Source organism: Sus scrofa, chromosome 10, assembly GCF_054392235.1.
Source record: "Sus scrofa isolate SSC_HxYL_T2T_F1_AM1 chromosome 10, Sscrofa_HxYL_maternal_Yorkshire_Landrace_v2.0, whole genome shotgun sequence".
Classification (NCBI taxonomy): domain Eukaryota; kingdom Metazoa; phylum Chordata; class Mammalia; order Artiodactyla; family Suidae; genus Sus; species Sus scrofa.
Window position 1 is genome coordinate 25,966,030 of NC_139392.1, and position 121,896 is coordinate 26,087,925.

General features: G+C 48.3%; 2 protein-coding genes and 1 long non-coding RNA gene across 8 annotated transcripts; 2 read left to right on the forward strand and 1 right to left on the reverse strand.

Annotated features, from left to right (window-relative positions):
- The first annotated feature begins 25,854 nt into the window (after positions 1–25,854).
- On the forward strand, positions 25,855–111,103 carry CAMSAP2 (calmodulin regulated spectrin associated protein family member 2). 6 transcript variants are annotated; one of them, XM_021064501.2, is made up of 18 exons: positions 25,855–26,198; positions 40,390–40,649; positions 63,887–64,048; positions 72,244–72,327; positions 81,081–81,113; positions 84,248–84,389; positions 84,928–85,067; positions 88,141–88,234; positions 90,051–90,123; positions 93,338–93,420; positions 93,701–93,770; positions 94,191–96,318; positions 100,286–100,422; positions 101,844–102,064; positions 104,068–104,140; positions 105,391–105,506; positions 107,375–107,493; positions 108,155–111,103. In XM_021064501.2, the coding sequence occupies exons 1-18, from the start codon at positions 26,060–26,062 to the stop codon at positions 108,458–108,460; spliced, it is 4,380 nt and encodes a 1,459-aa protein (XP_020920160.2). In that variant the 5' UTR covers positions 25,855–26,059; the 3' UTR covers positions 108,461–111,103. The 6 variants fall into 6 exon arrangements, with proteins under 6 accessions (XP_020920160.2, XP_084835534.1, XP_084835533.1 ...); XM_084979408.1 differs by having other exon boundaries at positions 90,054–90,123; XM_084979406.1 differs by having other exon boundaries at positions 26,034–26,198; positions 88,141–88,375.
- LOC110255657 (uncharacterized) lies at positions 108,920–115,018 on the reverse strand. Its single transcript, XR_002336269.2, has 2 exons — positions 114,813–115,018; positions 108,920–111,926 (listed from the first exon to the last, which is right to left on the reverse strand). It is a non-coding gene; the product is annotated as an uncharacterized LOC110255657 (long non-coding RNA).
- Positions 115,019–119,817: 4,799 nt separating this feature from the next.
- GPR25 (G protein-coupled receptor 25) lies at positions 119,818–121,557 on the forward strand. Its single transcript, XM_021064502.2, has one exon. The coding sequence runs from the start codon at positions 119,897–119,899 to the stop codon at positions 121,355–121,357; it is 1,461 nt and encodes a 486-aa protein (XP_020920161.2). The 5' UTR covers positions 119,818–119,896; the 3' UTR covers positions 121,358–121,557.
- The last annotated feature ends 339 nt before the right edge of the window (positions 121,558–121,896 follow it).

The following is a 121,896-nucleotide window of genomic DNA, read 5'->3' on the forward strand; positions in this document are numbered from 1 at the left end:
TCACCCGCGGCCACCTCCCAGCCTGAGCTGAGGGCAGCAGAGGAGCTCTGAGCTGGTCGAGGGCTTTGGCATGTTTATTTGGATCTAGCAAAACCCGAAGTCTGTCCTGAAAACTAGGGACTCTGCTCAAAAAGTAACTCCGAGAAATCCCATGGGGAGCATGTTTGGAGATAATGATGGTAAATAAATCATTTCCATCCAAGTTCAGCCCCTTTGACACCCATAAGGTCCTACGCCCTTAGCTGGCATTCAAGGTCCTCTGCCACTTGGCCCTTACGGGCTCTTCAAATTTATTTCCTTTTTTGTTTGTTGGTTTTTGTCTTTTTAGGGCCACACCCACGGCATATGGAGGTTCCCAGGCTAGGGGTCCAATCAGAGCTGTAGCCACCGGCCTACACCACAGCCACAGCAACGCCAGATCCAAGCCGCATCTGCGACCTACACCACAGCTCACGGCAACACTGGATCCTTAACCCACTGAGCAAGGCCAGGGATCGAACCCGTGTCCTCATGGATCCTAATCGGATTCGTTTTTGCTGTGCCATGAAGGGAACTCCCCCTTGTCTTCTTTCTCCTTGTCTCCACTCCAGTATTCTCTGAAGCCTTGCCCTTCAAGCCACACCTCCTCCACAAAGTCTTACCAAGCCGCCCAGACTCTTAAGCATCACTCCTTCCTCTGAGTTCCCTATTGGGGAATGGCAATAAAAAAAGATGTTCTGTCCTCAAAGGCACTTTAGTCCACACAGCCCAAAGTTCATGGGAGAACTTCGTTCACCGCATACTTAGCTTTGCTCCGTTATGTTTCACCTACTATCATGTTTATTCCCCACCTCTCACTAGAAGCTCCCTGAGGGCAGGGTTTACGTCCTGATTAACAGTTTGGATCCTGTACCTTCAGACACAGCACAGAGTAAATCCCAGGGGGTGTTTGGCCAGGTTCTTGTTGCTCAGGACGTAGTCCGTTCCTGCTCCCTGGGGGGCATCTGGCGGGTTCCCACTGCCCTGAAGGGATCATCTGGATGCCCAGCTCTGATACAGCCCAACACAAAGCAAAAAAACAAGACCCAGTCTTTCACAACCACTTCCAAAGGGCTGGGATGACTAAACTGTGCTTCCAGTGAAGGAATTTTCCCACTGAACGTATCAAGCGTTTCAAGTCAAAAGAGCCAGGAAATAGGAAAGAAGGCAGCATTTCAGTGGCGGGGGGCGGGGGGGGAGCAGGGCAGAGCCCACTAGCTCACTTCCTGTTTTGCCCGGGATCTGTGTGCCAGGTTTCCAGACAGGCTTCGTGCCACTTTCTCTCTTTTGGAAATGGGAACAGAATTTGTTTTCCTCTGTGTAATCAGTAGGCATATTAGTAGAAGCACACGAGACCATAGGAACTGCTTTGCTCTGGAAATCTGATTATAGGTCATTAGCCCTTTGCAAGATCATTTCTGGGGACGTACAGAAATAGCTGACCTAAGAGGATGCTGGCTTCTCAAGAGACACTTTCACTTTTTACTGATGTCGAGTTAGAAATCAAGATTTCAGTCCTTTAGAAATAAAATAGTTGGGCCATGACTCAATCATGATGCATTTCAACAATGTAAAGGAAGCTTTAACGCAAAGGCTCCTAAAGGTTGAAACTTGTCTCCTAACTTCCGTTTTCCAGTTTTTCTCCATTAGTCACCACGAGTCTTCCGTGCCCCATGAGGGCCTCCAGGCAGATTAAGTACAAAATCATGATTCGCTCTGAAGAGAAGCAAATCGCCACGGCTTATCTGGAGAAACTACCAAAGGAAAGATGATGAGATGATCTGGCGATGGTTAATTGTCTGCGTTAATTTTCTGGCTAATTCAGGAAAACAAGCCCAAAAGCAGAATTGTCGAGACTATCCATCATCACCTGGACCAGATTTTGCATATTTCGTAGATACATCAGCCAGCCTTTCATTCGTCCCTGGCTTGTTTAAAACTAGTTTGGAGCGGGAGTTCCCATCACAGTGCAGAGGAAACGAATCTAGGAATCACGAGGTTATAGGTTGGATCCCTGGCTTCGCTCAGTTGCTGTGAGCTGTGGTGTGGGTCACAGACGTGGCTCAGATCTGGTGTTGCTGTGGCTGTGGCGCAGGCTGGTGGCTGCAGCTCTGATTAGACCCCTAGCCTGGGAACCTCCATATGCCGTGGGTGCAGCCCTCAAAAGACAGCCCTCAAACAAACCTAGTTTGGATTGTTTAGAGCAATGCATCTGATATGAGATCTTTGTTTCTGGTGGTGGATGGTCCTGGCTCCGACCTTGGCCAGGATCTCGGGAGGCACCATCAAGCATTAGGAGAGGCTGGAGCTGCCTGGGGTGCAGGCAGAGAGCACAAGGGACCAAGGCCAGGGAGGTTGAAGGGGTCCTGGGAAGAAGCACCAGACAGCAAGCAAGACCAGTGTGCGGGTGATGACAGGTATTTAATTTCCCCTGTGAAACTTTTCTTTGTAAAACTGGAGCCTGGCTTACACACCAGCAAATATGGTGGCTGGAAAAAGAGACCAGATCATAGTCCTCAAACTTGCATTTACTCTCATGAAGCTATGGTGATAAACCAACTCAAAAATTAATGGGCTATGGAATTCCCTTCGTGGCTCAGTGGTTAATGAACCTGACTAGGATCCATGAGGAGGCGGGTTTGATCCCTGGCCTCGCTCAGTGGATTAAGGATCTGGTGTTGCCATGAGCTGTGGTGTAGGTCTCAGTCACGGTTCAGATCCGGCACGGCTGTGGCTGTGCTGTAGGCAGGCAGCCGTAGCTCTGATTTGATCCCTAGCCTGGGAACCTCCATATGCCACGGGTGCAGCCCTAAAAAGAAAAAAAGAAAAAAGAAAGAAAAGATTCCTTCCTGCAAGTTTGATGAATGAAAATAAGAAGTCTAAACCTTTTAGATAATGATTGAAAAAAATCAATCATACTCCCAAGCCTTGAGTCTAGTTGTTCGACGTCATTGTGTGACAGTAAAGGGTGTCCTTCAATACACTTTCAGGTTTACCTTGTAAGTAAACTAGAGGTGTAGAAATAGAACAGTTTTAGAGTGACAAGCAGCTATACATGCCCCAGAGGCTGAGGATTTTCTGCATTTGAATCCCACGTGTGTAACACCCAGCAGCCGTGCCATTGACACATGTAATCTGAGTAAGTCTACCTTTTCTAAATGATACCCACCGCAAAGCCACCTTTTTTTCCCGGAAGTCAGCGTGTCCACGCGTGAGAACTGCTCCTGCCCTCTCATGCCTTGTTCACTGCTGATTGGACCCGGGGTTCATGCCCATCCTGAGAAGCCAATTAGATTCCATCTCTCAGATATTTGGGGTTAGGACGCCGGCCAATCTCTGTCAGCCACGTGAATGAGAAGCGATCAGAAGGCAGGGCTGGAAAGGACCATTTGACCTTGAGCACAAGGACAGAGCTTGGCCCAGAGGGATATAATGAACACAGGAAACCCAGAGCCCCAGAGTCGGAATGCAAAGCCTTCGATTTCTTGTTTACTTGTCTAATCCTTCATGTTGCCCCGTTCTTGAGGTTTTTTTGTGATCAACCTAAGGACTTTTTATTTATGTATTTATTTTTTGCCTTTTTAGGGCCACACCCGCAGCATATGGAGGTTCCCAGGCTAGGGGTCTAATTGGAGCTGTAGCCACCAGCCTACACCACAGCCACAGCAACACGGAATCCGAGCTATGTCTGCGACCTACACCACAGCTCACGGCAACGCCGGATCCTTAACCCACAGAGGGAGTCCAGGGATTGAACCCTCAACCTCATGGTTCCTAGTTGGATCTGTTAACCACTGAGCCACAACAGGAACTCCAACCTAATGACTTTTTAAAATATATCCCTTTTATAAAATATTTTCCAAGATAGCTTCAGTAGATTTTTATTGCTCAAACCCAAACAGATCTAATTAAGAAACCCTGCCATGTCAATGTAGCTGAGTATTTAAAATTCATTTCCCATGAGCGTCACTTAAAAGACTTATGATAGTTTTTATTGCTAGTGTAGACATATTTTGGCTCTTTCAAGGTTTTTGATAGGCAAAGTTACATATAAATGCAAGTGTTGGAAATTTATCATCGAAAAGAATGATTATAATTTCATGTATATTATTTAAAGCACTTTCTATAAAATATTTAAAGCAATACCTTACTGATTTGTCTATCAAAAATGTCCTTCTTTTTGGGGGGATTAGCAGAGGCAAACTAATACATACAGGATGGATAAATAAGAAAGTCCTACTGTACAGCACAGGGAACCAAATTCAATATCCTGTGATGAACCACAATGGAACAGAATATATAAAAGTATTTGTATAACTGAGTCACTGTCCTGGACAGCAGAAATTAACACAGCATTATAAATCAACTATGCTTCAACAATATTTAAAACAATTTATTTCTTTGAATATTGAATAAGAATAGTAATTCCAAATTTCCCCTAAAAGACAGTTCATTTATTTTCTTTTTGGCTGCGCCCACAGCATGTGGAAGTTCCCAGGCCAGGGACTGAACTTGAGCCACCTCAGTGACAATGCAGGATTCTTAATCGACTAGGCTACCAGGGAACTCCCAGAAAGATTTTTGTGTTTGATTCCTTCCAGTTAGTTGTTCTTCATGGGAGGACTGACTTACCCCATCCAGGGGAAAGAGAGAGCCCTTCACTGGCTCTTGAACAAACAATCTCTACTTAGCAAGAGTGCACCAAAGAATTGATCACCTGCAGGGGATCTTGCTAAGTAAATCAGGTCATTCCAAGTCTTGTAAATCTTGTTAACTTTACCTTTATTTGCAAGTAAGTCCCTGGCGGATGGCAGTGAGGGTGTGAAGATGAGACTCGAACTAAAAATAGATAGATAGGAGTTCCCGTCATGGCGCAGTGGTTAACGAATCCGACTAGGAACCATGAGGTTGCGGGTTTGGTCCCTGCCCTTGCTCGGTGGGTTAACGACCCAGCGTTGCCGTGAGCTGCGGTGTAGGTTGCAGACACGGCTCGGATCCCGCGTTGCTGTGGCTCTGGCGTAGGCCGGTGGCTACTGCTCCGATTCGACCCCTAGCCTGGGAACCTCCATATGCCGCGGGAGCGGCCCAAGAAATAGCAAAAAAAAAAAAAAAAAAAAAAAAAGACAAAAAAAATAGATAGATAGATAGATAATAGATTGATGGGTGGATGGATAGATAGATAATAGGTAATACACAAATGACAGACAGATGGATGGATAGATGGATGGATAGATAGATAGATAGATAGATAGATAGATAGATAGATAGATAGATAGATAGATAGACAGACAGACGGACAGACAGACAGACAGACAGACAGACGGATAGAGATATATATGTGTGTGTCTACATATTGAAGCCTTATATAAATACCAAGAATTCACGATGAGGTGTGACTTTCAGCGCTCTCGAGTACCTCTCCAACCCACTAGAAACCTTCTCGTAAAATCACCTGGACCCTATAATCGTCCAACAGTTTGGGGTACTTTCCAGTACTGTTTTTTGTTTTTGTTTTTGTTTTTTCCTTCTTTTCTTCAGTCGCCTTTGTACTGGGCCTTTTTGCAGTGCCACTAAATACCAATGACTGTGCTTGTCCTGAAAGTGTGTCTTGCTCACTTCTTGAGAGATCTCATTTCATCACAGACTGGTGGTGAAGAGCACAGGCTCTCAAGCCAGAGCATCTAGGTTTGAAGCTGGGCTCTGAAACCTACCCCCTGGGTCCCCTGTTTCAAGATTGCTTAAACTTGGCCTCCATCTCATTATCTCCACAATGGAGCAACTAATTGTGCTGACCCCAAAGGGCTGTTGAGAGATTTAAATGAACTCATACGTGTGAAGCCCCTGAAATAGCACTGGTTCATGGCACATGGTGCGTGTTCGCTGGGGTCCGTCAATTCGTATTTCTGGCTCATTTCTGAACTCCCGGCTGGGCCTCAGTTGTCTCTGCAGCCTCCTCTCCTTTTTCCTGGATCCCTGAGATTTCGGTTGCCAGCCAAACCCTGCTAGGCTTCCTCTCCTGGACACTGTGCCCCACGCTGCTTCATCCACGTCTCCCGGTGAAAGGACCTCATGTGCTGACTTCTCGCGGGAACTCCAGACTCACATTTTTCTACGGATGACTGAGCATCGAACACCTACAGGGACAGAGGACCCCCCCCCCCAAGTCATTATGCCAGAAAGGAAATTCATCACCTCCCCCTGGCAGCTTTCCAAACTTTGGCTTACTTCCCTAGCCAAGGAGAAACCTGGGAATTTAGAGACGGTATTGTCATGTTAAGCCTGGCCAGAAAGATGGCGATTGGGGGTGTGTGGTGTGTGTGTGTCTGTGTGTCTGTATGTGTGTGTCTGTGTATGTGTGTGAGGGTGGATGGGTGTGAGGGTGGCCTTTCAAGCTTTTTAAGGGGTAGAAATAGCATCCTTTAGGGACCACGGGAAGGGTTTGGGAGCAAGATGCGAGTGGCCAGAAGGTAGAACCCGACTCCCTTCTGCTTCTCTGGTCCTGTGAGCTGAAGCCCCTGTTCCCAAAGCAGAGCCTGGATGGAGGAGGTGACAACGTGGAGCTCAGGTTACTGACCACAAGAGGGGACTGGATTCCTAAGGAAGAAGCAGCACATGCTAGAAAATGGGGAGGAGGAGAAGACACCAGGAGGGGAAAGGATTAAAAAAGGGGAGGGGGGATGGGGAATTTCCTTCATGGCTCAGCAGTTAAGGAACCCGACTAGGATCCATGAGGATGCGGGTTCGATCCCTGGCCTTGCTCAGCGGGTTAAGGATCCTGCATTGCAGTGAGCTGTGGTGTTAGTCGCAGACTCATCTCAGATCCTGCATTGCTGTGGCTGTGGTGTAGACTGGCGGCTACAGCTCCAAATGGACCCCTAGCCTGGGAACCTTCATATGTCACGGGTTCAGCCTTAAAAATAAGCAAAAAAAAAAAAAAAAAAAAAAGAGAGAGAGAGAGAGAGAGAGAGGGACACTAGGGACACTAAGGGAGGGAACAGTGCAGCCTTAAAAGACAGGGTCCTAACCAGGAGCTCCTGGAGCATCTCCTTGCCTGAAAGGGGCCACAGGAAGGGGCTCAGGGGCTCAAAGCCTGTGTTTCCACATTTATAGTTGGGGTTCCTCCCACTGAGGAGAAGCAGTCCTTCTGTGAAGCACTATTTAAACACTCTTCAGAATCCAGTGCTTGTTTACTTGAGGCAGAGATTTTCCAAACAGAATCTGGAATGAGGGAAGGGTTTTCACCCTTTCTCCTGAGCTGCAGGCAGCATGGGTGGGCTCCCCAGGGAGACCAGGAGGACTGAGCTGCAGGAACCCTCATTTCACGAGCCCCAAGGTCCTTGGAGAGGGACACACCTGGTCAAAGGTTTGGGGATGATCTGACCCAGCAAGGCATTGTGATATTCTCTTTTTTTTTTTTTTTTTTTTTTGTCTTTTTGCCTTTTCTAGGGTCACTCCCGCAGCACATGGAGGTTCCCAGGCTAGGGGTCTAATTGGAGCTGTTGCTGCTGGCCTACACCACAGCCACAGCAACAAGGGATCCAAGCCACATCTGCGACCCACACCACAGCTCACAGCAACGCCAGATCCTCAACCCACTAAGCAAGGCCAGGGATCGAACCTGCAACCTCATGGTTCCTAGTCGGATTCGTTAACCACTGCGCCACGACAGGAATTCTGGCATTGTGATATTCTTTTTCTCTGAAGCTTCTCTACTCCCCATCCCTGAAAAAGGATAGCAGCTTCAAGCTACGGAAAACCCCAGGCAGATTCCCTCTTTGTCCCCGAACCAGCAGAGTTTTAAACTCCCACGATGGATTCTTACCCGTTCTGCCCTAAAAATGGCTTCCCCGCCTGCCCCTCCATCGGGCTGACCACAGCAGACCCATCAGCAGTCCCTGGGCCACTTCCTCGGCCTCCACGTGCATCTTCTGCTTTCAGAATGGATGACTCAGCTCTCTAGTCTCTAGTATCATCTTTCCAGAAGAGAAGGCTGCCTCGATTATCCCTTTGCTTTCACGGGGTCCGTGGCTCCCAACCCCACTGGTGAAACTTCCCAGGCAGGTGTCTTCTGCTCGGACCAGGATTTCCCAGTGCCAGGCTGAGGACATTACATGATTTTAATTAGTTGTCACATGGATGGATTCTTTCATTCGAATAATCATTGTAAGGGTGTGTGATAGGCAAATAAAACTAGCAGATCAAGCTGCGATTGCATGAAGATTATTGCCTACAAGGAGGCTAAAGCGGGCGGCACCATGGCAACCTGCCGATCACAGACTTTGTGAAGGACAGACTGGGGGCTCAGGTGCCTGGGAGAGCTTTTACACAGAGGAAAATTAGTGTTCTCATTGTTTTATGCACACATAGGCACGAACCAGGATTCCTGTGCAAGGCAAGCAGGACAACCTTGGAGAACTACACAGTGAAGCTGCTCAAATTGCCTATAAAATTAAAAGATAGTGGCTGAGAGGAGTTCCCGTCATGGCTCAGTGGTTAACGAATCTGACGAGGAACCATGAGGTTGCAGGTTCGATCCCTGGCCTTGCTCAGTGGGTTAAGGATTTGGCATTGCCATGGGCTGTGGGGTAGGTTGCAGACGCCACTCGGATCCCGAGTTGCTGTGGCTGTGGTGTAGGCCGGCATCTACAGCTCTGATTAGACCCCTCGCCTGGGAAACTCCATGTGCCATGGGAGTGACCCTAGAAAAGGCAAAAAGACAAAAAAAAAAGATACTGGCTGAGAAATGTTGTGTCACACCCAAGGATGACAGTTCAGCTCGCAAACTTCTCAGCAGCAGCCATGGACGCCACCACACCGTGCAACAGCGTTTTCGAGCTGCTGCAAAAACAGGGAACCTAAAATTCCATACTCAGGTAACTAAGGTTGGAGTATGAAGGTGAAATAAAGCTTTTCTTTTTTTTTCATGGAGTTCCTGTTGTGGCCTATGCCACAGCCACAGCAACTTGGGATCTGAGCCACCTACACCAGAGCTCATGGCAGCGTCAGATCCTTAACCCACTGAGCAATGCCAGGGATTGAACCCACATCCTCATGGATACTAGTCGGGCTCATGACTGCTAAGGGAACTCCCAACATTATTCACTTTTGACTAAAACAAAACAAACAGCTCTGTGAATAAAAAGAACTTTCTTAATCTGGTAAAAGTTATCTACCAAGACCCGACGCAAAACATGATACTTAGTTGTGAATTGTTAGAAGCATGACTTTTAATTTTTTAAAAGAAACTTATTTATTTATTTAGTCTTTTTTTTTTTTTTGTCTTTTTGCTATTTCTTTGGGCCGTTCCCGCGGCATATGGAGGTTCCCAGGCTAGGGGTCTAGTTGGAGCTGTAGCTGCCGGCCTACACCACAGCCACAGCAAAGCAGGATTCGAGCCGCATCTGCAACCTACACCACAGCTCACGGCAACGCCGGATCGTTAACCCACTGAGCAAGGGCAGGGACCGAACCCGAAACCTCATGGTTCCTAGTCAGATTCGTTAACCAATCTGACTGGGACTTCCATATGTCATGGGTGCCACCCTTAAAGAAAAAAAAATCTGAAACTAATTAAAAGAAGTAAAAAGGGACTTATATAAAGGTAGAGGTATATCTTGTTTATTGGAAGACTGAATATTGTAAAAATACCATTGTCTCCCAAGTAATCTCTGAACTCACTGTATTTCCAACCAAAATCTCTATAGGATTTTGGCAAATGAATTCTAAATGTATATGAATTCTAAAATTAAATTTAAGAGATGCTTTTGAAGAAAAGGAACAAGTTAAAGGAATTTTCCCTGCCATGTAAGAAAGCTTATAAGTTATGATCATTAAGACTGTGGATATTATAATTAATATTGGTTCAGTGATAGGAAAATAGATCGTATCAAGCAAAAATTTGCAAAATTAAACCCTTCATACATGGAAACCATACATGACATTACAAATTTTGGGGGGGAAGGACAAACTCTTCAATAATTGATAGTGGGGGGAGTTCCCTTCGTGGCTTAATGGTTAACTCTACTAGCATCCATGAGGACACAGGTTCAATTCCTGGCCTTGCTCAGTGGGTTGAGGATCCAGCATTGCCATGAGCTGTGGTGTAGGTCGCAGACACGGCTCAGGTCTGGCGTGGCTGTGGCTGTGGTGTAGGCCGGCAGCTGTAGCTCCAATTCAGCCTCCAGCCTGGGAACCTCCATATGCCATGGGTGCATCCCTAAAAAGACAAAAAACAAACAAACAAATAAAAAACCCAAAAACCTGATGGCGGAAAAACTGATTAATTGTATGGGAAAAAAAATACATACCTGCCTCACACAGTGCACAAAGGAAAAATCTAAGTAAAATAAAGACAGAAGCAAAGGATACACAGGGGTGTCACAGAAGATATTCAAGTAACATGAAACAAAAAATGTTCCAACTCACTTATAATCAGAGAAATGCAAAGTGTTAGGAAAACGAGCCAGGATTTCCATGGCAGAGGAGGAAAAATGTAGAAGTGTGATGACATGAAGCGCTGGGGTGAACGTGGGGCAGGGGACTCTCACACACTGCCAGTGGGAGCTTAAACTGGCACATTTGGAGAGCAACTGAGAAACTCATATTTATTTATTTATTTTGTTTTTTAGGGCCGAACCTGCAGCATATGGAGGTTCCCAGGCTAGGGGTTGAGTTGGAGCTGTGGCTGCCAGCCTACCCGACAGCCACAGCAATGCCAGATCCAAGCTGTGTCTGCGACCTACACCACAGCTCATAGTAACACCAGATCCTTAACCCACTGAGCGAGGCCAGGGATCGAACCCATATCCTCATGGATACTAGTCAGGTTTGTTACGGCTGAGCCACCTTGGGAACTCCCAGAGAAATACATATTTAGACTGAAGAGGAGCATCTTTGCAACTCTCAGCATCTTTCACACCCTAGAAACTTTCTCACCCAAGAAAAGAGGTACAAGAATATTTACTGTAACAGCATGTGCAACCAGAAACAATTAAAAACCACCTAAATATCCACCAGGAGTAAAATGGATCAATAAATTGTCGTACATTCATATAAAAGAACGCTATGTAACATCAAAACAGATGAACTTGAACTAAGTGGGTCAACATGGGTAAATCTTTTTTTTTTTTTTTTTTTTTTTTTTTTTTTTTTTTTTTTTGCTTTTTAGGCTCACACTGGCATATGGAAGTCCCCAGGCTAGGGACTGAATCAGAGCTGCGGCTGCCAGCCTCCACCACAGTCACAGCAATGTAGGACCCGAGCCACATCTGTGACCTACACCAGAGCTCCCTGGAAAGGATGACTCCTTATCCCACTGAGCAAGGCCAGGGATCGAACCGGCATCCTCATGGGTACTAATGGGTTTCATAACCCAACGAGCCACAACAGGGACTCCTGGGCATGCTTCTTCTGTTCTATTTTAATAGACAAATGATATAGAGAATTAAAAATGGGGAGTTGAGAATGAAAAATGTTGAGAATAGATTATACCAATCCATTCTTACCCAATTTTTATTTCTGCTTTTCCAGCAGAACATTCTTGGTAACTCATTGCTTGAAATCCAGCAAAGTATCAAAGAGGAATCTTCTCTAATTAGGCTCTAAAATCAGATCACAACCTGCAGAGGAGATGCTGGCCTATGCACACCTCCGTGATGATTGCAATGATTTTTTAAAAAACATGAATTACATCACATTTAAACAGTAAACCGTGGCTTTTAAAAAATTTTTATTTTTTTCTTTATTTTTATTTTGTATTACTCGATGAATTTTATTACATTTATAGTTGTGCAACGATCATCACAACCTAATTTTATAGCATTTCCATCCCAAACAACTGTGGCTTTTGATGGTTGTTGGAGTTTGACAGTTAGGAAGTGGTTGTGTATTTTAAGACAGAATATGAAATTCAAGCAAATACACACACAAGAACCAAGTGGGGAGCCTGACACATTGAAGTTTCTTAGTTTGGTTGAAGGGTAAAAGCTCGTTATTAGTTGATGAAAGACACGTGGCTAGATAATAGCTGGTGTATTATTTAGTCCACTGGATGGGCAGGTGCCAGGTACATTTTACGATGTTTCTTTCTGTGCCCTTGAATTTTCCAGGCAAACCCCACGAGTTCCCGCCTCCGCCCCATGTCTAGCCGGGGTCAGACTGGAGCGTGGGGTGGCTGCAAGTCGTGAATGCATCTTTGTTCCCGCAAAGCTGGACTGCCCAGCCCTTACCATTTAAACCTCCATTTGCGGAGACTTGTAACTTGGCCAGGACACTTGATTCATCAGATAACTTTGTGTCAAGGGATTGCTGTGGTGGTTTCTTTCTTTCTTTGTTTTTTTTTTTTTTTTGTTTTTTTTTTTTTTAACAAATTCTGAAAACACCCACACACCCACACCAGGTAAAACAAACCACACCCGCTACGGGGAGCTTGATTTTCTCCCAGCCTTAGTTGCGCTCTCACTTCTTAAGACATTTGGGGAAAGGAGGCAATTAGGAGAGAGGGTGTTTCAATAAGACCTTTGATCAAAAACCAACCATGCTCTTGGCAAGCTTCGTTTACACAATGTCCTTTTAGTTTCCGTGGGGATCTAGAAAGAACTAAGCTATTTGCCAGGGAAAAGGGTGGTCATTTTTCTTTTAGAGAATTTCCTCTGCAGAAAAAAAAAAAAAAAAAAAAAAAAAACCTGGGATCCCACTGAGTTGGTTAAGAAACACCTTGTAGTGAAGACCATGGAACGTTCTAAACGGCAAGAATTAATGGATTTTTGTTTGTTTAGGGCCGCACCCGAGGCATTTGGAGGTTCCCGGGCTAGGGGTCTAATCAGAGCTGTAGCCACTGCCCTACGCCACAGCCACAGCAACACCAGATCCAAGCAGCATCTTCCATCTACACTGCAGGTCAAGGCAACGCCGGATCCTTAACCCACTGAGCAAGGCCAGGGATCGAACCTGTGTCCTCATGGATATTAGTCAGCTTTGGTTTCTGCTGAGCCACAACGGGAACTCCTTTAGTTGGATTCTTAACCCACTGCGCCACAGCAGGAACGCCACCTTCATCGTTTTATTCAGCATTTTTGCCAGTCCCTTTGGGATTTCTAAAGTGACACCACATAGTCCTTGGAATTATAATTGTCGTTCCAGCATTTCACCCACTGAGCAATGCTGAGTGACTTTTCTAAAGTGAATGCTGCCTCTAATCTTCCTTAAGAGATTGAAAATTAAGGCAAAGACACTCCTTTTTCATGTTGGAATTCTGTTTGTGCCTGAGTGCGACTTAGGGACTCACATAGTTTCAAACGTTGACTGTATTTAGTTAGTATGTTTCAGAAGAGATCGTTCTGTGTAGAGTCATGCTATAATGAAGTCCTGTTAGAACACGTTATTATTTTGAGGTTTTACTGCTTTATCACATACAATTATCCTGTAAAATGATATACCATCCATTTAGATGTTTCGTTGGAAGTGTCTGGTGGAAAAGTTTATTGAAGGAAAGAAATTACCTCAAGACATAAAACATATTATAGCTGATGGACCCCAGGGAATTTTTGTCAAGAGATTAATTTTTAAAAAGCAATAGGCCATTAAAATGCTTTATTTGTGCGAGTGACACAGAGAAATGCGTTGACCCCAGGATTATTACATAAACACAAAGGCTTCCTCTGTCTTCCATGGTTGATGCTGCCTTGGATCACTTCTTGCTCCGGGAGTATCCTGCCGCCATATTGTGAGGACACTCAAGCAGCCACAGAGAGGTCAGTTTGGGGGAGACCTGAGGCCCTGGGAGCTCTAGGGAGAATGGACAGTCTGTAAGCAAATTCACTCCCACCAAATGCAAGCTTTTTGAAAACTGGTACAAACAGGCTTTGCTTCTGTGTTTTCAACCATTCATCCCATCTCTGCCAGCAGATTTTCTTCTTGGCAAAAGACATGAAGGGCTTGTGGCTCCATTCTCTTTCCTCTGTTCATGGATAAAAATCAGGTGTCTAATCTGACTATTTAAGATCCTTCGTTTTCTGTTGCAGTTAATTTCAAGCATTGCCTAAGCTATAGATAAAAGAGCTATTTCCTGGAGTTCCTGCTGTGGTGCGGTGGGTGAAGAATCTGACTGCGGCGGCTCGGGTTGCTGCAGAGGTGTGGACTGGATCCCCAGCCTAGGAACTTCTGTATGCTGTGGGCGTCACCCCCCAAATTGATATTTTAGGTGAATGCTTATTAATATCAAGGTGTATTAATAACACTATTACGTGAAATAAGTTATAAATGGGATATACAATATGATTGCATTTTGATACAAAATAAATGAAAGCACACACATGGCATATCTCTGGGTGGTGAAATTACAGGTGTTTAGTTGTTTCCATTTGCTTCTCTATATTTTCTAAATTAAAGAAATTAGTATGGGTTGCTTTTGCTATAAGAAAAACACTGAGTTACAAGTATAAAAAATATAATCAGCTACAATTAGAAGGATGTATTCTAAATTGTTTTTAGTATTAATATAAGGTTCCTTAAGTTATTTGCATTGTTTTCCCTTTTTGTGATGAAAATACTGATGAAAACATACTTTAAAAAGTGCTGACTAAGATTGGGAACAAGCTGTAGGTCCATGTAGCTCCAATCATTTTTTCTGACTGCCCCTGGCTCCCCTCCACCCCTCCAACCCACCACCACCATATCTCTGATCTTGTCTCCCACTCCCACAGTTGGTCTAAAAAATTAACCCGACAATGAAACCCCAACATCAAATGTTATCACTTCCATGTGAAATCTAAAAAAAGGACACAATGAACTTCTTCGCAGAGCAGATACAGACTCACAGACTTTGGAAAACTTACATGGTTTCCAAATGAAACAGGTTGGGGGGTGGGGGGGATACACTGAGGGTTTGGGATGGAAACACTATACAATTTGGTTGTGATGATCACTGTACAACTATAAGTGTAATAAAATTCATTGAGTAATTTTAAAAAATTAAAAAATTAAAAAATAAAATCAATTTAACATAATAAATAATATGAGTGAGTATAGACATATTATCACAAATAGTCAATGCACATACTATGGCATGTGTTTACATTATGTATATACATTAAGTCTAACATGCGTTATGTTATTTGCCGTGCAAATACAAATTATATAACAATATCCACATATCTTCATGAATAAAAACAATCATCTATCCATGAAAAAAAAAATTAGCCAAACTATCTAAGTGACCCATGGGAGGTGAACCATAGAATTCATTTCAAATGAAATTAAAAAGTCAAATGACATATAGTTATCTGACCTGCTTGAACCACCCGGCCATGTGCATATTCATGGGACAAGCAAGATCAGTGGGGAGAAAAGATTGACTCTTTGCACATGTCTAGGTGATTCTGAGCGTTTCCAATCTTATTTACCTACAAATAGAAATCTCTTAATTTTCTTTACCAATGGTTGTTATTATTCTGAATTGTGTCCACTAATATAATGTAACAAATATATATATATATATTTTTTTTTGTTGTTGTTGTTGTTGTTGTTGTTGTTTTGGGGGCACCCACAGCACATGGAAGCTCCCGGGCCAGGGGTTGAACTTGCACCACCACAGAGACAACACCAGATCCTCAACCCTCTGTGCCACAGCAGGAACTCCAAAACTGTTTCAAAATACAGTAATAGGCTTACTCTGATTTAAAATGGATTAGTTAAAGCACCAGAGTCTGTCTTCCGTTTTTGAGGACCCATCTTTTTTGGGGGAATTGTGGAGGACAAGGATGATCTCTGTGCACTTTCAAAACCCACTGGACTGTTTGTTGCTTTTCTTTCCTTTTCAACTCCAGCTTTCATTCTGAGGAACCTCACATCAAGTGTCTCTCCCATGGCAAAAATAATGTTCCAAGTTATCTAAGTTCCATAAAGAATATCATTTTGGATGCCACAAGCTTTTGCGTTTTCAAACTCTCAACCTCAAGCTGTAATTTTCCCCTGCCAGTTTTATCCTGAAGCTTTAAATTAACAACAGAAGAAACAAAAGAGAAGCTACATTTCTCTGATCTAGAAAATTTAGAGGAAGATGGGGAACAGATGAGAAAACTAGATCAGGAGAAGGAAGCCGCCACATTTTGTTTCTGTTAATCAAAATCACACATTCAGGGGAGTTCCCGTCATGGCTCAATGGTTAATGAATCCGACTAAGAACCATGAGGTTGTGGGTTCGATCCCTGGCCTTGCTCAGTGGGTTAAGGATCCGGCGTTACCGTGAACTGTGGTGTAGGTTGCAGACATGGCTCAGATCCTGTGTTGCTATGGCCCTGGCATAGGCTGGCGGCTACAGCTCTGATTAGATCCCGAGTCTGGGAACCTCCATATGTCACAGATGTGGCCCTAAAAAGACAAAAGACAAAAAAAAAAAAAAAAATCACATATTCAAAATCCTCCCAGTAGCCTGCCCCAAAAGATCAAGCATCAGAGGGGGCGTGGTGCACTGTCTAGCTGTCTGTAGGTCATAATGGAAGGAGTGACACTTCATATCTCAGCACTAGTTCAGAATCTATTTAGAAAGAGGACTACAGAGGTTTAAGCATAGCTTCTAACCAGTGCTTTAAAGGAAGACTTGATTTCTATTTTTAGTGACTAAAAAAGAAGGAAAATTTAGCCCATATGCCATGACTTGTTCAAATACCAACATATCTGAACATACCAACATATTTGAAATGACAATAATAACTGTTTCCATAGCAAATATGGTACACAAAAATAACAGAGTTTTGCTTTGTTTTTCTGAATGCTATTTGGAGCCAGTTTTGTTTAAGAAGCTAATCAGGACCAATTCACTTAGTTCAGTTGCTTAGAGCAGAGGCTTCCAGATGGGGATTTCACAGAGCAGTGAGGTTCCCAAATGAATGAAGAAATACATGAACTGGAGAGGAGGGAGCAGAGGCTTAGTAACTTTTCATTTCTCTGAATGAGGAGACATAACCCTCGACCATCATCAATCATCACCAGAATTTCATAAAAGAAAAGATGTTTTTAAGAGAAAAACATCAGGAAGGGAATAATCATAATAAAAAATAGCCCTTCAGAGGAAAAAAAAGTAGTTTGAAAAAATTACATTTTCTCAGTATAAATTCTAAGAAAACATAACAGACTAGTATTAGAAACCAGTGGAAACCACTTAATATAATATAGGGGAATTTTTAATTCCCATATAAGCTAGTTAAGTTATACTGATTGGTTTCATGGCCCCAGAATGTCTGTTAATGTGTATTTTCTGTTATCTGTTAATTTACTGATTCTCCTATTCAATAAGGGAGTTCCCGTTGTGGCTCAGTGGTTAACGAATCTGACTAGGAACCATAAGGTTGCAGGTTCGATCCCTGGCCTCGCTCAGTAGATTAACGATCTGGCATTGCCATGAGCTGTGGTGTGGGTCACAGACGCGACTCAGATCTGGTGTTGCTGTGGCTGTGGTGTAGTCTGGCAGCTGTAGTTCCTATTGGACTCCTAGCCTGGGAACCTCCATATGCCATGGATGTGGCCCTAAAAAAAGCAAAAAAAAAAAAAAAAAAAAAGACCTCCTGTGGTTGTGTTATATATTAGGCACTGATAGAGCTTATGAAGCAAAATACGGTTGTCTCTGTGGTCACAGAAAATTTAATTCAAGACAAAACATGGCATACAGGGGCAAAAACTCATCAGGGAGGACAGGAGTGGGGAGGGAAAGCTTCTGGAAGAGGGGGCATTTGTTAGTTTGGTGGAGAGTGTTACAGAGGGAGGTTAAAAAAAAAAATCAGGAGTTCCCATCATGGCACAGTGGAAACAATCAGACTAGGAACCATGAGGTTGCAGGTTTAATCCCTGGCCTCGATCAGTGGGTTAAGAATCTGGCATTGCGGTGGCTGTGGTGCAGGCTGGCAGCTGTAGCTCCAATTCAACCCCCAGCCTGGGAAGCTCCATCTGCCACGGGTGTGGCCCTAAAAAGCAAAACAAACAAAGAAACAAAAAACATCTGAACCGATAAGCCTTGGAAAGGATGACACGTCTTGAAATAATTAGGCTCCATATATATTGGGGAAATGCACCCACACCATATGGAGGTTCCCAGGCTAGGGGATGAAATCAGAGCTGTAGCCGCCAGCCTACGCCACAGCCACAGCAGCGCTGGATCCTTAACCCCCTGAGGGAGCCCAGGGATCGAACCTGAGTTCTCATGGATACTAGTTGGGTTCATTAACCACTGAGCCACGACGGGAACTCCCGGGACAGGTCGGTTTACAGAGGAAACTCAGAGTCAGGACAAGTGTCTAGACCACGTCTAGTAAAGCCAGGCAGATCGAGCAAGCAGGCTCAAGGGTTGTAGGCACTTCTGGCCTTGAAATCAGGACCCATGAGTTTGAGTGTCAGCTTTATTCTCCCCAGGAAACCCTGCAGAATTATTCTCTCCAGGCCTCTATTTTCCAGCTGTAAAATGCGTTCCTCTTTTTTTTTTGGCCACACCCACAGCACACAAAGGTTCCTGGACCAGAGATCAAACCCACACCATAGCAGTGACCCCAGCTGCTACAGTGACAACACACTACACCTTAGCTCACTGTGCCACAAGAGAACTCCATTCCAGCTGTAAAATGCAATCAATACCTCTATTGCATGCCATTTTATTATCAAATTAGATAAGATGCCATATGTGAAAGGCCAAGGATAGTATCAGATAATAGATTCTGAAATCATTAAAGGCTGCTGGCTGTGGATATTTGTGGAATCATCAAAATTCAGGTTGAGGGAGATTCTCCCATTAACCTGTGGGCTCAGAAAGTGCAAAGCCGTGGGAGCGGATGAGAGGAAAAGGAAGTGAGAGAGATTTGGGCTGCATGGAGGAAGGGGAGTGGAGAGGAGGGCTCCATCTTCTCTATTTATGGATACATGGGTTGCTTCCATCAAGAACTTGATAAAAAGGGAGTTCCCGTTGTGGCCCAGAGGAAACAAATCTGACTAGTAACCATGAGGATGTGGGTTTGATCCCTGGCCTCGCTCAGTGGGTTAAGGATCCAGCGTTGCCGGGAGCTGTGGTCTAGGTCACAGACCCCGTTCGGATCCCACGTTGCTGTGGCTACAGTGTAGGCCAACAGCTGTAGCTCCAGTTGGACACCTAACCTGGGAACTTCCATATGCCGCGAGTGTTGCCCTAAGAAGCAACAACAGCAACAATAATAATAATAATAAATAAAATCTAGACTTTGATGACATAAGCAGCAGAACTACTGGATTTACCCACAAGCAGCTGCATTCTTCTAGTTTTGCTTTGGTCCCTGCCTTCCTTGGAGGACCCCAGGTCCTGCTCTGTAACCTCTCCTAGGCTTTGCGCACAACCCCACCGCAAAGCTTTCTCGAAATAAAAAGGAATTCCCGCTCTAAAGCCCGAATGCTAGTCAGCCAACTGATTTGACCTTCAGCGTCACCCTGGTCAAGGACACAGAAGCCGTCCTTCCATTGTGGACGGCTGGCGTCGGAAGTCAGACGTGGCGTGACCCCGTCCTTTGTTTCACAGCAGTGGCAACAGAGAGCAGACAAGGGACATGTATTCCCTCCAATCATGTGGCCGAAAGGGACTGGACCCCAGGGTCCTCACTCCCAGACCAGCGTTCTTTCTGTGACCTCCAACGTCCTTACCAGCCTTCAAAGATTCTAACCATGATGGAAGCTTTGCCCGGTACTGGAGACTTGGGGACCAAGGTTTGAGGAGGAAGCAGATAAAGGGAAACTGTCTTAGGGACCTGGGAAAGGAGTGCTGGTTCATTGGAAACAGGGCCAGGCTGCACGGCTGGGTTCAGACACTGACTCACAGCACGGCGCTGGCGAGTTTTGTGGCCTCCCCATGTTTCAACAGCCTCAGCGCCACGCTTGGCGCCAGACCACACAGGCCTTGCTGGGATTGTGAAGGTAGATGATGTAATCCTTATAAAACTCTGTGAGCTATGCAGACGAAAGCCACCCTGTGTCTAGAAAGGCTGGCGTGCCAGCTCTCCAGCCCACATTCTTCCACCCCAAGGTGGTTGATCAGATGCTGCTATGCTCCCTCCAACAGAGCCTCTCGTTGTCATCAGTTAGCTAAGCATTAGGGGTTTTTCCCCCTTGATCATTCCTTTTCTGTGTGTGTGTGTGCTTTTTTTTTTTTTTTTTTTTTTTTTGGCTTTTCAGGGCTGCACCCACGGCATACGGAGGTTCCCGTGCTAGGTGTCTAACTGGAGCTGTAGCTGCCAGCCTACACCACAGACACAGCAATGCAGGATCGGAGCCGCGTCTGTGACCTACACCACAGCTCACGGCAATGCCAGATCCTTAATCCACTGAGCAAGGCCAGGGATCGAACCCACAACCTCATGGTTCCTAGTCGGATTTGTTCCGCTGCGCCACGATGGGAACTCCCCCTTGATCATTCTTAACCTGGTTGATTCAAAGGTGACTCATTCTAGTTCCTGCAGTTTCAAAATAACTTAAGGTTTTGACTGTTTACTTAAGTCCTTCATACCTTGGTTTCTCCATTTGCCCAATGAGGAAAATAGGGCTGTATTGAGGGTTAAATAAATTAATGTATGTGTGGCAAATCGACGACACCCCAATAAAACTTTAAAAAGGAAAAAAAAAAAAAAAGGAAGTTCCTGTTGCAGTTCAGCAGGTTACGAACCCAACTAATTTCCATGAGGATGTAAGTTCGATCCCTGGCCTCTCTCAGTGGGTTGATGATCCTGTGTGGCTGTGGCTGTGGTGTAGGCTGGCAGCTGCAGCTCCAATTCGACCCCTAGCCTGGGACCTTTCACATGCCGCGGGTGTGGCCCTCAAAAGCCAATCTATAAATAAATACATTTTTAAAAATAAAAAAGGGAAAAAAGAGTTCATGTATCTGGAACAGGGCCTGATACCAAAAAAGTGTGTAATAAGCATTAGCTATCATTCGTATAACCAACTGAATGTGGACATATGAACGCACGCATTCAATTAAAGAAATAACATGTGTTCTCACCCTAGTGCTCCATGGTTTAGTGTTTGTTCCGAGGTGACACTGAAGATTTCAGCAGGTGAAGCAGCAAAGCTTCTAGCCAGAGGAGATATCATCACGGCCGCAGAGGAGAGCTGGGCTGCTCAGCCCAAGGATCTCTCTGTCTTCCTGTTCGAAATTTGCTTTCTCATCTGTCTTATTCGACAGTGTGTCCTCAGGACCGGGGGCCTCAATCAGTATTGGCTGATGAATGAAAGCTTTTATGAATCTAACCCAAGACAGTGACGTGGAAGATGATCCCAAAGAAGGAGAAGGGATCTAAACTTTCTTTCTTCTTCTTTTTTGTCTCTCTTTTTTTTTTTTTTTTTTTTTGCTATTTCTTGGGCCGCTCCCACGGCATATGGAGGTTCCCAGGCTAGGGGTTGAATCGGAGCTGTAGCCACCGGCCTATGCCAGAGCCACAGCAACGCAGGATCCGAGCCGCGTCTGCAACCTACACCACAGCTCACGGCAACGCCAGATCGTTAACCCACTGAGCAAGGGCAGGGACCGAACCCGCAACCTCATGGTTCCTAGTCAGATTCGTTAACCACTGCGCCACGACGGGAACTCCTCTTCTTCTTTTTAGTCGTCTTTTAGGGTCACACCCATGGCAGCATGTGGAGGTTCCCAGGCTAGGGGTTGAAGCAGAGTTGCAGTGGTCGACCTATGCCACAGGCACAGCAACACAGGATCCAAGCCCCATCTGTGACCTACACCCCAGCTCAGGGTAACGCCGGATCCTTAACCCACTGAGCGAGGCCAGGGATTGAACCCACATCCTCATGGATCCTAGTTGAGTTTGTTACCACGAAAGGAGCTAAACTTTTAAAACAGAGAGGAGGAGGAGTGTACACGTAGGAATAGTGTAACTGTTGCCTGATGGATGGATTCCAAGCCTGGAGATAAAAAGCAGAAGGATATCTGTGCGGTTGGACAAGCTGGCCCTGACAGTCATTGGCTTTTGTTTCTGTTTTTAACCAAGTCGGGTATCTTAGGAAGGCAGCAGAGGGCATTTCTTTTGGACAGCGGTCCTCTGCAGAGATTTCCAGGTGTTAAAAGGGATCATTCTGAAGGTACCACAAAGACACCCTCTTCGAGTGTCTGTGGCCCTGAAAGCAAATCCTTCTTCTTTGTTCTTGGGGTGTTTCTCTGTCCATAATAGCCTCCCACAGTGACCCCAAGTTTCACAGCCTCCCTGAAAGTAAAAGCTGCCCTTTGTGGAGGCATTTCCCGCCTCCTTTCCTACACACACGCCTCCGCTTGGCTCCCAGTTATGCCCTTCCTACTAAATGCATCACCGTTGAGTCAAAGGACAGGTCAGAACAACTGTCTCTGCTTTCGTCTCTTCCTCATCATGTTTGTTTAGGTTGACATAGTTTTCTTTTCCTTTTTTTTTTTTTTTTCCTTTTTTAGGGCCATACCTGCTGCATGTGGAGGTTTCCAGGCTAGGGGTCTAATGTCAGCTACAGCTGCCAGCCTACACCACAGCCACAGCAATGCCAGATCTGAGCCGCTTCGCAACCTACACTGAAGCTCACAGCAATGCCGGATCCTTAACCCACTGAGCGAGGCCAGGGATCGAACCCACAACCTCATGGTTCCCAGTCGGATTCGTTTCCGCTGAGCCACGATGGGAACTCCGTGTTTAGGTTGACATAGTTTTCAAGAAAATTCAACAGGCATTTACTCAGCACCCATTGTGGCCAAAGCACTGTGCTAGGTCACAAGGCCACACGGAGTTGGTTAGGTGTGGTTTCCCACCTGGCGAATCTTGCACTGACTCACAGGTGGTCACAGTGACTGTGAAATGTTTCAGCATCTCTTTTCAACCTTTCCAGGCTATAGGTTTCTCTTAGGTTGACCTGTCACTTTAGACTTGAAGTTGAACTTGAGCTTGAAGATGAACTTGAGTACCTTGGTCTCTAAGAAACCTACCTGGTCCCTTTACTTGGATGTCCCCTCTGAACTTTACATTCTTGATCTCACTTACCTCTTTTTTTTTTTTTTTTTTTTTGTCTTTTTAGGGCCACGCCTGCTGCATATGTAGGTTCCCAGGCTAGGGGTCGAATTAGAGCTGTAGCCACGGGACTATACCACAGCTCACAGCAACGTTGGATCCTTAACCCACTGAGCAAGGCCAGGGATCAAACTCACGTCCTCATGGGTGCTAGTTGGGTTGGTTAACAGCTGAGGCATGATGGGAACTCAAGCACTTACCTCTTTTACAATGTATTCTGTTTATTTATGTATATGTCAGCCTCCATAATCTGAGGAGGCAGCAGGTGCAGGGAAGGTACCCCAGGAGCCAGAAGACTTGTGCTTGTTTCTGAAGCCAGACTCAGACATGAATTCACCATGAAATCTTGGCCATGCAGCTTAATCTCTAGAACCCTTGGTCCTGTACCTAGAATCAGAAGATTATAATAATGCCTATTTCACAGAATGGATGTGAGAATTAAGGTAGTTATCATATGAATGTGCTTTGTAAACTATTATCCACAGGCTAATTTTATTATCCCCTAAAGGATCTAGCAAAAGGCCTTGCCCATAAAAAACATTTTATTTTATTTCATTTTATTTCATTTTGCTTTTTAGGACTGCATCTGCCACATATGGAAGGTCCCATGCTAGGGGTCTAATTGGAGCTACAGCTGCCAGCCTACGCCACAGCCACAGCAATGCCAGATCGGAGCTGCACCTGTGACCTACACCACAGCTCATGGCAATGCCGGACTGTTAACCCACTGAGCGAGGCCAGGGATCAAACTTGCAACCTTATGGTTCCTAGTTGGATTCAAAGACATTTTATTAATATCCATTCAGTTATTGAAAAATGTGGTATATTATTCTTCTCACTCGTATTCTTTTCCTGGCCCACACTGTTAATAGGCTTTTCTGAAATGCCCTACTAGGTTCATGGGGGAGTATTTGTAGGGATCAAAGGGGCTTGCTTGCCAGTGAGACTGCCTTTTTGGATAGTAGGGTCCAAACACCTTCCCACCCACCATCATACTTTATAAGTCCTGCTCCTATCTTAATTGTATATAGTCCCAGATAAGCCCTAGTAGTTAAAACATAGACTTGGAGTTCTGGGTTCAAATCTTGGGTCGCCCTGCTTGCTAGTTGTGTGATATGGGCAAATTTTCAAATTGTTCCCAACTTTATTATTCTTTTTTTTTTTTTTTTCATCTGTGAAATGAAGATAGCACAGGATTGGATAATGATTAAAACTAGATAATTTTGGAGCTATCTTGTGGTGCAGTTGTTAAGGATCTGGTGTTGTCACTGCATGACTTGGGTTGCTGCTGTGGTGAGGGTTTGATCCCTGGCCCTGGAATTTCCACAATGCCATGGTTGCAGGGAAAAAAAAAATTTAGATAAAGTACTGAAAGGAGATTGTGCAAGGAGTTAGTGAGTTAAATAAGCTCAACAAAGGAGAGCTGCACTAATATCCACCCTTTGTTCCTGTACATTCATTGAGCAACTACTATGAGTTGGGTGCTATTCAGGTGCTAGAGAGACACTGTCATCCTGGGAATGACAAAGTCATTGATGATGGTATAAAGGCGCAAGGGCTGGGTCAGAACAACTAGGTGCTCTGGGGGCACCAGGGGAGCACCTCCGTAAGAGCCTGCTGGGCACGGTATCCAGAGATGTCACTGAAGGCAGGAGGCGATTCCCGGGAGAGGCTTGCAATCCAAAGGGACAGAAGGAGCCCAGTGGGCCAGGACGCATAAATAATCTGAGAAAATGCCCCAGTGGGAAAACGGAGCAGCTCAGACAAAATGGAGCCATAAGGGTTTGTAGATGCCGGATCTTGCGGTTTGCTTTGTGAAGGGACTTAGGCTCTGTTGGGGGGGCACGATGGCTGTGCCCCCTCCCTAGGGAGGACATTTACGTGAGGAGCATGGAGTTGAGAAAACTATCTCAAAGTCAGGAAACTAATTCAGGTGTGGAGCTTCCCAGATCCTCAATCCTGGTCAAGCCCCACGTGTGACTTGCCTCTACAACCGTGTGGTCAGCCAGCAATCGCACCCATCCTGGGGTGACATCCAGGACTGCATGGAATTCCTTAGGCACGCCAGGTTGGCAGCAAAGTGCGTGTCATCTAACCGGCACCTTGATAAACGTCAGTTCTCCGTGCCTAAGCATTGTGTCGCTAAACCACGAGCGCTACAGCGAAGCCGGACCGCCCCCCCCCCCCCCCCCCCGCCACTTGCTCCCCGCCTCTTCCAGCCGGGTCAGCAGCCGCCGCACGCCCAGGCCGGCCAGGATGTGCACTCGGGTGGACAAGGAGCGCAGCCGCGACCACTGCGCATGCTCCACGGGCGGGCCGGACCGGCCGGGCGGCGGGCGGGCCGGGCCGAGAGACAGCGCATGCGCAGACCCGCGCCCGGCTCCTTCCAGTGCCGCAGCCGGAAAACCGCAGCGGCGGCGGCTGAGGCGGCGACCGCGCGGGCTGCCGCAGGGGGAGCACCCAGCAGGGCTGGCCGGGCGGGCCCGAGCACCGGGCTGACGGCGTCCGCGGGGCGGCGGCGCGGCGGGGAGTCCGCGCGAGGAGGTGCGGCCGCCGGCGCCCGCGCCTCAGGGACTGAGGCTGTCCGCGGCCCCGCGCCCCGCGGCGGCTCCGGCTGCGCGGGGTGGGGGCGCCCCGAGTCCCGGGTCGCGGCCCCATTGAGCCCCAAGGCCGCGCTCGGGCCGGCGGGCTCCCCCGAGGGCAGGGCCGGGAGCGGGGGCGGCGGGAGGCGGCGCGATGGCGGGACGGCCCCCGCGACGTGACCGCTGAGGACGCCCCCGCCGCGCCGGGCCCGCCGCGCGGAGACAAAGGGGAGGCGCCGCTGGCACGCGCGCTCGCGGGAGGCTCGCGGGGCGGCCGGGACGCGGCGCCGCCACCTTCCGGGCCAAGCGGCCTGGATCCGGACCCCGACCCCGCCCGCGGCCGGCCGCGCGCCCCTCCCCGGCCGCCACCCCGCGGCCGGCGCACCATGTGAAGGGCGGGCCGGTGCCCCAAGCGCGTGGAAGATGGGGGATGCTGCAGACCCCAGGGACGCGAGGAGGACGTTCATTGTTCCGGCCATCAAGCCCTTCGACCACTATGACTTCTCCAGGGCCAAAATCGCCTGCAATTTGGCCTGGCTGGTGGCCAAGGCCTTCGGGACAGGTACGTGGTCCTCTCCCTCCCCCGCAGGATGCGCGCATCCCGGTTTTGTCTCCGGTCCCCAGGTCCCCTCCACGCGTGTCCTCGCACAGGCTCAGGGACGCAGTGGGACACTGGAAGGAGTAAAAACGAAGGGAATAAAGCACGTTTGGTCTTAACCCGAGATCCCTCGGTTTGGGCAGGTGGGATATGGCCGGATTCCTTTTATTGGTTAGCAAAAGTGGGTGGTTTGTTTTTTTCTTCCCGGTGAGCGAGATTTTGCCATGTTTTTACATCGGGTGGTTTTCATTTGTGGTATTTTTCCCCATTGTGCTGCATTCATTTCCCCCCCAGTCATAACATTACACCACCGAGAAATCTGAGTTGGTTTCGTTATTACTGGAAGAAGGTGGATGGCACCCAGCTCCACATTGATTTTGACATTTGTAACCATGGCTGCGATTCAGGCTCCGTGACTGTGAGGTGGCCTCTGTGGAAGGGCAGCATTAATTTTTGTTGTCTTTCTGTAAGCCTGTGTCCTCTCGTCCCTTTCAGGCTCTATTAAAGGGGTCATTTAAAACCAATGTTTGGCTTGCGGGCTGTCTGTTGTCGGCTGCTCTTTTCTTTCCGTGTTATCAGGCATGTTCCTTTTTCCAAACATTTTTGGCTTCATAAATTAAGAGAAACAAAAACTCCCTCTTGTGGGATTTTTCTTTTTAATGAAAGAGTTTTTTTGAGGGCACATACTGTTGACACAAATTGTATAGTGCAGCAGCCATCAAAAAACACTCCCTCCATTACCCAGTCTTTGCAGAATAACAGGAAAAGGGCCTCCTGTTGTAATTCCTTAGCTGTTGCTTTAGGAGCCCATGTTGTGGAAGCTGGAGAAAATTAGCTTTTCATTTGGAGATGCTCCCGGAAGGTAATTTCATCGGATGACTTTGAGTCATTTTGTAAGATTTCTATGCCCTGCTTAATACCATTTGGATATGTAAAATATTTATTGGCATTTAGTATTTACAGACTTTTCTCCAGATGTTAAATACAGTTTTTGGCAGTGGGGAGAGGACGTCCAATTTTAGGACCAAGAAATATGTGGGTAAATGGTTTCATTCGTTCTTACTGTTTCAGCATATACAGCTGAGGACATTATCAGGACTGCATGTTTAGTTACCCACCAAATGAATCTCAGTGTTTAGAAAATTGTTTGAATTAGTTTTGAGGGAAACTTCATGTTGCCTTGATTTTATGTTTTTGGCAGCTTTTGTCTTATTTGAATTCTCATGCTGTGATATTGAAGTAGAAAGATGTTCAAGGTTTTAAAACTGTCATCAGGAGTAAATATAGCCAAACCATTTATTTTAAAATAATTTAGATTTTAAAGATTTCTTCGGAAATACATATGCACAGTAACACATGGGAGCACACACCAAGTGTTAGTGTGTGTTTTTGTTTCCTGGCACCCCTGATCACAGCAGTGAAAATAATAGATTTTAGTCTCAGCTTAAGCATCATGCTAAAGCTAATATCCATTTAGAGGAGCAGTGGAAGCTAGGTAAGGATGTAGAAAAGATGGAACATGATCTCTGTGGAAAAGCTCTGTGTACAAAATGGAAGGCAGAGGGAATCGCAGAAATAATTTTTCTTTCTGAAACTGAGGAAGCTTACAGTACACATGGCACAGCGTTGGCCTAGATTCCCAAAGGGTGCTAAGCAGAACATGGCCAGCTCTGTGGGGACGTGCCAGGCAAGCTTACTGGGCTCTGGACCCTGGACGAACACGCATTGAACACACTTGGAGAAAAAGAGGCGTGAAGAGAGCAGCGTTATCAGTGGAATGTGCTGTGGGCCAGCGCCGTGCTTGGGGCTTTGCATCATGGGGTGCATTTGGGCTTCGCCCAGCTCCATGGTGCAGGCAGTGGGGTCCCCACTTAAGCGAGCACCCTGGTGCAGAAAGCTGCATTTTTAGCCAGGGCAGATGTGAGCTTTGATCGCCTGACTCCAGAGGGTCTGGCGTTGGTGGAGGCAGGGCCCGCCGCTTGTGTGCCCCATGCTTGAGACATGTCCCTACAGCAGCCCTTGGGCAAGGCGGTGCTCTTGTTCTACAGATGAGAGAGCTTGTGCTGATGAGTTAGCTCAAGATTAAACATCTGGCCAGTGGTGGAGCCTACAGGCCAGCGCAGGTCACTCTGCCTCTGAGGTCCACTCCTTACACCAGCCTGCAGAATCATCCGTTTATCTGCACATGTGAGGAATGTGCACGAGGTACCTGTGAACAGGCTTATTTATTTACCGCTGTTTAAAGAAGAGGCAGGTCTTAGTCTCAGATGGTTTGGATGAACCTCATTGGTACCTCGATACACTTGCCTTGGCAGCAGTTGGAATGCATAGATGTCATTCAAAATGGAATGAAAAACAAGCTCAGACGACCTTAAGAAAGGGACTTAGTAATAAGAAATAATATGATATTCAGAATGTTATGTTTGTACATTTGTTTATTTCTTCATCAACAGTCTGAAACTTTGAAAAAATACACATTTGTATGGCGTGAGCAGGAAAAAAGTGGGGTTTCATTTCTCTTGATGTAGATTTTTTTTTCCCTTTGCTACAGACACGGTTCTATGGCAGATGTGAGTAGACAGCATATCTCAGAGGTGTTGCCTAGTGGGAATCACTTGATCATTTAGAACAAACTTAAGTTAGGACTTCCTAAAATCACTTCTTTAATGATGACCTACAGCGTTTTCAGGCACCAATGTAGTCTTTTTTGTGACAAACTTTCTAAATGTTAACATATTAAGAAGAAGCCAGTTTTGGAACCATATGTTGGAAAGTTCATTTAAAATGATAGCTAGAAATCAATTGTGGGCATAGAATGATCTTCCTGAACTGTACAAAATAAATAAAGCACTGCCATTGTTATCCTAGAAAGCAGACGGAGTATTTACTTAATTTGAAGTCTTGTGTCAGAGCTTGGAATCGCATGCTTTACACTAAAAGTTTTTTTTTTTTAAACATTTGTTGACAAGCTCTTATTTTTTTATGACTTTTATTTTTCTATTATAGATGATATACAGTGTTCTGTCAATATCTACTGTACAGCAAAGTGGCTCGGTTGTACATAAATATATATTCTTTTTTTTCACATTATCGTCCATCATTATCCTCCATCATTACAAGTGACTAGATATAGTTCCCAGTGCTACACAGCAGGATCTCATTGCTTATCCATTCCAAAGGCAATAGTTTGCATTTATTAACCCCAGACTCCCAGTCTATCCCACTCCCTCCCCCTCCCCCTTGGCAACTACGCGTCTGCTCTCCAGGTCCATGAGTTTCTTTTCTGTGGAAACGTTCATTTCTGCCATATATTAGATTCCAGATATAAGTGAAGTCATATGGTATTTGTCTTTCTCTTTCTAATTTACTTCACTCAGTATGAGAGTCTCTAGTTCCATCCATGTTGCTGCACATGGCATTATTTTGTTCTTTTTTATGGCTGAGCAGTATTCCATTGTGTCTGTGTTCCACATCTTCTCAATCCATTCATCTGTCGATGGACATTTGGGATGTTTCCATGTCTTGGCTATTGTGAATAGTGCTGTAGCGAACATAGGGGTGCATGTGTCTTTTCCAGTGAATGTTTTGTCCGGATATATGCCCAAGAGTGGGATTGCTGGCTTCTATGGCAGTTCTATATTTAATTTTCTGAGGAACCTCCGTACTCTTTTCCATAGTGGTATTCCAAATGGCACAAATCTTTTATTTCGTCCCAGGATGAAGATACAGTTTTGATCAGATAAAGAATAAATTTGCTTAGGTGAATTTTAATCAATAAACAGATAAGATACTCTCATTACATTAAGTAGATTGCAGAAGAGGGAGCAGTTACACTGTGCCGTCTCTCCTGTTTGGACAGTCCAAGCCGTGTACGTGGTGATGTTGCTGAATTTGCTTTAACTGCTTGGGGGGAAAAGGAGGGCGCAAAACTTTTTTTTACGACATCATTCTTCTTATTAAAATCTAGCATGTGGAGTTCTTAACATGGAACTCAAGAAGGCCCACTTCCTAGTGTCACTTTGTCGTTTCAGCTTTACCAGCTGTCATCCTCCCTTTTGTACCATGTAGGTTGAAACTACGAAATCATTTGCTGTTAGAAATAACACCTTATTGCATCATTTTGTATATCCTGGCACATCTTTCTGTAAATTTTTTTTTTGTTTTCTTTCCTTTTTTTTTTTTTGATTAAAAAATCTGTTGTAAATTTTTCCTTATCCCAACACACTTTGTTGTCCACATCCTGCTTAAGACCTGCCTCTCACGCGCATCCAAAGGTTGTGACGTCCGTGGACAGCACTGTGGTCAAGAGACTGAAGCAGAGAGGCCGGCTGCGAAGTTCCTGCAGGAAGCCGGACAGGGGCTGGAGAGAGCTTGGGGGAGCCTGGAAAAGCTCGGGTGTATGGACTGCTTGCTGTGTGTCAGTCGCTTTCCACGTAGCATCTCGTTTTCATCCTCACGACGGCCTGAAAAGCTGGACCCTGTTTGTCGCTCCAGTGTTACTGCTGAGGACAGTGAGGCCCAGAGGTTTGGGAGCTCATCCATAGCCCCCCAACTTCCGGAGGTGTGTTCCACATCTGATTTCAGGCTTCGCTCTTCAGCACTCTCCCGGATGACGAGAAGGCACATGGACAGAAAAACCATTGCAGAGATAGAACCCCTGATGTTTCTAAATGACCAAATGTGGGTGCCTGCCGAGTCGTTGAAATATGTAAGAGGATGAGGTCACCTGAGGTTCTAAGGAGAAGGACGTGTACCTGAGCGTGTGGGGTTTGGTGGCTGGGAGGCTGAGCCGAGATGCGGTTGGCAGAGACAGAGGCCGCAGCGAGCTGGAGTGGGAAGTCACCTGGCAACCTTGACCTTGATGTGTTGGCCAGATACCTTATCTGAGAACTCCAGTCGAGTCGCTGGCTGTAAATGTCATGTGGAGTATGACTGAGCAGTCGAGGCTGCAGAGTAGCAGTTTGGGAATCTTCTCAGTATAAAGTGTCATTGAAATTGGAAATAGATGAGGTCATAAGAGGGAGAGAAAAAAATGTGAGACGGGAATCTGGGTTAGTGAAATCTCGAGGCCTTGGAAGGAGAAGGTTTCAAGGGGGCTGGTCTTGTTGACAGTGTCAGATGCTGCAGGTATTTAAAGGACGCCTTCCTCCTAAGAGTTGTGCTCTAGTAGGTGGGCTGTGATGAATGTTAACTAGAGAAGGGTTCAGAAAATGAGAAGTGGAGTTCCCGTCGTAGCTCAGCAGAAACGAACCCGACTAGTATCCATGAGGACGCAGGTTCCATCCCTGGCCTCGCTTAGTGGGTTAAGGATCCGGCGTTGCCGTGAGCTGTAGTGTAGGTGGCAGATGCAGCTCAGATCTGCTGTGGCTGTGGCTGTGGTGTAGGCCTGCAGCTGTAGCTCTGATTTGAACCCTAGCCTGGGAACCTCCATATGCTGCAGGTGCAAAAAAAAAAAAAAAAAAAAGCATTGCAACTGGACAGAAGACGTGGGGCGGGGGGTGCTCGTAGCCTTGGTGGTCTTTGGAGGAAGACCTGAAAGTTGGAGGTGGAGGTCAGAGGGGCCCGGAGGGGTGGGTCCAGTGGCACGTGGGTGTGGCAGGTGGAGCACGTGGTTTGAGTGCAGGGCGTGGGAACCCAGGTGGTGTTAGGGGGACGGTTGGTCGGTCGGTCGGAGCAGCTAGGTGGAGGAGCTTTATGAGTGAAGTAGCGGGGGTCCAGCTTGAGAGGTGAGTCAGGATTGTTTGAAGGGTGAGCTTAAGGAGTTTTATTATTTTATTATAATTTTATTAAATTAAATAAATTGGTATTTATCAAATAAATACCAATTATTTAGCAGATAAATAAATTATCCTGAGCCTATTGGATTAAAAAGAATGACTACAATGTATTGAGCAGTACTTTTTGTTAAGCACAGTTTTGAAGATTTGATACGTTATTTCTCAGTCCTCCTCCCACTGCTGAATCGTCATGATAAGCATTTGCTTGGCGTTGTTGAGAAGAAAGACATGACTGGCTCCATCGCACACGGAGACTCCCTTTGACTCTGCGGTCTTCCATTGTGGAATGGGGGTGTCTTTCTGTAATAATGTCAAAGAATTCTTTTTATGAAGAATGCTTTTTCACTATGAGTTGGGAAAAGTAAAACCAAGGCTGGGATCCCCTCCAGCCAACGCCCTCCTCGGCCCGCGTGGTTGCGCTGAGCATCAGGTCCAGAGGGGTCTGTGAAGCACCCGGAAAGGATTTTTTTTGCAGTCAGGCAGTGGGATGTCAGCTCACTGATATCTCCCCACTCCGTAGTTCACACGTGCTGGTTCCCGGGAATGTGTGTGCGTGTGATCCTGAAAAGCTATTTGGAAGCTGCCACGTTTCCCCACTCCCAGCCCTCTCCTGTGAACCATTTTCTGTCTCTAAAATGGGAATTCAGTCGAATTTTAAGTACTGTCGGCTCTTGGAATAAAAATCATTTGAAATGTTTGAAATATTTTAAGAGACATTGGTCCTCAACAAAGGAAAGTTTCGAAGTAGATGGTTTCATTCCCCCCCCTCCCGCCCCTTGCTGGCATTTTATTGCTAATTTCAAGATTTTTTTTTTTTAACCGTCTTCTTGTTTTCCATTCTCTCCCCTCTCTCCATTTTTTAATGACATTCAAATAACGAGGTTGCTGACCTGTGAATTTTTCTCTAATGTTTGCATTTTGTAGAATTTTGTGTTGTAACAGATTTTGACACAGTGCAGGAAAGATGATATTGTGGGGAGTGTTAAGATTGGTTTTTTTTTTTTTTAACTGAGGAACAGAACAGTGCGAAGGGGGCCAGGCTGTGTGTGAGAGAAAGAAGGGGTGGGAGAGAGCAGTGCTGACGGGGGAGGAACACCTGAGATGGCGTGTGTGTGTGTGTGTGTGTGTGTGCGCGCGCGTGTGCGCGCGCACGCAGCTCAGGTGTGGTGATGCTTGAAATAAAGACAGCAGTGCCAGGCACCCTGCAGGAGGGGAGGGGAGAGGGGAGGGGGCCTGAGATGGGGGTTGGGGGGGCACAGCTGAGGACCTGGGATTCCTCCAGCTGCTGAGGGGAAGTGGAGGCAGAACCTGACCAGAGCGAGATGGTGGTAGGACATCCTCACTTGTCACACAAAGCCCAGTTGGCCATCTGCAGAGGATTGACTGGAAGCATCCTGGGGAAGGGGTGGCGCAAGCCTGGGGGTGGCGTGATGGGAGCCCTTGCTGGCGCCTGGACCAGTCTCACAAAGAGGCTCACAGACCAAACGAGAATGCTTAGGGCACGTGGCTTGTGCCATCAGTTGGCAGTGGAAGCGAGGGGGAGGCACAGGGCAGGGTGTACATGCGGAGAGAGGTGCGGCCTCTCTCCCGACCAGCCCCTGGCATCAGCTCGCTTTGTCCACCTCTTTCTGCGGCACTAGCCTTGCCCACAGATGCTGTGGGCCCAAGACCCGGAGCTGAGGTCTGAACAAGGAGTCCAGAGCAACACGAGGTGCACCCTTGCTCCATCAGAGACATGGGGGACAGGTGTGCCTGCCACAGCTGTGGCTTGCCAGGGAGCCTGAAAAACAGCCATAGGTTTTGGGTTCCTTGGGCAGAAGACGCGTAAGCCAGAGTGTGTGTCACCGGTTGTGGCCCAGTTAAGCATTCATGAACATTAAATGTTGGTGTGTATGTTGTGTTCATTGCCTGTTGTTTGATGAGTCTCATGCATCTATAGTATATCATGAATATTTACTGCCTTGAGTATCTTGCATATCATGAAGAGTCAGCACCTTGGAACCTCACGAACATTGGGTATCGTTTGGTTTTTCCATCCCTTTCTGGCTTTAACATAACGCATGCTGCTAACCGCTGACCTTTATTTGGTACATGCTTTGAGTTCTCTAACCTTGGTTACTAGTCCTTTTCTGTAATATCGTAAAAGGTTCCACATATGTTTTACAAACTTAGGCGTCTTTTGTAGTAGAATTGAGTAGCCTTGAAAGTAAAAGTACATTTTCTGGTACAGGAAAGGCAGGATAAGTGCTGTGTTCTTTCCCTTTATTGGGGGAAGTTGGGCCACACTGGACGGATCACTGGCTCTGGAGCATCTGGCAGGGTGTAGAGAAGAGGGGAGAGAGAGAGTTTGAGCAGTGGTGGACGGAAGGAGTGAAGGCTCTGCGGGGGAAGGGAGTGTGGGCGCAGGGGCTGAATGGGCCGGCAGGGACCGTGGGCAGGGACAGGATCCTGTCTTTCTTGAAGAAGGTCAGGGGAAGGCTCTGAGTCCTTAAAGAAGTAGGGAGGTTCGGGGTGGTGTGTGACTTGTCAGGTTTGCTGATGGGAAATGAGCAGCTTCTGGCTGCAGTAGGGAAGGTTTGGGATGGGGACCAGAGTGAGCATGCGAAGGCAGCAGCTCAGACGGCAGCTCAGGTTGAAAAGTGCCTGGAGCCTGGACCAGGCAGGTGTGGGTGGAAGTTGTACAGAGGCAGGGATTTGTACTGGACTTGGTGATGGATTTGGCCTGGGGTTCAAGGACAGGCAGGCGTTCATGGTGACTCCCAGGTTCCTGGCTTGCGCCCTCAGTGGTGCTGCCCTCCTTTGATGCAGGGAACACTGGGAAATGATCATGCCTGGGGGAAAAGGTTGATTTGGGGTGTTTGGAGGTTTCATGACTTTTTCAGCACAATTTGAAATGTATAAGATTAGGACGAGGAACCCAGAGTACCCTTTACCCAGAGTTACCGCTTGTTAACGTTTCAGCCACGTGTTTTATTATCATTCTCTCCCTTTCCCTTCTTCCTCCACCAGCACACCCCAGGTGGATATAAGTAAAATATTTCCTGAACTGTTTGAGAATGAATTAGAGACATTGTATCCTCTACCTCTAAACACTTCAGACTGTCTCCTGAGTTGAACAGTACATCTCAGATAATCTCAATAAAATTATAAAGATTAGGAAATTTAACTTTGATATGATACTGTCATCTAATGTGTGTCTTGTTTTCACATTTACTGTTGTCCTAATGTCCACTACTGCTACTTTTGCCCTGTTCCAGGATCGAGTCCAGCGTTGTGCATTTGCTTAAAGGGACTTGTCACCTGGTGTTTCCAAAATGCGTTCTGCTCCTGCCTCCCAACTACTCCCTATTTTAAAGACGTCTGGGTAATTGCTGGTGTATAGATGCAGCTGGTAGCTCACCTAGCTTTATAGACAGCTGCCTCCCTCTGCCTGAGCCCAAGCATTTCAGGCGATGGTTCCTTGCAGAGCTGAGCTGGCTGGGTTCGGGATTTATAGTAACAGCGGGAAGGTAGGTTCTTGCTCAAGTCCTGGTGCACAAGAAAAACTTGTCTGTTATCCTCTGCACTTCTGGGAGTGGTGTTTTCACCTGCCCTTTCCTGAGCGATTAATTTTTTGCCTCCTTGTACTCTGGAGGTATAGGGAAGGGTGAAATGTCTCATTTTGATTTTGCCTGTTTATTTTCTGATAATGCTGTTTCAGGTTTTTTGTTTTGTTTTGTTTTAAAATATGATACAACTCCAAGGTGTTTTTTTTTTTTTAATGGTAGTCTTGTACTATTGGCAAAATGATAGACATTTTCAGAGTCTAAAACATACTTGGTTCTTGAAGACTTGTTTTTAAAAGTGACCTATTTTATAATACTCAATATGCAGTTTTACATTCTTTTGGGGTGGAATAATCTGTTTTTGTCATATTCTGGAAACATTCTTCGGCTTGCTATGGATCCCTTCCCTCTTCCTTGCTTTTAGGATCTTTTTTAAAACTTATGCTTTCCTAACTTAGATTTCTGGATACATTGTAATAAAATGAAAATAGCCCCTAAGCTATGTCTTCCACCTTCCAGCTTCGTGATGTTGGCAAATCATTGTTAATTATTTAAACCATTGTTTTTTTAAAAAATTTTTATTATAATTGATTTACAGTGTTCTGTCGATTTCTCCTGTAGAGCAAAGTGACCCAGTTATACATTTATATATATTCTTTTTTTCTCACATTATCCTCCATCATGCTCCATCCCAAGTGACTAGATACAGTTGCCTGTGCTGTACAGCAGGATCTCATTGCTCATCCAGTCCAAATGCAATAGTTTGCATCTACTAACCCCAAACTCCCAGTCCATCCCACTCCCTCCCCCCTCACCCCAAGGGCTACAGGTCTGTTCTCCAAGTCCATGAGTTTCTTTCTTTTCTGTAGATAGGTTCGTTTGTGCCATATATTAGATTCTACCTATAAGTGATGTCATATGGCATTTGTCTTTCTGACTTAACTTCACTTAGTATGAGAGACTCTGGTTCCATCCATGTTGCTGCACATGGCACTATTTTGTTCTTTTTTATGGCTAAGTAGTATTCCATTATGTGTATATATCACATCTTCTTAATCCATTCATCTGTCCCTGGACATGTGGGTTGTTTCCATGTCTGGGGCTATTGTGAACAGTGCTGCAGTGAACATAGGGGTGAAAGTTGTGTCCATATATATGCCCACGAGTGGGATTGCTGGATCATATGATAGTTCTCTTTTTAGTTTTCTGAGGTGCCTCCATACTGTTTTCCATAGCGGTTGTACCAATTTACATTCCCACCAACAGTGCGGGAGAGTTCCCTTTTCTCCACACCCTCTCCAGCATTTGTTATTTGTAGACGTACTGATAATGGTCATTCTGACCAGTTCGAGGTGGTACCTCAGTGTAGTTTTGATTTGCATTTCTCTGATAATTAATGATGTTGGGCAATTTTTCATGTGCCTGTTGTCCCTCCATATGTCGTCTTTGGAGAAATGTCTGTTTAGATCTTCTGCCGGTTTTGTCAATTGGGTTGTTGAGGGTTTTTTGCTGTTGCGTTGTATGAGTTGTTTGTATATTTTGGAGGTTAAGCCCTTGTCAGTTGCATTGTTTGAACCTGTTTTCTCCCCTTCTGTAGGTTGTCTTTTTGTTTTGATGGTTTCCTTTGCTGTGCAAAAGCTTTTAAGTTTGATTAGGTCCCATTGGTTTCTTTTTGTTTTTATTTCTATTGCTTGGGGAGACCGACCTAGGAAAACATTTGTACGGTTGATGTCAGAGTAAACCATTGTTATTTTGGCATCCGGTTAGCCAGATGATTTAGAGCTAAGACTGCATTTATCAGCTCTGTGGCCTTGGGCAAGGTAACTTTTCTGGAGTTTCTTATCTGTGAAATAGGAGCAAGAGAGCTGTTAGTAGTGAATGACAGAATGCATGTTTAGACAGTACCTGCACGCAAAGGAGCTTTTAAGTATCATACGGTCCTAATATTTACCCGTACGTTGCCTGGTTTGACAGTTGCACCGCGTTGTTTTAAAGACCACGTGTGAGGATGGATGTAAAAGCACTCCGTCACTGTAAGTGGATGCTGGAGAAAACGGTAATCCTGATAAGGAGCAGTCACCCTTCTCCGAACGGCTAAGGTTTAGGTACCAAGTCAGCCACATGAGTCGTTTTTTTATTGTTACAGGAAAAATCTTTCTTTATGTAATTAACAATAGTTACCTTACAGTCAAATAATTTCCCTTCTAAATTTGATCCACTGACACCTCTTTTTGGTTCCTCTTATCCTGGGACGTAAATGAGCTCCAGCCTCGTGTTCTGGGATTTTCGGGGCAGGGGTGGGGCGGCTCTCGCTGTGGTGGTGCTCAGGTTTGAGGCTGGTTCGCTGCTGGTTAGTGCAGCTGTGGAGGCAGGAGCGGGCTTTCGCTTATGACACGAGGGTGATATGTGCAGACGTCTCCCAAACCCCAGCTTGGTGCACCTGCTCCTGACCTCTTTCCAGAGGTCTGTACCCCAGCTGCCTTGTGGATTTTCAACTTGGGTGTTTGTGCTGTTGTTTCCGACTCAACATGACTAAAACTGTTTGTGATCCTGCTTTTGGAGCTGGTGCTCGCTCGGATTCCCCTTTTCCACTAATGACACACCACTTGCTGGTGACCTTGGCTGTCATCTCTCGCTGCCCCCTTGACCCTGACTTGCCTTTTCCCTGGGTCCCGGGCTTGGGCTTCAGCGTCTCCCTTGCCCTCCACTTCCTCTTGGCTTCTCCTCACTGCTGACCACCGGCCCCCTCACTCCACATCTCTACTGTCCTCTGTCTCTGATTTTTAGCACATCAGTGTGGAATTCCAGTTTAGTGTCCTCAAACGTCATTCTTACTGCGTCACTTTCCTCCTTCCTCGGTAGCTCTTCTCCAGGGAGCTGTGTACAGTGACATAGCCGTGACTGTGCAGAGGCTTCTCGCTGGGGAGCCGGTGCTCCTGGGCCTGAGTGCAGCCTCCAGGCCGGCTCTGCCTCTGCCCGCGCTCCTCCAGGAGCCCCTTCCCCACCACGGTGTCCAGTCTTCTCTCTGCCCCTGTTCTGCTAGGAAATCCGCTTCTTCTCTGATGCCACAAATCCTGCCTGCTCTTCCTGCCCCATGTCTTTAAGGGGCAGTCATGTCTGCCCACCGAGACGCCTCCTCCTCTGAACGTGAAGCGCTTGCTGGTTTTCATTCAGTCTGTGATCATGTACCGCGTGCTGTGGTCCCCAGTTATGAAGTGATGAACTTGACCGGTCTGTCCAGTCTTTTTGTAGATTATTGGCTCCCCGAGTGGAGGGCTTCTTTCGAATTCCTTGGAATCCCCAGGGACCACACTGGTATGTGCAGTGAACACACGCTCATTATGATACTGCGGTTTGATGAAAATGTTTCCCTAAATGATGGGACTTTTAGAAAACTTGAAGGTAAAACCACTAAGGAGCATGATATGTCAGTACTGTGAATACATTTTCGAAATGCCGACTTTGGTTAGTACTCTGGCATCACTGAGCTTATATTAAAGCTGCCTGTTCAGGAGTTCCCATCATGGCTCAGTGGTTAGTAAACCCGACTAGCATCCATGAGGATGCGGGTTCCATCCCTGGCCTCGCTCAGTGGGTTAAGGACCCAGTGTTACTGTGAGCTGTGGTGTAGGTTGCAGACATGGCTCGGATCCGGCGTTGCTGTGGTGTAGGCCAGTGGCTGTGGTTCTGATTGGACCCCTAGCCTGGGCACCTCTATATGCCATGGGTACAACCCTAAAAGACAAAAAGACCGGGGGAAAAAAAAAAAGCTGCCTGTTCAGGAGGCTCCTCAAACCAGTGACAGCAGGTGGCTGGCCTGGAGCCCTCCGTCTCCAGAAAGGCAGGGGCCTGGCTGGTGTCGGGTTCTGTGACTGCAGCTCCCTGTTAGCTTCTTGCTCGGGTGCCTGCCTCTCCTTCCGGGAGACGGGGCTGGTCCTTGGCTGGTGTAGATGAAAAGCCCAGAGCCCAGGGAGGGCGTGGGGGAACTCGGAAGAGATGCGGGGTGGGAAAGAGGAGAAGAGGGGCCTGTAGTGACAGGTGCTGTGTCTGTCCCCTTTGTCAGTAGCCTTGCCGCCTTCACACTCAGGGCAGGAGCCTGGCTCCTGGCCTTCTTCACTGGAAATGCAGCGAAGAGAGACTCGGAAACTGGTCCCGCCGGGCAGCTGCCCTGTCCGTCTCCCTGGAATGGATCAGTGGGGTGCCCGGGATCCATTCCTTTGCGGGGAAGGATGGGCAGTGGCCGGTGGGAAGGTGGCACGGAGGAGTGGTGCTCTGAGGGGCTTTGAGGAGTGGTTCTTCCCTGCCCACTCTCGGTGGCTTCAGGCTGAGCTCAGAGGGAGAAGCCAAAGGCTTGGTGGCAGAGGCCCAGACGAGGTGAGCAGTTTCTCTTTGGCCACCGGGGCACAGCTTTGGGCAGGTGATTTCTGTTCTCAGGTGTCAAGGCCAGCAGTCCCTGAAGTCGCTGTTACACTGCCTTTCCTGGTTGACTGCTTGAATGTGAGGGATCCACCGGCACTGGTGTTTGGGAATCTTGTTGCTCATTTGAGTGTGCCTGGGGGTCCTTGCCCCAGAGTCCCCAGCCTCCGCTAACGCATGTCTGTGATGGCTTGGTGGGTGCTTTTCAGAGTATACTCGGAACAGTACCTTCTTTCTGTAAAGGAAATTTCTCTCCTTTTCTCCTTCCAGATTATCTGCCCAGGTCCAATAAGTCTTCAGCTAAAGGGTTATGGTTATTTCTAGAAGGAATATTAACTTCTGTGACATAACAGTAAATTGATTGTGTTTCTTTTACAACAATCTTGTAAGGATTGTTTTTCCCCTTGATCTTTGTAGAAAACGTGCCCGAGGACCTTGGAGAACCATTTTACACTGACCAGTATGACCAGGAGCACATCAAGCCTCCCGTGGTTAACTTGCTCCTGTCGGCCGAGCTGTACTGCCGCGCCGGGAGTCTTATTCTCAAGAGCGACGCGGCCAAGCCCCTCCTGGGCCACGACGCTGTGATCCAGGCCTTGGCGCAGAAAGGCCTCTATGTCACCGACCAGGAGAAGCTGGTGACGGAACGTGATCTCCACAAGAAACCCATCCAGATGGTGAGTCTTCATGCGCCCAGGAGGACCTCGCAGTGTGTACGGTTGAGCGGGGATTGTGTTGAAAAACAGGGAAAACGGCTTTGCGATTGGATTGTCAGCTCTGCCTAGAATTTTAAAAATATCTTATAAACTTCATTCTCAAGTTGTTTTTTTGTGGAGTTTTTTTGCTTTGTTTTGTTTTTTGGGTTTTTTTGTTTTTGTTTTTGTTTTTTGTCTTTTTAGGGCTGCACCCGAGGCATATGGAGGTTCCCGGGCTAGGGGTCAAATCGGAGCTACAGCTGCCGGCCTACGCCACAGCCACAGCAACACAGGATCTGAGCCGCATCTGCAGTCTACACCATAGCTCCCAGCAACGCTGGATCCTTAACCCACTGAGCGAGGCCAGGGATCGAACCTGTGTCCTTATGGATGCTAGTCAGATTCGTTTTTCACTGAGCCACGTCGGGAACTCCCTCATTTTCAGGTTAAGGAAGATCTTTTAAAAATTGCAGTATAGTTATTGTACGTCCCTGCTGCTGGCCATTCCCATGCTTGGTTACAGTAGAAGGCGGCAAAGCTGTGTTGGAAACACAGAAGGATGGTGGAAACATGTGTTTACCCTCAAGGAGGGTGTTCCTGTACGTAAGGAAGGGTGACTTGATCTTACCGTGTTTTATGGTCTATGCATCACCCGACCGCTGACACCTGCACTCGGATGATGTTGAGCTTAGAATCTAGTGAGGAGGCAGACGGGGCAAAGCCAGTCAGCATGAGGAGGTGCTGTCGGTCTGGGTTTAAGCCGTGGGCCTTGGAGCGGGCAGGTGGTTGTGCTGGTACCTGCCAGGGAGGTGGGCAGGCTCGTAGGGTGAGTGACTGGTGGGGTTTCAGTGGGCGGGAAACATAGCATGAGGGCTTCTGGGCTCACATGTGACCGGGGAAGCGTGCTGTGTGTCACAGGTTACGGTGCTGTCGGCTCGCAGGCTCACATGTGAGGGGAAGCTGAGCCAGGGCCGGGGTTACTGGATGCTGAAGAGGCCATGAGCCAGAGCTAAGGGTTAAGGGTTTTGAACTTCTCTGTGGCTTCCAGGATCATGAAATAAGTTGCCGTATTGTTTTCCTGGGGTTGGTGGTAGTGGGTTGTTGATTGTGGGTTTTTTTTTTTTTTTTTTCCCCCTCTGCCTGTGTTAAGCAAACAACATATAGCAAAGTGCCGTGTTGTTATCAGCCTGGGTACAGCCTGCACCTTTCTAACCCTCGGGTACCCTTGATTTTCTTCTGTCTGTCCGTACGCGGGCCCACCTCCCAGACGACTCCTCGTGTGTAGTTGACCACGTGCCCGGCGGTTGCTTCCACTTTCCATCCTCCATGTCACGTAATTTAATTTGCACAACAACCCCTGGAGGAAGTGACTTCGTCCCCGTCCGGTGGTCGAGGAGGCGGGTCACGGAGCCAGCAGAGAGGGAGGGCGGCCTCAGGCCTCTCCGCTTCCCTCTGCGTCCCACAGTCTGAGCCCCTGAACTGCAGCTCCGCCGGCCGGGGAAGTCTGCTGATTTGGGGTCTTGGTCCTGGGCCCAGGCTCCCCTCTTCCTGCCTGGACGTCGTGTGCTGGAAGCAGCTGCAGCCTTGGCCTGGAGGACAGTGCCGGGCATGTGGATCACGCTTGGGACCGGGTCTTCCTGGGGACGTGGGCTTCTCGGGTTTTCAGCATGTGCACAGTGACCCCCCGGTTACCATTGTTCCCGTGGGGCCTCGGAGGGTGTGGGACGGAGAAGCTGAGCCCGGGGCCAGCGCCTTGTCCCTTGTCCTCTCTCCTCGGCCTCCTCCCTCCCCGCATCCTGTCCAGTTGGCAGCTCCCCTTCTGGTTTCCATGGCAGCCCCATCGCCGGAACTCTCTCATTTACCCATGTGGCAGCTTAAAAAATCTTTTCCCCATTTAAGAAGATGAGAAATTGCCCTTTAGAGGAAAGGGATTATATAAATGTAACGTTACAGTAGTCGCTGAGGACAGTTGACTGTCTCGTCACCCTTGTATAATAACGCCTTGCAAAGCGGCGAGCAGAGCTTGTCTGAGAAAAATTATTTTAAATCCTCCCAACAGTGGTCGAGCAGGGCTTTGCCTTCATGGGTGGTGCTGGGTCTTTCTCTTTCTCAGGAATCATGTGCCGGATTTGGTTCTCTTGGTATTTTGGGGTAACACGTACAGATTACAGATTCACATTATGTTTTGGCGTCTTACGATCATGCTTATGTTCGAGTCAGTGTTTATTTGTAAGAATTTATTTAGAACTCCAGATTACTTTCTCATAGAAATAATCCATGAGTGGTGCTTCTTTGACCAGATGATCTCACAAAAACCTTTATATTTATAATAAAATTGAAGTCATTCAGGGCATGTCGTAATTTATTCAGTTTACTTACAGAGCTTCTGCTATGTGCTCCTTTTGCTGCTGTGATTCAAAAGAGGTTCTGTCCTTCAGTGGCTCACTTTCTACTGGGGGTGGGAGAAAAATGAGCAACCTTTAATATACGGTTTAGGGGCACAGAGGCACCCAGCTTGGACCTTCCTTGCAGCTGAGTTGTGAAGGCCTTGAAGGCGTTTGTTTGCCAGGTGGGCACATAGGGTGCTGTGAGGTGGCTCGGGGGAGGGCCCGGGGGGTGCAGGGGGCCCGAGAGCCCAGGCTTCAGTCCAGGGCAGGTGTCGGGGGACCACAAGAAACCAGACCAGAGAGTTGGATGGGGACAGGGCACAGATGACCTTCTGTGTCACATCGAGTGTCACCTCATCCTGGAGGTGATGGGGCCCTCCCTGGTGTCGGGTTTAAACCGGAGAGGGTGACATCAGACCGGGTCACAGTCAGTCTGTGTCGTGGAAGAGACACACCGTTGGAGGCCCGGAGGTCTTAAGTTTCTCTTTTCTTCTCAGCACCTCTTGAGAACGGTAGGGTATGTGTAAGTGGAAGCGGGCCTTCCTGTGTACAAAGGAACGGAGTAAGATCGACAGGCGTTTTGTTAGGGTTTCTGGGGTTTCGTTCGAGTTGCACTTGTCTACTTACCAAGAAGATGGAGGGAAGCGGTTTATTAACGTACTCAGTTCCCACTGCATACTCCAGCCTGGGCGCCGGTGATGAAGTCTCTGCCCTTCAGATGCTCCTGGAGATGCGGGGTGGGGGGCACGTGGGGTGGGAGGGGGAAAGGACTGGGGGTGCAGAGTTGTGGGACGAGGCCAGGGATGGGATCGAATCTCTGTAACATATTCAGAGTAGCAAAGGCTGAGATATTTGGAGGTGGTCTGACACTGTAGACCTGCCCGCAGTCATTTTTGATTAGTGAAGGTGAGATAAATGTATCCTAACTAGGACTTTTCATCTTTTACTAAGAGAAGAGAAGATAACTGGATATTCATTGTAGGTGTTTGAGCTTCAGTGGATGGTTTTTCTCTCCGTGTGTGACATGTGGCCTTGGGATATGTAATGAGATATATATGTGTGAATGTAATAGGAACACAGAGATTGAGCCAATGGTCCCAGCGGTGGTTGGCAGCCTCCACACCCCAGTCTGTGTCAAACAGCTTGATCCCCCAGGACCCCCCGCCCCCCGCCCTGCCGTGATACTGACCCATTTGTATAACTGGGTGGATGATGGTAGTTTAGAAAATTGTTTCTTAATTAATGTCAGCAATGAGATTTGAAGAAGGAAAATAGATGATTATTAAAAAAAAACTTTACACACTGTTTCATTTGGATGCTTGCCTGTGTTTAGACACCTGGATAAATGAGCTTCTGTAACAGAAAAAGCAAAAGTTCGCGATACACAGATTCCTTCCAAGCGTCACTGTCACTTGGCTGGAAGGGGTTAGAATGAGTTGTGTTGGAGTTCCCATCATGGCACAGCAGAAATGAATTCCACTAGGAACCATGGGATTGCGGGTTCTATCCCTGGCCTTGCTCAGTGGGTTAAGGATCAGGCATTGCTGTGAGCTGTGGTGTAGGTCGCCGATGTGACTTGGATCTGGTGTTGCTGTGGCTGTGGTGTAGGCCGGCAGCTACAGCTCCAATTCGACCCCTAGCCTGGGAACCTCCGTATGCCATGGGCGCGGTCCTAAAAAAAAAACAAACAAAAAAAAAAGAATGAGCTATGATATCAGGAAGTCTTTTTTTTTTTTTAACTCAGTGAATTTTTATTACATTTATAGGTGTGCAGTGGTCATCACAGCCCAGTTTTATAGCATTTCCATCCCAAACTCCCAGCCCTTCTCCCCACTCCCAACCTGTCTCCTTTGGAAACCATAAGTTTTTCAAAGTCTGTGAGTCAGTATCTGTTCTGCAAAGAAGTTCATTGCGTCCTTTTTTTTAGATTCTATGTGTAAGTGATAGCACATGATGTTGGTGTCTCACTGTCTGACTAACTTCACTGAGCATAATTTCTAGGTCCATCCGTGTTGCTACAAATGCCGTTATTTCTTTCCTTTTAATGGCCGAGTAATATTCCATTGTATATATGTTCCACATCTTTATCCACCCGTCTGTCAATGGGCACTTAGGTTGTTTCCATGTCTTGGCTGTTGTGTATAGTGCAGCAATGAACATTGGAGTACGTGTGTCTTTTCCAGTCATGGTTTTCTCTGGATAGATGCCCAGGAGTGGGTATCAGGAAGTCCTTTTGATGCGCTTGCAAGGATCCGAGGAGCCGATTATTGTTTTACTAAAGCCAAAAATTGTAGGTTGTGGTAAACAAAGTAGTAAGCAGATTAAAGAGATGACTTTGGAGAGCAGTGAGGACCGTGAAGAAAGAGGAGCGGGTAATGTGCAGAGTCTGGGCGGGAGGGGAGAGCATCGCAGGCAGAGACCACAGAATAAATAGACCTCCCGTCTGGATGGTTGAGTTCCTACCAAGAGTTTCCTGGAGGGAACATTTTCAGGAACTTGACATCTTAGGGCCACGTGTGTCACCTTGTAACCTGAGATGTGACCTCCGAGATGCTGCCGGCTGGCCCCGGTGACAGGGCGCAGTGATGAGGAGACCTACCGAGCCTGGCATCCCCAGAGCAGCAAGACGAGCAGTAAAAAGCTAAGCAGGCTGCAATGATTTCAAAGAGTAGTGGCCGCGCCGGAGAAAATACATCAAGAAGAAAGAGGGAGAGGGAGAGACACAGGCTATTTTCATAGGAAGGTTCAGGGACGTCCTGTCTAGAGAGTTGACCTTTGAACTGTGGCCTGAACACCAGCAGGAAGCAGCATGTGACATCTGGGAAGCGAACATTCCAGAGCCAAAGAGGCAGTGCACTTAATGGCCTTGACGAGGTTGGTGGTGAGCAAGACTGACAGGGAGGGCAGGGTGAGAGCCATGTAGCCAAAGCGTGTGGAGGCCCTGACCGCCCTCGGTTCAGACGTTCTTCCCTGGGACACGGAGCCCCCCTGGGCGTTTTTGTAGAGCAGTGAGTTTAGCCTCTGCCCTCAGGTTGTTTGATAGAAAGTGGGTACAGGGGCTGGGCTGGGGTGGGGTGCACAGGCACAGGGCCCTTAAGTTCGAATCGCCCTCTAGCTACTGAGGATGTGGTTGCACATAAGAGCCTGAGGCCTGGAGGTCTGGGTGGAGATTGCACTTTGGGCGTCAGCAGCGTTTGAAGCTCATGGGATCGAGGGAGAGCACTTATGGTAACTTTAGAAAAACGAACATTTCCGTTCTCCGAAAAATGCCTTAGATGCAGAGATGCTTCAGATATTTTGACATTTTATTAATTGCAATTCTGTGTCTTAGTACCATTTGTTTATTAGGCTTTTCCTTCCCATCTTAGGCAGAGTTTATTCCATGCTGCTAGTTTCTGTGTAACTCTAAGAATATTACCAGGGAGGAGCTCCCCGGTGGCCCAGCCCATGAAGGATCTGGTGTTGTCTGTACCATGGCTCAGGTCTCTGCTGTGGCACGGGTTCGATCCCTGGCCCAGGAACTTTTGCATGTCGTGGCTGTGGCCAGAAATAAACCAACAGTAAAATGCAAGGTTGCTAAAAATTTTTTTAAAAAGAATATTATCGGGGAAAGCCTGCAAATGCAAGGTAAACTGATTTTTTCAGTTCTTTCTTTTGTTAAATAGCATAATTATTGATAAACGATAGCATTATTTCTTGAATCTTTTAATGATCTAAATTAGAATTTAGATTTGAATGTCAGTAGTTAATGATTTGTTAAAAATTAATGTTTTAAAGGAGTCACGTATGTTACAGTCTACCACAATTATAGAGTGGGCATTGCCAAGACAGGTACCGCCTGTAGGAGTGAGCAGCACTTGTCAGTTTTTTGAAAACACAGTACTGGTGAGGTATGACCAGCTCCCAGGGTTAACACAAAGTCTTGATAGTCCTTTGGTGTCTTAGGCATTTCTTCGCCTTGGCTAGAAGGCACAGAGTGAAGACCTGACAGTTTGCTGGGGGGGTGCTGGCTTTCCTGAGAGTCATGTCACTGGGTTATCTGGGGGCTGGTGGCTGGCAGCACTCACCTTGAGTGCTGACTCCTCTCGGTGAGCACACACTGGTTAGCTGGTAAGCTGGTTAGCTGGTTGGCTAGAAGAGGCTCTGGCCAGTATCTGTGTGTACGGGCCTGGCGCCAGCTTAGGTGAGGTTTGGCCTCTTAGCTCTGCCCCTGTGGTCTGTTGCTCTGGGCACCACCTGCCAGCGGGCACTCACCTGGGCAGAGGTGTGACCTCCAGATGCTTGCTGGGTTGGAGGAAAGGTGTTCCTACCTCTTGCTCTGTTCTTGGAGTGTCTGTCCCAGCTGTGTTCAAATCCTGTGGCAATTCCCCTGCTGATAATTCAGCTTTAACCTGCCTTGTAGGTTCTGAAAACGGGGAACGGCAACCTCCCCTGTCACGGAGGGGCATGTCCCGGCCTGCCTTTTCCTCTCGCTGGCAGTGCTGGTGGGGGGACTGGCTGTGATGGGGCATAACTCTGTGGGTTTCAGTCCCTCTCTTCCTGGGGACCCTGGGACTGTCAGGCACGTTTTTCCTGCACGTCCAGCTGAAAGACCTTTGCTGACAGACTTCCTTTCAGGCAATTTTTTGAGTGTTAAGTGAGCTTTTACTGATGGTTATTTTTATATGGTAAAGCGTATTTCGATGTATTTTATGCAACTTGATTTAGATTTGGAGATTTGAAGCACAGTTTCGGGCCCGGCGTCCATATGTCTGGAAAACTCTCAAATCTGGAAAACTATAAAACACAGACATGCTTTGAAGTACACCATCTGTGACTCGCTCAACTGTACTAGGAATGTCGTATTGGTCAGCAAATGATAGGACAGGGCTGTCATTTTACATTGTTGGCACGAGGTAGCAGCAATTACGTTGAGTGGTGGTGGACAGACCCGAGCTGCTGTGTATAAACTGTCATAAAAATACATCTTGCCCAGGGCACTTACAGTTGGGATGTTTGAAAAATACACATGTTCTGTACCTGAGTCTGGTTTGATTTGCTGGCTACGATCACGCGCCCTCGTGGGTTGTCCATAAAGCCACCCCGGCTTTGTTGACCGGGGTTGGCTGTCTTTTCCTGCTCCCACTGTCTCTGCAGGCTTGTTGCAGCCCCACCGTTCGTGGGCCAGGCACCCGGGGGTAAAGAGAAATCGCCTGATTGAATTCCTTACAGGATTGATGGGTGCAGCAGTGATGATGACAGTGAGGTTTGAAGACTTGTCTTTAGATGATGTCCCACTCTGTAGGCTAATCCCGTAGTCACGCACTGACTGTCTGACGCCTGAAGTAATAGGAACGCTGTACCTCGTTGTGTCACTTAACAACTTTAGAGCAACTTTGAGGTACCTTGATCTCGCTTGATGCTTTGTGGGATGAGAAATTAAGTATTACCCACATTTAGCACCTGACAGAGATGACGCCCCGTGAAGTCTGAGGGACTTGGCAGATCACAGCTTGCTTTTTTGAGATCAGCTTTGGGAATTCTTCCTGTGGTTTAGAGGATCAGTGGCGTCCCTGGAGCCCTGGGTCGCAGGTTCCATCTGGCCCTGCACGCTGGGTTAAGTTAAGGACCCGGTGTTTCCGAAGCAGCGGTGTAGGTCGCAACTGCGGCTCAGATCTGATCCCCGGCCTGGGAACTCGTCTGCTGTGGGGCGGCCAACAAAAGGAAAAAAAAAAATTAACTTAGTTGCATGATTTAAGTAAAATATACCTACTTAAATAGTTTGAGTTTTGACAAATGTATACGCTCCTGTAGAGGTACAGAGTGTTTTATCAAACACACACCCCGCCCCTGCCCCAGTTCCCTTGTGCCTCTTGGCTGTCAGCTCCCTGCCCGCATCCCAGGCTGGACATCCTTTAAACTCCTTTCTGTCACCCCAGGTGAGTTGTGGCTGTTGTAGAATTTCATGAAAGCATGATGCGAACTCTTTTTAAACTGATTCCTTTGCTCATGTTTTGTTGATTCAATCATGTTCTGTGTATTCTGGGTTTTTTTTTTTTTTTAATTTCTTAGTATTATTCCATTTTGTGAAAACTACAATTTATTCATTCACTTTTTCTTTTTTTTTTTTTTTTTTTGTCTTTTTGCTATTTCTGTGGGCCGCTCCCGCGGCATATGGAGGTTCCCAGGCCAGGGGTCGAATCGGAGCTGTAGCCACCGGCCTACACTAGAGCCATAGCAACACAGGATCCGGGCCGCGTCTGCAGCCTACACCACAGCTCACGGCAACGCCGGATCCTTAACCCACTGAGCAAGGCCAGGGATTGAACCTTCTTCCTCCTCCTGGATGCTAGTCAGATTCGTTAACCACTTTGCCACGACGGGAACTCCTCATTCACTTTTTCCTTTTTTTTTGCTTTTTAGGGTCGCACCCTCAGCATATGCAGGTTCCCAGGCTAGGGGTCAAATCAGAGCCATAGCCACTGGCCTACACCACAGCCACGGCAATGCGGGATCCGAATTGCGTCTATAACCTACACCACTGCTCATGGCAATGCCGGATCCTTAACGCACTGAGCAAGGCCAGGGATTGAACCTTCTTCCTCCTCCTGGATGCTAGTCGGATTCTTTAACCACTGAGCCACGACGGCAACTCCTGTTCATTCACCTGTTGATGGACATTGATGTTGGCAGATTTTGGGCTATTATAAATAAAGCAGCTGTGAACATTTATGTACATTGTTGTGAGAACGTGTATTTTCATTTCTCTTGGGTAAATACCTAGCAGTTGAATTGGTGGCCATATGTAAGTGTGTGTTTTAAGTAGCCATCAAGCAGTTTCCCAGATGGCTGGATTTTTAATTTTGCCACCAACAATGTGTGAGAATTCCAGTTGCTCCACATCCTTGCTAACACTCTAGGTATTGTCAGTCTTTAATTTTAGCCTTTCTAATGTGAATCACTCTTTCCTTGTGGTTTTAATTTGCATTTCCCTGATAACTGATGTATTTTTGTGTATTTTCATAGGCTTATTGGTCTTTTTTTGGTCAAGTATCTAAATCTTCTTCTCATTTTCCTGTTGGGCTTTTAGTTTTACTACTGTAAAAGTTCTTTGTGTATTCTGACTACGGTCCTTTGTCTCCGATTGTATTGCAAATATTTTTTTCCAGTCTATGATTTACCTTTTCATTTTCTTTCTTTTTTTTTTTTTTGTCTTTTTAGGGCTGCCTCCACGGCATGTGGAGGTTCCCAGGCTAGGGGTCGAATCAGAGCTACAGCTGCCGGCCTGCACCACAGCCACAGCAACGCCAGATCTCCAAGCACATCTTCGACCTACACCACAGCTCACGGCAACTCGGGATTCTTAACCCACTGAGTGATGCCTGAGATCGAACCTGTGTCTTCATGGATCCTAGTCAGATTGGTTTCTGCTGAGCCACGATGGGAACTCCTACCTTTTCATTTTCTTAATGGTGTCTTTCAAGAAATTTCGTTTTAATGAAGACCAATTTATAATTCTTTTCTTTTATAGGTAAGAAATCTTTACCTTTGTTGTGGTTGAAAATTTTTTCTCTATCTTATTCTTCTAGAAATGTATAGCTTTACTGTGATTCATTTTGAATTATTATTAGAAGTAGTAATAGTATAAATGGGAGGGAAAAGTTGGAGTTTATTTTATTCTTTTTTTTTGTCTTTTTCCCATTTTCTTGGGCTGCTCTCGCGGCATATGGAGGTTCCCAGGCTAGGGGTCGAATCGGAGCTGTAGCCACCAGCCTACGCCGGAGCCACAGCAACATGGGATCCCAGCTGCGTCTTTGACCTACACCACATCTCAGGGCAACGCCAGATCCTTAACCCACTGAGCAAGGCCAGGGATCAAACCTGCAACCTCATGGTTCCTTGTTGGATTCGTTAACCACTGAGCCACAACAGGAACTCCCGGGAGTTTATTTCATTCTTTAACAAGAACATCTGGTTGTTCCAGAACCATTTGTTGAAGTCTGTCCTTTCCCCACTGACTTACTGTGACACAAGTGCCATTGATTTAGGGTCTCTTAGGCCAGACACACAGTCTTGATCACTGTAGTTTTATAATAAAAATCTTAAAATCTGGCAGTGTAATTCACTGAACATTGTTGTTCTTTGTCAGAATTGTTTTAGTTATTCCAGGTTCTTTGCATTTCTATGTAAATTTTAGAATCATTTGTCAATTTCTTAAAAAAAACTAAGGTTTAGCTTAGCTATACACTGGAATTCTGTTGCATCTATAGCTCATTTTAGGAGGAATTGATGCTTTAGAATATCGAGTCTTCCTGTGTAAACACGCTGTCTTCCTATTTACTTAAGTTTTCTTGAGTTCATTTCAGCAGTCTGTGTCTTTTTGAGTGTATAAATTCTGTATACATTTTGTTGAATTTTACTCTTTTTCACATTTTTGATTTTGATTATAAATGGAATTGTTTTTTAGATTGACTTTCCAGTTGTTCTTTGCTAATATTGGAGGAGTTCCGTTGCATTTTGAACATTGATTTTTGTTAGCTGCCACCTTGCTAAATGCATTTGTCCCTAGTACAGTTTTTGTGGCGTTGGGAGGACTCCCTACATACACACTCATGAGTAAGCACAGATGTACGTCTTCCTTCCTGATACAGATGCCTTCCTTTTCCTTGTCTTATTGCACTGCCTGAGACGTCCAGACAGTGTTAAGTAAAAGTGGTGAGACCAGCCATCCTTGCCTTAATCCTGATCGTAGGGAATGTATTTGGTTCTGATTGTTAAGTTTGACGTTAGCTATAGAATTTTCAAGTGTTCTTTAATCACGTTTAGGAGGTTCCCATCCATTCATTCCTGTTTTGCTGAGAATTGTGCGTGTGTGTGTGTGTTTTAAATCATGAATAGGTGCTGGATTTTGTCAAAAGCTTTTTTTTTTTTTTGCCTCTATCAAGGTGATGTATGGTTCCTGATTTTTTCTGTTGACATGGTTATTGATGTCTAACTGACATTGTTGTAATTAGAGAACATACTTTGTCTGATTTCATTCCCTTAGGTATATTGAAACTGGTTTTTTTTTGTTTTTTTGTCTTTTTGCCTTTTCTAGGGCCGCTCCCACAGCATATGGAGGTTCCCAGGCTAGGGGTCTGATCGGAGCTGGAGCCGCCAGCCCATGCCAGAGCCACAGCAACGCAGGATCCAAGCTGTGTCTGCGATCTACACCACAGCTCACGGCAGTGCCAGATCCTAACCCACTGAGCGAGGCCAGGGATCAAACCCACAACCTCATGGTTCCTAGTCAGATTCATTAACCACTGAGTCACGGAAACTCCCAATATTGAAACTGTTCTATGACTCAGCTTGCCATCTGTCCTGATGCCTGTTATGAATGTATATTTCATAGTTCCCATCGTGGCTTAACAGGTTAAGAATCCAACTAGTATCCATGGGGATGTGGGTTCCATCTCTGGCCTCACTCACTGGGTTAAGGATTGGCATTGCTGTGGCTGTGGTGTAGGCTGGCAGCTGCAGCTCTGATTCACCCCCTAGCCTGGGAACCTCCTTGTGCCGCAGGTGCGGCCCTAGAAAGAAAGAAAAAAAAAGAATGTATATTCTGCTGTTCTTTGCTGTGGTGGTCTGTACATATCAGGTCATTTTGCTTGATGCTTTTCAAGTCTTCCGTGTCCTTTGGATTTTCCTTTCACTTATTCTAGTAATTCTTGAAAAAGGAGTATTAATAACTTCACATAATCGTGAATTTCTCTATTTCTCTTTTTAATTCTGTTTTTCATCAAGTGTTTTGGTTTCTTTCAAGACTTTTTTTTTTTTCAGAAGTTTGGCTACGAGATACCTATGTGTGGTTTTCTTTATATTTATTCTACATCAGGTTCACTGAAATTTTCGGTTCTATGGTTTGGTTCTGTGTTTAGGTTCGGTGTTTTCTATGTTTCTGCCTATGGTTTTGGTTCTGTGTGTCACTTCCTGAGGAACTAGCAAACAGTGATCTACAGGAACTACAGCGTTTCACGCTCTGCCGGCAACTTAGGGTGACTTAGGTTCGGCCACTTTTCCCTTTGCGACTAGGAAGCGTTGTGTGGAGGGTGCTCTGATGTTTTATCACATATTGTCTTTCCCAGGAAAGGGCCACCCGGTGGTTCAGCATCTGTGGGTTTGCTGTGCCCCTGGTCATTGCCGTGTGGTGGTTTAAAAACTGTCATTCCTTCCATTTCTTACCTGGCACTGTTGTGTGAAGAAAAGCTTTCTCTTCCTCCCTTCTCCCCTGGTGACTGTCACCGTGGACTCAGGGGAGCATTTTGTTTCTGGCTAATTGTGTTATAGTTCACTGTTGTCATTAGTCTTTTGCATAGCCCTGTGGGCTCACCCTTGGCCAGTGGGCGCCCCAGGGGCTGGCTCCTATATCCTGTAGATGTCTCCCCATCCGCCTTCGGGTCCTTTTTTCTTTCTGTCACAGCTGTATATTCCAGGCTCACGTTGTGCCTTTCCTGTCTCTGACTTGGAATTAGCCATTTCCTGAAGAACCGTGGGTTTATTTTATTGGGGAGATGTTATTAACCAGATCTGGGCCCAGATGTGTTGATTGTTGCTTTGGTGCTATTGCTTCTAGGCCCTTCTTCAAGATAGGGCTGGGGAGATAAACCCATGTAATCATGCGTCCTTACGACAACCTCCAGTGCGCAATTGGACCAGGACACTCGTGCCTGTCGTCATCTTCAAAACGAGCACCTGCCCAGAGCTCCTGCCTGGGGTGCGTCCCCAGCCCAGTGCTGCTCCTGGCCGGGGGCAGTTGCATTGCCTGCCATGCCCACATCATTCTGGCTCTGCTGGCTCAGGCCCACGCTCAGCTGCGTCACCCTGGCTTCACCCACCCGCTAGGCTCTTATTAGGATGCAGGCGTGCATCCACATTGCTTTTGTGCAGTTTTCAGTAGAGACTGGGAGCTCCCACCAGGGGGCTGTGTGCCCGGACCCTCCACGTGACCGCCTGGTTACAGAGGGAGCTTTCCGGCCGTCTCCCCAGCCCATGAATTGCCTGTGCTGTTGCTGTCACCCCACTTGGTTGATGAGGATAGTGAAGCACGAGAAATCGAGGATGTTGCCCAAGGTCACGTCCTGGGCACAAACTCAGAGTTGAACCCTGGCACTCTGCTTGCTGGTCAGTGGTGCTCCTGGAGCGGAGGGCTCCGGGTACAGGTGCGGAGAAGCACTGGGAGGGGAGGGTTGGGGAGGGGCCGGCCTGGGACCTCTAGAAGAGGTATGATTGTGGCCATGAGCGGGAGGGGCTGTGGAGGCGGGATTTGCCAGGGTGCTGTTCTGGGGCTTCTCTGAGGTTGGAGCCAGGAAACGTGTGATTTCTTGATGATGAGCCCGATTTAGAACCACTGCTGCGAGCACTTCCTTTTGTTTACCATGTTTATGTGGCTGCTTCCCATCTGTGCCACCGGGCAGAGCCTCAGTTAAACCTGCCGGCCGACCTTGCCTTTGAAGTTAAGTGTGGCTGGAGGAGGTGACGGAGCTGCTCAGGAGGGGTCACTTCTGCCACAGGTCTGGGACGTGCCTCGGGAGAGACGCTGGGGCTAAACTGGTCTCGCATCTACTCCTTTGGCAGTAAAGCTTCGAATCACTTTGGTTCAGCAGTATCAGTTCTCCACTGGGTTTGTGATTGTCAGATTCACCAAATGCAAGTGACAGAATGTAAACCAGATGCATAGAAGCAGGATCCAGAACTCTCAGCTGGCCTCTTGGGTTACCCAGTATTTGTTAAATTTAGGCAACTCAGTATCACTGCTTTAATCGTTACATGTTGGTAACATGCTTTTTTTTTTTAAATTATTTTATTTTTTCCCCCCCACTGGACAGCATGGGGATCAAGTTACTCTTACATGTATACATTTTTTTTCCCCACCCTTTGTTCTGTTGCAGTATGAGTATCTAGACATAGTTCTCAATGCTACTCAGCAGGATCTCCTTGTAAATCTCTTCTAAGTTGTATCTGATAACCCCAAGCTCCCGATCCCTCCCACTCCCTCCCTCTCCCGTTGGGCAGCCGCAAGTCTATTCTCCAAGTCCATGATTTTCTTTGCTGTGGGATGTTCATTTGTGCTGGATATTAGATTCCAGTTATAAGTGATATCATATGGTATTTGTCTTTGTCTTTCTGGCTCATTTCACTCAGGATGAGATTCTCTAGTTCCATCCATGTTGCTGCAAATGGCATTATGTCATTCTTTTTTATGGCTGAGTAGTATTCCATTGTGTATATAGACCACATCTTCCGAATCCAATCATCTGTCGATGGACATTTGGGTTGTTTCCATGTCCTGGCTATTGTGAATAGTGCTGCAATGAACATGCGGGTGCATGTGTCTCTCTTAAGTAGAGTTTTGTCCGGATATATGCCCAAGAGTGGGATTGTGGGGTCATATGGAAGTTCTATGTATAGGTTTCTAAGGTATCTCCAAACTGTTCTCCATAGTGGCTGTACCAGTTTACATTCCCACCAACAGTGCAGGAGGGTTCCCTTTTCTCCACAGCCCCTCCAGCACTTGTTATTTGTGGACTTATTAATGATGGCCATTCTGACTGGTGTGAGGTGGTATCTCATGGTAGTTTCGATTTGCATTTTTCTTATAATCAGTGATGTTGAGCATTTTTTCATGTGTTTGCTGGCCATCTGTATATCTTCCTTGGAGAACAGTCTATTTAGGTCTTTTGCCCATTTTTCCATTGATTGATTGGCTTTTTTGCTGTTGAGTTGTATAAGTTGCTTATATATTTTAGAGGTTAAGCCCTTGTCCATTGCATCGTTTGAAACTATTTTTTCCCATTCTGTAAGTTGTCTTTTTGTTTTCTTTTTGGTTTCCTTTGCTGTGCAAAAGCTTTTCAGTTTGATTAGGTCCCATGGGTTTATTTTTGCTCTAATTTCTATTGCGTTGGGAGACTGACCTGAGAAAATATTCATGATGTTGATGTCAGAGAGTGTTTTGCCTATGTTCTCTTCCAGGAGTTTGATGGTGTCCTGTCTTATATTTAAGTCTTTCAGCCATTTTGAGTTTACTTTTGTGCATGGTGGTAACATGCTTTTTAACGTTCTCTCTCTTTACTCTCTTCACATCTGACAAGGTGGGTCCAAGTGAAATGGAAGCGGCAGTTTTGCGTGGTCATGAGCAAATGTCATATCAGGAGTTTGATGTCACCTCCCTTGCCAGGCTGCTGGTTGCACTGTTCCATGGGGGGCGGGGGAGGGGGGTGGGCAGAGTGACCTGACTGTTGGATTCAGGTTGGCTGCAGCGTCACTGTGACACAGGGGCCGTGCTCGGCTCCCCCCGTGGGCTCAGCCAAAATCCTTGCTGCTAGGTGATGCTCTGCCTTTGTTGTTGAGGCCAGTGGTTTTTGCTCCTTGGACCAGTGTACTTTTTGATACTCTGAGATTTTTCTTGTCATATAAAAGGACAGATTTTATGTTTGGAAATAAAATTATTTCCTGGAAATTTTTTTTTCTCATACCAAGTATAAAAATCTATCTCAAAGAGGTTCTAGCTACTCACATAACAAAGACTATCTAAGAAAGATCATAAATAATTTTTGTTTGTTTTTTGTCTTTTTGCCTTTTCTAGGGCTGCTCCCGCAGCATATGGAGGTTCCCAGGCTAGGGGTCTAATGGGAGCTGTAGCCACTGGCCTACACCACAGCCACAGCAACACAGGATCTGAGCCATGTCTGCAACCTACACCACAGCTCACAGCAGTGCCGCATCCTTAACCCACTAAGCAAGGCCAGGGATTGAACCCGCAACCTCATGGTTCCTAGTCGGATTCGTTAACCACTGAGCCACGACAGGAACTCCCATAAATAATTTCTAAAGTAAATTATATATACCTTTTATCCAGATTAGTTGGAGCCTTAAGAAAGGGAATGTAAATATCTGTGGGAGGAAAATAGAATTAATTGAGCATATTTATTTATTTTTCTTTTTATCATCAGTTCCTAAATAGATGTTTCCTGCCTAAAGTTATGTAGAAGCAAACTTACGGGTTGCTTCTACATGCTAATATTAATAAATAATAATAGATATTAAATCTTGATAATCTTGATAAATATTGATTTTAATAATATCTAAAATACTCCGCTGTCTAGAAAAACAAATGACCCTTCACCTTGACGAACTTATAAAGAGGCTTTGCAGATGTGTGGCCGTGGCCTTGCTTGGAGGCCAAGCGGCACCTGAGATGTAATTGACACACCATACAGTTCATCCAGGTGAAGTGCAGGGCGGTGGTTTTAGTCTGCTCAAAGCTGTGTAGGCATCACCACCATCTATTTTAGAAAAGTCTTATCAGCTCAGGAAGAAACCCCACAGCCTTAGTTATTTATCATCCTCTCATCTCCCCACCTCAACCCTAAGCAGCCACAAATCTGACATAGTTGCCTGTGGGCATCGCGTATAAATGGAATAATAGAACCGGGCGGGGGGGGGATGTGCACGCCTGGCACCTTTTGTGGCCGGCATCAGTCTTTGTTCCATTTTATTGCCGAGTTAAATTCCATTCAGGATGGAATGGCTGCATCCTCTGTGCTTATCCGGTCACCAGCTGAGGGGCACTTGGGTTGTTTCTGCCTTTGGGGCTGTTGCAGTAATGCCCACTCTCAAGATTCTGGCAGAGGTTTTGTGTGGACACATGTTTTCATTTCTCTTGGGTCTACACCTAAAAGCAGATGGTCAGATGATAACTGTTTCAGTTCTTGAGCCACTGCCACACTGTTCCACGGTGGCTGCACTATTTAAAATCCCACCAGCAGTGCACAAGGGCTCCCGTTTCCCCACATCCTCGCCAATGGTGGTGATTATCTGACTTTTTAATTATAGCCTTCCTGGCAGGAAGTGGTATCTCAGTAGGGTTGTAAGTGCTGTTTTACTTGTATCTCCGTGTAAATTAAGGATAAATGAAAATTATGGTAAACCTGTTTATATAAATAAATGATATGCAAAATATTACTTTCTGAATTGGAATTAACCTCCACAAACTATAATCTGACACGTATATGCTGTCGTATCGTTTTAGCAGGATAATTCCAGTTCTTCGGGATGGGCCTGTTACATCTGTGTCCTCCCATGTCCCCCAGGGCAGCCCGGACATAGTGGTGTGCTGGCCACTGCTCCAGTGGGCCGAGACCAAGTGTAGTTCAGGAAATGTTTTCTTAGTCTTTTGTCTACATCTGACATAAGAATAGTAAAAGCCGTGAAATAGTAGCACTCCTGTGTTAATTAATTTATGCGAGTTGGAGTTCCCTGATGGCCTGACTATTAAGGATCTGGCGTTGTCACTGCTGTGGTGAGGGTCCCTTCTGTGGCGTGGGTTTGATCCCTGGCCTGGGAACTTTTGCATAGTGCCAGCACAGCCCTCCCCAAAATTACAGCTGATTGATAACCTTCTTACTGACAACACTTAAATGCTCTTCTTTGTTTAATAGCTTTAATATTCATTTCTGATGCAGAAATGTCAATTATTTTGTCTAGACCCCACTGGTTGGCAGTAACAAAAACATAACCCTTTAACGCAGGTCTGGAACCTAGTCTCGGCCTCAGTGAGTTCCCTGGACTCTGGTTTTTTTCCCTCCTTCACTGAGATACCTAGAAGCCGAGCCAGTCTCACTCTAGGAGGGCATGCCCTGTGCTGCCACCTGGCGGTGTCGGTGACAACTGCAGTGGCTCCTGCAACCCCTAGAGCAGGGTCAGCTGGCCTGTGGCCAGTGGTGTGGGCTCTGAGCCAGAGTTCTGGTCGAGCCCCTGCCCCATACCTGGCCATGACCTTGGAGAGGTAGCTCGTTTTCTCTTCTATAAAATAGGTTTCATAGTGCATCTCACGGTGCTGTGTTCTGAAGTGAGTTTGCACAAGTGCCGAGAAGCCTGCATGGCCCTCTGCAGGGTGTGGCTGTTCTGCCCTTAACACTTCAGGTGGCAGGTTAAATATGTGTATTTTATTTATAGACATAAGTTATTCCAAACTGATTGGGTGTAGCCTAAAGTTTATTTTTCACCGTGGATCTTTTCAATGTATAGTTTCTGTTATACATAATTTTAAAGTTTACTTCTATCTCATACTGTAAAGTTAAAGGGTTAAAAAAAATCATACTAAAATTTGAAGGTTCTTACTTTCAAAGTGGATGAATGTCATATGGAAATAACCATAAGCTCAGCAGTGGAATTTTTTTTTTAATCTGTTTTGAACTTGGGAAGTAAAGTAACCAGTCAGATGAGCTTTGTTCTTAACATGTAATTACTAATTTTATTTAGTGTTTCCTATTCTACTTTTTGAAGTAAGCTATAGATTTTACATGTATATTTTGCATACTATAACAAGGTCATTTGTAAGTGGCCTTTCTAAGTTTTACTCATTCCTTTCCCATTCTTGTTTTAAGTATGTATATATTTAAGGTGTATAGTACACACGCGTGTGTATACCTCTGTGTGTGTATATTCAGACATTGCGTATGTGTCCGTATCACGGCATCATGTTTTCCACCCAGTATTGTCGTGCACATGTTCACCTCTTGTTCAGTAACTTGAGACAGTGAGTTGCTCATTATGGTTGTAATGTTGTTCCTTTCTTGCTGTATATCATACTGGAAAGGTCAGTTCTGTTCGTGCAGCTTTTCTTCTCTGAAATTATACCTGTAGAATAAATTGCCCAGAGAAAGCACCTTCATGAAGAGAAGGTGAATGGTTTAACGGCTCTCGAGAGGTTTGCGCACATGCATTTGTTCAGAAGTGTTGCCCTGTTTAATGCTGTTGAACACTGATCCCCGAGAGCTTTCGTCCCTGAAGCATCATGCTGGGGCACAGGTGACAGGCAGGTCCTGGCCCCGGGGCTCCAGTCGTGCTGAAAGCCCTCGTGAGTGGCCTGAGCAAAAGGCCGTGCTGGGGCAGATGCGGTGTCCCCTCTGAGTCTGAGGGAGGAAGTGGCGTCTGGACAGTGGCAGAGTGTGAAGATACAGCTTGAATTTAGTAACGATTGATGTTTGGTGTTCTTTCTTGCGATGATGTCTAGTTGTTATTTCCAGAACATGTTTCCTGCCTCACTGGGTGACTTGACTTCTGCAGCTGCGGACGCGGTGGAAAGAGCGCGCAGGTTCGGACAGACTATTTCAGTTCGGAGCTCCAGCTTCCTCGCGTTAGAAACGTACATGGTGCTTCCTTCAGGGAGTTTCAAGGGTCGTGGAAAGTGTGTGCAGCCTTATTCCCAGAGCCATGCGACACGAGGGGCTGGATGTTAACAAAGAACTTGTTGCACGAGTCAGGCGTGGTGAGAGGAGTCACTGCCCTCGTCACGCAGCCTGCTTCCCGCAGGGCCCGTCCTCCTGGTCAGTGCAGCTGGGTTTTCCGTACGCTGCTCCCCGCCTCTGGCCATCCACTTGCTCACTCTCTCGAGTGACCAGCACACCCGCTCCCGGCCTCCCTCAGCCCTTGCAGGTCGCCAGGCGCCGTGTTTGGTGTTGGGATGAAGAGGGACCTTATGGCAGTGCCCCGGCTCCCAGGGGACTCCCTGTCCTCCGGGAGGTCAGGCCTGTCCTGCGGCCGGACTTACTGCTGGTGTAAACCTGTGCTCACTCTAGGAAGAGTGAACCCCTTGGATTGGAAAGGAGACTGGAAAAGCCTCTGCGATGGGGGCGGCAGTCAGACCTCCAACGGGACTTATTCTCTAAGTCAGGAGGGCGACAGAAGCCAGGGCGTGGCGCTCGCAGGAACAGCACGCAGTCTTCTGAGGCTGTTCCGAGTGGAGTGTGGCTGGGGAAGGAAGTGGCAGGTCACAGGGCTAGATGGTAGGTGGGGGCTGGCTGAGAAAGAGCTTTACTATTTTTAAGGGCTTTAGCCTTTATTATATAGATGATGTAGACTTTACCAGAGAATGGTAGGATGAAATCTCTGAGTGGGGAAAAGAGCTAGTCCCTAGTTGATTGATTGACTGATTTTGCTTTTTAGGGCCACCCCCGCGGCATATGGAGGTTCCCAGGCTGCGGGTCAAATTGGAACTGTAGCCGCCGGCCTATACCACAGCCACAGCAACGTGGGATCCGAGCCGCATCTGCGACCTACACCACAGCTCACAGCAGCGCCGTGATTCTTAACCCACTGAGCAAGGCCAGGAATCGAACCCGCAACCTCATGGTTCCTAGTCGGATTCGTTTCCGCTGTGCCATGATGGGAACTGCAGTTAGTCTCTAGTTTATAACATCTTCAGAAATAAATCCCAGATGGATTTAAAGTAATAGAAGAGCAGAGGACATGATTTTCTCTATCACTGGGGGGTGTGGGGGGAAGCCTTTTGTAGACATGGGCTAAATTCTGGAGTTGTAAAGGAGAGCATGAGATGGACAGATTCTACCGAGTAAATATTTAGGGGCGTCTGTGCAGCATACTCCACTCTGAATAAAGCCAAAAATCCAAAGACAGGAAGAGCATTTGCTGCCTGAACAACACGGAACCCGTGTACCTAATAAGTAATGAGGAGAGAAAGATGAACACCTCCCAGAGGAAAGGAGGCCAAAGATGCAAGCAGGCAGTTTTCCAAGGAGAAAAGTACAAATGGTTGCTAAACATAGAACGAGGTGCCCATTGTCGTTAATCAGAGAAATGCAAAATCTGAACAAGAGTGGAATTTAACCATCAGCCTGACCCAGGTGATAGACAGGGAGTGGTGGCTCATGTTGGCCAAAATGTGGGCAGACAGGTGCACTGGGAACCTTCTTGGGGGAGATACAAGTTACAGTGCCCTTTTCCAGAGGGCAGCAAAGTGATGATTTGTCAAATGTTAGCTCGAGGTTGCGCAGTAGCCCCACAGGGGAAATCACCCTGGAAAACGCAGCGTTGGGGCGCTGTTTGTGGTGCTGAAGGCAGGCAACGGTGTGCGTGTCTCCTTGCCCGCGTGCACGGCACTTCCTGGTGAGAGTGTGAACCGTCCTCAGACCCCGCGCAGGGAGCAGCAGTGGGGACAGTACTTTCTGCGTTAGCTCCTTTGTATCATCTGGGGAGATTAAGGTCCCCACCATGTGACATTTCTATATTAAACCACCCCTCCCAAAACCCAGCAAAGGAGAGAGTAGCACTTCTGGGCTGGGGAGGAGGCTGGGGAAGAAGTCGGGGCCAGGGAATCAGGAGGTTTGCTAGGTTCAGGGGTGAGAGCTGGTGGTCTGGACTGGCGGGGGCCGACCAGAGCGGGGAGGGTAGACTGGACAGGACAGACAGCGAGAAGTGGGCTCTGTCCATTGATCGGGCACAGGCAGGGTGACTCTGAAGCATGGATGCTGCACTGCTGGGTGGCCGGCAGCAGCCTGCTCCTGACGCAGGAGGCACAGCCTCGAGGGGAGGTGATTAGTGTCTCAGACGCGGGTCCCCAGCGGCATCTGAGCGCCGTCGGGTTCCAGCTTGTCTCTAGCGTGCAGGTTTATGCTTTCTTACTAAGGCTTGTCTCCTGCAGCCTTCGGTTCTGCTCCTGTTTGTTGGGAAATAGTATCAACGTGTTAAAATATATAAACAGCAATTTCTAAGTGTGATTTTTTTTTTTTTTTGGTCTTTTTTGGTCTTTTTTGCCTTTGCTAGGTCCGCTCCCGTGGCATATGGAGGTTCCCAGGCTAGGGGTTGAATCGGAGCTGTAGCCGCTGGCCTATGTCACAGCCACAGCAGTGCCAGATCCAAGCCATATCTGTGATCTGCACCACAGCTCACGGCAACGTCGGATCCTTAACCCACTGAGCAAGGCCAGGGATCGAACCCGCAACCTCATGGTCCCTAGTCGGATTCGTTAACCACTGAGCCACAACGGGAACTCCTAAGTGTGATTTTATTAATTGAAGTTGATTTGCAGTATGTTTCAAGAGTACAGCAAAATGACTCAATTAAATATATGTGTGAATATGTATTTCCATTAAAGGTTATTATCAGATACTGAGTATCGTTCCCTGTACTGTGGAGTAGGTCCTTGTTGCTTATCTGTTTTATATGTAATAGTGTGTGCACACTAACCCCAAACTCCTGATGTATCTCCCTCACCCCTCTCCTTTCCCCTTTGGTCACCGTAAGTTTGTTTTCTGTTGTCTGTGGGTCTGTTTCTGTTTTGTAAGTAAGTTCATTTGTGTCATTTTTCCGAGAGTCCGTAGAGGTGATGTTTGGGTGTTTTGTCTTTGATGTCACTCAGTGTGATACTGTCCAGGTCCATCCATGTCCTGGCTGTTGTGAACAGTGCGGCTGTGAACACAGGGGTGCTCGTGTGTTTTCAGGTTTTGTTTTGTCGGGATAGATGCCCAGGAAAGGGATGGCAGGATCACACGGCGACTCTATTTTCAGTTTTTTAAGGAGCCTCCTCCGCACTGTTCTCCACAGTGGCTGCCCCTGTTGACATGCCCACCAGCAGTGGAGGAGGGTTCCCTTTTCTCCACACCCCTTCCAGCGTTTACCATCTGTAGACCTTCTGATGACGGCCGTTCTGATGGATGTGAGGTGGTACCTCATAGTAGTTTGGATTTGCATTTCTCTACTAATAGCGATGTTGAACATCTTTTCATGTACCTCTGGGCCGTCTGTATGTCGTCCTCGGAAAAATGTCTGTTTCAGCCTTCAACCCATTTTTTGATGGTGTGTGTGTGTGCGCGCATGCGCGTGTGTTTATTAAGCTGTATGGGCCGTTTGTACATTGTAGAAATTAATCCCTTGTCAGTCACATCATTTGCAGATATTTTCTCCCAGTCTGTAGGCTGTCGTTTCATTTCGTTCGTGGTTTCCTCTGCTGTGCAAAAGCTTTGACGTTCTCCTAAGAGTGATTTTCACCGTCTGTCCTTGTCTGTGCGTCAGAGCGCTCACGTGGCCATGATGGACGCCCTCATGATGGCTTACGCCGTGGAGATGGTCAGCGTGGAGAGAGTGATCGCCTGTGCCCAGCAGTACTCAGCTTTCTTCCAAGCCACGGACCTGCCGTACGACATTGAGGACGCCGTCATGTACTGGATCAATAAGGTGGGATAGACCAGACCCCCCCCTCCCCGGGGGGAAGGCGCGAACCCCTCCCCGCTCTCTGCTCTGCCCTGAGCATGCGCGTCCCCGAGTTCACACGCTGAGACCGTGTGTTAGGTGATGGTGTTAGGAGCGGAGGCCTCTGGGAGGTGAATCGGGATGAGAGCCTGGCCCTCGTGTGGGGGATCAGTGCCCTTGTGAAAGAGACCACAGAAGCCACAGCGGGAGGACACAGCAGGAGAAGGCCAGGCACACCGCTCTGCTGGCGCCTTGGTCTGCGGCTCCCCGCCCCCCACCGTAGGACATAAGTGCCGGTGGTGCTTCTGTTGCAATGGCCTGAACGCACTAAGATCCCATCACTCTTTTTGTTTTAAATCGAAATGAAAGCTAAAGTTGTGCAATCTTACTTCAATTTCCCATTCCCTTTAGACCTTGAAGAAAAAAAAAACTTAAAATGATGAAAATAGATTCTATGTATTCCACAGTATCTGCAGTTACATCTAATGATTAATCTAGATCCTACCAGATTATTACAGCCTTCAGAACCCTGTGGGTAGAGAACCGTTCACTGCGGTGCTCAGTCAGTGTTTTTTTGCATCCAGGAATGAAAAAGTTTCTCCTGTTTCCAATTAGATGATTTTTAGGTTTGCTTGACTGACATGCCTAAGATTGTATAGATTGTAGATTTCTCTTCTTGGACATGTTTATGGAACTGGGATTGGTTATTTGTGCTCTGAAGATGCTTAAATTGTTAATTTGTCACTCCCTTTGCCAATTCCAAGTAGTTAATTCTTTGTCATTCCCTTGCGTTTGTGGTGATAAGCCGAGAGGAAGTTAAACCTCATCTGTGAGCCAGACCTGAACAGATTTAAGAGAAGTTACAGCTTTGGGCGTCTGCCCGATGCTCCCACGCGCTGGCAGCAGGAGGCTGCCTGTGGGAGCTCCTACATGGGCCGTCCTTGTGGGCAAGTCCTCAGGGTCAGCCTCCGTGTGGGAGGCCCGTCCAGCACTCCCCCCCAGTCCCTCCCTCTTTCTGCATCTTCAGTGGGCCTCTCCTCCCCGCCTCAGCTGTAGAGAATGCTGGGCGCATCCTGGGACCTTTCATCATCAGAAACAGTGTGGCCTTGGTGCCTCATTGCAGATTCCCCTCCCTGAATCCTTCCTTCCTGGTCCTGCTCTGGGTAGCTCTGCAGAGCCTCCTGCAGTCCCTTGTCTCATCCAGAGTCCCCCTCGCTGTCCTGGGATGCTCAGCTGCCCCACTGGGACTAGAACAAGGATCCCCCCCCACCACCCCAGGGTGTTGGTTGGTTCACATTTTACTTAAAATGTAAAGTTTACCACAGCTGACAAAGTGTCATCCAGCCCAGCCCTTGCTGTGTCCCGTCCCAGGCAGGGCCTCTGTTCCTCTCCCTGCCAGCCGGGGGCCACCTCTGGGCCTTTGGATGTGATGTTTGCACCCTGGTGCCTCTGCTCCGTCAGCGCTCAGGCTGGGCGCACCCTCTCCTCACAGCCTGTCTGAAGCATGCGCTTGGCAAGGCTTACTTTCTCCTCTGATGCTCTGTCTCCTTTACAGCACTGTTCAGAGTCTGTCATTACTGTGCTTATTAAGCATTGAGGAAACCAGAATAATCGCCACGAGACTGGTACTGTGCCCTCCCTGCTTTTTTCAATTTGGGCGTCTAGACTGGAGCGGTGTTTGGCAGAGAGATGATGTTTAAGAAATCAAGGAGGTTGTTTAAGTTCCAGTATTAGCCTTGGCACTTTAGAACTCTGGAAGTCTGCAGAGAGATGTGGCGACCACTTCTTCAGCATCATCCAGCCTCTTTATGCGGCTGTGTCCACCCTGCTATTGAGACCATATGATCCAGCCTGAATCTCAGGGTGTGGCCTGTTCTGGTGCCTTCTATCTCTTCTCTCGCTGTCACATGGCCCTTCTTCAGTGGAGTAGATATTGCTCCTTCTGGCTCTTATTTTGGCTCATCCTGACCCAGTTGGCTTTTCTTCTGAATAATGCATCTTCAAGTATTAAAAAAAAAAAAAGGCTACCATGGAAAAATGGGAGTAACATGGCTAAAATAGCAGCAGCATTGGCTATAAATGAATTTAAACTTAAAACAAAAGCAAAAAAAGCAAGCTCGCAGAGAACAAGATGATGCTCAATGGCTGAATCATGCGGGCCACACCCGAACCCTGCAGCCATCGCCTTACGGTACGTGCCCCCACTCGGGCTCCGTTCCGTCTGTAACCCTCTCTGGGTTCACCCAGCTGGCCTTGTTCTTTCACTTCCTCAGACGCTGAGTGTTCCCACCACAGGCCTGTGTTTCACCCTCTGCTGCAGTGCCCTCTTTTCTGGGTCGCTTCCGGGGCTTCTCTGATGCCACATCCCTGCTAAAGTAGGTCCCACTGCCCCCATCTTCTACTCACCTCTTCACTGATCGGTGAATTGCTGCAAATTGCTTTTGGGGGAAGGGTCTTCCCCCCTTTTCCCCTGTTTGTTCCGTGCCCCTTGCTCCACGAGGACAGGGACTGTTCTGTATTTGTACCCGCAGCCTCTTCATGGAGTGTCTCACATCCAGTAGATGGTTGCTGAGCGTGTGGGCGGACAAATGATGCCTCGTGGTTCAGAATATTATGAATGTATGACCCGTTGGCTTTTGGGACAGACTCAGATAAGAACTTTTTTTTTAATCATGAAAATATTTCCAAACCAACAGATGATTAACAGCTGTCTGATAATGCATTAGAAAGTATTTCTCTTTTAACTTGAAAGAAAGACTTTAAAAGGATAAAAACAAAACCCACAAAAATGTATAAACTTTCCCAGGGGTGGATCCCGTCATGCTCACCCCCTTTACTCCCCCCCCCATAATTGGTAAGTTAGTCACAGTATTTCGAGACCCAGGATGTCGTAACTTGAGACACATTTTGCCAGGGCAGAACCTAGGGGTTCCTTTGTCAGGTTGTCCTAGGCCACTGTGCATCTCCCTCTAGGTCTGGAGAGGGGGTGGGCACCCAGCAGTGGTTCTGACAGCAACGACCAGGGAACGGGGCACCAGATTGCCAGAAAGACTAGTGCTGGGCGCTGGCATTGTCCCGGCTGATCAGCAGTTGGAGGTTCATGTCTATTTTTTTCTTTTTCTTTTTGTCTTTTAGAGCCACACCTGCCGCATATGGAGGTTCCCAGGGTAGGAGTCGAATCAGAGCTGCAGTTGCTGGCCTCCACCACAGCCACAGCAACACAGGATCTGCGCGGTGTCTGTGACCTACACCACAGCTCACGGCAACGCTGAATCTTTAACCCACTGAGCGAGGCCAGGGATCGAACCTGCATCCTCATGGATACTTACTAGTCAGATTCGTTTCCACTGAGTCACAGCAGGAACTCCAAGGTTCACGTCTACACCCAGACTCAGAGTGCCCCAGCGGTAGGGAGGGGGTGCTGCTCTGCAGGTGCAAACCAGTGACAGGCAGTGATTGGGGGACGGGGAAGGTGCACCGTGTCCACGTGCGTATCGGTAGACACAGCAAACGAGGGAACGAAAGAGCTGCAGAGAGTAGGACAATATGAAGGACAAAACTAGGAGTTCCCATCGTGGCGCAGTGGTTAACGAATCCGACTAGGAACCATGAGGTTGCAGGTTCGATCCCTGCCCTTGCTCAGTGGGTTAAGGATCCGGTGTGGCTGTGACCTGTGGTGTAGGTCGCAGACGAAGCTTGAATCCCGAGTTGCTGTGGCTGTGGCATAGGCCAGAGGCTACAGCTCCGATTCGATCCCTAGCCTGGGAACCTTCATATGCCATGAGTGTGGCCCTGAAAAGACCAAAAAAAAAAAAAAAATTGAAGGACAAAACTAAATGCAGGAGTGACTGAATATAAAACATGGAAGAAGAGCCATAGGAAAGAATAAAGTGGCATGGAAGGTGTGTTGGAAAAAAGAATAAAACGTAACTTTAGAAATGGAAATGTTTAGTCATTGAAAGAGAACGTTTAAATAGGAGGTTCGACAGAGCTTGAAGAGGGGCGTTGGTTAACGAGAGGAAATGACCCAGAGTGAAGCCAGAGAAATGAGGTGGGACCCATGAAATGAGTCCGACGGACTGGAATTCCCCAGAGAGCTTAACGGGGGCTCGGGGTGGGGGGAGAGGCTGTGATTGAAGAGATGATGGATGAAGATCCTTTACGGAGGTGAAGGATAGAAATTTTCAAATTCAGGAAGCACGGTTTCAACCAGGATAAGTTAAAATAAATCCGCACTTAGATAATGTGGTAATGAAGCGGCAGGAGTCCAGCCTACAAGCCAGTCTCTCGGAGTCCTCTTGTGGCCCAGGGGGTGAAGGATCCGGCGTTGTTGTCCCTGCTGTGGTGCAGGTTCCATCCCTGGCCCGGGAACTCCGGCGTGCCGTGGGCTCGGCTAAAAACCGCCACAACAGCAACGGACCGTGTCTCTCAAAGGAAGACCCCATCTCTCTCAGTAGACATCTCAGCAGTGAGAACTGAGCCAGAAGACAGCTCACCAGAACCCCCCAAAACACTAAAGGAAAATCACGCTGAACCTAGAGGCCTGTGTTTTCCACTCCGGATTCAAGGTATCGGCATGATTTGATCAAAGAAAGGTAGTGTATCATTCAGACCTTTGCAGAAAGAACTGAAAGGTTGTACTTTAGGAAGAAAGAAGTTGAAGCTGGAAGAGAAAGCGGGATGTAGGAAGGAGTGATAAACGAGAAACTGACGTGCACACGGGCAATTCCAAGTTACAAACGCCTCCTCAGGTCTTATTCTGAGGCCCTTGAAAAGGAAGAACGGTTTTTCCAGGTAAAGTAACATGAAGGATGAGAGGAGGGGATCTGAGTTAAAGCCTGTCTAAGGTTTTTGTATTATTCAAGAGAAAGGAAAAGATACTAACTCTATTTTTATTTATTTATTTATTTTTTTGTCTTTTCTAGGACTGCTCCCGTGGCATATGGAAGTTCCCAGGCTAGGGGTCCAATTGGAGTTGTAGCTACTGGCCTACACCACAGCCACAGACAGCAACGCGGGGTCTGAGCCTCATCTGCCACCTACACCACAGCTCACAGCAACGCCGGATCCTTAACCCACTGGGCAAGGCCAGGGATCGAACCCGCAACCGCATGGTTCCTAGTTGGATTCGTTAACCACTGAGTCATGACAGGAATTCCCAGAAAAGATACTAACTCTAGACTTATACTAAGGCGAGAATACACATGACTGTTTTGTATTTTTCCATGAAAAATTTTAAATAAAAGCAATGTACATTTTAAGATTATTGGCTATTCAAAAATGAATATGCTATTTTAGCGCTTTTTTCTTTATGGCCACACCTGCAGCAAACGGAAGTTCCCGGGCCAGGGATTGAGTCCTGTGCCGCAGCTGTGGCAACACCGGATCCTTGAACCCACTGTGTGGAACTCCTAGCACAGTTATTTTGAATGCATATGCTAGCGCCAGCTGTTCTAGAAATCTCGGGTTCACGGGTCCTGAGCTCATGTTCGGTGGTGAACTGCTTCTGAGTCTGCTCCCCTTCGATGTAATCCTGGAGTTGTGCAAAGGATGTCATGATTCGTTCAGCTTTAGTGGTGGAACTCCCAGGCCAGCATTTGGGCGCTGGTTTAAGAATCACTAAGTTCATTATTTCTGTATGTCTCGTACTTGTCTTGTAGTCTCCCTGTGATGGGAGTTAATAAATTATCAACGTGTAAAATGTTCTTATATTCATGAGTTCGGTGTTTCAGCTGATTTATGCCATTCCATCAGCTTCAAGTATTGGGATTAGGATTTGTCGAAGCCCTTATGGACACGTAGCTCTCTGGTATTACGTCGGGGGTGTACTGTTGCTGAGCGATGGCAGGAGTTTCTATTTATGGAGTGTTAGCCTTTCTCGATGCATCTTATACATGGTCTCTCTTATTCTCGTATTAGTTGTTTGGTGTAACGATCACCATAAACCTAACTGCTTAAAGCTTCCATCTCAGTTACTCACTCACCTGTTTTATCCTCAAGTGTGGTCAGTTTCTGTGACCTCACTTTGCTGCGTCCTCTATCTCAGTCCTTTGCAAGGTTGCAGTCAAGCTGATGGCAAGTTTGAGGGCGCAAGGGGCCCCCTCCAAGCCCACATGCCTGTTGGACCGGGGCCTGGGTGTCTCCCTGGCTGTTGGCTGAGGCTGCCCCCAGTGCCTTGCTCTGCAGGCTCTGCGCCGGGCAGCTCGGAGCACGGCTGCCTGCTTCCTCAGAGCCAGCAGGAGGGAGTCTCCAAGCAAGGAGAACATGCAGTCCACCCTGGGCAGAGGTGACAGCCCGTCACCTCAGCTGCCTTCCATTGCTTAGAAGCCACCAGAGGTCCTGCCCACACTCGAGGGGGTCACTGGGGACCATCTGAGAGCCATAATCCCCGAAACCACTCTAGGAAGTAGGTTTTATTCAAATTAGCAGCTGAGGCTCAGAAATACCAAGAAATTATTGAAATCATAGCTTGTAAGTCGGGATTTTGAGTCAGACCCTGAACCTTTTCTAATTCTGCTGCCTCTTAACGGTCGATGCTCCAAGATCTTAGTGCTACAACCTCACAAACTTAAACACACTGGGAACTATGTCTAGTCACTTGTGATGGGGCATGATCATGTGAGCAAAAGGATTGCATACATGTATGTGTGACTGGGTCACCACGCGGTACGGTAGAAAATCGACAGAACACTGTAAATCAGCTATAATGGAAAAAATACAAATCATTATTTAAGAAAAGAAAACTAAACAGATCTGTGTTGTTGGTTAAATCCCTTATAACACCTCAGATAATACCAGGGATAAAGAAGACTCTTTGTAATGATTTATTAAATTAATCATAAATTAAAACTCCTCAGTGTTTTTTTAGTCACTGGACTGAATTTTAAGCAAGAGAAGTGTGTAGAAAAGTATTGATTTGCTGCAGAGTTGCAGTGGCTGATAATGGTATTCATATTTTCCAGAATGCCACCGTTAATTAATTTTAACATTTGTTTATTATTATTGGAGTGACCTTAAAATTACTGATTTGAATCCAAAATTGTTTTTTTTTTTTTTTTTTTTTTTTTTTTTTTTTGTCTTTTTGCTATTTCTTGGGCCGCTCTCGCGGCATATGGAGGTTCCCAGGCTAGGGGTCAAATCGGAGCTGTAGCCACCGGCCTACGCCAGAGCCACAGCAACGCGGGATCCGAGCCGCGTCTGCAACCTACACCACAGCTCACGGCAACGCCGGATCGTTAACCCACTGAGCAAGGGCAGGGACCGAACCCGCAACCTCATGGTTCCTAGTCGGATTCGTTAACCACTGCGCCACGACGGGAACTCCTGAATCCAAAATTGTTTAAACTATTCTCAAGAAATATTTTATTCACCAGATAGACTGTTTCTTAGTCTTCTTGGGCTGATTCGGGCCATTTGAACAAGCTGATAGGAGATACATTAGACCTTCTCCCCAAGAACTTCCCACATGCAGAATTTTTTCATGTATTTTAACTGTGGCCTTATCAGCACGAAAACCTTCTCACAACCCAGGGATATGCCTGTGAAATCATAGCTTGAGAATTTGATTCAGAGTATTTCCTATTGATGACAAAAACCATTAATTTTAAGGGAAATTTTCGCTTGCTAGTCCTAAAAGAGATTGTAAATTTTTGTTTGTTTTGTTTTAGTTTTTTGTCTTTTTAGGGCCACATCTGAGGCATGTGGAGGTTCCTAGGCTAGGGGTTGAATCCGAGCTACAGCTGCCAGCCTGCACCACAGCCACAGCAACGCTGGATCCCTTAACCCACTGAGCAAAGCCAGGAATCCTGTGTCCTCATGGACATTAGTCAGATTTGTTTCACCGAGAATGCCGAGATTTTCAAGTTTTTGCTGAGAAAAGTTTTATTGTTTCCTAAGTGTTAAAACTGAAGTGTCCGAGTGCCTTTTTCTTCTAGCCCTCCAGCTCATTCCTGACACGTGGTAGGTGTTCATCAGATGTTTGATAAAGTTACGAGTTCATTTGAGAATTTCAAACAAAACACCTGTAATACACTTTTTTCGGGTTGGGAAAAGGAAACGTTGATCATTTGACTGGTATTGATAATGGACATCAGCGCTCTAAACCCAGGCATGTTCAGGTACGTGTTCTTTTCTTGTTATATTTGACTAAAAAGTCAAGTGACTGTTTCTGTGTTTTTAAGGTAAACGAGCACTTGAAAGACATAATGGAACAAGAACAGAAATTGAAAGAACACCACACAGTGGAAGCTCCAGGAGGTCAAAAGGTATGTGTTCCTGCAGGGGGAAAAGGTGCCCTTACGAGCCTCTGTGTTCACGTAGGTGTGTGTTTGGGGTGGTGTTAAGTAGTCGAGTTCATCAAAGGATGTGCTGCTCTTAGCGGTCCCCTGGCAAAGCCTCGTCACAGATGCCCAGTAACCTGGGTGGAGCTAGAGACTCTCATCCCGAGTGAAGTAAGTCAGAAAGACAAAGGCACCTACCGTACGATATCACTTCTATCTGGAATCTAATATATGGCGCAACCAACCTTCCCACAGAAACAAAACTCATGGATTTGGAGAACTGACTTGTGGTTGCCAAGGGCTAGGGGAAGGGGGAGGGAGTGGGGTGGACCAGGAGTCTGGGCTTAATAGATGCCAACTATCGCCTTTGGAGTGGATAAGCAAGGAGACCCTGCTGGGTCGTGCTGGGAACTGTAGTCGCTTGGGATGGAGCATGATAATGTGAGAAAAAGAATGTCTGTCTGTCTGTGTGACTGGCTCACTTGGCTGTACAGCAGAAATTGACAGACCACTGTAAACCAGCTATAATAGAAAAAAATAAAAATCACTACAAAAAATAAATAAAATAAATGCTAAGGAGGTAGACGTGCACAGTGAAGGTTTATCAGATGCTGGTGTTGAGGAAAGATTGTCGGTCACTAGAGCTCAGTTTTCGAGGTCCTTTTGGCAAACGTAATGGTTTTGCCGTCAGTAAAATACATGAAACCGGAAGCAGTCCTCCCGGTATCAGCCTTCTCATGACTTGTATAATAAGACCAGCCTTTAAACTTAAATTCCAGAAGTTAAGTTGTGCACATGGCCATTCTGTGAAGGACCAGAAATGTTAATGTGGTTTTATTCTTTAAAAATTCTTTGAATCGGCTTTAAGAGGTTTCTTCTTTGAAAACGTGTGTGTTTGTTATATACTAAGCCCTAAAGTCTATTTCCTGCAATACAGTGCTTTTAACATCTTTCAAAATGTATTCTAACAAGAGTCCTTTAAACGTGTGGTGTAGCCTTTGAGTTGAGGTATAATTTATATTATTCAAAGATTTTATTTTTCATTTGGATTATTTTAGGTACCTTTACTTGTTTAATTCAGTGAATTTTATTGTCTTTATTCTTGGACAACCATCATCACAACTTAATTTTAGAACATTTCCATCCCAAACCCCAAGCCCATCCCTCCCACGACAGCCTGTTTCCTTGGGTAACCATAAGTTCTTCAAAGTCTGTGAGTCAGTTTCTGTTCCGCAAATAAGTTCACTGTATCCTTTTTTTAGATTCTACATATAAGTCATAGCATATGATGTTTGTGTCTCACTGTCTAACCTCTCTTAGCATGATGATTTCTAGGTCTGTCCATGTTGCTGCAAATACCATTAGTTCATTCCTTTTTCTGGCTGAGTAATATTCCATTGTGTATATGCACCACATCTTCTTGATCCACTCCTCTCTCAACAGACATTTAGGTTGCTTCGGTGTCTTGGCTGTTGTGAATAGTGCTGCAGTGAACACTGGAGTACATGGGTCTTTGTGAGTCATGGTTTTCTCTGGATAGATGCCCAGGAGTGGGATTGCTGGATCAAACAATAATTCTATTTGAGTTTTTTGAGCACTCTCTGTACTCTTTTCCACAGTGGTTGCACCAATTTATGTTCCCACCCACCATGTAAGAGGGTTCCCTTTTCTCCACACCCTCTCCAGCATTTATTGTTTGTAGACTTTTTGATGGTGGCCATCCTGGCTGGTGTGAGGTGGTACCTCATAGTAGTTTTGATTTGCATTTCTGTATAATTGGTGATGTTGAACATCTTTTCATGTGTTTTTTGGCCATCTGTATGTCTTTGGAGAATTGTCTGCTTAGGTCTTCTCCCCATTTTTTTGGTGGAGCTGTTTGTTTTTTTGGTATTGAGCTGCAGGAGGTGTTTATGCATTTTGGAGATCAATCCCTTATCAGGCGCTTCATTTGCAAATACATTCTCCCATTCTGTGGATTGTCTTTTCATTTTGCTTAGGGTTTCTTTTGCTGTGCAAAAACTTGTAAGTTTAATTGGGTCCCATTTGTGTATTTTTTTATCATCATTACTCTAGGAGGTGGATCTGAGAAGATATCCCTGTAGTTTATGTCAGCGTGTTTGGCCTTTGTTGTCCTCGAAGAGTTTTATCGTACCAGTCTTATGTTTAGGTCTTTAATCCATCTTGAGTTTATTTTGGTGTCCGGTGTTAGGGAGTGTTCTCATTCCATTCTTTTCCACGTAGCCGTCCAGCTTTCCCAGCACCACTTCTCGAAGGGCCTGTCCTTTCTCCATGGTGTAAGCACCTCTACGATTATCCAGCACTTCTGTTCATTCTGGGCGAATGTGCTGGTCGTTGATAGTCTGTAAGGAGCAGAGAAAAGCTGAGGGAGAGAGAGGTGGTTTGTGTAACCCTGACCTCGCCAGGGAGGTTCTACAGATGACCACCTGCGGTTTGGGGATCACCAAGGCTTCCCCCAGTTAGCTCACTGCCCAGCTCCCAAACATGCCACCCATGCATGGGTCCTCCTTCCCTGTCGGCCTCCCCCAGCTCTGTCCCCGCTGTGTCCCCCAGCCCCTTCCTGGGGTTTCCCTCCCGTTCCTTTCCCTTCCCACAGGAGCTGAACGCTTTGCCTTGAAGATGGATTTAATCCTTGCCCCCTAACTCCCACCCCCGTCTCTAATCGGGGATAAGGTTAAGCATCATCCTAAGTTATAGGATCTCCATAGAAGGCGTGTTTATTATATATTATGATACAGTTCTGTAGTATTGCGTTCACACTGTGTGCTGAGTAGAATCCAATACACATTGTCCCTATGGGAAAAAACACCATTTGTGTTAGAAACTCAGGACCTCAGGGAAGCAAACCCTGTGGCATCTGGACACAGCTGGGTGCCAGCCCTGACTTCCCCGTGGCACCCGGTCCGTGGGGCTACACGCTAACCTCGCCAGGGCTTGTCAGGTGACGGGTGAATGGGTAAGGGGCTGTGACCCTCTGACATCTCAGGGTTAGTCCACGTTTTTACTTCCAGCACATAGCCTTTCTGCCTTCATTTGCAAGTGAATTCTGTCCTTTTTCTCACTGTTAAACTCTTTGTGAAAATCGGTGTTAATTTCACACAGTCTTACTGCGAAGTTCCTCATGAAGAGACACGCTGCCCCAGCCTGGGCTATGCTATGAAATCACACTCTTAGCTCATGGTGGGATTTTTGGCATTTGAACTGTTTGGTTTGGCTGGAAATATGCTTTTTTTTTTTTGGCTTTTTAGGGCCACACCCCTGACATATGGAGGTTCCCAGGCTAGGGGTCAAATTGGACCTGTAGCTGCTGTCCTACACCACAGCTCACAGCAATGTGGGATCTGAGCTGTGTCTGCAACCTACACCACAGCTCACGGGAACACTGGATCCTTAACCCACTGAACAAGACCTGGGATCGAACCTGCATCCTCATGGGTGCTAGTCAGATTCATTTCCACTGCGCCACGACGGGAACTCCAATCATTTTATTCTTGATTTTCCTTCTTATAACAGTGGAGGTCTTCATCCTTTTCTCCTTTAAGGGAAGAGAGTGGGAAAGAGATCACCATGCCTCCACGCACTGCAGCTCGTGCTAGCTGCAGCCCAGATGCCCAGCAGTGGTGTGGCTGTCACCCACCCACCTGTGCGCGGAGCCCAGGGTGTTCCACCTCTTGTCCTTGTCCAGGGTTCCTCCACTCAGCTTTCACTATTACATCCATCTTCTGGGTGAAATACAGGCTGTGTGGAGGGGCGCTTCACTGTACATTGTCAGTGAATTCAAATTCCAAGGGCATTAAAATTAATGCCGGAATTAAAATTCCAAGAGCATTTCTGTAGGGTCTAGCTAGCAAGACCCTCTGATGATATATTTCTGATTGTTGAACTGGTTGGGGGCTCTGAGAGGAAGGCATTTTAAGTACCGCCAGGTCCTAGGGGAATATTTCATTTAAAGAGTTACTTTCTTTCCAGTTGCTCTTTTTGCTTCCGAGCCTCCTTTTGATTCCAGAGTGTGATGTGTAGATAAATTCCAACAGCAGATAAACAAGTACCTTTTTGGTGTAAGTTGCTTGAGCATTTTATATTTTTATTTGCAAAATCTGGCAGCCCTGCCTTAACAACCTCTAAGCCTTAAAGCCAGTGACCTGCGATGCAACATTTGTTCTCTGAAAGATTCTGTGCAGGAGTTTCTGCTGTGGTGCAGTGGGTTAAGGATCCTGCATTGTCTCTGCAGCAGCTCAGGTCGCTGCTGAGGCACAGGTTCAATCCCCAGCCTGGCACAGTGGGTTAAGAGTCCAGTGCTGTCACAGCCGTGGTGTAGGTCACAGCTATGGCTCAGATTCCATCCCTGGTCTGGGAACTTCCATGTGCCATGGATGGGTACAGCCAAAAAACGAGTTTGAAGTTCCCATTGTGGCTCAGCAGATTAGGAATCCAACTAGTATCCATGAGCATGTGGGTTCGATCCCTGGTCTCACTCAGTGGGTTAAGGATGTTGAGAGGTAACTGACACACAGCATCGTGATTATTGGACTTACAGATGCTGAGGAACAATTGCCGCAGTAAGTTTGGTTATTATCCATCATCTCCTGTAGATAGGCTGTCATTCCTTTTTCCTTAGGTTGATCGCATATGGTCAAAATACCGACCACCAGAGTTACTTGCCCACCTCTTCATTGTAGTTATGTTATTCTTTTCAAATACACTTGGGTTATTGGTTCTGTTTTCTTTTCATGTTTGTTTTTCTTTTTACGGCTACACCTGCAGCATATGGAGGTTCCCAGGCTAGGGGTTGAATCGGAGCTGCAGCTGCTGGCCTATACCACAGCCACAGCAGCTCAGGATCCGAGCTGTCTGTGACCTGCACCACAGCTCACGGCAACGCTGGATCCTTAACCCACTGACCGAGGCCAGGGAGCGAACCTGCGTCCTCACAGACACTGTGTTGTGTCCTTAACCCGCTGAGCCACCACGGAAACGCCTCATTTCCCGTTTTTTGCCCCAGCCTTGTTAATTTAATCTAGTTTTTTGAATATTAGAGCATCATCGTAATTCCAGAATCTGAACTGCACAGAAGGTGGACTCGGGGAAGTCTCCCTCCCCCGTCTCTGCCTCTTCCTCCCCTGACTCCCCACCCACCCTCGCAGGTAACCATTTGGTTTCTCCTTCTTGTGTTTGTTTTTACCCAAGTAAGCACGTATGTATATGTTCTTTTTTCTCCTTTCTAACACAAAATGGAATATGTTGATTCTTTTGCAGTTTGCTCTTTTCATTAACAGTATATCCGGGAAACCACCCCTTAATTATATCCCCAGGGATCTTCCTCTTTTTCACAGCAGCTTTGTACTCCTTTGTGTGTATGTATCGTAGTTTTCTCACCCACTTTTCCATGGACGTTTATGTAGTGTCTATTATCCTGCAATTGCAAATAATGCTAGAGGAGTTCCCATCATGGTGCAGTGGTTAACGAATCCGACTAGGAACCATGAGGTTGTGGGTTCGATCCCTGGCCTTGCTCAGTGGGTTAAGGATCCGGCGTTGCCGTGAGCTGTGGTGTAGGTTGCAGACGTGGCTCGGATCCCGCGTTGCTATGGCTCTGGAGTAGGCCAGTGGCTACGGTTCCGATTCGACCCCTAGCCTGGGAACCTCCATATGCCGCGGAAGCGGCCCTAGAAAAGGCAAAAAGGCCAAAAAAATAAAATAAAATAAAATAATGCTAGCGTTCCCATCGCGGCTCAGCGGTAACCAACCCGACTAGTGTCCATGAAGATGCAGGTTTGATCCCTGGCCTTTCTCAGTGGGTAAAGGATCTGGTGTTGCCGTGAGCTGTGGTGCAGGTCACAGATGGCTCAGATCCTGAGTTGCTGTGGCTGTGGTGTAGGCCGGCCGCTGCAGCTCCAATTCGACCCCTCGCCTGGGATCTTCCATATGCTTTGGGTATGGCCCTAAAAATAAAAATTTTAAAAATTAAAAAATAACAAACAGTTCCCCAGGAATAATGTTATTTATATACTTCTGTATTCTTGGATTTTTGGTGTCAATTCCCTAGAAATTGGATTGCTAGGGTGAAGGGAAAATGCATATGTAGTTTGGTAGCTGGTGCCAGAATCTCCTCCAGAGGGATTTGTGTCATTTTACAGCCCCATCAGCAGCTCATCACAGCTTTGGACCCATAGCAGGGAAGAGAGAGGGAAGAGAGGCTTGCGTCTAAGGCGTCATGAGGTGATAGCGTCACAGCTGTGACTAGACCCTTAAAGGATCCCAACTTTTTGAGGTCTCCAGGGAAGGCACGTCCAATGAGCATCCTCCCAGCAGGGCCTGAGAGCTTCCCGAAGTTCAGGGATTATCCTGGATCCCAGTGACTGTTGATCCCCTGAGGAAGATAGGACTGTTTGGGGAATATTAATGGCACATCCTCAAATGAACCCAATTTTAAGTTGAGCCCACATGTGTGACAGTGGACAGGAGGAATGCTCCGAGTCAGCGCCGTTCCGGAGAATCTGAGCTGCCCAGGTCGGTCCCTGCCATTGATGAGGACTTGGCGAGAAGTTCTCCCTCCACCTGTCGTCCAGGGACTGCTGAAAACTCTTAGCTCTCATCATTACTTACATCTTAAAACAGCATTTGAGGTTGCAGCTTGCCCAGTTCTTCCCTGAAAACCAAAGCAGGCGGAGCTGTGGGTCACTTCAGACGTTGTCACCCTGCAGCCAGAACCTGTGCCGAGGCGGGAGCAGGGCTGCATGGAGGCTGTGGGTGTGCATTTGTGGTGCGTTCACCCTTTCTAGTGGTGTTTCCTTCAGCTCGCCAGGCCATGTGTTTTCCCTGCTCCTGTCGGGTTGCCTTCCAGGGTGATGCGAGCCAGTGGAGAGGCGGGGAGGGCCCAAGTCCCAAGTAGTAAGGAGCTCAAGAATTGGGTATTTCACCAGCAATGCAGACTCACTGGAATCCTGGAGACTCCTCTGCCCATTTCCTGCCTTGAGTAATCCAGATACTTTGTTGTTATCAGTTTCTTTGTGATGGATTCTTCAAGTCTTGAAAACAAGAAAACTCCTGTTTTTGAAATTTCTATTATCTGTTCGGAACCCTGACACATTCTCAGTGGCTTCCTGCTCTTGCACTTTTTGTGGCTATTTAAACTGCAGCTGCCAAAAAACATTTGGTCAAATGAGAGATTAAAATATATGAAACAAAAGTATCACACTTATTTTTCCTGATGCAATAGGAAAAATTGTTTGGAAATATTATCTCTTTGTGGGAAGCTGGTGTTTTCTGATTCTTGAAAGCACCTTATTTATATTCTTTTTCCAAATAATCTTATTTTTACTATTAATTTCTGTGGGAGAAACTTTCCACATAAAAGTTGAATATGAATTTTTAGCTCAGATCCCATTCAGTTTGGTTCACTTCAGCAAGGCTTTATTTAGGGCTGCCAGGAAGCTGTGCTAGGAAATACAGGGATAAACAGTCACAAATTATTAATTCACATTATCTGAAATTAGGGGTTTATTATAGTCATCTCCTTTAAAGACATGGGGCATTATATTCTTTGGGACACCCCTAGATAGTAAAATGAGTAACATTTATATTCTCTTTATGTTAGCAGCTCCTTGCTTTCTTTAGAAACTCTAGTTAAAGATACTAACTGGTAAGAATTGCCGACTATTTTTTTCCCCATTAATTGAAAGAAATTCCTTTTTTTTTTTTTTTTTTTTGCCATTTCTAGGGCCGCTTCCTCGGCACATGGAGGTTCCCAGGCTAGGAATCTAATCGGAGCTGTAACCACCGACCTACACCACAGTCACAGACACACTAGATCTGAGCCGCATCTGCGACCTACACCACAGCTCACAGCAACGCCAGGTCCTTAGCCCACTGAGCGAGGCCAGGGATCGAACCCGCAACCTCATGGTTCCTAGTCGGATTCATTAACCACTGAGCCACGACGGGAACTCCAGAAATTCTTTATCTAGTTGAAGGAAGGGATTCAGTTCTCCTCGCTGTTGGCTTTATGCACGCACTTAGCAACAGTCTTCATTCCTTTCCTTTTGGAAGAATACTGCTTGTCAGACCTGGTCTCCAAATGATTACAAGTTTAATGATAGCACAGCCAGCTCTAGAATCTTTCTCCTCCCTCTTGTGACATAGAGTTATTTTTAATATGATGCATGATTCCAGAACTGGGGAATAGGAGTTCCCGTCATGGCTCAGTGGAAACGAATCCGACGAGGAACCATGAAGTGGCGGGTTCAATCCCAGGCCTCACTCAGTGGGTAAAGGATCCAGCGTCGCCATGAGCTGTGGTGTGGGTTGCAGATGTGGCTCGGATCTGGCGTTGCTATGGCTGTGGCGTAGGCCGGCAGCTGTAGCTCTGATTAGACAGACCCTTAGCCTGGGAACCTCCATAGGCCGCGAGTGTGGCCCTGAAAAGCCGAAACCCCAAAACAACTGGGAAATAAAATTCTTTGCTGCCAAAATGTGTGTATGTCCTGGCTGTCCTGCAGAGGACTGTCGTGGGGGGTGGAGGTCGGGGTCTTTGTCATTAGGAACCTCTATATATTTTAAGCTAAAATTTAAAGTGTTAACATTTTTTAAAATGTCATGAGAACTGTAAGCTTGGAACTCCGTTGTCAGAAGCTTTACTGTCACTTGTTAATTAAAAATAATTCTGATGGATTTTCCCTTCCCTTTTGCTTTTCCCTTTCTTCCTGCTGCTTCCTCTGAAGTCTGCTTCCCAATGGTTTTGGAAACTGGTCCCAGTAAGTCTGCCCGCTTCTTCAGCTGCTCTCCAGACGCGTAGCTGTGCAGTGGTTTGTGTGTGTCTTACTCATACAGTCATCCCTAGAATTCTGTTAGTCACAGGGGGAGAGTATTGGATTTTAAGATATTGTGTCTTAACAGAAAATAGAAAGAATTAAAAAATCTGTCCAGAGGAGTTCCCATTGTGGCTCAGTGGTAACAAATCTGACTAGTCTCCATGAGGACTCAGGTTCCATCCCTGGCCTCGATCAGTGTGTTAAGGATCCAGCATTGCCATGAGCTGTGGTGTAGGTCGCAGACTCGGTTCGGATCCTGCATTGCTGTGGCTGTGGTGTAGGCCAGTGGCCACAGCTCCGATTGGACCCCTAGCCTGGGAACCTCCATATGCCATGGGTGCAACGGTAAAAAAGACAAAAAAAAAAAAAAAAGAAGAAAATCTGTCCAGAGTTTGGATTAGAAACTTTAGAAATAATTTTAAGTGTAAGCTCGTCTGTCAGTATTCATAGACCATTGGTAACTAGGTAATAAGAAAAGGTATGGATATAGATTTGCATTAGTTTTAAATGGTAATAAAATTGAATGTAAATTGCATGTGTACATTATTACATTTTAAAATCATCTTTTCAAAAGAACCATTTGGCCTCAATTGTAGAGGACACTTTTTGTGTAATAAGTGACACACTGGTATTGGGTTCCTGTCAGTATTGGACCTAAACTGTATTCAGTTCTGGCTTCACTTGAAGAATTGATCTTTCTTTTTTTTTTTTTTTTTTTTAAGAGTTGATCTTTCAGAATGAAATCTGGGGGTTAGACCACTTCAGAAGTATTTTATACCCTCAGAAGCAAAAATAATAACTTAGAGGTATACCATAATGCTGACAGATAGAAATTATGTCTCTTTTAAATGGCAGATCTCTCATTTTGTAGAAGGAGCAGGAACTGTTTCCATGCGGCGGCACGTTCAAGTGTAAAAGACTCTAACTTTCATGAACTGAGAAGGAACTTTTTGGGCCCATGACTTCAAGATTAAAAGTTGGTTTCCCTGCTCCATCTTCTACAGTATGATCTTCAGGAAGATGTTTTGGCATGCCGGTTAGAAATCTCTGACTGTCTGGCCTCAGCGTAGGCATTTACAGCTACAGCCTTATGAAGCTGTGCATGCATGTGTGTGTGTGTGTGTGTGTGTGCATGCGCGTACACACACACACACACACACACACACACACACTTGGGTAGCGCTACTTGGCAGAGTGCGAGAGAACACAGCCCACGGTTCAGTTCTTGGTTCCCTGACCCTGGGTGCCCAGCTCGGTCCAGGTCAGATTGTGGGCCCAGAGAAGCTGGGGCCTTGGGCGCTACTTCCCGCCCGCTTAGAGGATTTCCAAGAGCAGCCGTGCTGTTTCTTGCAGCCAGGGAACAGGGTGAGGGGCTGGAAGAGGCCCCGGGAAGTTCTCCTTCTCACCCTTCCCCTCCCTCTTTTCCTCTCTTTTCCTGGTTGATTTTTAAGCTTCTGCCAGCAGCACCATGAGGAGGTTGTCTAAAGATTATGTAAAAGTCAGTAATCAATCAAGGAATTTATGTAGCAGTGCATGTGTGTGATTTTTGTGAGTAAAGGTACTCTGAGCTTTGCACATAGCATCGATACAGACGTGTAGTCTGCACTGATTCTTAAGAACAAGCTCCTTGGAAGATCTTTGCAAGGAAGTGTGGGCTTGTTCTCGGGCAGCCAGCAAGAGGGAAGGAGTGATGATGTCGCCTCATTACAGTGGACACCTTTCTGGGGATGTCTGACTTCACTGCCACATAGTAAACCTCCTTCAATAAATTATTTTTCTATTTTTATTCTCACGAAAGTATGATATTTCGTCATTGTACTTTAATTATGAAATAGAAAGATGACCAATTTAGAGGGAGCGAGAAGAAATGTTAGTTTTGATTACTCAAAAAGACCTCTACTTAAATATCAGTAACCACTATAACTGTAAATTTTGCGAACAAAATACTTGGATGCCCATCTTCATCGAACCTTCCAGTGTGACTTTTCTGGGCTGGAGGAGGGCTAGTGGCTGATAACAGCTGACCTCTGTACCTGCTTGCCGTGTGTCTGGGGTGTGCATCGCGCTGTGTGTGCCCGGGGTGTGCATCATACTGTGTGTGTCCAGGGTGTGCATTGCGCTGTGTGTGTCTGGGGTGTGCATTGGGCTGTGTGCACATGGAGTGTGCATCGCGCTGTGTGTCCTCCGTCTTGCTGGGAAGGAGGTACTCTCTGATTCACAGATGGGGAAACTGAGAAGTAGGCTTTCGGTAGCTTGTCCAGGATCACAGAGCTAAGAAGTGGCAGAAGCAGGACTCGAGCCTGGACATCTGACCCGAGAGCTTGTTCCCTTAGCCTCCGAGTTTTGCAGCACGTCTTGTTTTTAGAGGACTGTCTTACACACATGTATCCGGTCACACCAACCAATCTTTAAAAAAACCTGAAGTTTCTTTTTTTCTGAGAGCAGAGATCCTATACTTGCTCTGTTACTAATTCATGGGACCTCAGCGGGGAGGGTTTTTTTTGGCTTCACAGTTGTGGCGCTCTGTCTGCATCCTCGTAACCTTCAGAAGCCAGAACACTCCTCGGGGTGTTGTTATTCCAGTGGCCCGCAGCCCCTTGCTCAGCACCGGGTTTCCTTTCTGCTCTTCTCAACCCGCCCCCCCCCCCACCGCTGCGTCCACTCCTGCGAGTCTTTCTGCCGCTGTTCCGTTCGCTGGCGCTTCCCCTGTGAGAACGTGCTGTCTAGATTGGGTCTCACATGAAAGTGCACGAACTTCAGCGTCTGCGGAAGAGCGGGACTGATGCTTTGGGTACCGAATATTCAGGATCCGTTTTTTGATGCTTCCGCGTTGAGGTTTTTAGGCTCAAAGAACGTCACGTGGATGAGCAGTGTGATGTCATAGTGAGTCCTTAGCCTCAGAACCCCGTGCTGCTGGGAAACAAGGGCTGGCGGTAAATGTTTAGAAGGAGGGGGGTTGTGAGTCGTGGTCCTTCTCCTCGACATGCGCTCTGTCACCGTGCATGAGAGCCCCGGTCCAGTCTTGCCGGTGTGCAGTTTAGTCTTTACTTACGGTCGTCTCTCTTCTTGTGCTGCAGGCCCGTTACAGGAAGGAGCAGGCGTTGCTTAAGCAACTGCCTTGCATCCCGCTGGTGGAAAACTTGCTGAAGGACGGTGCGGACGGCTGCGCCTTAGCTGCTCTCATTCATTTTTACTGTCCTGATGCTGTCAGGTTAGAGGGTAAGCGCTCCCTTGAAATGCTGCTCAACTGTGAGTACGTGGCCGCAGAGACTTAAAACAACAGTGTTTGATAAGTAACAGAGACTTTTTTAAAAAGAGCATTTGTGGGAGTTCCCATCGTGGCTCAGTGGTTAACGAATCCGACCAGCATCCATGAGGGTGCAGGTTCGATCCCTGCGTTGCCGTGAGCTGTGGTGTAGGTCGCAGACTCGGCTCAGATCCAGCATAGGCTGAAGGCTGCAGGAGGCTCCGATTCAACCCCTAGCCTGGGAACCTCTATATGCTTCGGGTGCAGCCCTAAAAAGACAAAGAAAAGCAGAGCATTTACATATGATTCTGAGGAAGGCAGTTGAAGGAAGGAGGGTGTGGTTCCCAAGTCTTTCTGTGTAATGAGCACATTTACACGTGTGTGTGTGTGTGTGTGAGAGAGACACAGATTCTCCGTAGTCGTAGTTGTGTATTTGCATTGTTACTAATTGCAAAATGGACGTGAAGTGTGTATTAGCAAAACTAACCCTTGCTCTTTTCCCGTCTGAAGATATTTGCTTGAAAGAAACCATGTCTTTGGCTGACAGCCTGTATAACCTGCAGCTGATTCAGGAGTTCTGCCGAGAGTACCTGAACCAGTGCTGCCACTTCACCCTGGAAGACATGCTCTACGCCGCTTCCTCCATCAAGGTGCCAAGTCATTCCCGCAGCCTCCCCCGTGCTTCACGCTTGTTGCAGAAACATATAACTTGATGCGTAAACAGTCTAGCAGCTTGAAGTTAACAGAATTAACTAATTTCGGTAGAAAGGACTTTTGGAAAAAGTTTTTAATTTTCCTGCTGATTTTGTGGTTGGGGATTGCTTATGTGCATATGCTATTAGCTATGGGTTCCTTTTACAGCTCAGGCTGCATTTGGTCACAGGGCAGAACGAATCTGCTGTCCTGAGGTGGTCAGCAGAGTAGTGGGTGAGCCATAAGCGCTTCTGGTTCCTGGATGGACGCTGAGGTGTGGTGCGAGCTGGACCTGTGGCTGCCTTGGCCTGCGGGTGGGGACGGTGGACTGTCTGGGAAGAAGGGTCCTCAGAGCCACAGGGTCCCAGAACTGGGGGCACAACCTCAGGAAAGAAAGAGGGGAGGAAATATTAAAATTGTCTGGAAGTGAACCTTTTCAAAAGTAATTCCTTTTAGGAGTTTCTATCGTGGCTCAGTGGTTAATGAACCTGACTAGTAACCACGAGGACGTGGGTTTGATCCCTGGCCTCGGTCAGTGGGTTAAGGATCTGGCATTGCCGTGAGCTGTGGTGTAGGTTGAAGACACGGCTCAGACCCCACATTGCTGTGGCTGTGGCGTGGGCCGGCAGCTACAGCTCTGATTGGATCCCTAGCCTGGGAACCTCCATATGCTGCAGGGGCGGCCCTAAAAAGACCAAAAAAAAAAAGTGCACAATGGATGTACAGGGATTGTTCGTGGTGGCGAATAGTTGGAAACAGTTCATCTTATAGGGACGTTAGTAAAACGTTTTATAATAGAGTTGAGCTGCTTGAAGGAAGGAAGCAGAGGTGTTCTTATAACAGAAATCACACCAAGACGTCATGAAGCGCAGCAGGCAAGCAGCACACATTACATGTAACACGTAATTTACATGTATTTGAAAATCCTTTTTCTGTGTGTGTGCAGATCTACACACACTCATAGATGCACGGGAAAAGGTCTATAGCGAGACAAACACAAAACTCTTAACCATGGTGTCTTCTTAGTGCAGCATTGGGATTGGGGGGAGCAGTTAATGTCTACTCTTCCTTTTTATTCTCTGTTCTGTATGTTTGTCTTCTTCGATGCAATTTAAGATACTGTTTAAGAAGGTTAATATATAGCTGCATGACAGACTGTCTTAACTAAAAGGAGGAAAGAAGAGCTTTTAAATTCATTTGGTGTCATTCCTGGAATATGGTGACAGATGTGCTGCTGTTTAATCACCGTCAGTTCAGAAAGAAACTGTCTTCATAAACTTCGGTCCCTGGGAAATTTTTCTCACTGTGCTGACATCTTGTGGCCAAACAGTGCAGTTACATCTTTAGGACATTACTTCCTGAGGGGCTTATAATAGATTTTTTTCCAGCTTCCTTGAGATGTAACCGATACACAGCATCATCTGAGTTTAAGGTGTACAGTGTGTTGACCTGATAGGCATGTTTTGCAAGATTATTTTCACCATGGAGTTAACAGAATTACCCCATCACATCGCAGAATTACCGTTTCCTTGTGAACGCTTAAGGTCTGCTCTTTGACCGTTTCCAAGTATATAATACAGCATCACTAATGGAATTTCTTAGATCCTCTAAAACTTACTTTTTAATTGAGAGTTTGTGCCCCCCCTTTCCCCACCCAGTCCCTGGTCACTACACTGCTCTCCGTCTCCGGGAGTGTGACTTTCTTAGACTCCGCCTGCAAGGGAGGCGGTGCAGTGTTTGTGGTCAGCTCCCTGCCAGACCTCACTTAGCATGATGCCCTCAGGTCCACCTCCATCTAGTTGGCGTCTCAGAGCCAGTAACTCACAGATATTTGAATGTCCCCAGCTTAGTCGGGGTGAGAAAGCAGAGTGGGTGACCTCGGAGCCTTTGGGCCTTGAAGTTGTTCTGCATTAACGGGGAAGAGGGAGGTGCCTGGCACTGCAGAGCGTTTCCAGGGGTCACTTTGAAAACCAAAATTAGTGTGAAATAAGACCTCACTCAGCAGATGTCGCTCAATAGCAACAATTTCAATAGATGCCAGGTCCCCAGAGTTTAGAAGGTATGATCTGACCTTAATTATATAAACAGATTTTGTATGGGGCAGTTTTTTAAACTTACTGAATGCCTATAATTAAAATAACTCTTCATGTTTATAGTTTTTAAATGCACTTGGCAGTATAAACCTGTAGTGGAAATGTGCTTTTGAAGACCTGCATGTTCCTTTCATTTTAAGCCATTTAAAAAATTATTCGAGGAGTTCCCACTGTGACACACTGGGTTAAGAACCCCACTGCAGCAGCTCAGAGGCGCAGGTTCAGTCCCCAGCATGGCACCATGGGTTAAAGGATCTGGCGTGGCCACAGCTATGGCTCGGATTCAGTCCCTGGGCTGGGAACTCCATGTGCCGTGGGTGCGGCCATAAAAAAAAAAAATTATTCACATTTTCAAATAGAATTAATAAAAGGCAAATGACATTATTGACTTATCCTGAATAACTTTTTAAAATCAGGTGGCTCTATCAAATTGTCTAAATAACGTTTTTGTTATGTTTCGAAATGAAGAACTGGCCGGTACCAATCCAGAGGTGTGTGCTTTAGCACCTGCTGTGTGTGCTGTTGCGTTTAGCATCGCCAAGCACATGGAGAAAATGCTCTTCAACTAGACACCTGGTGATGTCTTGAAGAAGTTTCTTCCAGACCTGGAAAGATCTTACTTTGTTTAAGGCGAACACCGCTGTCTGGGTCTGAGCCGTTCCAGCTGTGGAAGAAGAGCGCCTTGTGTGCTGTCAGATCCTGCACAGCCGGCGGCGCTGAGCCTCCGCGTGAGCAGCAGAGTAGATGGGCAGAGAGGGCTGCGTGGTTGTGCGTGTCTTCTGTCCTAGATGTAGTCGCTAGAGTAGACGTTACTCGGTGAAGAGTGATCGCTGCTGCAGGCTGTGTTTTCACAGGGAGAGCAGTCCCGAGTCCTGCTTGTCGCCGCCTCCTGGTCCGGCTGCTCCTAACTGCTCTCGTCCCTGTCTCACTGCCGTAGAGTAACTACTTGGTGTTCATGGCCGAGCTCTTCTGGTGGTTCGAAGTCGTGAAGCCCTCCTTCGTCCAGCCGCGCGTGCTTCGTCCACACGGAGGTGATCTGCGCTCCCACCACCAACGCGGAAAGTTGATGCAGCCTCACCGGGTTATTCTTGTAGAGGGAAGCCTGTTACTGCCTCATGTGCCAGCTGGTAGCCTTGATACACTCTGCATCTTTAGTATCGGAAGCCACCAAGGTCTCTGGGAGAGACGGAGGCTGCAGGAGGAAGAGGAGGTGGCCCGAGGGGCCCCGAATCCCAAGGCTGGGCTTGTGGGGCTTTTTAGCTTTAACTTTGTCCCACTTTCTTTGAGCATCTTCTGCCCCCATCCCTAGCTTTCGTTCCTTGTTAGTTTTAACATTATTACCCAGAAGCCACTCAAATTATGGCTTTTGAATTATGTAATTTGAGTTTGCTGTTCATCCATAACGAGGCTCGTGTGTATGTTTTTAAGCCTAGGGTGCTTGTGAGTATTCCACTCTCATGATCCGTTATTGCACATGGTAAGATCACTAGTCAGAATCACAGAGGTGAGTTGCTCTGAAGGCCTCTGGAAATAAAGAGCCACACAAAAAAATCTTGCTATGGCTTCTCTAGAGTAAGACAAATTTTCCATTGGCTTCTGCTATAAAACCAGGGGTTTATCTCTATAGGAAAAAACAATTCCAGTGACAAGTCTGGCCACGCTAGAGAGCTGTCCCCAGCCTAACTGGCCAGCACAGAGCACCACCGCATGGCCCATCTAGCTCGGTACTTCCCTTGGCTCCACATCTTTCCTGTTTCCCCTTGTGTCTCCCCCACCCCCCAAAAAATATTAAAGAAGAGAAGGAGACAGGGAGGGCTGGGGGAGGCATCCACTCCAGTGGATCCACTCCACTCCAGAGCCTCAGCCCTCGTGGCCCAGGCCGAGTTCTGTGAACTACTCGGCAATGGGTGTCTAACCAGCTCGGGCCCCTCGCTTGAGGCAGGGGCTGGGCAGCGAGTCATTTTGTGACAAGGCACATTTGGAGAAGACTGGAGACCCTGCCTGAGCCCACTCAGTAAAGCCAGATGTCCTTAGTGGTTACCAGAACCAGTATCTGTACAACTTTTTACTGCTGCCATGGAGTTTTCGTAGATACTGTTTCGTATGAAGCCCACTATTCAGAGTACTCAATAGCTGTTCCGTTAGGTCTCAAAGACAGGAAAAAAATGAGACTTATGTACAAAGATGTACATTTTACAGTGGGATTAATTATCAGCCCATGAAATTGTCTCTGATTACAAAATACCAACTATTTCATAGATGGAAAAGTGACCATGTGTGACTGAAGTTCCAGGAAAGTTTTATTAGAATTAGACACCCACCTGCTTTTATTTTAAATGTCTGCATCTATCTCACATTAAGCCTTTTTTTTCCCTCCCAGTCAGCCTGAATTAAGTAAGTGTATTTTCTAAGCCAGAGCACTTCAAAAAGAATTTAAAGAAAATACGTCCTTTTGAAAATTATTTAAGGCATTCCCGTTATGGCTCAGCAGGTGAAGAACTCAACATAGTGTCCGCGAGCACGCGGGTTCGATCCCTGACCTCGCTCAGTGGGTTAAGGATCCAGCGTTGCCACAGGTGTGCTGTAGGTCACAGACATAGCTCGCATCTGGTGTGGCTGTGGCTGTGGCGTACATAGGCTGGCACCTGCAGCTCCTGTTCAACCCCTAGCCCGGGAATTTCCATATGCTAAAAAGGAAAAAAAAAATTATTTAAGAAAACTAAATACACTGCAATTTCTCTGTAAGTAATAAGGAAGATTGAGAGACATTTATTGGTGGTTCAGAACTCTTGAAATAACCTGGGAAACATGCTGAGTATGTGACTCTGAGGGTTTCCTCTCTCGTAGCAGAACCTGTGGATGGTTTGCCATCGGCCCCCGTGGCGAGCACCTCCCTGGACAGCTCTGGCCTCGCACCCAGGTAATCCACAGTGTCCGTTCCACACGCTGACAAAATCAGACTTTATCCCCTTAGCGCATTCGACTTTTCATTTGGGTTTTGAACTAAGGGTTTCATTAACTTTCCCTATTAAAGCCTGTTTTTCATGTCAGCAGTGTAATCGAAATTTGCAGTGAAATGAATGTTTTATAAATAGGCTTGTATGAATCACACTGAAAAGGAAGAATATATTCTAAGTCGTCAGCCTGAAACTGATCTTCTGCTGTGTAACTTGTTTATACCTGAGATTATATAATGCTTAAAGAGAAGTAACTCTTAGGCCTCAGGGACATTTTTAAATCTTATTTGGATTTTTTAATTTTTTAATATTTTTGTAAATTTTTAAGGCGGTTTTCAATGCTGGATTTTTTTTTTTTTTTTTTTGGTGCTGGTTACTATAATTATTGAGAAATGACAATGAGATGTTTATTGTCATGTTGAATCTTTATCTAATGCCTTAGTGCCTAATATCAGGAACTGAATTGAAAACAAACATATTAGGATAACCCTGGCTTCTGAACCAGTTATGTGATAGAGACATTAACTTGTTTAAAATGTGAAAAGGGGAGTTCCCGTCGTGGCGCAGTGGTTAACGAATCCAACTAGGAACCATGAGGTTGCGGGTTCGATCCCTGCCCTTGCTCAGTGGGTTAACGATCCAGCGTTGCCGTGAGCTGTGGTGTAGGTTGCAGACGCGGCTCAGATCCTGCGTTGCTGTGTCTCTGGCGTAGGCCGGCGGCTACAGCTCTGATTTGACCCCTAGCCTGGGAACCTCCATATGCTGCGGGAGCGGCCCACAGAAATAGCAAAAAGACAAAAAAGACCAAAAAAAAAAAAAAAAAAAAAATGTGAAAAGGCAGATCCTGTGAGCAGCTTTTAATGTGAATTCATTAGAACCTAAAACATATGTTGACTCTGGACTCCCCAGTTTATCTGAATTTTTTTTTTTTTTTTTTTTTTTTTTTTTAGTGTAAAGCAGATGTATCTTGTGGGGTTTTTTAAGAAATTCAAGCAGGTCTGTTACAAAATACATTTAAAAAATCATGAATAAGAAATTGAAGGTACTTTTTGCGTGACTTCTCAGTTTAACCTAAAAATGCGACCTTGTGCTGGTGCTGTCACCTGCTCCTCTCTGCTCTGTGCTAACGGGTGGGCACAGAAGCACTACAGCTCTTACCGCCCCTGCAGGGCTTCTTAGCGCTGTGTGCGTCTGGTCTCGGAAACTTGCCTGAGGGATAGGAAAGCGCTGTCCTCCCCTCGCCCTCTGACTTACTCCTGTCGCCTCCATCAGGGCTTCTGTTGGGTAACGGGCTCCTGGACGTGCCGTGGAGGGGCCGCCCCGGGAGCCTCTCCAGCTTACCCTCCGGGAAACCTGTCTACACCCTGTCTCCTTGGCCTTCCCGGAGCTGCTTGTGTAGTGACAGCTCCATCCTTGAAAATGTAGAAGACACTTGATCGTCAAGGTCGTTAACTCTCATACTATTAAATCTTTTAAACCTCTGAAACCTGCCACTTAAAAGATGAGGTTAGGAGTTCCCATCGTGGCGCAGCGGAAATGAATCCGACTAGGAACCATGAGGTTTCAGGTTCGATCCCTGGCCTCATTCAGTGAGTTAAGGATCCGTTGTTGCCGTGAGCTGTGGTGTAGGTCGCAGACAAGGCTCGGATCCTGCATTGCTGTGGCTATGGTGTAGGTGGGCGGCTACAGCGCCGATTCAACCCCTAGCCTGGGAAGCCCCATCTGCTGCGGGTGCAGCCCTGAAAAGACTAGGTTATTCCATAATTGTTACTTCTAGGAACTGCATGGACAACCTTCCACGTCTCTGACGCTGGAACTGCCTTCAGAGCCTCTGGAACACTCGTCTCTTCTCTGCCTCTCGGAGGTCTGAGTGGCTGCCCTTTTCCCACTGTCCCAGCAGAGGGACCTGCCGCAGCCAGATGGGGATCTCAGTCCTTTCCTTGGAGGGTTGCTGTGCCATCCTCTCTTTTCTGAGTTTCCCTGTGGTCCATTTGTAGTTAGTTCTCCTTTTGTAGAATTTCTGCCCTTCCTGAGAATAATGCAGTCACATCTACAGGTGCTATTGCACTTAAACAGTGATCTTAGGAGGAGAAAAGCCAAAGGGAGCAAACAGCAAAGCAGGACGTTTCTAGCGGCTGCCCCGCACACTTGCTGTGAGCCTGTCGGGGTGACGCCACTTCCGAGTCCTCTGGATGTGGAAGGAGGGCAGTGAGCACAGTTGAGCCGTTACTTGGGGAGGGAGAACGGCGGGGACGTATGTTAATAAGCCATGTCTCTCCAGGGCCATCTTCACCGTAGACAGAGACCATGGAGAAGGGGGAGGTGATGGAGCAGCGTGGGTGCCCCTCTCCCTGTCAGTCCTCGGACGGAGCAATGGCAGGTCGGGAGGCACACAGAAGCAGACACAGCTCTGCGGGGTCTCCAGGGTGTGCTGCTTTGGGAAAGCTCATGAATTCAGCTTTCGTTGCATAGTAAGACCCCAGTATTGGGGTTTACCTCTGCAGCCCTAGTTGGCATACTCATGATCACAGGTGGCACTGCCGAGAGGTCGCTGAGAAGCCCCTGCATCCCCTCCCCATTGTAGTCCCACCCAGTGGGTGGGTTGCTTACCACGCCTGCTGCAGGACAGACTTGAAACTCAGAAAAAGAGGCTAAATTCGGGCCCAGTGTCCCCATAATTTGGAACTAGGCTCATCCCCCACATGAATTGGAATAGGGTGGGATTGAGTAGAGGAAGCGACAGGACACACAAACCCCAGCAGGCACTGGGTGCCGCTCCCTGAGCCGGGAGGCGCCAGGCTCTTACAAGGATTTATCACACCTCTGCTTTCAGAGAGACTTGGATGCCACCAAAATCTCTCCAGCTGATGACTTTCACTTCTTTAATTCTCAGTTTTTCTCTTTGTAAAGTGAAACTAATGTGCCACCTCTTACCTCGGAAGGACACTGAGCCGTTCATGAACATAGCATTTCAAACTCTCAGGCTAAGACACGAAATACCTAGACGTGTGTCATCACTGCCATTCGTTGGTTTAAACACTGTACTTCCTTCCTTTTTCTTTTCGCCTGGGATGGAGACTCAGAAGTGACAGTGTTGTTTCTGACTCCAGCCACTCTGTGGAGAATTTCTGTGAACGAGCCAGACCCCGATGACATTTTATGTACTTTGCCTTGCAGTGGGGGAGGAGCCGCGTTGACACACTGGCGCCATCCTTTGTCGTCTAGACGCTCACGTCCCCAAGCTAACCCTTCAGCCTCAGGTAGTGTATTTGAAATACCCGAGGAGAATGCCGTTTAAGTGGTCAGCTGGAAAAGGATCAGGGAATAAATGGAAATAAACAAAAATAACCCAGTGTTTTTTTTTTTTCTAAAAGGTGTTATATACACACTCAGAGGTCAATCTGTTTCTCTGGGCTTGTTTTTCTTAGCTGATCTTTATTTTTCCATATGTACCTGTCACCTTATGTGACTCTGTTAAGCTGGTATAAGCTAACGTTTTTTCCCCTGATGTCAGTGACTTTTACTTTTATGCATTTGAAGGAGGAATCCGACGGTCGTCATCCATGTCTTATGTTGATGGCTTCATAGGGACATGGCCCAAGGAGAAAAGGTAAGCAAAGGATTTCTTTTCAGTTAACCTTACATTGTGAAGAAACACTCATCCCCCGTCTCTGTCTCTCTCTGTCTCTGTCTCTTCCTTGCTGTCTCTCTCTGGCTCTGGCTCTCTGGCTCTCTCTATCTCTGTCTCTATCTCTGTCTGTCTCTGGACTCTCTCCTTTGTTGTTAGCCAAGTCACATAGACCTCTGATTAGTCCCCTCATTGGAAAAGGGCACCCTGGACAGGATGGAGAAGCCACAGGGCCCAGATGAACGGAGGGGCTGCCAGCCTGACCCTCGCCTGGGCAACAGTGTGATTACGAGAAATGGGAAGGAGAGGCGCTATCAAGTCATATGACTGTTGGCGTTCACTGATACCAGATGGTTTCTCTTCCGGGACTGATTAGGGATTTTCTCTTTAATTTTTTTTCAGATCATCAGTGCATGGAGTTTCGTTTGATATTTCCTTTGATAAGGAGAATACCGTGCAGCGGTCCACCCCAAACCGAGGAATCACGCGTTCTATCAGTAACGAAGGACTTAGTCTGAACAACAACCGTGTAGCTAAGAATGTGAGGAAAAACCTGTCCTTCAAGCCAGTAAATGGGGAGGAGGAAGCGGGAAGCATCGAGGAGGAGCTTCACCTGGGCTCTCACGGTGACCTGACGTCGTACGCGCCCCTGAACACAGACGAGCTCAACTCCAACGAGAGCGCCTGCTACCGGCTCCCAAACGGAGCCTTACAGAACCGGGTGATCCTGGACGAGTTTGGCAACCAGGTTGGCCCCCCGAGCATCGAGGAAGCCCTGCAGATCATCCACGACACCGAGAAGCCCGCCCGCACCCCCCAGCCGGGCCAGCTCGCCAACGGCTTCTTCCTGCACAGCCAGGAGCTGAGCATCCTGAACTCCAACCTCCTGCTCAGGACCAGCCCCGAAAACATGACCGACACCAAGGGGGCCTTGAGCCCCGTCACCGACACCACGGAGGTGGACACCGGCATCCACGTCCCCTCGGAGGACATTGCCGAGACCATGGACGAGGACTCGTCCCTGAGAGACTACACCGTGAGTCTGGACTCGGACGTGGACGACGGGTCCAAACTGCCCCCGGACCACGAGGCGCCGGCTGGCCAGCCCAGGGAGGCCCCGAGCCCCTGCCCCAGCCCCGCCAGCACCAGGTCCCAGCCAGGCAGCAGCACGTCCTCCGGCTCTGGCGTGAAGATGACCAGCTTCGCCGAGCAGAAGTTCCGGAAGCTGAACCACGCCGACGGGAGGAGCAGCGGCAGCAGCTCGCAGAAGACGACGCCCGAGGGCTCGGAGCTGAACATCCCGCACGTGGTGGCCTGGGCCCAGGGCCCCGAGGAGCCGAGCCCGGCACCCACCCGGGACACCACGCAGCTGCTGGCCTCGGAGATGGTGCACCTGCGCATGAAGCTGGAGGAGAAGCGGCGCGCCATCGAAGCCCAGAAGAAGAAGGTGGAGGCCGCCTTCACGCGGCAGCGGCAGAAGATGGGGAGGACGGCCTTTCTCACGGTCGTGAAGAAGAAAGGGGACGGGGCTGCCCCGCTCCGGGAGGAGGCCGCCGGCGCGGAGGACGACAAGGTGTTCACGGACCGCGCCAAGGACAGGGAGCCGCCGCAGGCGAGCGGCCAGAGGAGCAAGTCCCTGGCGGACATCAAGGAGGGCGTGGAGAGCCCCGCGGGCCGGTGGCTGCGGTCGCCAACCACGCCCGGGGACCCCGAGAGGCCGTGGGGCCTGGCCAGCCCGTCGGAGGAGCCGGCGGCCGAGGGGGAGCTGCTGGAGTACACCCGCTCCATCGAGAAGCTGAACGCCTCCCTGCACTTCCTGCAGCAGGAGATGCAGCGCCTGTCGCTGCAGCAGGAGCTGCTCATGCAGATGCGGGAGCAGCAGGCCTGGGCCGCCTCCCCGAACAAGCAGCCCCGGGACTGCAGGCCCCCCCGGCAGGCAGCCGATGCCCCCCGGCCCACCCACCCGTCCCCCCAGCCCTCCGGCAGGAAGGGCGCATCTTTCTCTGTGAAAAATCAGAGGACTCCCAGGCCCAATGACTTAAAAATCACGCCTTTGAACCGAACGCTGACGCCGCCCCGGTCGGTGGACAGCCTCCCTCGGCTCCGGAGGTTCTCGCCCAGCCAGGTCCCCATCCAGACGAGGTCCTTCGTGTGTCTGGGTGACGCAGGCGAACCTCAGGCGCAGGAGGCCAGGCCTAGGGAGGAGGCGAAGGAGGAGGGGGTGCCCACGGGGGCTGAGGGGCAGCGGGGCCGTGACCCTGAAGGCAAGGACACCCCACCTCCGCCCCCCGCGCCTCCGGAGGGCCCTGCCCCGAGCGGGGAGCAGGTGGATCAGCCCGCAGAGCCTCCTCCAAGACCTGTTCTCCCATCTGCAGCTGCTGCTCCTAAAAGCGTGAACCTGATTGAAGTTTCCCTCTCAGATCTGAAACCCCCTGAAAAGGCTGATGTATCTGTTGAAAAGTATGACGGAGAAAGTGATAAAGAACAATTTGATGATGACCAGAAAGTATGCTGTGGATTCTTTTTTAAGGTAAAACCGACTGCTTGATTCTCAGCCTCTTCATTAGTGGGTGTGTTGAGCTGACCCGCTGGCTTCTTTGGCCGGCAGTCCCTCTGCTACGGGTCCCTCTGCCGTTCGTCCTAGAGTGTCCTTGGTGTTGGCCCGTCCTCGGTGGGTGCAGCACCACAGGCATCCTGATTTCTAGAACCATCTCCTTCATCACCTTGAGATACATGCTCAAGACGTGCGGGTTTTTTCCACCCGCCTCTCTCTCTCTCACCTTCACCAAAGCCTTTTAAAAAAAACCAAGTGATTCGAATCTCTTCCAAAAGTTCCTCAGTCGCCAGTCTGTAAAAAGCTGTTCATAACTTGGCATTGCGTGTAAGTCTGTTTTAGTTTCTTCTCTTCACGTTGACCATCTTCCTTTACACTTTTGCTTTTTAAAAAAATCTTCTAGGAGTTCCCATTGTGACTAATATCCATGAGGACGCAGGTTCCATCCCTGGTCTCGCTCAGTGGGTTAAGGATCTGGCAGCATAGGTCACAGATGCGGCTCGGGTCCCGCGTGGCTGTGGCTGTGGTGTAGGCCTACCCCTAGCCTGGGACCTTCCATATGCCAGAGTGTGGCCCTAAAAAAAAAAAAAAAAAACTTCTAAAAACTGACCAGACAGAATATTGCAAAGGTGAAGCATTTAAAAATGTCCTTTTTTTTTTTTTGTCTTTAGGGCTGCACCTGCAGCGTATGGAAGTTCCCAGGTTAGGGATCTAATCAGAGCTATAGCCACCAGCCTACACCTCAACCACAGCAATGCCAGATCCAAGCCACCTCTCTGACCTACACCACTGCTCACAGCAACGCCGGATCCTTAACCCACTGAGTGAGGCCAGGGATCGAACCTAAAACCTCATGGTTCCCAGTCGGATTGTTTCTGCTGCGCCACGACAGGAACTCCTAAAAGTGTATGGTTTGTGAGTTCCCGTTGTGGTACGGTAAAAACAAATCCGACTAGTATCCATGAGGATGTGGGTTTAGTCCCTGGCCTTGATCAGTGGGTCAGGGATCCACTGTTGCCATGAGCTGTGGTGTAGGTCAGAGATGCAGCTCAGATCCTAAGTTGCTGTGGCTCTACCCCTAGCCTGGGAACTTCCACATGCCACAGGTACAGCCCTAAAAAGAAAAAAAAAAGATACTTTAAAAAAATGCCCAGTTTGGGGAGTTTCCTTCATGGCTCAGCGGAAACAAATCCAACTGGGAACTATGAGGTTGTGGGTTCAATCCGTAGCCTCGCTCAGTGGGTCAAGGATCCCACGTCACCGTGAGCTGTGGTGTAGGTCACAGACGTGGCTCAGACCTGGCGTTGCTATGGCTCTGGCATAGGCCAGCAGCAACAGCTCTGATTGGACCCCTAGCCTAGGAATCTCCATATGCTGCGGGTGCAGCCCTAAAATAAAAGGACAAAAGATAAACAAAAAAAATGTACAGTTTGGGGAGTTGCCATTAGGAGGACTCCCCAGAAGCACTGGCCAGGGTGCAGCATCTGACCCCAAGTGTCAGGATGGCATTGGGTGTAACATATATGTAAACAGCACTGCAGCCCCTTAATCAGCACCAAGCAAGAGCTCCTCTTGATGGGAATGTCTTTTTAAAATTTTTTATTTTATTGATATGTAGTTGATTTACAGTGTTGTGTTAATTTGGGTGGCAATATCTTGAAATTTATCATAGAAGTTAGAACAAGGAAAGCCCAGTAGGAGTTCCCTGGTGGCCCAGCGTTAAGGTCTCAGCATTGCCACTGCTGTGGCCCAGGTTCAGTCCCTGGCACGTGCCAGGGTGCAACCAAAAAAAAAAAAAAAAAACACCCTAATAATATTTTTAAAAATTTTGTCCTGTCATCCATTATTTTCATCTTTATATTTTTCTGTGTTTTCCAATTTATGGTTTTTTATAATCAGAAGCATGTGTGTATGTGTGGTACTCACACGTTTCTTTTTTCTCTTCAGTGACTAAAATAGATCCGCTTCTGATCCTGACTAGCCCACAGTTTGGAGTATAGGTAGAAAAGACAGCACTGGAGGGTGACAGTTTATAATTTCAGATTTTATGTGGACGTCTCCAGGCCAGGGATCAAATCCAAGCCGCCGCTGTGACCATGCCAGGCCCTTCACCCACTGCACCACAGCGGACACTCCTAATTCAGATTTAAACGAACAGCTCTGTTGGATTGAAAACTCACAGATACTGAGGTAGTTTTACCTTGGATCATTAAGTGTTGGAAATGGGTAACTTCCTTTGAAGTTAGCCGTAGAGAGGTGGCCCCGTAGGCTCTTTTAACGTTTAGCAATTTGAATGTGAGTTGTGTTTTGTCTCCTCTTAACCATGTAAAACCTTTTTTTTTTTTGGTTTTTGGTTTTTGTCTTTTTAGGTCCACACCTGCAGCACACGGAGGATCCCAGGCTAGGGGTCGAATTGGAGCTGTTGCTGCCAGCCTACACCACAGCCACAGCAACGCCAGATCCAAGCCGCATCTGTGACCTACACCACAGCACACGGCAAAACTTCTATTTTTAATAGGATACTGCTGTAGACACTAACAGACGGGTTTCATTTCGGGGGCCCTTGCCCCACCTGCTCCTGCAGAGGAAGGAGAACAGAGGGCGCCTCCCCCCCATGAGTGTTAAAGGGCCCGTCCCCCCAGCATCATTCTCTTCCCCTCTGTTCTCACCCCCCGGGGCCCCCTCGCCTGGTTGGGATAGCTCAGGGGTGCCCTGCCCGTCTCTGGGGTGCATCCGGTGTCCACACCACCCCTCAGGACAGCTGTTCCAGGGCCTTGGCCCCTGGGGTGTCTAGATGAAGCCACAGGCTAATCCTGGGCTGGCCCCCACCTGGACTGCTGTGTTAGCTGCTCTGTGGGACTGATGTCAGGCCCCGCCGGGGTCGCCCCCCACCCCCCCACTCCCCTGCGTGCTCCTGGCAGCGCTGGTGACCCAGAGCTTTGCGCTGTTGTTGGTTCCCTTTGGCTGTGGGATCTCTTACTAGACCGAGAGCTCCTAGAGTCCCTGCGTCTTTGACCACCGTAAAGGGCCTGGCGACTCGCAGAGCGTGCAGGTCGTATCGTTCACCATGAAGCGTGGACGCTTCAATCGACTGTCTGGGCAGCATCTTCCGACCATCTCCACTCAGAGTCCGTCTGTGTCTGGGCTTATGTGCAAAGCCCCTGGCCTGTGCATCTTCCCATGTGACAGGCGATGGATAAGAGCTGCCTGATCCTTCTGCTATTTCAGCACCTGTGAGGCCCGACACCACGCTGTGAATCAGGCACCCGCACCCAGGGCAGCGTGTGGGTTAAGCCTTACGAGGCGTCATTACGACAGGGACCTCCTTCTGCAGGGGGTACTCTCCTGACTTCTGGGCCCAGGAGGCCTGCAGGTCCCCGCTGAGCTCTGGGCTAGGGGTTCAGGTAGGCCCGCCTGCTCTTCGGAGGAGACACCTCAGTACAGACCAAGCACACTAACAATTTTTTAAAAATCACGCGGCGATAGTTCCTTTTATACGGTAGAACTTTGGGTAGCTAACTTTTTTTGGGTGCTTTTGAGTTTTCTATTGCAAGCATGTATTTTAAATACATGTTTAAATGCAGTTTTGAAAATTATGGGGAAACTCTCCGCATTATAAATTATTCATTAGGGTCCAAAAAACTTTGTCTTTTTTCCCCCTTTTGTTTTGTTCTTTGCTAATTTCCTAGGTAGTGAAAACATGTAATTAAAGACGTTTCGTGTCCTTCGTTACTTGATCCAAAGCATTCCCACTCTAATTCATTTCTTCCTCGTAATTTCTGGAACACGTGGTAGGATTGGAATAAGGTGGGTTTGGAATAAGGTTGGACAGACAGCTTGGATTTTGAGTTGTAAGAGTAACCGCCAAGTGTGGCCAAACAGTTGAAGACGAGAATACTGGTACTTGCAACGATTCATCTTTCTCAATGAAATTCATTCTTAGGATGATCAAAAAGCAGAAAATGATATGGCAATGAAGCGAGCAGCTTTGTTGGAGAAACGATTAAGAAGAGAAAAGGAGACTCAGCTTCGGAAACAGCAGCTGGAGGCGGAGATGGAGCATAAGAAAGAGGAGACCAGGTGAGACATTGCCTTCAGGTGGCTCTAGGCACTGCTGACACGGGAGCACGTCTGTGGACCGTGGTTAAGACCCAGCGGTTTCTCATTTGCTTTTATTTTTTCCTTTTTGGCCGATTCTGCATCATATGAGAGTTCCTTAACCCCCTGAGCCACCAGGGAACTCGCTCATTAACCCTCTTAGTACCAGATTTTGAGAGACATGTGCAGTATATGGAGACAACTGAATTCTGATTTGGGCTGCTTTTTAGAAGTTAATTTATCTTCCCGAAGTCTACCTGAGATATACATATACATATATATACACACACACACACACACACATACGTATATATATATATATATTTTTTTTTTGTCTTTTAGGGCCACACCAACAGCATATGAAGGTTCCCAGGCTAGGGGTCGAATAGGAGCTGTAGCCACTGGCCTACGCCAGAGCCACAGGAACACCAGATCCGAGCCGCATCTGCAACCTGCACCACAGCTCATGGCAACGCCAGATCCTTAACCCACTAAGTGAGGCCAGGGATTGAACCCGCAACCTCATGGGTCCTAGTCGGATTGGTTAACCACTGCACCACAACGGGAACTCCTGATTGCATATCTTTATCCTAAGTTTGAGGCATCTTAAAGTTCTCCAGAAGCATTAACTTTTTTTTTTTTGGTCTTTTTTAGGCTGCACGCTTGGCATATGGAGGTTCCCAGGCTAGGGGTCGAATCGGAGCTGTAGCCGCCAGCCTACACCACAGCCACAGCAACACCAGGTCCAAGCCTCATCTTTGACTTAGACCACAGCTCACAGCAACGCTGGATCCTTAACCCACTGAGAGAGGCTTGGGATTGAACCTACATTGTCACGGATGCTAGTCAGGTTCTTAACCCACTGAACCACAAAGGGAACTCCCAGAAACATTAACTTAAGATAACACCCCTGGGTTTTACACACCCGCACACTCTCACACTTTTTAAAGTAGTTCTTTGATTTATTAATGATGTGTTTAAGTAACCTACATTAATTATCTTCAGTACAGTTTGAAAGGAACCATTTTTTCCTCAGGAGCTGAGGTCTCTCCAGCATCTCTTGTCTTTGTTGTGCAGAGGAAGAAATCTAACAGGGAGTTCCCGTCATGGCGCAGTGGTTAACGAATCTGACTAGGAACCATGAGGTTGTGGGTTCGGTCCCTGCCCTTGCTCAGTGGGTTAAGGATCCGGCGTTGCCGTGAGCTGTGGTGTAGGTTGTAGACGCAGCTCGGATCCCACGTTGCTATGGCTGTGGTGTAGGCTGGTGGCTACAGCTCCGATTAGACCCCTAGCCTGGGAATCTCCATATGCCGTGGGAGTGGCCCAAGAAATAGCAAAAAAAAAAGACAAAAAAAAAAAAAAAAAGAAAGAAACGAAAGAAATCTAACGGCTTGGTCTCCTAGGCGGAAAACCGAGGAAGAGCGTCAGAAGAAGGAGGATGAGAGGGCGCGCAGGGAGTTCATCAGGCAGGAGTACATGAGGCGGAAGCAGCTGAAACTCATGGAAGACATGGACACGGTGCTCAGACCCCGTCCTCAGGCGGCAAAGCAGAAGAGGCAGCGCCCCAAGTCTGTCCACAGAGACCACATCGAGTCCCCCAAGACCCCCAGCAAGGGTCCTCCAGGTAACAGCCCGTCCTGAAGAGTCTGCTCATAGGAAACACCAGGCTGGGCGGCGGTGATGACCCTGGGGCTGTGGAACCCTAGACAGGCACCGTGGGAGCGAGTGGAAAACCGGGAGGAGCAGCGAGTGTCTTTCAGCAGACTGTTAGGTGCGCGTGCGTCTGTTCAGCAGACCCAGTGCAAACGCCAGAAACTCCAATTGAGATACTAGCCCAGGAGTTCTCAGCGGAAACAAATCCTACTAGGAACCATGAGGTTGCAGATTCGATCCCCGGCCTTGCTCAGTGGGTTAAGGATCTGGCGTGGCTGTGGCTGTGGTGTAGGCCAGCAGCTGTAGCTCCGATTAGACCTTTTAGCCTGGGAGCCTCCATATGTCGCAGGTACAGCCCTAAAAAAAAAAGACCGAATAAATAAATACTAACCTGTTGGGGAGCTCTGCCCTCAGGCAGAATCTGCCTGATGATTAACTGCCTTTTCGGTTCTGGTGAAGTAGAGGAGAATGTACAAGAAACCATGTGGTGAGGAGGTCAGGGGTTCATGAGTTAAGAGAGAAATGGTCAGAAATCCAAATTTATAATTTCCGGAATCGAGAAAATATATCTTTTTTCTAAATTCAACATGCATACTCTTTTTTTTTTTAATATTTAGTTTATCAAAACCAAACACCATAAAATTTTAGAGAATTCCCATAGATATTCTAAAACTGAAGTAAAACAGTGTAACATTGACGGTCGAAGGAGAACTCCCCCCCGCAGACATAGAAAACAAACTTACAGCGACCAGAGGGACAGGAGGGAGGGGTAACTTTACACCCTACTGTGCATAAAATACATAAACGACAAGGATCTGTTATATAGCACAGGGACTATGTTATAATAACCTGTAGGGGAAAGAATCTGCAGAAGAAAAAAATGTATATATATAGATATGTATCTCTCTGAGCTACTTTGCTGTATTCCTGAAATTCGTATGAATCAGTTCAATTGATACGAATTTCAGGAATACAGCAAAGTGGTTCATTCAGTTAAATAAAGCGACCTGCGCCTTTTCTAGCCAGTTAAGTTTTTTGATACCCAGTAGTGGCTGAAATTAAATTATTTTTCCATCCAGGAATGCGATGTTCCTGAATATGTTCTATTGTTTTTGCTAATTTCTTTGCGGATTTTCTCTTTGTTAATTTGGCCCCTTATAATCGCTGTATCATGTCTTGCATGGCTCCATTGTTTCTGGCCTAAGCCCTCACAGCAATTAGGTTTATCGTTTCTTCCTCTCCGTCCCGTTCTATTGCGCTATAATCGGCATCCAGCACCACAGATTTAAGGTGTGCAGGGTCCTGGTGGGACCCACGCACGTCGCAAGGTGATGACCACAGGAAATGCACCGACCATCCGTCACCTCGTAGAGACGCAGGATTAGAGGAGAAGAGCATGTCTTTCCTTGTGGTGGGAACTCTTAGGACTTCCTTGCCCAGCACCTCTCCCGGTGACGCACACGGTGTCACCTGGACGTCACGGTCTTCGAGCTGGAAGCCGGACCCTCCTTGGGCCTCCCCCACCTCTGCTGACCACCAGGCTGGCGTCTCTCTACGTTTGTTTGTTGGAGTCGAATTGACCTGCAGCGCTGTGTTAGTTCCCGACACACAGCGTGGTGGTTCGTGTGCTCTTTGTGTGCATCTCAGAAATGACCAGCCTTAGCCTAGTTACAACCTGTCACTGGGCAAAGACGTTGCGTAGTTACGAGCGTGGTCTCCACGCCGTGCTTCTCCTCCCGGAAACTTCCCTCGCTTATTTCCTCACTTCTCCGCAGTAGCTTCCTTGCTAATTGTAAGTAAACGGTGCCTGTGTGCAGCAAGCCTGTGTTGAAAGGGTTCAGAAGGGAGAAGAGACACCGCCAGCCCAGGCGCCACGTGCCGGTGTTCCCTAAAGAACAGACCCTTGTCCGGTTGCTCCTTTAAAATGCGTGACTTTGTTTTCATTCAGGATGACGACTTTATCGTGTTTTTCAGTCTCTAGCCTTTCCCTGGCTTCGCTGAACACGGGCGATAACGAGAGCATGCAGTCTGGCAAGGGGACCCCGAGGTGAGTCCCAGCACCCGCTTGTCCCAGGAGACAGTGAGTCAGAGTCTCGAAGCTGTGTGAGTGTTGCTGGCTGGGTTTCTGTTAAAGGAAATTCACATATAAAGAGGTCTGGAGTTCCCGTCATGGCTCAGCAGAAACGAATCTGACTAGCATCCGGGAGGACTCAGGTTCCATCCTCTCGCAGCGGGTTAAGGATCCGGCACTGCTGTGGCTGTGGTGTAGGCCAGTGGTTACAGCTCCGATTCAGCCCCTAGCCTGGAAATCTCCATATGCCGCAGGTGTGGCCCTAAGAGGAAAAAAAAAGAGAGACATAAAGAGGTCTGTTCATCTTTTGGTGTTTTTTATCTTTTAGAATTTTAGAATTGTGACATCGATAAGACATTAACCGTAACCGTGTATCAGCCCTTGCTGACGTGGTTGTGATAAAGCCATGGTAGAAACAGAAATGCCTTATCTGTATAATCCTGCCGGCCTCTCTGGTTTTTCCCCACCAAATATAAAGAGGTCTTTCCCTATTAAAATAATTCCAAAGTAAGTTGCTTATGACTTAGGAAAGATCTTTTTTTGGCATGTTTGCTCTTCCTTTCTCCAGGAAATACATTAGAAGAAAAATTCAGTATGTCATTATCATAAACTGTATCATACGATATTATACTATCTTATTTTGCACTCTAATACCCATATAAAGAAAGGACATTTCTAGTGACAGCCCTCAGCTCTGAGCTGTAATCTTTTGTTTGTTTGTTTTCGCTTTTTTAGGGCCTCACCTGCGGCATTTGGAGGTTCCCAGGCTAGGGGTCTCATCGGAGCTGTAGCTCCTGGCCTACACCACAGCCACAGCAACTCGGGATCCAAGCCGCATCTGCGACCTACACCACAGTTCATGGCAACGCCAGATCCTTAACCCACTGAGTGAGGCCAGGGATCGAACCTGCAACTTCATGGATCCTAGTCAGGTTCACTAACCACTGAGCCATGAAGGGAACTCCACTGGGCTGTAATCTTTGTGTTACCATCCTGTTGCATTAATTGCCAGTTGTCACGTGGCAAGACATTCATTCGGTCATTCAGCCGATATTAATGAAGCGGTGGCTGCGTCTGGGCACTTGGCCCGTGTCGCTGTGAACAAGCAGATGACCACCGTCTTTCGGTCTGCGAGCCTCGTGGCTGATTGGTTGGCGCTCAGTGTACGCTCCAACCCCCAGCGGCTTCCCCTGGTGGAGACCTAACATTGTGTCATCTGATCCTAGGTCAGAGTCTGTGGAAGGCTTCCTCTCTCCAAGCCGCTGTGGGAGCCGGAACGGAGAGAAGGACTGGGAGAACGCGTCGACCACCTCCTCGGTGGCTTCGGGCACAGAGTACACGGGTCAGTGCCTGTGCCTCCTGGGGGAGCCGGGTGACCCGGCTGAGGATAGACGCGGGCTGTGCTTGTGGCCTGGTCTGAACGCAGGAGGCCGAGCAGAAACAGCAGCTCAGGCGGTGCCTTTCGGTGATGTGGTTCCACCTGGGCAGGGAGTGGTTTGTCCCCGATGAATTAGATGTTTCCAGAAAGCACTTACACCTCGTGCCCTCTCCTTCTCACGTAAAAATGCTGGTCATTGTCATCATTTGGGTGTGAAGTTTTGGAGAGGGCCCCTCAGCTGTACGTGGGTCCCAAGTCCGAGGGGGGTCAGGGGTGGGGGGGCACGAACACACCAGGTCCTTTCTGGAATAGCGAGTTTTGTTGGGAACAGCACATCTCGAAGAAGCATGGAGAGGCCCTGAGAGATGAGGGGACGCCCCGGGCCTGGGGGCACCCGGCCTCACCGATCCTGCCAGGCGCTCTTCTGTGTGAGGAGATAAAAGCAGGTAGACTAGAATGGAGGGAAGAAGGCTTTTAGGAAGTGAAGCCGGGAGGAGGAGGTGAGCGGAGGTGAGCAACTGAGGGGTGCAGAGGGCCACCAAGGCTGGGACCCCTGAAGGCCCAAGGAGGTGGAGCTCGCTCTCTGTGAGTCTTCTTCCTCCCTATTTTGTGGCTTTTTTTTTTTTTTTTTTTTTTTTTTTGGCTCTTTAGAGCCACTTGGGTGGCACATGGAGGTTCCCAGGCTAGGGGCCGACTCAGAGCTGCAGCTGCTGGCCTACACCACAACCATAGCAACGCCGGATCCTTAACCCACTGAGCGGGGCCAGGGATCGAACCCGCATCCTCATGGATGTTAGCTCTGTTTCCACGGAGCCACAGTGGGAACTCCCGCTATTCTGTGGCTTTTAATACAGCCTCTGTCCACCAGCCCAACAACCTTTTAGGTCAGGGTCCAGCTGCGTTTGCTGGCCACTGTGCTGAACCACAAGCTGCAAGGTTGCAGTGCTCCTGGACCAGCTCGGCCCGGCTTTCAGATGACTATTCAATTTGGGAGAATCCTGTGAGCTGCAGAACTACGGGTAGCTGGGAGTCATTTATACCACAGAAACACTACACTCAGGGTTCAGCTTTCTCCCTGAAGAACTGGTTTCTGGGCACACCTCTCAGGGCTCCCGGGCGGAGTTGAGTTAGCGTGCAGCAGGAGGGGGCTTGCAAGGTGCGAGGCCCTTGGCAGGTGTCCCAGGAAAGGGGCACAGAATGAGGAAAGAGACAGAGGCAGGGAAGAAGGAAAAGGTGAAGCCTCTTCTTATCTTTGAAAGGCTTAACTTGCTCTTGGTCCCATTCTGCTTTAAGCTCACCCATAACCTTCCAGCCCTGGGAAGGAAGTTGAGGGCGTGACAGTGACAGCGGTGCCTGGCCCCAGCACCCCCTCCAGGGTGGCCTCCAGGGCCACTCAGCTCCCTCCAGGTTCTGACTGCAGATCAGAGGCCTGTGGGCACAGTGAGTGGTTTCCTTTCACAGCGGTTCACTGGCAGGGGACCAGGTGCATCATCAAAACAGGATGGTTTCCGGAGTTCCCATCGTGGCTCAGTGGTTAACAAATCCGACTAGGAACCATGAGGTTGCAGGTTCAATCCCTGGCCTCACTCAGTGGGTTAAGGATCCGGCGTTGCCGTGAGCTGTGGTGTAGGTTGCAGATGCAGCTCGTATCCTGCATTGCTGTGGCTGTGGCGTAGGCCGGCGGCTGCAGCTCCAATGAGACCCCTAGCCTGGGAACCTCCATATGCCACGGGTGTGGCCCTAAAAAGGCAAAAAAAGAAAGAAAGAAAGAAACAGCAGGGTTTCTGACTCGGGAGTGTTACTTGCATGACGATATGACGTTCTGTCCATAGGACCAAAGCTCTACAAAGAACCCAGTGCGAAGTCCAATAAGCACATCATTCAGAATGCTTTAGCCCATTGCTGTTTGGCTGGGAAAGTCAACGAAGGTCAGAAGAAGAAAATACTGGAGGTGAGCGCGTTTGTATGAAAGCTGCTTTTGGGAACGCGGGAAAGTTGCAGGAGTCCTTAAAGACGCAGCGCAGACTTAAATAATAACATACGCTTGCAGATCACATAACCCGCCGGTGTCAGGTGACGCTCTCTCGCAAAGGAGGTCATCCCTGCCTGGTGGTTAGTGGTCGAGACAGTTTCCTAAGACCAGGATTGAGCAGATCCTTCAGGTCTTTTTTTAAGTTCCTCCAGGATTATAATGTCCACACTGAGCCACCGGGAACCTCAGTGGCAAGGCGTTGGCACACCCTTTCCATCCCGGTGCGCCGTGCTTGTGTGATGTGCATCTCATTTTAATTATGAAGAATGTATGTATATATTAGGAGTTCCCACTGTGGTGCAGTGGGTTAAGAATCGGACCACAGCAGGGGTCACTGTGGAGGTGTGGGTTCAATCCTGGCCCGGTGCGTGGGATTAAAGGATCTCTGTGGTGTGGGTCAGATTCAGTCCCTGGCCCGGGAACTTCCATACGCCGTAGGTGCAGACATAAAGAAAAAAACATTATATTTTGAATGACATGTCATAAAGTTGACCGAGAAACGTGTTACCAGTTGTGTAAGCTGTAATCAGCACCACGTCCAGGGCTTCTCAGTGTTTCATTTTTGTTTCTTATCCTAAAGGAAATGGAGAAGTCAGATGCCAACAATTTCCTGATCTTGTTCCGGGACTCAGGCTGCCAGTTCAGGTCTTTGTATACTTACTGCCCAGAAACTGAAGAAATTAATAAGCTGACTGGGATAGGCCCCAAATCCATCACGAAAAAGATGATCGAGGGGCTTTACAAGTATAATTCTGACCGGAAACAGTTTAGCCACATACCTGCTAAAACATTATCCGCCAGCGTCGATGCCATCACCATCCACAGCCACCTGTGGCAGAGCAAGAGGCCCGTGACGCCCAAGAAACTGCTCCCCACCAAAGCCTAGGCGCCGCCGCGGGGAGGGACCTGCTTCAGAACACTCGCCGTGAATTTGCACTTCATCTTTCCTGCCTGTAGAAAACCTTTCTAGTTGCCAACAGACTTGTACCATTGAAACTGGACACCCGGCTCCGTTGTCATGACAACTGGAATGTGGCGTCCCTGTGGAGCGCGGCGGGCACCCCAGAGGGGGCCGAGGGCCAGCGGGGAGGCACGTCTGCCCGGCTCTGGACCCGCTGATGCTCCGACTTCTCGTGGACACTACTTGGACTGAGGGTTGAAATACGGCTACGATGACGGATGATGTGTTTTTCTTGTTGCCTTTTGTTTGTTTGTTTGTTTGTTTATTTTTATTTTAACTTTTTAACATACATGCTTGTCTTCAGGTGGTTTACTTTGCTATTTTTCTCCCCGGGGGCTTGTTCCAAGACACCTTTGTGTTTTTGTTTCCTGTGGTGATCATGAGAGTAGGAAGTGGGCCTCAGGCAGAGGCAGCTCCGTCTTCCTGACGATGCTGAGAACACTAGTGTTTCATTGTACAGGGACCCGTCGGGTTTTAATGGTGTTAGAGCCTTTGCCGGAGTTCCTCTGCTAAGTATTAACGACCGTGTATTTATTATCCCCTCAAGTGTTAAGGTTCCTCTGTGGGTGAAAGGAGGCGTTGTGAAGAGCTGCTATAGGTTTGCTTATTAAACCATACGAGCTGAACCAAGAAGACACTTCAAAGAGGGTGCTGATCAAATCAGTGCTGTTTTGACACCACTTCTGGCCAACTCAGAATAATTTAGATTGTTCTCTTAACAAAAAAGGCTTTCTGTCTCTTTTGAATAATGTCACTTTATAAGCTGGCAGAAGTGAATGACACTTTGAGCGGAGTCTTTGAATCGGAAGATCTCAGACTTCCTGCCACAAGTTCTCAAGAGGTCTTTACATTATATTTATAACGGATAGCAAAATTATATTTAGAATTTTTAAACATGTACAAAGGGCTACATTTTAATTTTAAAATAGCTTCACATTATTTTACTTAAATATTGAGTTCCTCTTCTTTTTTTATCCTTTTCAAGTGGGACCGCTTAGATTAAGTACACACTTGAAATCTTCTCTCCAGGAGTGATCGGTGTTCCTTGAACGATGTGTACCAGAGGGTTAGTTGGGGAAAAACTTCATTCTCAGGAAAAGACTTGAATGATCATGTGACCCTGTTATGTTTCAGTGTTGTGACAACTGTGTAAACTTAGAGGGAAAGACAGTATTATGTCATATCAGAGATGCGTCGTTTGTTTTCTTTCGCGGGAAGTAGAGACTAAAATATATACATTTCTCTAACCGAGTTGTTTAGAGAAAGACCTAATATCTCATATGATGTATTTACTTATTTTAAAAAAAAAGTAGGAATGAGATGTCCCTCCGCTGTACTTTTCTGTCATTAAAAGGCCTTTTAGGCATCAGTGTGTCTGGGTTACCCACCTTCTCTCAAATGCTGTCAATATTTTACTGTAATTTATGTTCTTATATTTATGTATATTTGTTAAAACTGTAAAAAAAAATTTTTTTTTTTTTACAGATTTTTCTCCAGTACCTGTGCAAGATACATGTGTAGCTCCAAATGATTTGTGATCCTACTGTTTGCATGTAAGAGATCAGGATGTGTAACTCTCCTATTTTAAGTGTATCCACACTGTGTATAGAATCTAAAGACCCCACCTGGGCGGTGCGCGCGCGTCTCGCCTTTCGGGCCACCGTCGCTGTCACGGTTGGAGGAAATGGTGATGGAACACAGGCTTCGCTTGCCCGACGAAGAACCGTACGTGACTCTAATCCAAACGTGGTAACTAACAATCAGAATTAACAAGCAGTGGACGTTCCTCAGTTTGTTCTTTTCAACCCATCAAGTCTTCCCCCCCCCCAAAGCACTCTTCTTTGCGGTTTCCTGGCCATTACTTTTTTTTTTTTTTTAATTGGATGCAAGACAACAGAGGAACCGAGTAAAACCAGACAGGACCCCCCCCCCCTTGTTCCTCAAGTCACGTGTGTCCAAAGGCGAACGTCCTTAAATGTCTAAAGGTGGACTGTGACTATTGCCACAATAGTTCAAGGCTGTCGGTATAATATTTTGCTTTATTCCTGCAGAAGGACTAGGGATGTATTTCTTGAAGTCTGCAGATTTTTTTTAAAAAAATTATGTTTGGGAAATTATGTAAATGAAAATTATGCTCTTTCATGAAGTCTGGAGCTTTTTTCATCCACCTTCCTGAAACACACTGGTGCTTCTCATCCCTGGAGGTCAGAGTATTAGGGGTCATTTTTTCCGTTTGTTTGCCAAATATCTGTCCTGGTCACCAGTGCGGCCCGTCAGAGTTTGCTGTCTGATGCAGCTTTGGAAAGCTTTTCCTTCCTCTCGGCTTTTCAGTTTTGTTCGAGAATGACTGTTACAGTTTTTATTTGGCTGTTTCAAGCCAGATCCAGCTTTTTCAGTGTGGTTTCATGGACACTCTGGGCGATGTCCAGCGTATGGTTTGCTTACCGGCCACTCCAGAGCATTGCTTACCGGTTTTTTAAGATGCTATGCTGTAAAATACCGTCAGATTTGCTATTTCCTGGTACCGTGTGGTGGTTCCCCTTTCATGAATAAAAGCATGGCACCAAATGATTCCTTTTCTGTTTCTTGAAGAAAATAGAGTTTGAGTGATGTTATTTGTGTGGTTGTCCTACCTCTTTACCTCTGTTGAAGTTGAACAATTCAATATTCCCAAGAGTCAAGACATCACCGGAATCCTGACTGAGGCGGTGTTAAAAAGCCTGAAGCTTCTGTGTCCGGCTCAGACGGTCTGCGTGATGGCGTTCAAATGCTTGTGCTCATCTTACGTTAACTTTGTCCTTGTCGCTTCACTCTCTTTCGGTGAATTAGTCGTTGAAGGGCAGCAGGAGGAAGCCTCCCTGCCTTTGGAGTTGATGGGAGCCACCTCCGACCTGCTTTCTGTCAGTTTCACTTTGATTTTGCTGATGTTCCCCATTCAGACGAGAGAAGTTGAAAAAGCAAAAATCTAAAAAGTTTACCACCACCCCCAAAGTCTTCCTACCTAATTCTGTACCCGAAGAAGTCTCTGCAGTTGCGGCCCTGTGACGGGAGCGTGCAGCACAGGGCAGAACAGTAAAGGAAACCGCTGTCGGGCTGTGACCCTGGGCCGGGCGTTGCACAGACACCTGTGCGGTGAGCTGGCGGTTCTGTCATCCCTTCGAAGTCACGGATGCTTGAAAGACAGTCTCCTTAAAATGGCAGGTCTGCTCTTAGACAAATGAGAAGTTACTTACATCTGTCATTGAGGGTCTCTGCCAGCTGCCGTCACACGGGGTCTAGAGTCTCTGCATCACCTGCTCTTGGCACCCGGGGCCCATGGGCCTCCCGCACCTCCGACAGGCTTGTTTCGTGCTTACCATCCCTGCAGTGTCCGTGACTACCACCTCCACCCCTGGGTATGTCAGAAAGAAAGAAAAAAAACATATTTTACTTTCCATTGGGGAGGATAAAGGAAATTAAATGTTTTAAGACCCACTGAGGTTTTCCTTTTTTTTTTTTTTTTTTTGTCTTTTTGCCTTTTTTTCTAGGGCCACTCCTGAGGCATATGGAGATTCCCCGGCTAGGGGTCTAATTGGAGCCGTAGCCACTGGCCTATGCCAGAGCCACAGCAACGCGAGATCCGAGCCGCGTCTGCAACCTACACCACAGCTCACGGCAACGCCCGATCCTTAACCCACTGAGCAAGGGTGGGGACCGAACCTGCAACCTCAGGGTTCCTAGTCAGATTCGTTAACCACTGAGCCACAACGGAAACTCCAGGTTTTTTTTTTTTTTTTAATGCTGGAGGCAGAGCCACCGTGGCCCCTCAGCCGCTGAGGTATTTCATCCTGCTCCAACTTATCTGGATCTGCTCCTTCGGGGGCTGCGACCCTCCCCCTCCATCCCCCCTGCTGAAGGGGGGGACAGGTCACAGGCTCCAGGACCAGACGTCAGTGACTGCTCTCAGCTGCAGGGGTCCTGGCCCCACCCACTTATTCACCCTTGCGGGTGCGCATGTCTGAACAAGGGACCTGCTGTCATGTTACCTCGTGATGTAAGAGGCTCTGATGGGCTTTCTGTGACGAGGCGAGCCCTTTACAGACCAGGGTGATGGGGTGAGTGACTGCATCGGGGACACAGAGCTGAAAGGGGCAGTGGCACAGCTGGAGTGGCAAGCCTACAGGTTGCAGGTCCCTTCCCGGTGCCACCGGCCCCGGGTCCCGCCGCTGAAGTTGCTGTGGGATGAAGTCTGACAGCTGTGCTGGCGGACAGCACGTTCGCCGAGGGAAAATAGCACTTGCCGTCGAAGTGGAGTTCCTTCTCGCCTGATTCTCTACCCACACGGCAGCAGCAGCTAAAACCAGGCTGGCCTGCTCCCAGGATCCACAGGATGAGCAGTGGAGGGATTGCAGGTGTGCTGGGAAGAAACTGATCCTGCTAATAACTAATTAACAGTCGCTGGGCGCGAGGCTCTTACTGCTGACTGTCCCTCGGGGAACTGCTATCCAGAGGCGGTGCGGTTAGAGTTTTAAGACAATGGATGGAGCCTCTGCTATGATGAGGTGAGGACTGAAAGTCCTGGGCAGGAAACCGCTTTTATTCGCTGAGCATGTTGTATAAAAGCCGACTCCATAGGGAACAGAAGACTCTCTTAGGTTATCAGCCAGGACCTTAGGTTATCCTCAGACCTGGGTTGTGAGCTGCAGAGACGCCCTTTGGCCTTAGAGCCTGCTTGCCGATCACAGCAGTTCAGCAAGGGCGCTGTGTGTAACTGCCTCCTTTTGACTCCGAGCCAGAGGCGGCTGCTCCGTGGCGCATCCACCAGACGTGGAGGTGCAGTGCAGGGTGTGCGGGGGGCACTTTGGGGGTTTATGCTTGGACTCCTTAGCCTACACTGGGCTCCACACAGCGGTGGTCAGCTACTGTGCCAAGCGGGTCTGTGCAGGCAGGCACCCAGATTCGGACCCAGCTCAGTCTGGTTTGTCCTGGGCCACCCCCACTTTCCTGCTGCTTGTGAGCCCAATGTGGCTTTCCTGGCCTGACCCCCTCTGGTTCTCTCTCTCTCTCTCTCTCTCACACACACACACACACACACACACACACACACACACACACACACACGCAGTTCCCCGGGCCCCAGGGCACCTGCCGATCACGGCCACTTCCCAGTGCCTTCCTGCCTCTCCGGGCCCTGTCCTTCCCCCAAGTTGGGGCCCTGTCTTGAGGCTCCGCTGCCCTTCAGGGCCTCCAACCCTGAAGGCCTCCGACGGACCTGTGCGTCTCACCACGATTCCCACCTTTACCTGGATGTTCACAGCCACCCTCAGCTAAGCTGCCCAGAGACCAGCTCCCTCCCGACAAGCCTCCTCCTTCCTCATCCAACCCAGACTCCCCGTCATACAGCCCCCCCCCCCACCCGGCCTCCAGGTCCCTCGCACTCTCTGTCTCTGTCTCTCTCAAGTTCCCCATGCAGGGCCACATCCCCCCCAGGCACCATGGCCCGGTGAATGTGGGGGCGAATGTGGGGACGGGCAGCTGTGAGCGGGGCTCACTTACTTCACGGCTCCTGGGTTTTTCTTTGAGGTGCAAGGTCAGGGTGGAGGGGAGGCGGGGGTGGGGGGGGGTAACCTCTGCACTGGGGCCTCTGAAGGACTTCCGCAGCTTTTCATGTGCCCCCATGCCCCCTCTTCTCGCGAGGGCCCCTGTGTGCTGCCCTCCCCCCGGGGCAGGACACGGCAGTGACTGATGCTAAAACCCATTCTCTCTGATTACTTGGGGGCTTTCCTGTCTTAGGCTATCTGACAGATGTGGCCTCTGCAGGGTGAGGGTGTGAGGGGCAGGATGGGGGGGCGTGGGCAAGGGTGGTGGGGTGGGAAGGGCAGGGTAGGGGGAAGGACTCGGGAAGAGTATGAGGAGGGGGGAAGGGCGGGGGTTGGGGAAGGAGGGCATGGTCAGGTAGAAGGGGGGGGAATGGCCAGATGGGGGGTAGGAAGGGCAGGGTTGGGGGAAGGGCAGGATTAGGGGGGAAGGGCAGGATTGGGGAGGAGGACAGGTGGGGGAAGGGCAGGATTGGAGAAGGACAGGGCAGGGGAAAGGGCAGGATGGGGGTAGGGCTGGGTTGGGGGAAGGGCATGGTCAGGTGGAAAGGGGGAGGTGGGCAGGATGGGGGGAGGGCAGGGTCGGGGGAAGGGCAGGATGGGGGGGCGGGAAGGGCAGGGTTGCAGCACCAAGAGGGCCTGCTCCCCCCACCCCCGAATTCCTGCTGCAAATAACCAGCCCCCCCCCCCCCCGGCCCCACCTTGCACAGCGGCTTTCTGTGAAGTCACTGAAAACGCATGGCAGGTCCACTTGAGCCGCTTGTATGGGCAGAGCAGTCAGTACGAAGGGAGCTGTGACTTCCTTTCCAAACGGAGGGACTTCCCTTGTCGGCCAGGTCTCTGACCTGTCTGTCTTCCCCTGCGACGATGGTGGCCTGGCCGTGGGAGTCTCGCTTTCCTTGAAAGCGGCCCTCTTCCCCTCCCCCACCCGGAGTGCCCTGTGAGGGCGCAGCCCTGAGCCGGTTCACAACTGCCAGGATCTCACTCTGAGTCACCGCGGTGCAGGCGGGACGCTGATGCCCTCTCCCAGCCGCCGGATTTAGTCCTGAAACCCTCTGCTCGGCCCTGGCATCCAGGGTGGGGCCCCCTCCCTGATGTCTGCCTGCCCCTTGGGTGGAGAGGCTGCAGGCAGGGAGGGGGGCTGCTGCCTGCCTCCCCCGACACCTATCTCCACCCCGCCCATGCACATGCATGCACATGCCCATGCACACATACACACATGCACACGGTAGGCTCAGGTGTGTGGTCTGAGAAGCCCACCCTGGTACCAGCCAGCCAGTCACTGAGTAAAACCGGGGGCTCCCTGATGCCAGCTCCCCATCATCCAGAGCCTGGGGACAGCGGGCAGAGGACTCAGTGGCCACCCGTTAACCCCCATGGATGCCCCTGCCTGTGCCTTGCCCCCCCCCTCCCCCCCGTCAGCATCTGCAGCAGAAGCCCCCTGATCCAGGCCCAGGGACCTGCAGTGACCAAGTCTAGGAGATGCCAGATGGCCAGGACCTCTTGGTGGTTCCCAGAGCCCCTCCAAACCATCACCCACCACCCACTATGTGCAAAGGAGCCAGTGGGGGAGGGGCACTGGAGCCCTGCTCAGACCCCACAGGGAGTGGGGGGGCCCTTCCCCAGTGCTCTCTCTAAACCCACTCGCCCTAAGATGTGGGAACCAGAGCCCAGCAGTGCCCGATGGTCAGGTCACAAAGCTGACGTGGAGGCCAGACTCTCACACAACCATCTGACCCCTTTGCTCACTGGCCAGAAGCGGGTACATTATGAATTCAACATCAGTACACTGTGGGGTGTTTTAAAAAATGTTTTTTAATTTAATGATGTTGAGAAAGTTCGACAGAAATCTGGAGGAAAAAAGATTACACTCTAGGGAGTTGCTATCGTGGCTTAGCAGTAATGAACCCAACTAGTATCCGTGAGGAAGTGGGTTCCATCCCTGGCCTCACTCAGTGGGTTAAGGATCTGGCATTGCCATGAGCTGTGGTGTAGATCACAGATGCAGCGCAGATCCCGTGTTGCTATAGCTGTGGCTGTGGTGTAGACTGGTGGCTACGGCTCTGAATGGACCCCTAGCCTGGGAACCTCCATATGCCTTGAGTATGGCCCTAAAAAGACAAGAAAAAAATTTTTTTAATAAATAAATAAAAAGATTACACTCTAGGTGGATTTAAAAGGAGGATACAGAATTTTAACAAGAATAGAATTGGATGTTTTTAGAAAGAAGAAAGTAACATTCTAAACCCTGAAACTTGCTAGGACCAACAAATTTGACTATGAAAATGTAAAACCAAAAATTAAAAATAGCTAGAAGAGTGGAAAAATATTTGAAGCAATTGTGACAAGGATGAATCGTTCATACAAATTAATAAGAAATATAAAATAGGAGTTCCCGTCGTGGCTCAGCAAACCCGACTAGCATCCATGAGGACTCGGGTTCGATCCCTGGCCTCACTCAGTGGGTTAAGGATCCAGCATTGCTGTGGGCTGCGGTGTAGGTCGCAGACAGCTCAGATCCCACGTTGCTGTGGCTGTGGTGTAGGCCAGCGGCTACAGCTCCAATTAGACCCCTAGCCTGGGAATGTCCATATGCTGTGGGTGAGGCCCTAAAAGACAAAAAGACAAAAAAAAAAAAAAAGAAATATAAAATAATAGCTCAATATCTGAAGGCTATATTAATTAGGCAGTTTACATAAGAGGAATTACATTTGGAAAGATTTCCGATCTTACTGTTTTCAAGGAAATGTAAATTAAAATGAGGTACCATTTCATCTCATAATCTAGCGAAGTGGAAAAATACATTTTTACTGATGAATATCTCTAACCAGATTGCACCGAACCTCTGACTTCCTTCAGTGCCTGATAATTACTGCTCAGTGCAAGCATTTGTATCAAACTATGAAAATTTTCATAGCCTTTGACCATCGCGAGGGTATTTATGCCCTGAAAACAGTGAGAAAAGGTTGTAGTGCATTTAGGACAAATTTCTGTAACAGCAAAAAAAAAAAAAAAAAAAAAAAGAAAAGAAAAGAAAAAAATACTACCAACCACCTAAATATTCAAAATTAAGGGATTAGAAAATTAAGCAACTTAGCAAAGTGCGCATTTGCACTAAGTGAGAAAAGCAGACTCAAACTGTGCACATCCTGATTACACATAAGCCTCTGAAACCATTGTGTAAAAAATACATACGTGGAGAATATCTGAGATGGAAAGCGGACAAAACAGAGAAACCTAAGCATAACAGGATCGCAGGTGAATTCTCTACTTTTGAAAATGTCCTTCCCCGGTTGGAAAGAATGCCACCACCATGTTGCTGCAGGAAGGCCAGGATGGCTGTTCTTAGTCCACATTCTGCGATGCACCTGTGGCTGTGCTGGTAAAAGAGGCAAGGTAGAATTTTCAAAACGTTTCCGAAAGAGTTAAGCTGTACAAAAAAAAAAAAAAAATTAACACTGGAGGAGAGGGGTAAGAGCTTAAATACACGGCCCAGGAAGAGCCAGACATCAGATCTGCTCCTGGAAGCCATCTAGTGCAAAGCGCTGGATATTTAGGTATCGAAGTGCGTCCTCTGATCTCAGGCTCGTGGGGGTCACAGCAATTGAGGGGCGAGCCCCCCTCACCTTAGGAGTTGGTAACGGTGGGGCGACAGGGTCCCGAGGCTCCAGGGTCCCGAGATGGGCAGAAAGGGCCACCCCCCAGGCCTGGCAGAAAGAACCCGCCTGGCACACCGGGCCACAGCCCCAGGAAGCAAGCATCTCTGTGTTTTTTAATAAACAACCTACTTCTGCTTCCCTTTGCCCCCTCTGCCCTTCTTGGCCCCCTCGCCCCATTCTTCTCCCTCACCTGGCGGTTTCCATGCATTCATCTGGAGCTTTCAGAATCACTGGCCTGTTCCCCCCACCACCACCACCAAGCAAAATCACAGAATCACAGCCCCCCACCACCACCTTCCAGAGAAAGAGGCCGCAGCCTCCAGGCCTCCTGGAACGTGAGCATCCTTGCAGCCACCTCAGGATCAGACAGCAGTCCCTCAGGGTTCCAGGCCCCAGGGGTCTTTGGGGGGAATCCAGCCTGGGGCCAGGATGCCGTGGATACCGGGCAGAGTCCACCCTCCTGGGCCTGGTCTCTTGCCTGCCTCCCCAACCTGTAACTGGCCCAGGACAGATATTTCTCTCCTTAAACTCCATCTCTGGGGAGCTCCAGGGACCAGAGGGGCTGTAAGCTAGGGTAACCCTATGTCTCAGTTTGCCCCAGAACAGGCCAGGTTTAGGGCACAGCTTAATGACAATAATACCTATTTCATTCTCAGAAATGCCCTGGTTTGGGTTCTAAATTATTTCACCTCCCCACCTCACATCAACAGGACCTGGAACACGCACAAGCCTCTCCGTGGTCCCGACCCACCCGCTGCCCAGGCTCCTGAGTCCTGCTCTGAGACCCTCGACGCTACATTCTCTCTTGAAGGGCTCCTCTCCTCCTAGCCCCGCTGCCACTCACCTGGGTTCCCCCCTCTCCCTGTTCCAACGCAAACAATGACAACAGCCCACAGCAGGTGCCCTGGCTGCAGCCTCCCCTCCTTGCGTCCACGGTTCTGCACAGACCTGCTCAGAGCAGATGGGGGGGTGGGTATGCCCTCCTCAAAATGTCCAGTGGCTCCTACAGGTGACATCTGAGTCCTCCACTGCCTTTCCCGCATCCCCTCCCACCACCTCCTCCCACCTGGACCCTGCTGCTCTAATTCCCCCTTCAGTCCCTTCTCTGGAGCCGAGCTCAGGAGCCACCTCGGGAGAGGTTCTGACTCCCTCTTCCCATCCAGAAGCAGCTACTCCCTCCTCCCAGCTCCCTAAGGACCATTAACACGACAGCACGGCTGACCTTGAACAGGCATCCTGCACCTGGATCTAGCTCCTCTGCTGAATCAGTGACACTGCCCCCACAAGGTCAAAAAACGGGCATCTGTCGCTCTCGAGATACCCCAAACAGTGCCTGCCACATGGTGAGGCTATTAAGGACTGAATCAAACAAAACAGATAATTAATCCGCTTCAAAGTTGTAACGCCAGGTTGCCCAAGGGGTCATTCATTCCTGGTGATGACACACACTGTCACATCAGTTCCGGAACAGCAGTCATGGGAGGACGACCACTTAAGAAGAGTGGGCACCCCGCCTCCAAACTCTCCTTGGGCCCACCGGCTCCTTCAAGGCCAGTCTGCACCCCCACCCCCCTCCTGAACCCTCCCCTGCCTCTCAGCCCATAGGGCAGCTCACTCTTCTTTGAGAGGCCTGACTTCCGACTCCAGATGTCGGAGAGGGACCTCAGGTGCTGAGTCAGGCATCTTCTGTCCTCTTTCATACTGAGCTCACATCTGCCTGTGGCTCCACAGGAAGGTTTTGGCGGATGGAGGGAGTCAGGGAACCGCTGGGATTTGAATTCCAGCTTTCTTCCAGACAGGCTGTCGCTCTCTCTTCAGCTTAAAACCCTTTCCCTTTGGCTCCACGAGAACCTGCCCTGGTCAGAAAAGCCGAGCTCTGGACTGAGACATTTAATCCGGCATCTCTGCAGGCCAACACCCCTTAGAGCCTGACTGGAGGTAGGCCCCGGGGGGTTTAGGCTCCCCCCACCCGATCTACTGTGCCCAGCTGGCACAGCTCCGGGTCCTGTCTCCTCACAGAGATGGGGAGCAGCATGAACAGGGGTGAGAGATAGTGGGAATGGGGATGGATTGGGGCGTTCCCAGCCTCCTGCACCAGCGTCAGACCCCTGAGGCATCAGCGACTGATGGAGGGAGGGACAGGCCAACCTCCCAGACCTGAGGACTTTTTCCCCAAGGCCCCCCACCCACCCTACCCCGAGCTGGGAAGCCCGCCCTGCCCGGGAGGCCAGCCCCAAATCTTCAGCCACGTCTCCGCCACAGGGGCCTGCCCTTCCCCCCCTTCTCCCCTTCCCCCCTTCTCCCCCCCCTTCTCCCCCTCCTCCCCCTCTCCCCACCTCCTCCTCCCCCACCCCTTCCTGCCCACCCAGTCGCTCCGGTCGAGGTGGCAGGAAGGGAGGTGCTGGGCACCGGCCGTGAAGAGCCATCCCGCGCTTGGCACCGCGTTTGCCCGCTCGCTCGGCACCGCGTCTGCCCAGGCCTCGCTGGCCATGCGCCCCACGGAGCCCTGGAGCTCCAGCCCGGCGCCGGCGTTCTGGGACTACTCCGGGTCGGGCGCCCCCGAGGAGCTGGAGGTGTGCGCGGCCCCGGACCTGCCCTACAGCTACGCCTACATCCCCGCGCTCTACCTGGCGGCCTTCTGCGTGGGCCTGCTGGGCAACGCCTTCGTGGTGCGGCTGCTGGTGGAGCGGCGCGGCCCGCGGCGGCTCGTGGACACCTTCGTGCTGCACCTGGCGGCCGCTGACCTGTGCTTCGTGTTGACGCTGCCGCTGTGGGCCGCGGCGGCGGCGCGGGGAGGCCGCTGGCCCTTCGGCGAGGGCCTGTGCAAGCTCAGCAGCTTCGCGCTGGCCGGCACGCGCTGCGCGGGCGCCCTGCTGCTGGCCGGCCTCAGCGTGGACCGCTACCTGGCCGTGGGCCGCCCGTTGGCCGCGCGCGCCTGGCGCACCCGGCGCTGCGCACTGGCCGCGTGCGGCGGCGTGTGGGCCGCGGCACTGGCGGCCGGCCTGCCCTCGCTGGCCTTCCGCGGGCTGCGGCCGCTGCCCGGGGGCGGAGGCAGCCAGTGCGGCGAGGAGCCGTCCGATGCTTTCCAGGGCCTGAGCCTGCTGCTGCTGCTGCTGACCCTGGCGCTGCCCTTGGCCGTCACCGTCGTCTGCTACTGCCGAGTGTTGCACCGCCTGCGCGGGCCGCCGCACATGGGCCGCGCCCGGAGCCGCTCTCTGCGCATCATCTTCGCCGTCGAGGGCGCCTTCGTGGGCTCCTGGCTGCCCTTCTGCGCCCTGCGCGCCGTCTTCCACCTGGCGCGCCTGGGCGCGCTGCCGCTGCCCTGCCCCCTGCTGCTGGCGCTGCGCTGGGGCCTCACCGTCGCCACCTGCCTGGCCTTCGTCAACAGCTGCGCCAACCCGCTCATCTACCTGCTTCTGGACCGCTCGTTCCGCGCGCAGCTGCGGCGGCGCGGGGCCTGCGGGCGCGGCGACTCCATGGCGCGCGGGAGCAGCTCGGCGTCCTCGCTCTCTGGCGACGACAGCTCCCCGTTCCGGAGCCAGGGCCGCTGGGGGCCCCGAGCCCTGACTTCCGCGGCGGTCGCGTAGCTGTGGGCAGCAGCGGAGCCCCGAGGAGCCGGAGGCGCAGCCACACGGGCCGGCCCCTACCCCCCACCCCGACCTGCCTCCCGGACCTGCCTCCCCAGGCTGCTCCGCCGGCACTGCCAGCTCTCCCAGAACCTCAGCTTTTCCAGCCTCCCCAAGCCAGGCGGCTGAGACCAGCTCTTCTCTCCTTCTGCCCAGTGGCGCCTGGTCTAATTGTCCGCAACCCAATAAGAGGCTTGTGCGATGGAGCCCACGGCAGCGGGGGCACCCGCGGGTCCCCCAAATCCGGGAGAAGAGAGTGGACCTGCCTTCTCTGCACCATCAGCGGTAGCACAGCCAGACCCGCAGAAGCACTCTTGCTTGTCTCAGGCTCTCCCTTCCAACCCCTACAATCGCCTCTGCCTTCTGAGAAATATCTTCTCCCAGTCAGACCCTCTGGCCCCTCACTGAAAATCCTATGTGGGACCTCCTACCTGCAGCCCTCCTTGGTGGCTGAGATCTTGGCATCATTACTCACCATCAGTTCAGATCTTCATTTGCAA

What these genes read in the sequence shown, in the direction of transcription:
- GPR25 (XM_021064502.2), top strand. Translation starts at nt 119,897, where the DNA reads ATGGAGGGAGGGACAGGCCAACCTCCCAGACCTGAGGACTTTTTCCCC.
- CAMSAP2 (XM_084979406.1), top strand. Translation starts at nt 26,060, where the DNA reads ATGGGGGATGCTGCAGACCCCAGGGACGCGAGGAGGACGTTCATTGTT. An exon ending in TAGTATCGGAAGCCACCAAG is followed by an intron (nt 88,376 to 90,050) that starts GTCTCTGGGAGA and finishes CCTCTCTCGTAG; the next exon opens with CAGAACCTGTGGATGGTTTG. An exon ending in TCTGGCAAGGGGACCCCGAG is followed by an intron (nt 104,141 to 105,390) that starts GTGAGTCCCAGC and finishes ATCTGATCCTAG; the next exon opens with GTCAGAGTCTGTGGAAGGCT.